The sequence below is a fragment of the Zonotrichia leucophrys genome, chromosome 2, assembly GCF_028769735.1.
Source record: "Zonotrichia leucophrys gambelii isolate GWCS_2022_RI chromosome 2, RI_Zleu_2.0, whole genome shotgun sequence".
NCBI classification, from domain to species: domain Eukaryota; kingdom Metazoa; phylum Chordata; class Aves; order Passeriformes; family Passerellidae; genus Zonotrichia; species Zonotrichia leucophrys.
This window is the reverse complement of record NC_088171.1, coordinates 109686515-109815771: the sequence shown is the minus strand read 5'-3', so window position 1 is coordinate 109815771 and position 129257 is coordinate 109686515. Positions and strand designations below refer to the sequence as shown.

The following is a 129257-nucleotide window of genomic DNA, read 5'->3' as shown; positions in this document are numbered from 1 at the left end:
AGTTGTTGCCAGAATCCGGTAGCCGGACAGGCCACAGGTGCAGGGGTGCTGTTATATAAATGTTGCAGCTCATGGGCAGTGAGAGGTACACAGATCAGACACATTGCGAATGGGTTCTGAGCCACAGCAGTGCTAAGGCATCATAAAGTCTGGTTGTCTTAGACAAAGTCACCCAGATGTTTTTTCCAAGGGGGGTCTGAGTCTGAGGTACCTTGTTAAAACATAAACAGAATAAAAGTCACCTCCCCACCCCTTCTCCCACTCCCACCTGTTACTCCCACCGGCAGAAATGTTTAGCAGGTCCTCAGCAGCAGCACTGTTCCTCTGGAATGGTAACAGGAACCAGTCTTTCTTCTGCTGCTATTCACCTCAGCAGCTATAGAACCATGTTCCATTGACTGATACTCTATCTTTGCATCTCAGAAGTAAAACTGCAGAGGACTTTGAAGGGATAGGGAGGGCAGTATTCAAAAGAAAATTGACCCAATAGTTCCACTGGGGAGCATATGAGTAGAAGGAGTGGTGTCCCTAATGCCTAAAGTGAGTGGATGTTAATTTTCCTATTGTTTAAAACAGTGCAACTATAGAATAACTCCACTGAAACAAAGGTAAAATAAACTTAAAACCCAAACTATATACATCTGAAAATGTCTCTGTTTTTGTCACCCTTCCTCTACACAAAGAGGCTTTTAATCAGGAGGATTTTAGTTTTATCCAAAGGCATCCAGCCCATATGTGCCAAAACCATCCCACAATGATAACCAAAGGACAGTCAGTAGGGACAATAGGGAGTGTTGTTTCAACATTGGCATACACTGTGAAGGAGAGGAAAGATAACTTCCAGAACAATAGTTTTATTCAACAATGGTGAGAAATATGAACTGAGTTTTGTTTTAAATCAATAGTGAAGGCACTTCAGTATAATATTACAAATCATAAAAATAGAAATAGTATAAAAATTACTTAAAGTGATAATTATAAGTAAAGTAATATTATTAAAATGTTAGATCAAGCTATGGCAAGTGTTTTTTTAATTTTCTTGTGCTGCTCTAAGCCTTATTGTCCTTGTGGATAGGCTAATGATCAAGGCTATGGAAACAGCAAAAGTCATACTTTTCAGACCAGATGAAACTTGGTGATATACATTAGAAGCACTAACAACTCCAGAAAACTGCTGTAGGAGCTGGGTATTTGGCCCTGCATCCCGCAATACCCCAGCATGACATCACATCTTTCAGCAGATGAACTACACCACTGCAGGACCTCAGTGGACCTCAGGTTCACATTGTGCTTAGCTCCTTGACAATTTCCCAGGTAGAGGTCACCCAGCTACCTTGTTCTCTAGTTCTCCTTTGAAGGAAGTCAGCTAGGTCTGTTCACACCAAAGCACCAGAGCAGCTCTGTGGGCAGCTCACTACCAACCCTTCCAAAAGAAAGCACAGCCCAGCCTGTACTCTGTAGGCTCTGCTCAGCAGAACCTCCAACACCATTGCAAAAAATCTCTCTTTTCTGTCATAATTCAGAACTTGCAGGACATACTTTAAGATTCATATAAGGAAACCTCCACTCCAAAAGACTGAAACACAAATTACATGATACACTTTGATTGGAAAAACACATAAAAAATAGCAACTTGTAAGACTGCTCTTGTGCTGTGTATATAGAGAATTTAACACTACAAATCTACTTGCTACTAACACAGGATTGAAAGCAAAGTATAAAAAACAATTGCTTGCAACAAATAATGAATAGTTGCTTGGATTTCTGCATCTCTTCCTGGAATCTTAATTCTGGCCTGTGGCCACCACATGGTGTAAAAAGCCCAGTCGGCAGGTTTTTTTTGATTCCCAGCACTTCCCCAGGGGTTCCCTTCCCCAAGATTACCTAGCTGCTGCATTTTTTCAATTATCTCATCCAGAGAATTTCCTGTTTCATTAATCAAAAGGGTCTTTATTGCATTTTATATGTTGAGGGAGCAGTCTTAATCAGACTATTTCTCATGGTAACAAACGGGGATTTCACATCAGAATGTCAGTGTCCCCAATAAAAACTCCCACTTTCATTCCCTCCTCCTTCATTCTCTGTATATAATCTCACAATGTATACACAGACACACAGGCCCTGGTTATGCATTTTCTGTGGGGTATTTAATACTACATCCCTGAGTAGCTGTGGCTAGCAAATTAGTATCCTGTGCATAAGTTTAAAATGCATTCTCTTTAAAAGAAATTTGGGCTTAGCACCAAGAATTTCTTTCAATCTCCAGCATCCAAGGTTATGAACAAGAGTTAGAGATTGCTTAAAGAATCATTAGCAAAGGTATCAGCAAAAACTAGATTTAATATTAAGTGACAGCATGACAAGGTTTATTTACAAGATTCACTCTACTACTTACAGAACAGTTAAGGAACCCCAAGTTAAAACAAGCAATAACAAAGCCAAATAAAAGCATAAAAGCCAATCAAAACAGAATTGAACAAGAAACTCTGTGTGTGTGTGAGTGTGTGTGTGTGTGTGAGAGAGAGAGAGAGACATAAGGACAGTGAGGCAAGGATAAAAAGGAATATGGCTTAAAAGCTTAACAGTACTTTAACTTGTACTTTAAACTTAAAAATTTAACAAAGGAACAACACTTAACTTATGACTAACTTAACTTATACCTCAACTGTAACCATTTAATAGAAGAATCACGTTTAACAGAATTTAAACTAACTTGTAATTTAAAGCTTAACCTTACTTACAGGTCTAGATTACTGAGATCTCAGATTGCAGTGCAGCAGCAGCAGCTACAAACACTTGCCTTTGCAACATTATATTGACCCTCAGCTGTTGCACGTCCTTGTCTTGTTTGCCTGTTTTTCAAGCTCTGTATTCCTTTCAACTGCAACTTTGTATGCAAATAACAGACATTCACCCATGTACCCAGCATGAAAAAGCCGCTCTTTAGAGCATTTTTGAGAAGATTTGCACAAACTTTCCCCAATATTTCAACACTCCCATGGGATCTTTCCCATGGCTTGGGCTCAACACTCATACAAATTTCTAGCTTGTCCCACAATGTGCTCCAGAGTTCCAGTGTCCACCCCAGTTTCTCCACTGGTGGAGCCAAGGCTCGAGTCTCCTTTTGTGAAATATCTTTACCAATGCACTCACATTAGGACATGATAACAACAGAAACAGTGAGGGCAATAAATCTAATACATCACCCAGAGACACCACAAATGCAAAGGACTAAGAGTTCTTCCTGAACTCTGAAATGTACTTGAGCTATGTTTACAATACACCATGCAACCACAAGTGTATGACAGTGATTACTTGGACACAGAAAAACATTGCTAAGTTCCCACACACAGCTGGGTACTCAGACTAAGTTTTGACCTCCCATATGCTGTACACAACATGGAACAGTGTCTCTCAGTACAGCTATGCATTTCACTTTCTTGGTGCAACCACGTGCCCCACTGCCCATGCCCTGTCCTTTCTTTACTCTTTGTTCTCTGGGCATCCTCATCACCATTAATGTTATGGGTTCTGGAGGATGCCCATGCACAAAAACCCCTGAAACCCAACTCAGATTGCAAAGCAGATTTTTTTTTTTTTTTTTAATTACACGCAATACCAAATAATACATACCAACCCCTGGATTTTTTGGAAAGCTGCTGAGCAGGAGAAGGAGATGGAGCATGGTGCTCAGGTGGGAGGGGCAGGCAGGCACTGCACCTTCAGGAAGTCCCCTGGATCAAAATGCATGCATCTTGTCCTCTTCAGCCCCTGCACCCCAGAACCACACCTCATATCTCCTCCTCTTGGAGTGGAATTTTTCCAGTTACGACATCATCTCACACTTGGCCAGAGTGTGAGATGAGGCCACAACGGCTCACGATACCACCTCCATATTAACAACAGCTCCGTTGTGTATTGTTCTTTCACAGGTTATGTTCCCATCAATTGACCAAATACATTGTTTCTCTTAAGGGTCAAGTTCCCACCAGTTAAACAATAAGGTTTTCTTCATTGTCTTTTCTTCAGTGTCATATCTTTTCAAAGCTGGTCAAAACTGATCAAAACTGAAAAACTGTATCCATTGTTTCTTGATTATAGTAGCATACAAGGGCTTTCCATAGAGGGTGAACTCAACAGAAATAGCACAATTTTGGCCTTACTTGATTTTGAAAGAAAGCCTAACACTCTGCTTTTCTGCTCCCCTTTTAATGGAAATAATCACTACAATTGCTCTCTGTTCCCCATCCCCACTTCTAAGATGTATCAACCACTTCTAGGAGCTTGCACCAAATTCTTGTCAATAGTAGGTAGAGGGATGAAGGGTTATATGAACCTCCATGTCATGACCAGTGCTGCTTTTAGGACTGGCTAAAAAGGGAGTTACCTAAAGAAAATATGAGCAGGTGTGAGAATTGGCATTTAGTGATACCAAAGAGAGAAGGCATGAAAGTTATATGCTAACACACATTGCTGTTTCATTAAATAAACTCAGAGTTTTGACACCTCAAGCGGTCATCTGGCAAAATAAAACAAGATGCAATGGTAAAAGAAATACTATACTAATTACAGAACATCAGGACTTTTAAGATAGAAGCTCTTGGCAGAAAATTCAGTGCCACCCAGTAAGTAGCTAAAATAGCTTTTGAGCCTATTTTATGTTGAGATGAAAGTAATTCATATAGGGGCAGTCTTCAGGAAGCTTTTTCCTGTCTAACCATGGAAGATCTTTTCAACAGACCTTTTCTGCTTTCATGATCATGTTCTCTACAATGGCAAACATCTTGCCTTATTGCTGACTTATTGTCTGTCTTCAGGCAATGTACCTACCCCTTATTTTTCTTCAGGGTTTTCCTTCAGAACTTGCATTTTTCTTACCAGATGAATACAACCATGTGTTACCTCCAAGACTGAGGTCCACAATAAGAAATAACACTATTACTTCAGATTAATTAAGAAAGAGTGGTGCAACTTACTTGAATAGACAGTGTACATTTTCAGAAGAACAAAAAGAATGGCAGTCTTAGATTAGGTCTTTGTTCCACAGCTACCAGGGAATATATGTTGAGAACTGCACCAGGTCAAGGTAGCTCAGCTTGCAAGCTGCAGATTGAGGTGCCTGAGAGTCTTGTGAATGGTCAGGCTGAGAAGTTTCCTTAACATGACTGTCAAAATAATGCATGTCCTTTCTCGACACAGTCAGGGATCTCTGGAATTCAAGAATGCTATTTCCATTAACGTTTTGATCTGCAAGTAGACCACCAGTATCCTGATTGCAAGCTCTGAGTTTGAAGAAAAATAAAAACATTAAATGCAAAGGAGAATGAACAGGTCTTTAACTGGTCGATTGCTTTTTCCTTTCTTGCAATTCTTTGCCTCTAACATGTTTCACAACTTTTATGAGTGCTAAGATATCTAATGAGCCCTGAGTAACTATAAGAGACACCTGCAAAATCTGAGATTTGCCAGTCAATTACATTTCTTTCCCCACAGACTCTCGTGCTCTCATGCTGCTAGGAGAAACAAGGAAAATGAAAGACATCAGAACTTGCTGTGGAGCTTGCTGCTGATCTATAGCAAGTGACTGCCTGGATCTCCTGCTGAGCTTACTTTGCAAGCACCAGAATGATGGAGAGCATCCCAGAGCAGACTGCATGTTCCCTGGGACAGACATCATGGCATCTTGCCTTCCTAGTGGCACTGTTGTATGCGGGCTCTTCCACAGCACAGCAATAAAGATACTGCAGTGCTTTTCCCCTGCCTTGCTGCAGAGGAAGGAACATTCATCAGGCATCTTCCAATGCAGATGGGAAGCATCACCTGCTTTACTCCTCTTTGTAAAGCTACTAAACTTTGTAATAATCTGGGAAGAGACAGTAATGGAGGCAGAGAGATTGGGAAAAGTGAGTGGAGGAGGGCAAGAATGCTTTTTTAAAAGCCAAAGGAACTTAATTGCAAAACACAATTTCTGCTAACTACTGAGAACCGTAAACCCAAATAAAATTAGCTCCATACATACAGTGATTTTTTAGAATTTTTGGTAGGTAGTTTCATATTTGAATAGTTTTGTTAATCTTCTGTAAGGCAGCAGAGATACTTTGGTAATTTTGCCATCTGTATACTGCTCAGCAAACAATGGTGATTCAGGACTGCTCGTTGACATTTGGGTGGATACCTGTCTGATGGCAAGTTTCAGTGTCAGCTTCAAGTGATACAGATTCATTACATAACAGGAAAAGTGCTGGTTTGCAGAACACTACGTGTTCCACTCACAGCAGTGCTTATAGTTCAAATGTGAAAAGAGCAGGAAGATGCTTAGATGGTCTATTACTCTCAGATAGTGGATTGTCCCTTGCCCTGTTTCAAGCTCCCTGCATTATCTTGCACAAATTGGGTTCACTTTTTAGGTTAATCTCCCAAACAGAGATACTATTGCAGTGTTATCTCCTTGGCTGATGAGGCAAAAAGCAGCAATAAAGATAAGAGTTGTCAGATAAACTCGTAAGATAACAGACCCTCAAAGAAATCCAGAATGCTGCAAGTTCAACTCCTAAATATTTAAAGTTAGGAAGCTCCAGTGTTTACAAACCTAGCAAGTGTCATGTGGGATGTAATGAAAAAAAGTGAAAATTACACCAGATATCAAATACAAGTGTTCCAACTGCTTGCAGAGGAGCAAACAAGGCAGGTTTGCTTTCATTAAGAGTTTATCAAGAAAACGAAGCAGACCTTCAACTTCCTCACACTGCTTAGCCACAGGTAAATTAAAAAGCAATGTTTAAAAGCAAATGGCAGAAACTTAGGTATGACATTGTACACCTTCCTGCCCACTGCCACTTCAGACCTACTTAAACCATCATTTTTTTGTACGTGTAAGAAAACAGTATTTCATAAACTAAATAACTACTCAATAACTACAGGATTACACCTCCCTCCCTCTCCCAGGGTGCTGAATCACGTCTGACATGTTTTTACACAAACACAATTTCACGCTAAATATGAATCAGATCACCGTGTGAAACAAACTGTCCCTGCTCAGCAGCCACTATCATGCCACTGCAGAGCACACTCCAGGGAGACTTCATTCTTTCTCACATGAGGCAACAGAAGCCTTAGCTGCTACAATTCCTCCCTTCGCTCCAGAGGGCTGTCCCAGCCCCAGACTATTGGGAGCGCTAAGAAGGGACAAGGCAGCACACCTGGACGCGGCGCCTGGCAGACCTCACAGCACCGCGGCGATGGAATGAATCAGCAAGGGCGATGATAAGTGTGCAGTCTCACAAAGCCAGAAGTGGGGAACGAGCACTCACCCCTTGTCACTGTCACTGTCACGGAATGCATCAGTCCCCAGCTGCCCCCGTGTGCCTCCTGCCTGCACTACAGCGCCCGAGCTCGGGAGGACTCTGCAGAACGCCCATGGGCAAGGAGAGGTCCTGCGAGTACATGGCGCGGCAGGAACGTGTCACATTTAGTGTTCCCTGGCGAACAGGGGAGCGCTCCATTCTTCCCAGACTGGAGGCCAGGGGGCAAGGCTGCTAACTTGCCACAGATGATAAAACAACATACGTAAACCTATAACTGTAAGATTTTAAAGTAAGTTGCAAGTAGTCTTTCTGTAGAATGGAATGACCCCAGCCGGCCTCTTAACTCCCCCTCCCCCCCCCAAATCCATAAAAGATTAATTGCATTTTATGAAACATCAGGAGAGAAAGTCCATACATAATAGTGTTTTGGAGTACAACTACTTATTGAATTATCACTCTTAAATACTTATTTAGAGAGTACCCAAAAATACTCAGTGCCCTCTGGTGGTTTGAATTATGAAAGACAAAAAAAAAATCATAAAAGAAACTACTCAAGTTTGATCAGTCTCACAACTAAAGTGGCACATGAATCTCACCTTCTGTGGCAGTAGGGCCACAGCAGTTACCCTGGTAAAAAGACATTCCACACTCTTCAGTCCATACCTGCAAAACCAGAGAGCCTAACACAAGGTTTTCTGGGCAAAAAAGGGTACAATTACCATCAAAGAACTGGGCTTTGTGAAAAGTTTTTGATTTTCAACCTGATCCTAAATCTCTCCAATCCTAAACAGATCCTCCCCCTACAGGAATCAACAAAGGCTTAAAATGTGTTCAAATGCAACAAAATCTATCTAAGACTTTCCCATTCTTTCCAAATGCAAACACATTCCGAGAAATATAAACTCCTCCAGCCATAGAAGTAAACATGCCTGAAGAACTCCATAAATTATTGGTGCTAAGCTTCTTAGTTACTGTATTTACCCCTGTGGCCCACACAGGGCCCCATAATAAGGGCACAGCCAGAGGAGCTTATAAAACATACAGAATATGAAACAATAATTAGTGGCCAAGTAATATAATTGTAGCAATTATATTATTATCAAGCAATTCAATTGATGACTACTAACAGAAAGAAAAGGGAGTGGAAGGGAAATGGGTACTGTATATTTATGAGAATTGCTGCAGGGAAATGCACAGAGGAAAACAGGTGGTGAGACACTAGAACAGGTTACCCAAAAAAGCTGTGGGTGCCCCAGCCCTGGAAGTGTTCAAGGCCAGGTTGGATGGGGCTTTGAGCAACCTGGTCCAAATGGAAGTTGTCCTGCTTATGGCAGGGGGTTGGAATGAGATTATCTTTAAGGTTCATTCTAACCCAAGCCATTCAGTGAAAAAACAAGTGACAGAAACACAACAGTAGAAAAAGAATGTAAACTAATAGCGAGATGCACTTTTCTCAGTGACTACACATCCTCGTAAGATTAAGCAATTTCATAAAAACAGTATTCTGTCTCTAAGCCCTGGGAAATAATCTACAGCTTCACAGTGCTGAGGAATGCCTCTAAATATATACAGAGTACTTTAAGGCACAGATTTGAAATATAATTAAATGCTACTCCACAGAATGCATTCAGCAGTGATGGCTCCTCCCTCCCTCCTTGCCCTCAATTTCCTAACTGTGTGAGTCATAGTGAGGCAATAAATGTAAAATTCACTTTCTTAGCTCTTTCCTGATCATGTCCACAAAAATGTTACAGATAAAATAAGGCTGGTTAGAGTTGGAAAATGAAGAGGTGAAACTGGTTCTTCCCAAAGCAGACCTAGAGTTTGAGAAATATAAGAAACAGTACAGACCTATTCTACTCATGAGACAAAGACCCCCATGCTTTGACCCTAATTAGTCTGGCAATTCCCTGGGAAGTAGAAGTTTTAACATTATTGAAATGCCTCCTTATTGCAGACACCCTGAATTTTGTCTCCTTTTTTATTTTTTTCCAAATACAGCCACAACAGGAAACAAAAGAAACATGATTTCTAGAAGAAATGTACACTGTATGGAGAACAGACTATGTCATTTTTGTGCCCTTTTATTGCTTGTTTCTCCAATTCTAAAAGAAACCTGAAGATGCCTTCATCAGACATTCTTGTGGCTCTTCTGTCTTGCAATAAAGCAGCCTTAAAGGATGCCAGGTTAGTCATTTCACTAATGTGCACTTTACCACTGTCCCATCCCCTAACAACGTTCATGAGTTCAAGTGTCTGTTTCTGCATAAAACAAAGTATGTAAAAGAATACACCACCATTCACTCTTTTTTTAAAGTCACAGACACTCATTCAAATCTCACCAGACTCAAAAGTCAAATCTAAAAAAGAGGGACCCAGAAATGCTTCCCAAACACAGAAAGCCTTCTAGTCCCAACTACCTGTGAGAAGATGAACTGGGTGCACAAAGATCCCCCTCTCTCCCCGGGAACGAGGCCCTGGCTTAAGGCTGGAGAACAAAGGGCAGCTTTACAGAGCTAAAGTATCCAATAACCAAGATACTGCCAATGAAAATTAAACACACCACATGCATTCTCTCTAAGTAGTGAAATATGAATTGCTGTAATAAAATCAAATCAAATGAAATCTCTAACAAAGGGCTAATAAAGAGATTCAGGAGATACAGTGGTTTACTTAGAGATCGGAAAATTAGATTATATGGGGAAAGAATAAATTAATAAAAAGGAAATTTACATAGTTTTGTTACATTTCCGTCATTTAAAAGAACACATTAAGTCAATTTTATTACTGTATCTGCGTGTCCTTAGAATGCAAAAGCACGAGACATAACCAGTTTTTTTCAGCACAACAAAGGGCAGAAGGAGAAATCATCTAGCTGCCACTTTGCTGGTTAAAACTTACAATCAGCCCAAATTTATTGGTAATCCTTTCTTCAGAAAAGCATTAAATCTTCTCAGAAAACCTTTAAATAACAAGGTTTGTTCATGACCCCAAGTCTGTCTCCTTTTAGAATGTCATTTCTCTATTTACATTACACAGAACAGCAACAAACAAACATGGAAACAAGAAAATATGCACAAACCAGATTTGGGCCAACCTACAATCTTTTCTGCTTGCTGGAAACACCCAAGATATGATATAAGGTATCTTGTCTCAGCTCACAGACACATCACCAGTCACATCTCATCATTCCAGCAGCATACACACTGTTCCAATAACTCAAAGCGTGAAGACATACACTGATCATATATTTAAGTTTTAGAAAGCATCTGAAAAGGAAGAAGTAGCACCAAGGGAACTGATCATCTTTATTATGCAACAAAAAAGACAAATAGAAAATAAAATACTTTAATAGGAAAAAACCCAGAAGGTACAATTCAAACATAACATATTGAAACCATACATAATGCAACATGAACATGAAAACATTGTTAAGAAGCAATCTTCTAGTAAAGATTTCATGTTTTGGGCATCACCCATCACAAATACACAGCTTTTTGAGCATGTCTGAGTTTCAGTGAGAAAGATCATGACCAGCAGCAACATATTCAAATAATTTAATTTTCATTAAACGTTTACCTAGGGAATGTATTGGATGCAATATCTTAATATTAAAAGTACAAAATCTTAAGCAAGGCAGCACCTGCCAATACAGATTTTAAATAAAGAGGATAAACATTTTGAAAGGTTTTTTTGTATTGCATTAATACAGACTTGTTGCTTTAAAATGTGTACTCAAGTCTCTCAACATTTAAACATGATTAAAATGCTCAGAACTATGCATCAAGTGACAACTATTTATTGCTATAGAAAACATTGTTTCCCAGAGTTTTCAAACAGATGTCATCTCACTTGTAATTCCCAAGATATATTCAAGTAACAGAAATAACTAGTTCCAGCGTCCATGAGGCATTCAGAATCTGTATTGGCTGTAGGCATTTATTGCCAGATCATATAAACATTTTGTTGAATCTAAAAAAGTTAACTAGACTTACATCTAACTGTTAAACTCCTTAGGAAATGTATGCAGTAATAAATCACCATAGTATGTGGTTTTATTTTAAAAAGGTAAAACTTCATCATCAGGTACCTTGACGTTCTTTTCTGTATAAGGGCACTGTTTAATAGTTGGCTTTGCTGAGCAAATGTAAAAATCTACATTTTTTTCTGTTGGCTCAGTGAACCACTCCAAATCAATGTGGTCACGCAAGCACTAGAGATGACAGACAAGTGAGAATACACAGACGTGTATGGGGGCAAACTGGAAATTGGTATACAAGTTCCAAGTGTGGTCTGCTGTCAAAATACTGTAGTGAGACACTAACAAAATGCAAAAAATGTAGTTATAAAAAAAGTACAGAAGCTTCAAACAAGGTTTTTGAAATAGACAGCTAATTCTGAAATAAACAACTTTCTCTGAATTTTAGCCAGCAATGCCTTTAGTAACGTTTTACACTCAAAATTAGGATAGAAAAGGCAAGTTAAAATGTATTGTGGGTTAGTTCCAACACTCAATAAATTAGAACTTTCAGTTCTGAAACACATTACATTGTAAAATGAGGCATTTCAACCTTACCAGTTTTGGAATATGAAATATCTCAGCATTTAAAGAATAATCAAAACCTTTGTTTGGAGAGGAACAGGGAGGCAGGGCACAAGAAGCAGACTGTACTTTGGCTGCACAACTGATATTACAACACATAAAGCACCATCTAGACTAAAAAAATTACTGGGGATGTTTTCCACCACAACATATGCAATGCTCATTCATAACAATAGCTTGACAATGGGTGATGGAAACATAGAATGCAGTTAGTCCTAACAGGTGTATGTTCAGAACACTATTTAAAACACCAAAACGTATGCTGTGCAGCCTTCTTTCCCCTTCTCCCTCTTAATCTAACATAAAGGATCCTAAAGTTTTTACAAATGGATTGTCCATTTAAATTCAAAATTGCATTATTTGTATTTTTCCCAATTTTAACAATGTTCTTGCTGGGAAGGTGGAAATCTAGAACAGGAACACTTAAAGTATGTTGGTCACTATTTTAAAGTTTTTTTCTTCTCAACAGTTTTTTGAGGCCTTTACGTGCAGGAGATGTACAAGTTTTAAACAGCTTTCCAGAAATAAAAGGTTTTTGTAGGTGTGAAGCCAGTTTAGTTATTTAGCTACACAGCCTTCCATGAAAGACAGGACAGACCAAAACTTCAATTCCAAATACAAAACTAGAAGATCTTAAAAAACTCCAGCAAGACCTGGTCACAGGTATAGGCCAAAATAGTATACCTTTTGCATGTCATCTTGAATTGCTCAGAAAATACGTGATCTTCCTTAGGAGTACAGATAATATGCCTCATCACATTAGTAAGCAAGCATCCTATTTTAGTTATTCCCAAAGAGGAAAAAATAGGTTTAGTTATTCCTAGGCAATGGCATCATTCTTTCTCAATGAAAGGTGAAAAAAAGCCCTGCTCTGCATTGTTGATCAGTAGAAAAGCAATTTTTTAATATTTTAAGCTGTTGTTATTTTCAGTCACTTAGCAATAGTAAAAAACAATCACAATATCAAAATAAAATTAGTCCTTGGCAGGACAAATGCCTGTCCTTGGCAAGAAGAGAAAAAAAATAAATTATCATCTCATAAGATACCTTAGAAGACAGCTGAACTTGAAGAAACCCAACAGTGCAACAGAGTATCACTGCATGTCTTTCTAAAGATACTTTCAAAGTAGGTTTTGGTGAATTAAAACATCCTACATAATCATATGAACATGTAATTAACAGAGTAGTAAAAGTTAGAGAAAATCAAGACAAAAGTGAGAAGTTCCAAAAATGTCCCTACTTCCATAGGGGCAGAACTCAGTCAAGATGTCAAGCCTGAGTTTCAGCAAAATCATTTATCAGAAGTCCTTATGAGTGTGAAAAGAAGCTTAGCCCGAAAAGTGGGTACTGAAAAACATTTTTATTAAAATACCCTTCGGATCACCAACAGAATAAAGTAATTTTTCTTTCAGATAATCAGTACGAAGATGAAGGGGGTTCTACTTTAAAAGTTCACATGACAGGATTCTTGAACTGCATTTTGGTATTGGGCTTCTTCATCAAGCTGAAGATTCTAAACAAAATGAAAACATCATCAAAATGGACAAATACTCAAGATACAGCATAGCCATTAGTTTAATCATTCATCTGCTATGTTATTACATAGGAAATGGGACCCAGACAAATACTCTATGCTACTAGATCATTGTTTATATTGCACAGAATCTTTGTATTGAACCAAGTACCAAGAGACATACGAGACAGGAGAAGAATCAGTAGAGTGGGACAAGCTCATTAAGCAGAAGGGTCCCTCTTCTCTCCCTGGCTCAACTGCGTCACAGAACAGCCAGCTCAGGAAAGATGACTGTGTCACACAATTCTTTTAACAGGGCTTCTAACCAGCCACAACATCCTCCATTAATAAAACCAAAATGGGATCCCCAGACAACACTAATCATAGATTGTTGAGAACACAGTGCCTAAAATGGGAAAGCAAACACAGAACACAAAGAGTCTGCTACTTTTTGCAGTAATATCCTCCAGGTTCTTAATATGCCAGAGTGATGAATCTTGTAAGTGCAATTCTGGCAGTTCCCCCAAATCAGAATTCCGATCACCAGTTTTAGGTCATCATACATGCACTCACAGTGAAAAGCCCAATCCCTGCTATCAAACCCGAGCTCCTCAGGCCTTTATCACAGCTCACTCAGCTCAGAAGACAAGATACACAATCTTTGCCAACCTGACTCAGTGAGGCTGCCTGTGACTCAAATACTATACCAGTTGCACGCCCCAAAGCCTGTCAAATTCTGTAGAAAAAGCCACAAACTCTCCAGCTCTCTGATCCCAAATGCAGAACCCAAATGGTTGGCTTGATTTACGAATCAGCTACTGACTACATCTGTTTATGTAGTTCTCCATCTACTTAAGGTCATTTACTCAAAGAGAGCCTGAAAAGAGACAACCTAAACATTGATTAAGTGACACATCTCTTTTTCAGTCTCTCTCACAACATACAGGAAGAGCAGCTGTAGCAGCAATACCAGCTAGTCAAGCTGCACATTAAGCCCTGAGAATATAACTTCACAATTTCTGCATTAAAAGGTCAATAATGTCCATAAAAAGAGTAGCATCTATTTTATTTCTCCCAGAAACAGCAGTAATAAACTGTTCTAATAAACTGAATAAAAGAAATAAATAGTTCAGATTGAGAACACTAAGCCAAAGACTTAACTCATCATCTTGGAGCAGTTTGACTACTGACAACACCTATTCCCAGTAGCACTTCATATTGATAAGAAGCAGACCTGTCTGTTTATGAGTTCCATAAAGAGCAGGAACACAGCATGTCCAGAACACGTTAGGTACAAAATTTTTATTTGGCATTTTGATTTTTAGGAAAAAAGTTACCATTTATTCCTCCACACATAAAAGAAGAAAAACCTTACCACAAATTCTCCGTAGTCAAACCGGTGTCTTAGATTTAGATGGCTAACAAGATTTCTAGTAACCTGGTTAGTATCTGCCCAAGGAAGAGATACACAAATAGGACAGATCTGAATTTGGAGGGGGAAGAGAAGAGACAGAATGAAAAAAAAAGTTATTGGCAATACAGAATGCATTAAAGACATGTTCTACTGGAATAACTAGTCTATTACTCATCCACTATCAAAATACAGTAAGACATTAACATCAAATCATGCTGCTAAGTGTGCTTTTCCTCAATTGTGTAACATTCATAAACTACATTTCAACTTGGTAGATTTCTAAAGTGCTTCTCTTTAGAGTGAAAGATTATCATATCTGTCTGAGTTAACTTAGAAAAGAAAGTGACTACTGCAACCTACTCATTGTTTGGGAGATTTTTCATACAATTGAGATGATCAAGTAAGCCAAAAGAAAAAATAACAAGCCCTATACAGGTGAAAATAATAGAAAACCAAAGAGATTTTTCTCTTGCAGACCCTTTGGTTACCTTGGATTACTTTTAAAGTAACTGTAGGTTTCACATGAAACAGTAGTTACGTTACAACTGGGATTCTATAGAAACAGACCTGAACTACTAAATAAAGAAGAGTTAAGCATCAGGCTCAAAAACTGAGCCTGTTTCACACCAAGATAAATGAGACAACTAACTCAGAAATGTCTTAGAACCAGCAGGCTGGACATGAAACGTTTTCACATCAAAGTCACTCCTCAATTTAAATGCACTGCGTGAAGTGTATTGTCTGTCTTTCTCAAACCACAGTGATTGTTACAGATATAGAGTAGCGACTGCACAGTTAAAATTGTCCACATAATTACAATGAAAGTAGCTTAAGAAACACACATGAGCAGCTCTACTTACCACAGGAACGATCTGATAAAGATGTCTATTATTACAGTGATCCAGCAAGCGCTGTCTGGTAAAATTGGCCTCCTGACACAGGGGGCATTTGAAGGTTGGGTGTCCACTGTAAACAGAAATACAAAAGCATTAAAGAGAAAAGAGAGTTTCAGAAGTAGTGTTAAGAAAGCATACGAATGAAGCTATGATTGTTTTCCCATGCTTTGATAACAACAAAAAACCCCCCATACCCCCACTGACATATTAGCAGATCTAAAGGTGTCCCAGTGCTACTACCACATTGCAATTTTGAATTTACTAATTGCAAATTAGCATGCCTAAATGCACTCTTCTGAGACTTGGGCTTCTTTTGTTCCCACTGCAGCTACACCTGGGTTTGCTTTCTTGTAACACCTTTCAAATCCTTCAGGAAACTACTAAAATACCCAAATTCTAACAGATACAAGTGTACAAGAAATTATGGGATTCTATAAATACAGCTCCTGGTGTTTTTGTGTGGGTTTTTTGTGTTTTGGTTTTTGCATTAGCAGAAGTTTTCACTGCGACTATCAGAATCTATTTTAATAACAACTATAGACAAGTAAGCAACCTACCTTGTTTCTCCTTGAAGTATTTGATTATTAGCCATCTCGCCAGTATCAGGTATAGCATCACTCCTGCTACTTTAAATGAAAGAAAAAAAAATTTGAGATCATTTTACTCAACTATCAACATTTTAAAAGTTTAACAGTAACAGAGATGGGGGGGGAATATACATTAAGTCCCATGAATTTCAAGGCAACATACAATGGTACATATCCTAACCCTCACAACTTTTCCTTTGGATCAAGGTATCTCTCAGTATTTACACAATCACCAAAGCTGAAAGAAACCTTCAAGATCATCTGTACAACTATCAACCCAGGACCACCATAATCACTCCTAAATCATATCCCAAAGTGCCACATCCAGACACCTCTTGAACATCTCCAGAGACAGTGACTCAATCACCACCCTGGGCAATTTATCCCAATGTCTGACCATGCTTTCAGTAAAAAAAAGAATTTCTACCATCTAATCTGAACCTCTCCACGTGCAACTTAAATGGTGAGGCCATTTCACCTCATTCTTTCACCTCAAGACATGGCAGAAGAAGCTGACCCTCAACTCACTACAACCACCTTTCAGGTAGCTGCAACAATGAGGTCTTCCCTGAGCCTTTTTTTCTCCAGGATAAATAACCCCAGCTCCCTCAGCCACTAACCATAGGACTTGTGCTCCAGACCTTCCAGCAGCTCCACTGCCCTTCTCTGAACTCAGTCCAGCACCTCCATGTTCTTCCTGGATTCAGGGGCCCAAACTGAACACAGGATTCGAGGTGTGGCCTGACTGGTGCTGAGTACAGGGGGACAATCACTGCCCTGATCCTGCTGGCCACACGATTTCTGATGGAGGCCAGGATGCCACTTGTCCCAGCCTGTGGCACTGCCTGGGGTTGTTGTGACCCAGGTACAGGACCTGGCACCCAGCCTTGCTGAACCTCACACCATTGGCTCAGTGCATTGATCCAGCCTGTCCAGATCCCCATGCTGAGCCTTCCTACCCTCCAGCAGATCAACACTCCCACCCAACTTGCTGTCATCTGCAAACTCACTGAGGGAGCACTCAATCCCCTCATCCAAATCATCAAAAAAGGTATTAAACAGGAGTGACCCCAAACTGAACCCTGGGGAATACCACTGGTGACCAGGGGCCAACTGGATGTAACCTCAATCACCACCTCCCTCTGGGCCTGGCCATGCAGACAGGTTTTTTTCACTCAGAGTACACCTGTCCAAGCCATAGGCTGCCAGCTTCCCCAGAAGAATACAGTGGGATGGTGTCAAATGAGCATCCACAGTCACTCCCTCATCTACTAGGCAGGGGTCACTCTGTCATAGAAGGAGACAAGGTTGATCAACCAGCACCTGACTGTTGTAAACCCATGTTGGCTGGGCCTGATTCCTGGGTAGTCCTGCACATGCCACATGATGGCACTCAGGATGATCTGCTCCATGATGTTCCCTGATACACCAAGGTCAGTCTGACAGGTCTGTAGTTCCCTGGATTACCCTTCTGATCCTTCTTGCAGATGGGCATTACATTTGCTAATTTCCAATCAACTGGGACCTCTCTGGATAATTAACTACCAGGGTGATGCTTGGTTGTATACTACACAACTTCACAGGAAAATTATATATAATACAACAAACATTTAGTCAACAAGATGGGCAATGAAGGTGACAGCCAAGTATTATGAAATCATTATGAAGTATATGAATGTAAGACAGGTAGCAATTTCTAAGTTTTTTGACTTAGGAAGGTGTAAAAGGCCTTTAACTGCCATGTATTTACACAAATAATTTGCAACTTTCAACTACAACAAGGTACGTTTTCCCACACTGAGCACAAAATAAACCTTTTTTCTAAAGGAAGGGTAAAGCAGAACATTTTAGAAAGTAAATTTGACTGTATATGCACCTGTAGCTAAGCCAGAAGAAACTGTATGGACATGGTAAGAACATGTATATTTACAGTCACAAATACAGTAATGGTAATTTTTTTATACTTCTGTGATATTACAATCACAGGTATTCTACTGTAGCAAACTGCATAAACAGTGATATCAGAATATGCAGACACTTCAGTGAAACATTGCTGCAGCTAATTCCAGTAACAGCTCCAACTTTCAATAGACTGATGGGTTGAAAACCAAGCACAGAGAACTTCAGACTGCTAAAAATAGAAAATCAATGGCAAAAAAAAAAAAAAAAAGGATATATATAATAAAGCTCTGTGGAATGTGTGGAATGGACATATAAAAAGCTTTTCAAAAATAACCCAAAATTCCCAACTCCTACATCAGTCAGAATATATGAAAAAAAAGGTTAGCTTTACTGCCTGAAAACAAATGGCAAGTGTCGTTTGATTTTATGGTGTGTAATATACTGGAATTCCTTATATATTTCCTAAGAAATCTGTTCAAAATAAAGTCAATCAGAAGGCAAAAGCTTGCACAGTAATGTTTTGAAACAGGATACCCACTTAAACAAACTTAGGAAAGGGGAGGGAGAATAAAAATAGACAGGAAGTTCTCCAGAGGTAAATATTATTAAATATGTTACAAAGTAAACTGCTCAAATGCTGTCAAGGCAAGGAAAGCAAACTACAAATATTAAATACTTTTCAGGAGAGTCTCTAGAAGACATTTCAAAGCCATCATGCAGAAAAGTTTTCTTCTGTCTGCTAAGAGTAGAGAAAAAGACCTGGAAAAACTCCTATTCTGAAGCACAAGATATGGATAACAATTAATGCAAAAAAGAAGAAATGCCCTGGAAAAAAATACTTTCCATGGGGGGAGGGGGTGGGAAAAGAAGATGCACTGTTACACATAGAACACCCTGATTACCTGTTCCCTGTTGCATCTTGGGAAATCTGTAAGTTTGGCATAATTGAAGAAACACCATATTCATCCTGATACTTCTTACACGTTTTATAATGCTGTCTCATCCATGAAAATCTAACCTGAAAATAAAATGCCAAATTACTGAAATCATATAAACAATCCAGGAATAGATAGAAGGAAGAGATAATTCTGCCAACAGAAAGCAATCCATGCAGGAATTATTTAGACCTCCTGTGCAGCAGCAACCAGAACTCGTGTATCCTTTCTGAGCATGAACACCTTCTTCACCAACAGGACATCTCCAATTCCTCTCTCCTCAGAGCCAGTGTCACTCTGTGAGACTGAGAGCACTGCCACTCAAACTGCTGGACATCTGAGAGCTCTCTCAGGGATAAAAGATGCAAGAAAACACCATTTAACTGAAACAAAGTCACTGGAACTACACCTCCCAGACCAAGGATCAACAAGTGATGAGCTAGAACAGAGTGTGGTGAGGATGGGATAAGCACCACTGCTCCTTCAGTCTTCTCTGGCCTCCTGTTACCTCATGCAAGGAACATTTTCTTTTTGCATTAGGTGTGTTTGTTTACTCATTGGCAGGGGAGGGAAACAAACAGGTGAATGATCACCAACTTAAGGCTGCCTATTGACCTTTTAATTCAAATTAAGAGAATGAGTTGCTTACATTTGCCAGAAGACAGCTATGTTGGACATTCCCCTGAATTTCAGGTCCAACAGCACTGTCAGAAGGTGCTCACAGGTCTAGAGGCTGGACAAGATCGTATCTCACGTGCCTGTGCCTAAATTCCATTAAAGTTATTCTGTTTGGTTCTTCTGTCCAGTTTACCAACTTGCTATCAGTTTCTTTTTCCCCACTTTCATCCCAATGAATCATGTGGAACAATGCAAATAGCTGAGGGTTCCATTAGTGCCAATCTTCACACTGGCAGAAGTCCCAAGTGAAATGAAACCAACATAAAGACTACCTGGAATTGATGCATTTTGTTATAAACAAAAAGCATGGCAGCAATCCCACATGTGTTTATATCAAAAGAGACATAACTCTTGGTTTCAGTGAGGGTCAAGATTTCACCCAGCATTCCAAAAATAATGATCCCTTTAGAAAGGAAATGAAAGGAATGTAAAAGGACTGATGGGAAAGGAGGAAATTACATATGATTGATCATGTGGGCACTGCAACTAATCAACTCACATTTTTCAGTTTTAAATTAAATTTTATAGCAGCTCAAAGCAGTTGCATTTCCATACTGAGTTTCTGAGGTTTTCCATATATCTGCAATTTTCATGTTCAACTCCTTAACTTTCCTTTTGCCAGTTTTATAGCTATATCCACTTTTTCCATCTTTTCAGGGAAAAAGTGGCACTCCACTTAAAATGCCTTTATTGACAATTCAAGATGCTCTTTCAGTTTACACCTGTTAGCTATAGCTAGCAGGCACTGCATGCCCAGTAAATGCACAAGCCTTACAAAGCTAAGTTCAAATTGCTATAGGCCCTTCAGCTCCAAGATGAGAACGACGCAGTAAAGGCGTGTCTGGACAAAACCACAAACAATTTATTCAACTTTTTTTAAAGTTTTACTCTACCTGCTTCTCACAGCATCTACAGCCCCCAGAAGCTTTCTTCATACTGTTTTCAACATCTAGAGCTCTTTTGGGATACGTTCTTTCTTTTTTAGTCACGCTCCCCCGGCAGAGAGGACAGTGTGTTCCACTTTCTCTTATAGCTGTCAAGAAGCACTTCCTGCAAAACCTAAATTGAAAGTTACCACAAACACAGGTTAGCAAAATATACAGAGTTGGATACTTTGTCCTTGAAGAGAGCTGGACGATTGTCAGGAAAAAAAAAAAAGAGAGGTATCAGAGTAATAGTTTACCAAATACAAGTTTGACATTTAAAAGAAACAATGGTGCTTACGATTAAGTATATGCAAATCAGGGGAGCTTGGCAATGCACTCTAGATAAAACTCTTCTTATTTATTGACTGGCATTACCGAGCTGCATACCAGATTGATCACTAATGAGATATTAAATGGTGCAGCAAGCACGTGATTTTGGACAATCTTATCAGCGTAACTCCTGTTTATTGTCCTTAAGCGGAGCCAAAAACCACTGCAAAGCTTGATTCAGCACGCGTTTCCAGAGACCTCAGGTCACCAGCTTTTGCAGCCCTCCTTCCTTACGCACCAGCTGCCAAAGCTATTTTGCTTTTCTACAAAGTAGCACGTTGTAATCAAACGTCCCTCTGGAAAAAAAAATGCTGAATAGATGAACTGAAAAGAGAGAACAACTCACACTACCGTCCTTGTTCGAAAAGGAACGGGGAAAACCATGAAGTTAAAAACCGCGAGTCAGCTCAGACAGCACAGCCAAACTCCCCCACCGCCGAGCAGACACCCGGGGAGGTGGGGGGGCTCCTCTTAAACCACGGTCCTGCTCGTCGGCTACAAAAGAAAGAGGCGAGGGGAGGCTGCAGCAGCACCGGGCTCGCATCCCCACCGCCAGCGTCTCCAGGCCGAGGGTCCGTGCGCCGGGAGCGGGGGGAGCCGAGGAGCACAAGGCGGAGAGCCTGAGGAATCGAGGAAAAGGCTGGGGAAGGGGCGGGGGGTCGGGATACCCACACGTGCTGGCAGTTGGCGGTCCTCACGGGCGTTTTGAACACCTCCTGGCACACCGGGCAGTAAAAATCATCCTCGTTGAAGCACGCCGGGGCCGCCGCGGCCCCCTCGGCCATGGCAACACGTACGGGCCTCTCCGCCAGGATCGGGGACGACGAACAAGCCCCGCCCTGGCGGGCCGAGGAGAGCCCGGCCCCGCTTCGCTCCCGGGAGGCGCTGCCGGGGGTCCGAGAGCGGATGGCTGGGGGCACCGGCGCCGGGTGAGATCCGGGCCGAGCTGCGGCGGGGCAGCGGAACGAGCCCGGCCTGCGCTCCGCCCGCCGCCCCTCGCGGCTCCGCCCGCCCGGCCCCGGCGGCCCCCGCCCCGCGCTCTACCTGGCGCTGCCCGGGGAGGAGGGACCCGGCAGCTCCGGCCGCGCTCCCGGCGGCACCCGGGGGGGCAGGGGCGGGGCCGGCGTTTCCATGACGATCGCCTCCCGGCCCGGCGGGGCCGCTACGACACGGGCCCCGCTCCGCCCTGTCCGTGAGGCTTCCCCGCTCCGCCCCCGCGCTGCGCCCGCCCCGCCGCCCTTCCGCGCAGCAGCGGCGCTCGGCAGGCTGCGCGGCGGTAGCGCCAGGCTCCGGAGTGTTTGTGGGTGGAGTCGTCCAGTGCCCTGTACTCGGCACCCGTCAGGCCGCACCTCGAATCTGTGTTCAGTTCTAGGGCCTTAATCTAGGAAGGACACTGGAGTGCTGGAGCGAGTCCAGAGAGGGGCAGCAGAGCTGGGGAGGGGTCTGGAGCACCAGTGAGGAGCGGCTGAGGGAGCTGGGTTGTTGATCCTGGAGAAAAGGCGGCTCCTTATCGCTCTCCGTGTGAAAGGAGGGTGTAGCCAGGTGGGGATCGGCCTCTTCTCCCGATTAACGAGTGACAGGACAAGAGGAATTAGCCTCGAGCTGTGCCAGAGGGGGTTTAGGTTGGACATCAGGAGGAATTTCTTCAGGGTGATTAAACATTGGAATGGGCTTCCCAGGGAGGTGATGTTATCAGCATTCCTGGAGATGTTTAAGGAAAGATGGGGCACTTAGTGCTGTGCTATAGCTGATTTGGTGGTGTTTGGTCATAGGTTGGATTTGATGATCTCAGAGGTCTTCTCCAACCCAACTGATGCTGGAATTCTGTGACTGGCACTAGCGGTGATTTTAAGGAGTAGTTTTAGTGGCATTACTGAGAGTTGGGGCAGGCCTTCTGAGTGATCCTGAACAAAAAAAAAAAAAAAACCAAAAAAACAAAAAAAACACCCAAAAAACCCCGAAAAAAAGCTTAATTCAGTGGTATGACTGTGTTTTTCTACCAGAATAAGAACTTTAAAGAATATCTGTTCTATACTGATGCCCACAGACTTCTCCAGGTAGAGAAGACTTTGGACCTGTTAAGCACATCTAGTACTGGCCTCATCTGGAAATAACTCTTGGCATATAAGCAAAAACTAAAATGTTGAAAATGCTTTAAAAAGAAACAGATTTGAAGAGACTATATCAACAATATTAATTTGTGAAGGTTGTAATCATAATAAATCTAAGATTCAGATTGGGCCTTGTCTTTTTTTGCTCAGAGATTATGGAATAGTTTGGTTCGGAAGGGACCTTAAAGGTAATGTAGTTCCATCTGCTCTGCCCTGGGCAGGGACACCTTTCACTAGTCCAGGTTGCTCAGAGCTCCATCCAAACCTGGGTTTGAATACTTCCAGGAATGGAGCGTCCACAACTCCTCTGCGCAACCTTCCAGTGCCAGGACTGAGAGAAAATGGATCTTTCCTCTTAATTCCCCTGTGTCCTTGACTGCAGCTCTCTGTACCATAGTCAGATGTTCAGAGGAGATCTCTGGGTGGGAAGATCCCCCTCTCTCTCGGGCCTGGGGTTAGACTTTTGGGAAAGAGAGTGCAAAACATTAAGAGCTGTGGTTCACAGATGCTTTCAGACTCCAGCATTTCAAAACCAAATGAAAACCTAAATGCTTTAGGCATCCATCACAGCTGGTTCTTGTAGCTGCTAGTGGTCAGCATCAAGAGGCAATGCCCATGACACCATCGGGGCTCTTGGTTTGGAGGGGAGAGGGACCTGCAGGGAGTGAAGCTGAAGCTGAGGTCTCTCTTTAGTTAAAGATGAGAGAGATGAACCATCCTGTGATTCTGTGAAGGATGTTCAATATCTGTCACAATGACTATTACCTATTAATGTTAGCATCTTCCTAAGGGAGAGCAGAGACAGCACAACAAAAGCCAATCGCTACCTGAATACCTGCTTTTTAGACCACATGGAAAAAAAAAATGCATGCCTCTAAGTACCAAGAGTTCTGAAACTCTCAAGGGAAGCACTTCCAAAGCCTTTGGCCCAAAGTGAAATAAGTTGCCTGGGCTGGGATATTTGCTGCTCATCCTTCAGGCTGGGAGAAAATCTGGCAGAAAAGGCAGAACTCCTTGGGCAGGGATCTCCCAGGGGAAGACATGCCTGGAATTTGAGATGCTGTGGTAAGTTGTCCTCTGGTAACCATGGCTGCGCTAGCTCAGAGGTTACTGCTATCCTGCTCTCATCCCTGCTGATAAGGGTTATTTGGGCTCTTCATTGGTTGGCAAACCCCCTACTGTTTAAAGTGATTGATTATCTTCCATGGAATGGAGCAGGCAGCCACACCAGTCAATCAGAGCGGGTGACTAGCAGCAGTTGGTGGCAGTAACCTCATCAGCACTGCAGGGACGGCCAGAAGAAGACACAGAGCTACACCTTAAGTGCTAAGTAGCCTGCAGACACAAGCTTCTTGTACATGCTTTTGTCTGTGAGGATGACACCACACCTTCAGAGGCAACCTAGACAGGCTGTGACAGTACATGAAAAGGAAAAATCACAGAAGCCTCAGTTGAGATGCTACACAACAGCCATTGGGGTACAGGCAGCATGGCCTTCACCCTCAGCACATGGGAGGCTGGCAGAGATGGGTTTCCAAGTCTTTTACTCTTCTTGTATGACTTCCTGGTCTTATGCCTCAGTTTCTCAATCTTTAAAAAGGGAGCAGGTTTTAATCACCAAATAAGGCTGTTAGGAAGTTTAATTACTGCAGGTAAAGAAGGTTATGTCTTTTGAAGGCAGGTGTTAAACAAAAGCAAAGATTTATTACTAAAGCAACATGATAGATCCACTTGAACTTTCTACAGGAGACCGCAGTATTTATTGATTAGTAGCTTTGGCAGGGGGAGAAATTGTGCAGGTGACTTCAGGGAAGTAAACTACAGGAAGGTGTCTGTGAAGGCATTCATGCTCTTGTTAACGTTATTGTAAATCTTGATCCTTTAATAAAGCTGTGACCTTGGAGCTGACAACTGGTGCACCGTGGAGCAATATAGAGCATGGCACAAACCTTGTAAATCCTTCGTAGTTTTTGCCATTCACATAAACAACATGTAAAGAGAAATCAGGCAGCTGAAGTTTATGAAACACATTTATTTGAAGGAGAGCATTTTAAATCAGACTTTTTAGATGAAATTAAACCAATGACCCTTCCAACTTTTTATTCCTTGTGATAAAATGTGTTTGTGAAATGAAATCTCAACAGTGAAAACTTTTAGAACTGCTTGTAAACTACTGTTTGTAGGGGTAAATTGTCACTCAAAAAGTACATTTTAGATCACCTTTGCATAACTATTGTACAACTTTGTAGAAATATTTTTGTACAACTATTGTCCTGTTGCTTTCTTGACAATGCTGGTGCAAGAAAAGCGCATCTACTTGCCCATATGAAAAATGCAGAGATTTGTTCTGTGGGAACAGTCAAAGATGGATGTGAGCAGAAGGGGAAAGAGACAAAGCTGTGTAACTGCAGAGAGGTCAAAAGGTGCCATGTGCAAGGGGAAGGACATCTCTTTTGCTCTTGCCAGATGTATCTGCAAACACTGGCAGCCACAGATAAAACTAAGGGCAACACTCTTACAGCTTATTTCATACATGTAGAAAGTTTTTTGGATGTCCAGGAAGCCATAAATCAAATATCTTTTCCCCTATGTTTTTGGCTACTTTGCTCTAGCAGACTAGATGGTTTTTTAGTTACACAGATCTTCCCACCATATCAAGCAACACTGCAACACTTTTGGAGCAACACTGTCCATCTTTCTGACCAAGGAGTTTTCTTTTGCAAGGGCAGTTCTCAAAGAAGAGGAAAGCAACTTTCCTAGGCACGTGAAACATTGAGCCTTTCTCTTCCCAAAAAGGACCCACTTCTGATTCCAAAACCTTAAGTGTTGAGGCCAGTTTCCTTGTTAATATGTTACCATGTGAGTAAAGCCCCTTTAATTGCTGTATATGCTTCAATGAATGAACACGAATTTTAATTTTTTACAGTTCAAGTACATCTTTGAAAGATACTGTGTTATACTGTGCATGCAAAAAAATGGACATGCTTTTTCAAACTCACACAGTAAGAACAGAGGTTAGTTAAAAGAGTCTATTCTTTTGAACAGGGTTCAATTTTTTCTTACTATGAATAGAATATTTGCTCCTTGCTATCCTTTCAAAACAGCTTTCATTTAACCAACTTTGCTTATTTTAAGTCTTATCTTGCACTGTAAATGGAAATTCATGTGCAGCCCTCGGCAGTAGGTGGTACACCCAGTACTGTTTAGGGGGGTGATTTGTTCCAGTTTGTTTTGTCCTGTTGCATCTGAAATGCTGCTGTTTGTCACCTACCTCCAGCATTGTATTGCCATCCTCAATGCACACAAGATTGGCCTGCTCCTGGAATGGAGCTGCAGGCAAATAGGAGAGGCTGCTGTAAAAGCCAGTGTGCCTGTATACTGTACACATAAAAGCATTAACTCATATAAAAGTGCAGACTGTATGGACTCTGTGTGAATTCCTTTAATTTACTTGGGGTTCTGTCTCTTATATGATCATGTTTAAAGTGGTGAAAACAAAGCTGCAGTGTTAAAGGGAACAGAGTGTGTTCCCCCATCCCAACCACAGTGAGAAATGGGAGTGCTGGTTGATTTTTCTACAGGTCCTTGAGTCTGTAATCTCTCTAAAAGACCTCTTCTGTGAGATGTGAGAGTCAGACTCTGAAATGCCATGGCAAATAATGATCAGAGAAGTAAATTACATTTATCAAGATCCAAGTCTACACCCTGTTGACCTCAAACCTATAAATGGAGTCACAGTAAGACCTTGCAGCCTCCATGAACCTTCAGAACAGAGTCATTTATGTGAAGTTATCAAAACTTAGGGAAAAAAAAGTTAACCCTCCCACTATGACGGACTCCTACATTAGACCACATAAGCAGTTTTCAAATTATGACTACAAAACCCAGATAAGAATACAGAAGGAATGCTATACAGATCTGATTTAGGGCAGTAGAAATAGCACATGTTGGATTTAAAATCAGGTGAATCACTGAACAATGCTCTTTGACCTGGCTGTAAGTAACTGTTTGTTGTAACCATAATACGAAGTATTGCACATTTTCAGTGGTTCAGGCAGCACTTACAATGATAGGAGTGCTAAAATTTTAAATATTAAGTGCATACCTGCTTGTCTAGGAGAGATGGGGTGGGGGGAAAATATAGGTACATTTGTCCTCTGCTGTCAAAATCAATTAAGCAATTAATACACTTTCTTGATTATTTCCTATCAGCAATGGTTGCTAGAATTAATCAGTTTAATCTGCAAATTCAGTAAAATAATATGCTTATGTGCATTACTGCTGCTGTCCCTTCTGATCTGTGGTGCATGAGGCATGGTGCATTAGCTCACCCTCATCGACTTTGCATGGACAATATGGAAAAGAGGATCTGCGAATAAGAAGTTGTATGTTTTTAGTGGATACTGATACATTTTTGTTACTACAAACTATAAAAGAAGTATTGAAATTTCCTTGGCCAGACATCATAAAGATCCTTCTTTTGTCATGCCAGACTGCAGCATGAGCGTGTAGCAGGCACCTGATGTATGCTATGCTGGCAAGAGGTCAGCCTTGCTAATGGATGCTGCACAGTTCCCTGTGCCAACATGTCAGGATATCGATCCAGAAAAGCACTCAACTTATGTTATGGTTATCCATGACCTTAGAGAAGAACAGATGAAAATACTGATCACTACCACTACAGGCATTTTCTAAAAGCATAATTTAATTGCTGCGATATTCTTGGAGCAGGCGTGACCAAACTATCAATTCTCAGGAGTGCTCATTGAGTATTGGCACCTCTTAGCAGAGGACTCCTACTCATTTTTCAGTACAGAGCATGGTCCTTTTGCATGGTGGAGACAATTTTTCAGGTCAGTGCAGTTTTCAAATGTATGTGGACAAATGTTCAAGTTTTTCTGAGCATCAGAACAGTAATTGAAAAGGAGATAAGTCTGTCTTCAGCAACCTGAATAGCATGTAGTTTAGGAATTTACACAGCAGAGCATAGGCACTTTAAATTCATAAACAAAAACATTTCAATAATGATACCAAAATTTCTTCTTATCATTTGTGAACAAAACTAAAGGCCATTGTATTTCAAGACCTGAGTAATTTTAGAACGGCTACACACTTAATCAAATTCTCTAACATGTTCTGCTCTGAAAGAGAATGAAAGGAACATAGAATTTGAACTTTTGACATACAACACGCATATATTTTTTAAATATATATATTCTTTCTATATACTATATATTAATAAGAAGAGCTGCCAATCTTCATAATTCAAAACTATTTCTGAAGAATAAATCCTTAGGAGACGGTCAATTACATTCAGATTATGATCAGTCTTATTTAACATTTTCAAGGAGTATTATTTGAAAGTAAACATAATTCTCCCTCAAGAAAAACAGCAAAAACTGCTGACTTTTCAAAATATGACTGTTTCTACAAAGCAGGTTATGTGGAGCAAAAGTCTATCAAACTACTGAATGCCAGTAAAATGTATTGTTTTGTAGTCATACACAAAAAATAGCATGCATCAGAAGTACTATTCCAGTATTATAATTTAAAAATATTAGTAAAGGATTAATGTTGAACTACATGAAACAGAAACAAGTCCAACTAAAACAAAACAAAACAGAACAAAATCAACAAAGAGTTCTTCTATCAAATTGAATTCACTATGTTGAGATAACAAATTTAAAAGTGCTTTTAAAAAGTCTTCAACACTGATGTCTACCTTATTACAGCAAGCCCAAGCTTCTGTATAGGTCTGTATTTTTCTACGTATTTTTCCTAAGTTCTTAAATGAGGTTTTATTTTACTGAGACATACCTAAGCAGTGAGAAGCAGCAGCTTGTTATGGTTTATACCATGACCCATTCATGCTAAATCATTACTCAATATATTCTAGTTCAAACCTTATTACAACATTGCGGCTATACCTAGGGAAGGCTCTCCTTTGACTACGGGCTCAGTTCCTCAAGCATTTTATTACTGGGTCAGTATTGCACTAATATGTTATATAATAATAACATTCAACTTGTAAAAGTAAAGTCCATTTGGGTGAAATGATTATTAGTTTGTGGTGAATTTATTTGTCCATTATATTGGCTCTTAGTATTTTTGAGTTAAATCTGGAAGGCAAAAGGGAAAAAAAATTAGTTTGGGGAGGAGGACCCACCCAGATCACATCTGGCTTGTTTTTTGTGATGAAAATCTAGACCAACTGCACTAAAAGCAAAAACTATTCCAATGTGAGGGCCTGATTCTGACCTCGATGTAGTCTTCAGCCAAACTTTCTTGCAGATTCATTAAGGATAATTGGGGTTTCATATTGCTGCTGCTACTGGCTGTCTGATTTCCACAAACTCAGAACCTCCATATAACAGTGAACTACTGTACTTCTGATGAAGCACAATCATGAGGTATTTTTTGTGTCCTTTATCTGGTCAAAGCCAATGTAGTGGGTCAAGAAGATTCAGCTCCTGTAGGTTTAGGTCTGAGATTAAGATTTACAATGGTACTGGCGGAATGTTTTAGAGCTCTTTTAGATATCAGCTTGATGAATTCCAAAAACTTATTCTTCCATCATTATGCTGGTGTAATTTCTGTTTATACCTGTCATTAAAAAGGGATTTCAGCAGTGTTAGTTCTCATGCATGGACACATCTCTGGAATTATTTAGCAGTTAGTGTTCAAGGTTGCAAAGCCATATTTTGCATTCTGTTCAGTTTCGGTATGTGCTTTTCTGTCTTGGCCATATCAGTGGCTGGAATTCCTGCAGAAGGAAGATAAGTGCAACAGTAAGGACAGATCTATGCCATACTATTTAAACCTGCAGAAATACAGAAATGACAGAATCTATACAAAGAAAGAAACAAAACCAAATGCTTTAAAATAGGCTTTCCATAAGGCAGGATGTATAAAAAACAATAAACATTTTGGACCACATGACATCGCTGGTGTAACATGCAGGATATTTGTTCTTCTTAGAATATGTTGTTAAGATTGTGCAAATTGTTCCTGTTTGCATCAAGCAAAGAGCTGAAAACAGACAAGCTGAGCCTCCTGGTAGCACCAAAATGCACAATGAGTGTGAGGATTCACTGAGAGCAGAAGTGAGGAACTCATTCCCCATGGGCCAGGCAAAGCCTCCAATCAGTGATTGAAAACCTGACATCACAGCAAAGATGATTTCATTTTTGTAGTGTTGCTGCTGGACAATGTCACAAATATGCACATTAACAGCTTACTTAAAGTCTTCCTGAGCCCAGAACCAGCAGAATACTTCATGCTGCTCCTGTAAGAGACAACCATTTTGGGGCTGTCCTGTGCAGAGGATCATGGACTCCATGATCCTATGCGTCCCTTTAAACTCAGGATATTCTATGATATAAGCTATTAACTATCCAGGTTGTTGAGACAAGGCAATTTCTCCAGCACATGATGAAGTCAGGAGATGGAGAGTTACATTCGGGGTTTTAGGCAGCAATGGAAGGGGAAGCTTTGGGCTGTTGTGTGGCAAGTGGTTCCTTGATTTAACCATCTCCAGGTCTGGCTTGGGTAAAAGCATACCTGCCTCGGGGAGCATTTTAGCCAAGTCTCTGGTTTTAGGAATAACAACAGATTGAATTAGTGGTCACTGCAGCTGCTTTTGAAAGCTTTTTTTCAGCTTTTGTCAAATTTGTCAGATATGATGGATAAACTTTGGTGAATTTTCTTGCAGAGATGTAGAAAAAACATTGCTGCTATGTGCACTATTGAAAACTCCTGATGCTAATGGGAGAGGAAAAGGCCTTCCTTTACACTTGCTTACTGCTTTCTATCATGTCGAGATAGGGATCTGAAGCTCAAAATAACAGCCTGGGGCTGCATGGAAGGACAAAAGAAAGGATGCACATTGACTGACTCACTGGCAGCCCCTCCGGCTTTGGAGGAGCTAGAAGAAGCTGTTGTACCAGACTGTAACCTTCAGTGTATCACAGACTTTTCCTCAGATACTTCTACTCAGTTGGCCATTTTAGAGCGAATCCACCTGTTTTCCCTGTTGCTAAAATGCTGATCTTTGCACCAGAGCTACTAAGGCAAGAGTCCACCTTGCTCCCACCAGCTCTGCAATGTAGAAGGCAGCTCCGGCAGCTCCGGCAGGGAGTGGGGTTGGATAATGAGGCAACCATTGTAAACCACTGTAAAACAACCTGCCAAGCTTGCCAGAGCACTCTGCAACAGCATTTCTAACATACTTAACAGCCTGAGATCGATCTACACGAGGATTTCAGATGTAATCTCTTCTTTGGAAGCCACCATCATCTATAGCTCCACGGAGCCATATAAAATATAATCAAAGTCCAAGTCAGACAAAATGTGGTATTTTGCAGTTATTTCACAGAAGTATAAATGATTGCACAAGGTGCAAATAGGGTACAGCAGAGACCCGATATGCTCCCTGTCCAAGGATAAACTCTGAATTGTTACACACTGTTTGCCTGCAGGCAGGTTTTAACTTAGATCATTCCTGTTCTTTAGACAGGGTTGAAAAGGTTTCTTTGTTTCCCTGAGGAACAGATGAATCTTCTATAAATAACCCTGTACAAGGTTCACAAATGCTGTCTGAGAGCTTTCCCCTTTTAATGTAACAGAATATAAAATCAGATTACCCTTTGCCAGTTTGTTCACCGTCCCTCTAAAACTGTCAGTAGAAGGAAAAAAAGTTGATATAAAGGATTGGTGAAGAACAACTGCACTCATGCATTATATGCAAATGGTCTTATGCTGTTAGCCAGTGATTTCTTACCTTGACTATAAAAGCAATTTGCAAAAAATTCAGGTTCAGCCACAAAAACTCCTCCACCCTTAACCCAATTTATCACTTTGTTTGCTTAGACTGCACCTAAACACATAAAACAAACAAACAAAACTTGACACGGTGCAGATAGATTAAGTAACACCTAAGTATCTCAGGATATTGACTCTGAACACTGCTAAAGCCCTACATTTTTCTCTTCCTCCCTAGCCTCCAAACAATTGCCGTGAGTCTCGAGCCAGGGGCTGCCTCACACCTCCCAAATCCCACAAAAGCTAATACATTACTTCATCTAGGAGATATTGAGGCTGCTCTAAACAGTTGCACTTTTAGACGTGCATGCATATATTTGTGTGTCTCAGCTCAGGACCACCTAATTTTCCATAATCTGTGATCTGGCATAAATAGTGAAAACAAGCCCTGCCGGATGAATAGTGGAAAAGGCTCAACTGCTTAGCTGGATCACTGTTGGGAAGGAACGCTGCAAAGCCGACTTAGCTTCTGAGGCCAGTGAGTGATCCTGGAAACAAGGGAGCTCAGAAACATGCAGGGAAACCTTTCATCCTTTTTTCTCATTTTTCTCCCCCTGGGATAACTCCTGAACATTCACTTAAGTGACACTTCTGCCAGCCATAAGCAGCAGAAGGAGCCTGTGCCAAGTGCCAGGCTGGGAAATGGAGCAACTGTTGAGCACAGATGTAACTGACAAGGCATTTAAATAGTGGCAGGCAGAGGTAGGTTATCTCAAAGCTGATGATTCAGTCATCGATTACTTTTAAAAATACATTTCCATTGGCACTGGAGAAGGCGTTTCCTCGGGTGTGGACAGCTGTGGCCCACATTCCTTGTGCCAGCATGACGGACCATCAACTACCTCTGTCAAAGAAAATAGGGAATGGCTTAATGGCTAAATGTTATAAACAATGACCACAGATATTTCAGAGAAATTTATTTTGCTCTATTTATAAAGGTTATGAAGGATTCTATCTGTTTTCAGCCTGTTATTTCTTTACCCAGTACTCTTATGATAGCTGTGATGGGGATGTCTGTGGCAAATGACAAGATAGGGCACCAAAACATATGAGACATGTCCTTGTGTTGGCTGACAGACACAAACGTAGGTTAATTTTAGCAGGAAGTTAAGGTGCTCAAGGAGCTGGGCTGTGGAAACAAAGCTGTGATTTTTCTTGTCATATTCTCTCACATCATTCATCCCTGTGCATGAAGCTTCTCTGCCAACAGTGGAAATGAGTGCTGAAGCCAAGCGAAAATCATGGAAGGAGTTGAACATGTACAAACATCACACAGTGACCTTAATGCAGCTGTCAAAGCAATCTACCAAAGCAAGTGTTGGGTTGGTTTTGCCTGTAATGAAGCAAAAAAAGAGGCAGATTCCTTCTAGGTATCCTCAGGCATGTGAACACTCAAAGAACAAAGCAGTGTTCTACTTATTTCTGCAGGCAGTGGGATATATATGATACATTCAGTAATGCATTTAAGTGTTTAGGGATCTGTCTAGGTTCTTCTCATTTGGCTAAAAGTTGCATCTGCCCTATTAAATACAGTTGGAAAAGGTTGCAATATCTTTTGGGCAGTGTCTTTTTTGTCATGACAGAATATTATTTTTTCTTTGTTATTGGGAAAATTTGAATATAGAATCATAAAAACTAATATCTGGCAATTTATGAATATATTTTCCAGTATCCAATGTATTTTCCACAGCTTGATATTTTTACAGAAGCAAAGTCAAGTATGACCCACTTTTGAGTAAGAAATAAAATGGGAAATGCAGTAGACTTGGCACCTCCAAGATGAAAGCATCAACACATTCAGTTATCTTTCAGTTTGCATCTGGCCTGCAGTAAAACTAGTAATCTCCTGTCAAAGTGATTTTCTTGGAAATTTCCATCACAGATTTGGTTTTGGAGAAGTTATCAGCATTTTCTGGGCCCAAACTTTGCAGTGATTATTATCTCATATAAACAGCCTTTACAGTCATGTTATTAACTTGCTAAATCAAACATGTAATGACAGCAGAAGAACAGGAAATCCTGTCCTTGCTATTTACTCCTATCCTATCCCCCAATGAATAATAAAAGCAGATCTAAGAATTGTATGTCATCTTAGGTAAAACCCACAAAAACCAGGATAGCAGCATGCATTGTTATAGAAACTGCAACAAAGTATGTTCCAGCACATGTGCAATCTTGTCAGTCAGAATCAAGTTAATGAATTTCCTCTGACAGCTACTGGTTTCTTTTAGTATCCAATAAATCAGGAGGAGAACAGTAATACTATGCCACTGGCTGGACTCTAATTTTGTCTATTAGTGCATTACATTTGGTGTCACTTGGTAAAGATTTAGATCTGAATTACACCCAAATTCAATTTCTTTGCATATGACTGCATTAATAATCTAATGTGATAAAAGGTCATTAGCCACTCTAAGATAATTAAGTGCTAGGATTATTAAAAAAATCAATCAGGGACTAAATCTGTAGGGTTTTTCTTCTGGTAAATCACACACGCATTTAAAATCTGACTTAATGTAAGAATGAATAATATATGGAAAGCATTAAATCAGGAAGGTTAAAAGTAAAGAGGTTCAAAAAAAAAAAAAAAACAGACCAACAAACCAACAATAAAATACTCAGCAAATAAGCCTTTAAGTGCCTGTCAATAATATGTGAAAACAGAAATGGCATTGTTGTTTTTTATGTGAAGAATGGAAGTCTCATGCAGACAGTGGTAAAATTGCATTAGAGATTTCAGGGATTACTGATGATATTTTTCCAGTACTCAATAGATGGCACACATGGAAACCTGACTGTGGTGAGAAGGGCTGGAATGAGCACCGGGCTGGAAGGTTGTGGTGGTCTGCGGACAGACACAATGCTCACAACCAATTGCATCAAGTGAGGTCACAGGGAGAACAGGCTCAGCCAAGCTCTGTGACATGTGCACGTGTTTACGGCTGAGTAGGCATTCACATGCAGAGTGTTTGCATTTAATGTGGATACACACATACAAATAAATTCTACATATGCCTGGTTTTAAGTTTCCTAGAAAAAAAATAGTTAAGAAATAAGGAAAACTGAGAATGTATTAGATGAGAAAATTAACAGTATTAATGAAAATTAGGATGTGTATCATGTACACATGTGTACACATGTGTACATGGTGTTAAGCAGTGTTTGAAATAGTAAAATGAACAATTTTATTTAAAAACCTTTTCTGGAAAAGGAAGGAAAGACAATAGTTAGAAGTAGATAGCAAGCATAAATATGTCAATAAAAATTACCACACAAATCCAAAGAAAATTCAAGCCTAGTAAAATGAGGGACAACAGAAGGAAATCTACAGTAGAAACAAGAGAAGGTAAAGCTGCAGGTAAGATCTGGTGCTGGATTAATAGGAGAGTGCTAATGTTAGCTACAGTATTTGGTTTGAAAGGATGTATTTACATCTGATCAGGATTGTGGATAATTTGCTAGGCCAAAATGCAAATGTAAGTTTTAAACTGCATTAATAAAAATTCTTTTAAAAAATAAATATTCTAAAAGGAAAGGAGAGAAATAACCCCAGATGAACCAGCTGAAGAGTTTTCTATCTTGCTGTTAATCATTGTTAATAATTCTGAGCATGCAATGCAAGTCCTCCAATGCTGGACTCAAACCACATGTTTGACCCCATCAGATATAAAATGTAAAATATGAAGCACCATCAATAGAAATATATTGATGCTCACTAATTTGGTTTTAGAAACAGGACTTGGCAACCTCAATTCAGGCTGTACTCTGATGAACTTCAATTATAATTGGGTTTTGTAACTGTGCTGATGTAATACACTTTTATAGGGTATTTAACTTAGTCTTTCATGGCCTTCCAACTAATATAAAATAACATTATATAATATAAATGAGGTACTTGGGAAAGAATAAATGCTGTATGGCAGATCTTACAAAGAAGCATCAGAAACATACATACTTGACCTTACCATAGGTAATATTTTTATGGGCATTGTGGAAACAAATACACAACCACCAAGTGACTGTATTTGCAGATGCTGGAAGCAGAGATGAAGAGATAAATCATGATGGCAATGTAGATTGCACAGCACAATCTGCATTCCAGGATAAATTGGACCCATTCAGAGAAAGCAGATCCTGAAATGTCAAGTGCAATCTCATATATCCAGGGGAAGAAGAAATATGTGCTATATTTCTGGAAGATTAACTAGTGGCTGAACACAACCTGGCAGCAGGTTGGAGAAGCAGCTTGCACTTCCCTGGTAGCTCTGCTATCAAAGAAGCCAAATGACTTCTGATGAGAAAAACAACAGTGTAAACTGAAAAATAGGATATTTATTGCATTGGATTCACTGCTCTTAAATGGAGAGCAAGTGAAAGAAACTCTGCTAGTGCAACTTGACTAATTTATTTTTCTTATCCAAGGCATAACACACATCAGATAACCTGTGCCCACAAATAATCTGCACAAGGACAAGGGGATAATGGAAGGGGATGAGAAACAGGGCAATGTTTCCCAAGCACAGGATCAGGGATACATTCTTCTGGTGTAACCTGAGCATGCATATAATGAACACTGCTGTTAAACCACATTTTCCCACCCACACAGAAGCTGTGGTTTTGCAGTTGAGGATACATGTTGAAGCACAGCAAGGGATGTTTGTTGATTGACCTGAAAAGAGCACACCAAGTAGACTTTCCTCTTTGTTCCCTTGTCCTAGTTGAAAATGCTAAGATTGTAGAGGATTTCCTCATATGAGTTTCCTGTCATTTATGAAAGTCAGAAAGAGGCAAGGATTTCCTACTCCCAAAAAGGAGACATTACACCATGCACGTATGTCAGGCAGCAGTGCTGTTGCCTTCAAATGTGAATTTTAATTTCAGCAAGCTTATTTACATCATGACCCTTCATCTATTTACCTGATTTTAATGACACTATTATATGAGAAAGTAATCTGTGACAAGTATGTTATTTGGTGTAACTTTCTAAAACCTTAATGTCTTAACCTTTGTTAGAGTGAGTCATACAATTAATTAATTGGGTAAGGTCAATTGAAGTAGACACATGGTGCCTGATGAAAGCATGCGTTGACATGAAGCTGGTTTTATAAAATCATGGTATAATCTCTAGCTTCTGCTTGTACCTTGAGAAACTATAGTTCCCCCAGGGAAAACCCTTGTGAATAAGAAAAGATGGCTGAAAAGATAAGCCATGTAAGTACTGATATCTTTAATGGCTAGGATTTTAAGAGAAGGTTTTAAATCCTTTTGTTAATTTATGAAATCACTTCTTTCATGGCAAAGTGGCAATACAGTGCCCAAAATTTACTTTTTGGTATCAACATTTAGGAAAACTTTTGGAAGTTCCTTCAGTATTTTGATTTCCCCATTCCTCATATTTGCCTCAAGCTCTGATCCTATCTGTTGCTGTGGCTTCCACACAGATTCACTGACCACCTCACTTCAGTCAGGAGGACCTTCCCTCCTGCCTGTCCTTCACTTACCTGCAGAGTATTGCCCTGTCATCCTCATCTAACTGAGATTTGAGTCCAATGCTTTTTCCTTGCACTATTGTCCTTCCAAGTCCAGCTTTCTTCATCTGTGTGGTTTTTTCTCCATCCTGTGTTTCCTTACAAGTTAGTGACCCATGTCTGCTGGCTTAGCTTTCTAGATTTGTCTATTGTTTTGCCATGCAGTATTTATTGCCTGACCGGTGAGTGAAAGCACTCACTGCTTTCCTGATCAATTTGAAGTAGAAGTTATTTGCAATGAGTAAATTATTTTCCTCCATGTGAGAATGCATGCTTGTCCAAATGTTCAATTTTTCTGTGTATCTTCCCTGCAATTTCCTCTGAAGAAACTTTTCCTGGGAAAGAACCAGCAGGCCTGAGCTGGTGCCTGGCTGAGGAATCTGGACAGTTTGATTGATTCACCAGGCTGGGCTTTTGGAAAGTGAACCAAGTGAGTGAAAAGAGGCCCTGGGGAATCATGAATAGGAGGGAAAGGGGAAGCAAGCTATTACAAAAACTTCAAATTGCCTTAGAAGGGCATAGCCACAGCAACCACACTCAGATTAGTGACATTACACCTCTTTGCCAGGCTCAGCTCAGGAGCATAAGATGACTTTGATGAAGTATAGTAGGTGTAGAACTAACAGTTAATTCCTGTTCCTCAAGAAATGACCTCATTAATTTTTTTCCCCTCAGAATGGAACAAGAGTTGAAATTTCGAAATCTCCTACCAGCTGGGGTAGAAAAAGTCAGGAATGTGAAATACCTTTCTGAATTAAACATAATTAATAAATGCAAAAAAATTAAGCAGGCTGTTTAGAAGTGGTTGGAAAGCTTGGATTTTACCTTGCCATGTCTGGTACAGGACACAAGACATGGAAGAAAAAGTGATTATATCCTCTGGTCAGGGCTTTCTAATTTGGAAACCAGTATTGTCATGCTGAATCTATTGCACTCCTTTCCTTCCTCCATTTCCCTTCCTTTCCAAACAGTAAAATAATAATTATGCATTCAATTCTAGTTCTCAGGAGGGAGGATGGTTCTCTCATGTGTTTGTATTATGCATTTCTGGAAGCTGCTGGAGTGGAGTGCTCTGATTTTTTATCCAATTTGAACCCATCTCTTCCCAAGCTGAGACCTATATCTTTACAAACACATAGGAGCAATCATGTCTTGCACACTAAATCCAGTGGCTTCTGATATAATTCAGATCACAATTCATTCCTTTGTGCTTCAAATTATAATGCAGCAATTAAGATGTTGAATAATATCATAGACCAAAATATGCATGATGGCTCCTAAGATAAATAGTATTTATTTTTAATGCTGATCTTATTCAACAAGCATTATGGTTGAAAGATATATTAAAATGAGAAAACCTTATAGATTTTACAGGCTATTTGAACAGTTTCATATTTCACTAAACTTTCTAGGCACAGAGAAAAAAGGAATATGTAACTATAACGTTTCCCAAGAGCATTTTTGATAATGTCATTAGTAAAAAAAAAATAAACCTCTTGAGTAGCATTTCTCATTTGCTTTTCTCTTCCACTTCAATGACTTGTTTTTTTAAAAAAAAAAAATTACAATGACAGAGAGTCTAAACAAGGCACTTTCTAGGAATACAGTGAATTCTATTAACTCGAACCCAAATAAAAATTATTTGTTTGGAAACACTATATCTCACATCTTTAAGCATACAATTAAGACAGTTTTAAAAATTTCTGTCAATTCATTTCCCCTGTGATGGGACAGAGGAATCACATCTACTTGACTACTGCAACTGGTAAACTCTGTCAAGCTCAAAATGGCCCTTCTATGCCTACCTGTTGTTTCCAATGCATTGAAATATATTTTGCAGTGAAAATCTGAACTGCTTATTCAAAGATGAAATTTCTTTAAATGACAAGGAAAAGTTTATTCAGACTTTTTTATTTGTTGATCTCTTAAATGTAGTAAAAGAAGTATGTTTGTGGAAGGATAGAGAGGTGATTCTAATCATAGGAAAGACAGGAAATCTCAAATTGATTGTATTCCCTGGAGTAATATCTGGTGAACAATGGAAAAACTGATATTATCATCTCACAGCATTTTATTATTATTTTATGACTTTGCTCTACATAGCACTGTATTTATGTATTGAAAAACCTCAGAAAAAATACTCTTTGTGAACCAGGAAAATACTGATTTCTAGGTGAGAATCTACTGTTTGGTTAATTTTCATCTTCTGTCTCCAAGAGTAATTACTTAAATATGTTGAACCTAGAAGGGAAAATCTGGTTGGATACAACAATAATGTGGTACAACTCTCTTTTAAGGAAAAAAGATGAGAAAAAAAATGTAGTATTAAGATGACTTGGTCAATTCCTCTCCATAAAGCACATTGCCATTTGACTTAAAAAAAAAAAAAAAGAAAAAGAAAAAAAAAAAGGATTCACCTCAGGTGAACAGATATAGTTTATTCATGAAATCACATATACACTTGCATTTCCACATTCCCAGCTGTCATTTCTCTAATTATTGCTCCAGTTACGGTTTTTGCTTTTTTCTTTCTACTGCTTAAATTTAACATCACTCTGATAGCTAAGCTCAGTGAAAGCAGAATGGAATCTGAGGAACCAGATTTAATTAATCAGTTTTAATTCATACTTTCGGTTATTTGTTTACATTTATGTATGCACACTGTAACCAGTGCTTGCCTCCCATCTACTAAAACACACCTGCTTGCTTTGGATCACCTAAAATCAAAGCTGCACACTATACACACACACTAAGTCATAAATACTGCATCAGACACCTTGTTATAGGGACACATTACATGTAGGGCTTTTGCATGTGACTAGGACTGCAAAGATGGAACAGCTTTGGAGAAATTAGTACAAATGTTGCTTACAAATGAAGAACCAGTTTGTTAGTCCTTTGTTAGTTTAGTAACTCAGTTTCAGGAAGTGGCAGGCAACAACCCCAGGAGTCTCCCTGACAAAGGGACCCCCGGAAGATCATCTGACCACAGTATAAAAGAAATGAGCAGCTAGGATGACAGACTTTGGGTAGAAATATCTGAGATAACTAGGAAAAAAGAAGTATGAGAGTGTGTGAGAGAGTGCGCGTGAGAACTTCACTTTTTCTTACAAGGAGGGTGGTAATATTTATAAATGTCCAAAGTTTTGTGGTGAATGGATCCAAAGACTGTGTTGGTGAGTTTTGATACACTTGTTTTACTTAATTTCTTCTTCTTTTCTACTTGTCTCTGTCTTTTGTTACCAGCAAAGAATAGAAGATTACTGCTAATCCTGGGCTGATTGTGGGGGGTGATACATGGCTGGTTCTGGGGAACAAAAGAGAGGTTATAGAGAACGATTGCTGAGGAATTCCCAGCCAGAGCAGGATCACCAGGAGCTACTCCTAGCTCTCTCTGAATACCCGGAGCTGTTCAGTCAATCAAGAGCTGTATTATCATGCCTGGAAGGAGAACTGCATGATCACCGATTCCCATCCCGTGCCCATCAAGGCCATTGGGATCCCCAGTAGTCGGGGACAGTGTCCCATTGATGTAGGAGAGCAGGAGATTGATCCCCGCCGCCACCTTGAAGCATGGCTGGGCAAACCTTTCCCATTAATCCTCGTAGCTTCAGATTTGACCTTCTGCTTCAGCCAACAGACTGTCCAGAGGATCACCTGGACCATGTCCCAGCCACCCTGGCCTTGATACACACTTGAGGCCCCTGGAGCAGTTCTTGCTGCTTTGCTGTCTGAAATCTTCCTTCAGAACTGGGTTTTGTCCTTGTCTTTTGGGAAAGGACAAGCTGTGTTGATTCAGCTTAGGAGGAGTTCCTCTTTCTTCTGTGCATGTGTTGTTTTTCCTTTGTCTTGCAAGCTGCAGAAGGGCATTTCATGAGCTTTTCCTCATTTGTGGAAGGCAGTGAAACTTAGAGGGCAGATGCAGAAACCACAGCTTTGCTCTGGCAGCAATTTGTCTTTCATACCAGTGTCTGCTGACCCAGATGACCACATTGTTCACGTTTGTGAAGGTCATGACTAAATCCAAAAATTGAAAAATCAGGGTGTGGTTTATTAAAAAAACCCTCAACCAACCAATTCCACCCCTCCAACAGATAGCTTCTTGTGTGATTTTAGCTAAATTTTAAAATTTTCATTTCAAGTTATGATGCAGAGGATTGCTGTGAAAAACATTAATTCTGTAACTCAGAAATTTGAACTGAGCGTAAATTCAAATGTACAGTTGAAGTTTGCAAGGAGCTGGAAATCCATGTTGTAAACTTTCAAGGACATAGTTTAACCTGTAACTACCACAGGGAAACAGCTACATCCCATATTTAAATGACTACAAATGAAAGTATTGGATTCAACTTGAGATTGCAGCTCTTGCAATTCTATATTCTTTTTCCTCTGTTTTAAACCTACACAGTAATACAAATATTTTATTAACAGATGCAAAAACCCTTTCAAAGGAACTTCCTCAGCAGAAGCTGAGTTCAGCAGAAAGATCTAGCTTGGTTATCTGCATACAAGAATTGCAAAACTTACAAGTTCAGTAAGCTTCCAGCCCAAAGGAGTACAAGAGCACAACTGGCAGCAGCAAAGAAACAGCAAAGGGTAGAGGCTAAGCAGCTTCAGCTCCAAATTTTACAGTCATGTTCTCGTCATTCTTACAATTGAAGCAGTGGGCATGCTCTCATCTATTAATGACTTTAACACTATTTGTTCTTTTTTCTATTCCCTGTTTAGGCCTCCCCTGTCACTTTCCGTCCTATACTCTCTGACTTCTGTTCAGATACCATTTCCTTTGATTCACTGCTTTTTCTGTAATAACCAGAGAAACTGGTTTTCCGTTAAATAATTCAGATGGTTAAAACATGGATTTGTGACATTGTATTATCCCTTTGTATTTCTGTCCACTGTCTTTCCAATCTATTTGTACATTGTCCAGAATCTGAAAGCAAAATGTTGTGCACACATTGCCAGACTTAGGGTGCTACAGGTCACCTATTATATTCCTTCCAATGAATCTTCTGCCTTTTAAATAAAGGTATTTGAATCCTAATTGACTGCCCCAATTTTTAGGAACAGATCTGGGATACAACACCCTGAGCTGCTGTGTTCATTGAAGATGGGGTTGTTCATCCCTCCGCAGTACTCCAGGCAAGTCCCAGGCTGCATCAAAAGGTTCTCAGTCACCACCCCTGGAGGTGTTCAAGAAATGGCTGGCCATGGCTCTTGGTGCTGTGGTTTAATTGACAAGGTGTTGTTCTGTCAAAGACTGATGATCTCAGGGGTCTTTTCCAACCTAATTGATTCTGTGATTCTGTTACCTTGTCTTAGGAGAGCAGTCCATGAGATGCAGAGCAGCATTAAACTAGTGTGACAAAACTGGTCCTGTAGGCAGTGTCCTACTGGGGGAGATCATCCAAAGACAGACACATTCTAAGCACCACATTTTTAATACTGTACACAAACATGTGTACAACATGTTTGCATTCACAGAGAATAAATTCTGAGCACAAAAATATAAGTTTAGAGCTGCTATAATAAAAAATCCTCCAACACAATGACAATTAAATGAATGATTTGTCATTCTGTAGTGGCTACTGAAGATTGGTAATAGTCACATGAAATCTGAATCTCTGCCAGAAATTTAAATAAAAATTTGAATCTCTGCCAGAGGGATGTGATGATGGCCATAATTTTAAAATAATTTTTAACCTCAAGTCATGTATGCACGAGATCAGGAGTTCTGATCCACTTCATTCTACTGGATATAACTCTAGTGTTCAGAAGTAATAAATCAAGAGGAATGGGAGACAAGCACCATTTTCCCAAATTGTCCGTGTGGAGGTCCTAGTTTTGAGTATCTGTGAAAACATGATTTTGGAATATCTCTGGGGAATTTCCAAATGTGGATAAGCCATAAATATTGTGGAAGTTTGCTTTCCTCTTGTTCTAATAATCTATCAAAGCAGAAAACCCTTTTTTCCTGCAATATTTAGTAGCTTTTAGATAACATTCCCAGGACCCAATCATGAACAACAGCAACTTGTATGGACTATAAGATTTTTTTTCCTTACTGTCTACATGAAAAACTACTTTTTCATTCACAAAGGATGGGTTATGGGGTTTTTTGTGATGTTTACAAGCCCTGTCCCTGGCAGGGTGTTAAAAATCAGCCCTACTACAATACTACTTGTTTGTAAATAACATGTTCAAAATCAATTATTTCACCATAGATTATCACTGTTGTCTTCCAAATGACTTCCTTCCTCAGGTGACAAATGCAAAAGGACTTTGGGTGATAATCCTGCTTTAACATGCAAATCTCAAAAAAAAGGGAAAAGGAGCTATTTCATCCCATTTGAATTTCATGCAAACAAATGAGCAGTGACAGATCTGCCAGAGAACACCCAAAAACTCCTTAATTTTTAACAGAGTCACCGAGTGGCTCAGGTTGGAAAGGACCACAGTGGCCATCTGGTCCAACATCCCGGCTCAAGCAGGGTCAGCCTGGAGCACCTGGCACGGGATTGCATCCACACAGTTCTTGAGTATCTCTAGTGAAGGAGACTGCAAACCTCTCTAGAAAATCACAGCAGATTCACCCACACTGTCAAGAAGTTCTTCCTCATGTTCTAGTGGATCCTCCTGTGCATAAGTTAACTATTGTGGGGGGTTTTGTGTGGTTTTTTGGTGGTTTTATTTGGGATCTTTTTTCTGCTTTTATTATTGTTGCTTTGTTGGGGTGGTTGTTGTTATGGGGGTTTTGTTTCTTTCTTTTTTTTTTTTTAATAAAACTGACAGAACTGCTTTCCTTTGGAGGAGAATTTTGGGGCCAAATCCCAGCTCTTGTCCCACCACAAACCAGCATTCTGGTGCCAGGAAATCCCCCAGGACAGCTGCCCACCCCGCTGTGCACAAGGATTTTGTTTAATATCATGCTTTAATGGGCAAAGCTTAAAAAATGAAGCTATTTTGCCCAGTTTGAATGTCTTGCATACACTGACAGATCTGCCAGAGAACACCCTAACAAATCTTTGCTTTTCAACAGAACCTCAGAATTGTTAGGGTTGGAAGGGACCTCTGGATATCATGTAATCCATCCTCCCTGCCAGTGCTGGGTTACCTGGAGCAGGTGGCACTGGAATGTGTCCAGGTGGGTTTTCAATGTCCCCAGAAAGGGAAACTCCATCTCCTGCCTGGGCACCTGCTCCAGTGCTCTGCCACCCTCAATGGAAAGCACTTCTTCCTCATGTTGAAGCAGAACTTGGTTTTAATTTATGGCTAACCATTCATGGGTTGGATGTGTGGAAATCTATTCACATGTGGGGTTTTTGTTTTGTGGTTATTTTGGTGGGCTTCTTTCCCCTTTTTGGTGGTTGTTTTTTATTTGTGTCCCTCCCGCCCCCCCCCATTATTTTTTTTTGGGGGGGAGGATATAATTGTTTTGCTTTTTTGTTGCTGTTTTGCATATTTTTCTTGTTTTGATTTGGGGTTATTTTGGTGGTTTTATGGTTGTTGCTTTGGGGTTTTCTTTGTTTTTTTGGTTTGGATTTTTGTTCTTGGCTTTTTTTTTTTTACTTACCACCCCCTTTTTTTTTGTTTTGGGGTAATTTTGGCAATTTTTTTTTGTTTTGGTCTTTTTTTGCTTTATTTTTTTATTTTTTGAGGGTTTTTTTTGTTTGTTTGTTTTTTTCCCCCAAATTCATTGTTTTGATTTGTTCCGTCGTTATTTCGGCGCTTTTTTGTTGTTGATTCGGGGCGCTTTTTCCCCCTGTTCTTCTTCTTTTGGGGTAATTTTGGCACTTTTTGTTCTTATTTTTGGGCTTTTTGTTTGTTTTGTTTTTTTTTTTTTTTAATTAATCCAGCGCTGTTTTTCCAGTTCCTTGGCCAAAGCCCCCTGGAGCATCCCACGGCCTCGCGCCGCCCGGACCGCACCAACTGCCCGCTCCGAGGGGGGGAGGGTTGGGTTGTGCGCTCCCTGTCCCCCCCCCTCCGGCCGGCCACCGTCGCCTCCCCCTCCCGGCCCGACGCCGCCCCTTTGGCCAATCACATGAGCGGGCGCGGGGGCCGCCGGGAGCGGGCGCTCCCCGAGGGGCTCGGCTGAGGCGCAACATGGCGGCGCTCGGCGGGCGCTGAGCGGGGCCCGGGCGGGAGCCGTGCACAGGCAGCGGCCAGGGAAGGAGGGAGGGAGAGAAAGAATAATCCGGAGAATTGCGGAGAAAGGTGGCGGGGCCGTCTCGGGCGGCCCCGAGCGGCGGCCATGGCCCAGTGCGTGCAGTCGGTGCAGGAGTTCATCCAGGACTCGTTCGTGCCCTTGGTGGCCGCGCTGTGCAGCGAGGAGGCGGAGCGGCTCACCCGCAGGAACAACCTCAGCTTCGCCGAGCTCGTCAGGCCCTTCTGCCGCCTCACCTCGGAAGGTCGGTGCCGGCAGCGGAGCGCGTTGTTTACACGGGGCGGGGGAGGCGGCGCCGCCGCTCCCTTCCGCCCGCGGCCTCCGGGGGTCCCGCACGGCTGCGCCCGCCGGGGCTGTGCCCGACGCTCCTTCCCCTTCCCGGCGATGTGGCGGCGGCCGCCCGGGCGGGTGTCACCGGGAGCCCTGACGGGCTTGGCGGAGACTCGCGTTTGCCGGGGTTGGCGCAGGTGACAGCTGTTAAGTCAGCTTAGTTTGATTCGGTCTGCGGAACCGGGGAAGTTTGGCTTCTGCTGGAGACATCCCATGGCTGAAGAGGAAGGTGTCTGTGAATTCCGCTCTTCCAGACGGATTTTTGTGTTCCATTAAAAGCACTTCGCTGTTACCTCCCTAGTACTCGTACCTGACTCTTGCTGTAGACTCTGCTGGGTTTCACACTTTCCAGGCGTTGAAAGTACGGCCAGTCTTTCAGAAACATAAATCGTGATTTTAGTTTCAGGGCTTTCCTTTCTCTTGTCTGTAGCTTTATCCTTTATTCCTTTATGCTTTTTTTTTTCTTTTTTTTTTTTTTGGTTGACGTTTCTGTAAGACCTGTGCAGAGAAGGAGTGGGAATCCAGCTGCTTATGTGGCAGAATGACCACGTGAAGCAACAGGAAAACTGGAGATTGACCACTTAAGAGAAACAACAGGGTTTTTTAGCTGTGATGCTTTAACTTACTATCCGGAATTTGTTTTCTTTTAATTTAGATAAGCCGTGCATTTCAAGCTGCTGCTCATTACAGTAGTTTGCAGAGAACTGCTTGTCAGAATAGTGCTGCAATGACATTTGTCAGATTTGGTTTCTGACAGACATGTAGCTCAGACTGCAGCCTCTGTATGTCATGTGTTGAGGAAAGAGTGCAAGAAAATGAAGCTTGTACTGTCATTCTTGTTATATTTTTGCATTTCTCTCTTAAAAATGGCAGCAGCTTAAAAGCTACTTGTGTTAAAAATCTGCCTTGATTTTCAGATGAGTCTTAGTAACTTATCAAGTGTAACTTGTTCATAAATGTTTTCGTTTTGTTTAAAAATGTTTGTGAACTATGTGAGAGTGCAGCAGAGATAAAAATAATAAATTCAGATGCTCACATTTTTAGAGTTCGGAAGTTAATTAGCCTTTTAGTGAAAGGCTCTCAAAATGCATCTAGCAAGCAAAACCAGGCAGAATATTCAAAACGAAGCATTCACTTGGAAGGTTAATTAATTCACTTTGTTGCAACTATTTTGGTCCAATTATTGTGACAGTTAAGGAATTTGCAAACCTGAATTATCCTCGGTGTTCCCTGAGTGAAAGTAGGCACAGTGGGTTTTGTTGCTGCACTACTTTGTGTGTATTCTGATCCAGCAGGCCACAAGCCTGACTCCAGTTCCTCACTTCAAGAGTGACTTCCTCTTCCTACTGCCTGGAGAAAATGTTAGTGCATGCTGACTGTCAGTTCTTGTGTTAGAAGTATGGACAGAGAGGAAGAAAGGCATGATTAAATGATCTGATTGTGGTACAGCAGAATGTGTGTACATGACATGCTCTGTGTTTTACTGCTTCTGGTTATAATGTTATTATTATTATTCTCATATTATGTATGGTTATGATATTGTGGTGATAACTACGCTGGGATTCTGTGAGGAGCAGTGGCCATAAGCTAAAATACAAGAAGTTCTGCTTCAACATGAGGCAAAACTTCTTTCCATTGTGGGTGGCAGAGCACTGGAGCAGGCTGCCTAGGGAGGTTGTGGAGTTTCCCTCTCTGGAGCCATTCCAAACACACCCAGGCAGTTCCTGTTACCTGCTCCAGGTGATCCTGGCTTGCCAGGGAGGTTGGGTTAGATGATCTCCAGTGATCCCTTCCAACTGTAACACTTCTCTGATTCTTTAATTCTGTTTTGATGTCTTCATTTCTAAGTACAACGTTTCTTAAGGGGGTGTGAAATGCTGTCCATTTTAAACTAATTGGTCTCTCTTTACTTCATTGAATTTGTAATAGAAAATTGGATTGATTAGTATTTCATCCCTTTAGAAATAAGCTGTCCCTTGCTTATGCAAAGTTTAAAGTACATGAATAGCTTCTTGAGTTATTCTGTAACTTGAAAAGCTCAGTCATGGATTTGCTAGTGCATTTTTAGAGTCGTGTTACAATACATGTTTTTGTCTGAAATTAGGAATTATGTAGCTTATGAATCAGCTGAAGGCTGTGTGTTTGTCAGCCTTCTTGCTTAAGAAGCAGTGCAGGTAGGAAATTAATCTACTGATGTATGTGCAAAGCAATTCTGATAATCAGGAACTGAGCTGAGCTCTCTGCTGTGCACTTGTCAGTCATCCTTCACATGCTAACAGATGAGAAGGACCAGAACACAGCGTAATCCTTCAGGTAGAGTAAAACCACACACTGTTGAGGTTGCTCAATTTAAGGAGGCCAGATTCTGTCTAATTTCAAGTAGAACCCCACAAAGATGTGTGACGTAGACACAACGGGAGCACCCTTTGCACAAGTCAGTATTTAATCTACTCATCAACTTTGGCCTATCAGTGACTTGCTAATATTGGTGTAGCCAAAAATACCCTTGCAATACTCAGCAAACTGTGATGGTAGAGTGTCCCAAGCACAGATTCAGGGTGCTCTGTCCTGTAAATTTCAGCCTCTTGGCTTCTGTAAGAAAGTCACCTCCTGTTAGTGAAGGAGAAATGTTTAAAAAAGTGAAAGGACAGCTTCCCCAAATTGTCAAGTTCCTTTAATAAGGAAACCAAAAGTATACTGAGGATTTTATACCTTCATATTTATTCTCAAAGTGGCTGTCTTTCTTAACTGTTTTGTTTGTTAGTAACAACTGATGCCTGATGTAACAAGTGTTTGCATAATATAGATTGTGTATATAGGCAAGTTTTCTTTAAAATAGGATCCTGTTTTTAAGACTCGTTTAAAATGCTTATGAACTGATATTGTCTTTGTGGGAGGGAGGATTATAGTACACATGTCAATTAGCAAGTATCACTTTAAGATAGCATTGGTTACCCGTAAATCAAAGTGTTTGACCTTAACATACACAAAAAAGAAAGCTTCTGATAACTTTATCTGATTCTAAGTCTTAAATATGTGCAAGGTACAAGGAGGTGTAATGGGAACACTGTGCTTATTCAAGCTTAGTGTGGTGTTACGAGTTCCTTGTTCATGTGTGTCTTAGCATCTTCAACTTTTGATGAGAAAGATACTGTTCTAATATATGATACTGCTGCCAGTTTTGGCAAAGTTCTTTTTGAAATTATCTTATAAACATTTGAAGAAAATGTATAACACAGGACACAAGACATATCTTTTTATTTTTTTGTATTAAAACTTTTTGGGGTTCTAAGTATGTCTGTTATTTCAGTCCTTATCATTAAACATATGCCAGAGATGTCATGGAAATGTGCTTGCTCTTCATTATTATGGCTGTTATGTTTAGGGCAGACAGCAAGGATGAGTCGTAGTGTTACAGCTGTGCTGGTGAAGGCAAACTAGTTTCCTTGTTGTTTGTTCCTGCCACTTCCTTTACATCTGATAATTTCAAAATAGGATTGATAATTTACCAATGTGATAAGATGAAAGAAGCCCCATCCAAAACAACTGCTTCAGCTTTCTGATAGAAATGCTGAACTAAGTAAAGTTTAGCCAGCACAACTGCCTTTTCTGGTGTTGGTAAAGCCTTATGATATACAAGTTCAATCTGAAATTTATAGCTGACAAAACCCACACCATTTTAGGTTGTTTTTGGCAGGATGAGTTTTCTAACCTGATTTACTGTTTTCCCATGAGCTTGAGTGCTGGTAAAGCTTGGGAGTGAATATGTGCTTGAGGAAGGTAGAACTACGTGAGTCAAGATTTGAACGATATTAGAAATCTGTTTTAACATTCAAAATGAATTGTGAACACATCTAGTGTGATCTGACTTTAGCTATGTACTTGGTGCTTCTGAAGAGGCTTGTGGAGAAGGTGTGGAGTGCTTTGCAGGCTGGAGCAGATTGAATACTCAGTTTCAGACCTTTATGGTGTGAATCCTGTAGTTAGTTGAAAGATGAAGAAAACACTAAGAATTTTCCTTTGTGCTACCTTTTCTGTGCTATACAGGAATTTGTGAAAAAGCACGCAGAGGAGTCGGGCTGTGCTGCGTGGCACATGGTGGCACCAGGTGGCTTGGGCAGCTGTAGTCAGTCTGTCCTGCCTGCACTCACAGTCTGGCTTGCTTGGGGGGGTTGTAGTTTGAAATAGGGTGAAATTACATGAAAAATCACAGCAGGCCCAGAATTGTAATGAGCGTTGAAAACGTTGTGAACAGTTTTTTAAAACCAGATGCCTTTAGGGAGCAATTTACACAAAGATTCTACAAAGGAAGCTATAGTTAAAAATCCTAGAATGGTTTAGGTTTAAAGGGACCTTCAAGAACATCTAGTTCTAAGTTTACCCTGCTGTGGTTAGAGTTACTTTCCATTAGAACGGGTTGCTTACATCCCTGTCCAGCCAGGCCTTGAAGTGTTCCAGTGTTAGGGCATCACAGCTTTTTTGGGCAACCTGTTCCAATGCCTCACCATCCTCATGGGAAAGAATTTCTTCCCAATATCTGATCTAAATCTGCTTTCTTCTTTCAGTTTTAAACCATTCCCCCTTGTCTTGTCACTACATGCCCTTGTACCTCTCCAACTCTCTTGAATGCCCCCTGGGGGTACTGGAAGGCTGCTCTAAGGTCTCCCCCCTTCTCCAGGATGAGCATCCCTAACTCTCTCAGCTTGTCTTTTAGGATATGTTAATTTTGGATGAATGAATACCATGTTTTTCCTGTCAAGTTTCTTAAATGCTATTTATTTGTGTGTGTGGGATTTCTTGGATTACTGATTCCTTGAAACATGATGTGTTGGGTGAAATCCATACGTGTTTCCTATGGCTTTTCCATGAAAGTTGATATGTTCTACACAGGAGGGAGTGTGTGTATCAGTGTAGGATGTGTACGTACTATGTTAGATGGAGTGAGTATTCTTACCAGCTAAGATCCTATGCTATTCATTAATCAGTCTGCCTAGATGAGCCTGATGTTGAACATCAAGTGATTTTTTGTTACCACCTTCTCCCCCTCCATTTTTGGTAGTCAAGCACTATGGACTGTGATCTAAAATTGATGATGGAGAAGTTTAGTGGAGCAATCTTTAAAGAAAAGATGTGTTGGAAAAAGACTAATTTATGACAACTATTTTAACTGTCTGTCATACTCCTCAACAAATCGTCTTCTTTTTCCTTTTTAGTTCACATGAGAGATCCTAATAATCAGCTTCACATCATTAAAAATTTGAAGATCGCTGTTAACAACATCATTACTCACCCACCTCAGCCCGGTGCTATTCGGAAACTTTTGCACGATGTTGTGTCTGTCAGTCAGCCTGCTGAAGGACTGGTAGCTAATGTGATCACAGCTGGAGATTATGATCTCAACATCAGTGGTATGTAATGCTGTTGTGCTTTTCATAATGTAAACTGGAATTGGCTGAGAGGTTTCTAGCCTTCATTTCAGCTTTGTGGCATGTACTAATATTATTCAGAGTTGCAGTTTTGAGACATTGCTTTTACTGAAACCTTGGATTTATCAAATAGTTTTGGCTTTATGTAATGCTGAAAGAGTGGTTGAACTGAATTAATAATTTTAATTTTCCTGGTATTCTTCTCAAGTTCTGTGAAGTCATTATTTTAATGTAGCCATTAATGATGCTTTCATTGTGTAATTTTCTTGTTACAAAAGTGATACAGTGACTTGTTGCACTTGGCTGAATAAATGTCAGAACTTGATGTTGGTATTAATGTATGGCTTTATCTTGAAGTTAGTTATCTTAGTTATCCTAGCTTCTTTTATTTTTGATGATAAAATCATAAAAAGTTTAAGGAAAAAGGACTGTGAGGAAAGGTCTGTGACTCCTTTGATTCTTTGTCTTGTTTTTTCCTCTGTGGAACTTGTGCTTCGTATTTCACTGTCAAAATGGCTAGAGTATTCTAAAAATGTTTTTCCTCAGATCTCCAAGTGGTGAGGTATTTTGAATAATGCTAAATGAGACCTGATCTTAGGAGCTGAGAAGATTGAACTCCTCCCAGTTAAGACCCTAATCCATTAAAGCCTCTGAGCATGTACTTAATTCAAAGCATGTATGCACTGCCCTATTTAAACATGCATGTAATTTATTGTATTTAAAGTTCAGCCTGCAGTGAAGAGTTTAGCTCTGCTATAGCAATAGGCTGATAAAACTTTGTGAGGAATGGTGACTGATGTTGCTGTAGTAATTTTTTTTTTAATGTTGATAATGGAAAAATGGCATAATCTCATGTCTTGGATACCTTATTTACAAGATACATCTTCAGCTTGATGTCCCATGTTGGTTATAAAGCAAAAGACCTGAGCCTGGAAATTTCTTGGTTTTGAGATGTGTTGAAAATCCCACATTTTGAGAAATTTCTGTGCCCTTCTTTATAGATCACATTGGTGAATTGCCATTTTGCTATGATTTTTTCTTGGATGGAAAGTTTGCTTCAATTTTAGAGATGGAAAGACCCTAAGAAAGCAGAATGGTATCAGTGAGGAGACTTTTCCATGAAGTTTTTTATGACCTTAGTTTAGAAGTGAGATGTTGAAAGAAGGGAAGAAAAATAGTGGCTATATTAAGCAATGATTTGTAGTTACAGAAGCAAATATCTCTCCTTTTGTTTTCCATATTTGCTGTTGGAGCCTCAGATATACAAATTACCGTGTTTGACTATCTTTTATCTCTCAGTGATTAGGTTCCTATTTCCATTCACACTGGCTATATGCTTATTTGACAGGAGGAGAGGTGTATAAGCTGTTTAAGATCACAAAGAAGGACAAATTCATGTAGTAGCTTTGTCATTCAGGGGAGCTCTGTGTCACAAAATACTGACAGTGCTGTTGATGGAGGAGTTTGTGTCTCATTACAGTGTAAGAGAATATGAAGAAGAACCAAGTAGGGTTTCTTTATGCTTAGATGGATATGTGTATTTGCTAAGACATTTAGAGTATTTTTTTTTTCAACTTTCTTAGAGCATTTTATTCAAACCAAGGGATGCATTCATTCCTGACAGCAGAACATAATCATTTGGCATGGCAAATGGGAAGCGTTCTCATCAGTTCTTAATTTGTTCTTTTTTGGGAGTGAATTAGTTTTCTAGGATAATGATTTTAAAAGATATTTCCTTAATTTTAATGGTGACCAAGTGCAGTCTATTTTGAAGAAAGATAAACACTGTTTAAGAAGCTGAGTTATGTTTCTCACTAGCGTCATAATCCTGCTCTTTTTTTGATAAATGGAACTGGTGTGTTGCATTGATTTAATTGTTTGTAATCCTTCTTTGTTACAGTTTTGTTTAATATTCTTATAGTTCCATAATCTGGTGCTGGGACACTCATTTGGTTGCTGAAAAGTGGCTCGTGTTCAGCCATGCCTCTTCTCCCATGTTCAGGTGCATGTAGAAAGTGAAGAAAAATGATCCCATTAAAGAGCTAAATTATTTGAAAGAAGCAAAGACTTTTTTCTACTAGATCAGTTCCCTGGCTATGTTTGTTCAAGGCTGCATGCCATAAATGCTGGCATGAGGCATTGGAGTAATATGTTTGAGATGAGAATGTTGGGGCAACCACTTTCAGCAGCTAATGTATTCAGGTACTTTTAACTAGTACTATAGGCTTGGAAATCTCACAAGTTAGTGCCTTAGATTTAGTGTGTCTTCCATCTGCTAAAACAGAAATAAAGTGTACATACAACTTAAATCTTTGCTACTTGACAGAATTTCCATTTTTGTTTGAGCCTAGAATTGGGGCTGAACTAGAAATTAATATTGATTTCCATTAAAGTACTCTGTCAAATGTTGAGAAGCTTGAAATATTCATGATTAAGGTTAGCTGGAGTCAGATCTCCTCCATGCCCCTCATGGGCCTGCATGGTGTAGATTTTTTTCTACTTCACGGTACCAGAGTGTAAAAGCCGAGAGTGTGTTTGCATCTGACCCTTTTTAGTGTAATAATATCATGTTTTTTCTATCAGATCGCTCAGTTAAGGCTAGTGTTCCTTGGTACAGTAATTGGAAAGAGACACTGATGGAACTGAACACATCCACCTTTTATTCAGGTATTTTTTTGTGGTTGGTGCTGATTTGCCAAATTGCCCTTTACTCCTTTTCCATGTGCCCCATCCACCTTTCCTTACCATCTGCTACAACTGTTCAGCACTTTTCCGGACGTAGATGTGTGTTCCTCCATTTTTTCTCCCTAACTGAAAAATCGTTGGTGGTGGTTGTTTTAATTTTTTCTTTTAATCACATTTCTACTCCTGTTAATCAAAATCATTTGGTCTTTCCATACAATCAATAAGGGTGGTGGTGGTAAATTACCTGATGCTGTTAAGAACACTGGATTGTTTGATCCTATGGAACTGTATACTGTCACTGTGCTGAATTTCAAGTGTACTTTCTGCTTCTCTGGGGAGCGCCTTTCTCAGGGGACAGTAACACTTTTAAGTTGGAACTCAACTGCTGACTGTACTTAGAGCACGTGTGTCTCTGCTATATTGACATCCTTTCTGGAGTATGATCCTTAAAAAAAGAAAAAGCTCTCTAATACATTTTTATATAGTTTGTGAGACTTATTGCTACCAAGCCACATTGGTTATTGACCTCTCAAGGCTCTGCATTGTGGTCTATAAGAGCCAGGTTTTGATGTTTTTCATTTTTATATATTTATATAGTTTATGCCTTTGGTGAATAATATCCATTCATCCTTTCAGTAGTATCTGTTCAGATCCTGGTAAATGCCTAAAGAGTACAAAACTTCATTAAGTAGATTTTCCATTATTGTGCTGTTATGTAGAAATACTACTTTTTTTTTTATTCTTAATAAGTTCTGAACGTGTTAACAAGTTTGCCAAAACTTCAGTTCTGTTCCAGCATACTGGAAAAATGCAAAGTGTATAGATCTGAATACCTGAATGGCAGTGCTGGTTTACACTGCTGTAACGTGTTATGAGGTGTCACAGTTGTGAAATTTTTTTTTCAAATACTGCTTTTGTTTTGAGTATGGTGTGTGTTTATCAAGTATCTACAATAAGCGATTACAGCCCTGTAAAAGGCTCAAGTGAATCCTGTTGATGTTGCTGTGTAGAGGAAGTCGCAGTTTCCTTTGAGGCTGCTTCCAAGATTTTTAAATAGGCCTAATGAAAAACGAGGGCAAGGGAACCAATCCACAAAACAAAGTAGTACTTCCCTGTTTGTAACTGTCAGATTTTAAAAAAACACGTGATTTTTTTATTTTGGTGTGATTCAGCTGTAAAACAGAAGTGAAAATTTTTTGCCTTAGGTTGTTTAACAGTGTTTACTTTGAACCAGAGTTACTGCACGGCTTGTTATACTTGTGAAAAATGCGTATGAGTCACTTTCTTATGGCTTACTTTTAATAATAACAAGCTGTGTTTTCCTTAATTTAAATAGTTGGCATGTTTGCATGCAGGACTCAGTAAAGCCAAGAGCTTTTTATATCCTAGATGAGTACTCAGAGAACAGTTTCTGGAAGGGCTGTAACCAAAAGCTGGAAGTTTGTCTCCTATTATGCTTTTTTTAATGTAACGTGCTCACTGCTAGACTGAATTCAAGTGTGGCTGTGTCCGACTTCTGTGTGTCTGAAGCCAATCTAAGATGGCTTGACAATGTAGGATTAAAGAAAATGCATTAAATGAATGCCATACAAGATAATTCCAACATAAAAGTGAACCTGTTTCCAAAATTAGCTTAAGAAATCAAAGTGGTGGTTTGGCTTGGTTTTTATGAGGAGGTACATGACAACTTTACAAAGCATTAGATATTTTTATTTACTTTAATTTTATTTGTATTTACTAAAGTCTAGCAATGTGAGTTTTTAAGGGTCATATAAAGAAAATACCTTGAGATTTTCTTAACAAATTTTTTTCTTTGCTAGTTACTGTTTTATAGTTTGCAGGTGAGATGACAGTGGATTCCAGTTACTTCAGTGTGAAATCAGGTTATTGAAAGTGGAGTGATTTTGCTCTGGAATCTGTTTCCCACTCAAGGGAAAGGAGTTGGAGAATAAAGATAAAATAGAACAGGCTTTAAAGAGGAAATAATAGTTCATTGTTTGACCTATAGCTGGAGTGGAAAGAAATGGACAATATTAGGTTCACATTTTTTTGATGTCCCAGACATCCTTGTTTTCCTTTGATCTGTTACTTTGAGGAAAATGAAGTCCTTATTGTGAAGGGGCATTGAACTTGGCAGGTTAAAATTATTGGGCATTAATGGCACAACTTAGATCTGAGGTTTTATCTTCTTGGGTCTTTGCCAGCTGAACTGTTTGAGCAAGGCATGGGAAGGGGGCTGCTGTCAAGCCAAGTCAGCACTTGTAGAAAACAGGCAGTATAGGGTTTTGGTAATACTTAGCTCCTCTACATACTCAAAAATGAATTTTGTTTCTTGGTCAGTTCTTACATCCCTAGCTCAGAAATTCAATGACTGTTGGAAGAATTTATTTCTTTCTTTGCCAAGGTTTGAGTGTTTAAAGGGATGGTAAAGAGTAGTGGTTTAACGAGGACTCCATACATGTGAGCCTGAAGTGGTGAGGAATGTGGTGCTTAAGGTGCTATTCAGTTTCACAGGATTTGATTGAAGTGTTACCGTTTCTCCTACTTGTGTTGCATCTAAAATACTTTCTCCTTGGACTGTTCCTCCTTCTTTCCCTTGCCATGCAAACCTTGTCAGAGTTTGCAGGCTTCACTTTCAGGTGTAGCCTTTCATACTTCCTTTTCATTAATGGGTAAACAAGTTTCACTGAATAGTCTAATTTGTCCTGTTTCATTGTGTATTTCAGCTACTACTCCTTGGTTTGAGTCTTACAGAGAGTGCTTTCTTCAGTCCATGCCTGCATCTGATCACGAATTCTTAAACCACTATGTTGCATGTATCCTTTGAATGTTGCAGACCGCTCCAGGGAAGGCTGTTACAAAATGTAATGTAGGAGACACTGAAAGTTTTGCAGTAACTCTTTCACAATTATGATTTGAAGCCTATGTATTTTTCTTCTATGTCTGACTACACAGACTGATTTCATAAGGGTGTAAGGGTTTTCTTTGTGACTGTTTGGCCTGAGTTTTTTTATAGTGTTCTATTGGGTTTTTTTCCCCTTCTCCACACACTCTTTTTGTGTCAAAGTGAGCTCAAAGACAATACCTGTGAGTGAAACTCCATCATCCTCAGACACTTTCTGCTGTAGCTCTTTAAGTATCTCTTGTCCGTCCCTTATGTACAACAGAGGAATGTGTATTTGGGATGCATCTGCTGCTTTTTAATAGGTTTTTGTAAGCAGATGGAGTGGTGGAGGTTGGGGAGATGATATTTTGGAAATTTGGTGAACTTTGAGCTATGCTGGATAAAAAGAAGTCTGGAAAGATGCCTGAATGCTTTCACATTTTTTTTTACCAAAGCTTAGGCCTAATTTGCTTGTCTACAGGGAAATTGAGAATAATCACTGTTTCATGATGTAGCTGGTGTTAAGCTTTACAGTAATTATGATACTGCAGGTTTTATGATGCTCCATTATTAATTCTGTACTGAGCATTATAATTTCAGTATAGTGGAAAGGTATTATAGTGGCCACACCTGTGCAGAATTAACTTTGCAAAATACTGATTCTGGCTTCTGAATTTTAATAGCATTTAAATTATAGCTTTGCTTTCTGGTTTCTCTGAAGTAATGTTTTTTGATTTGGTGAGTAGATGGAGCAGAGTGGGATGTTCCTTATTAATGATTGTGAAGTTGCATTGAGGTAAAAATCTGACCACTTCTGCTTTTTACTTGGGTGGTGTTGCTGTGTTTATGAATGCTGGTCATTACTGTTGTTCAGGTGATAACTTAAGCCCCAACTCTCCTTGGAAGTTGAAAGCTAAAATACGGTGGGGATGAATTTCAGCTACATGTTTGCTATGTGAACATCTGGTCTCTATCTAAAATCTTGAATTGGCTATCATGTAGCAGCTTAAACTTAGATTCACTGTCAGAATTGGAGCAAACTACTGCGTCTCATTTTACAGATGTTAGTTAATTGATTGCTTTTTATTGAGAGAAAGGCCAAATTCTAATTGCACATACTTTTGTGGCAGCATGTTATACATACCTAAGTATTGTATCATCTATTCTATTTTTACACTTCCTGTTTTATTCTATGATCAGTGGTGTCCCTGTGTTCTCTGGGTATATGTCCTTAATGAATTCAGGTATGCTGGTAGTTTCTTCTAGTGAACCTGACCCTGTGGAGCAGTTCCTGAAGCTGTCCCAAGAACAGCATCGGATTCAGCACAGTAGTGAATACTCCTATCCCAAGTGGTTTATACCAAACACGCTCAAATATTATGTGCTACTGCATGATGTAAGCACAGGAGAAGAGCAAAGGTGGGTCATCTGCCTTCACTGAGCTTACAGATGAGGTCTTTGACCAAAATGTTTGTGTTGATAAATTCTGTTGAGATTAGACATGCAACAGGATTCATTAGCCAATATGCTATTATCAAGACAGATATTTGAAAGTATTATTTTTAGAACTTCTTCTTGTGTTCATGTAAAATGAAGTTAATCAGTCCCAGCTTTTGGGGTAGGTGCTTTCTTTGGTACCTTTCTGAACTAATTCTCAAAGATTTTCAGTTTACTCTTGCATAATGGATTGTTTTAAAAATAGGAGAATTTTCCTTTTGAGCACTATAGATAATAGTCTAAAATAGTTTGTTGCAGTACATGCTCTAAAGTTAGTTTGATATCAAGACAGGATAAATGTTGTTTTACTGTTTCAGAGCTGACTCCATTTATGAAGAGATGAAACAGAGATATGGAACTCAGGGTTGCTATTTGCTGAAAATAAATTCTCGGGTGTCTAACAGAGGAGCAGACGAACAGATACCAGATCCTTGGAGTCAGTACCTTCAGAAAAACACTATCCAGAACCAGGTAGTACAGTATGCTAAAAACAGATCTTACCGTGCTTATGAAAGTCCATTGTAGTTGCATTAAGTTTCACCTTAGTGTTATGTGTTTCTACAGAATGGGTAGGCAGTCCAGACACTTCTGACACAGTTGTGGCTTTTTGTGAGGGCATGAGTCCTCAGTAGGAACTGTCCTCTGTGCTACTTGGGTTGACAGTAAGGTGCACTGAAATACTGGACTGTCTGAAATAGATTGGCAGGAACACAGAAATAATAGACAATAAATAAGAAATAATAAGAGTTGTAAGAGGAAGTAACCTCAGAAGTGCCGTGTTCATAGCAGCATTCTACCTTCATGTTTATTTGTCTTCCTCAGTCTTAAATTTTTTCCCTGGGTCTTCTGTACTTCACTAAATAGTCTGGGTGTGTTGTTTTGTGGGAGTATGTGTGGTTTTTGTGATAACTTCTTGTGGGTCTAGTCTGGTCTGTCATCTGCTAAGATTGCAAGGGCTATAGTGTGTTTTGAGTTTGCCATAAATATCTGTATTTTTGGCTTTAGAACCAAAAATACTCTTTTTTTGAGTTTGCTTTTGACTGACTTGCAGTTATAACTCCTTATGATTAAAAGGCTTCTGGAATCATATTTCTTTACCAAATGTAGCTGTCTATTCTAGGTAGCCATTCTTGGCATCAGCTGCCACTGAAAAGTCAAAACATTCCATATTCTATAAGCTAAGAGGACCAGTGAGTTACAGTCCACCATAAACGAATCAGATATTTTTCTTTTTTTCTGTCTTGTGTGAACTGTGCAATATAGATCTTTGTGTGTGTGAGCTTATTCAGGAACTGCTTTAGGGAATATATTTTTGCTGCTGTAGGCATTGCTGTGCAAGAGTTGGAGTTACTTTGATTGACAGGGAAGCCAGTTGAGCAAGTTAGAAGGGACTTGATTCATTTGGTGAATATGACTTTCATCTTTAAAATAAGACAGTTTTTTAAAGCCTCAGAAACTACTTAGAGAAGTTAATACATATGAACAAACACACTGCTGTAATAATTCAGCTAACTTTTTGAAACTGACAACTATTGTTTAATGACTTTTTTATTTCATGAGTAGTCTTAAAGTTCTGACTTTTTTCCCCTCTCTTTTCTGGCAGGATTCCTATGAAGATTATACTGTTTCAAACAAGAACACTGATCAGTTGATATCAGATGGCATTGACAGTGAAATTAAAGGTATTTTTGTAGCTTTATGAAAACCTTGATCTTACAGTGTTTACACAACTGTCTTTTGTCTTGGACAGTATTTAATTAGATGGTCTGTTAGGCTGCTCAGAGTAATGGTTTTTTAAATGCTCAAAGTGTCCTCAAAGAAAAATGCTGTGGTACTGACCTACTGGATTGGTGACATCTCCTTAATGAGGTGGTTAATGATGTATTGGGCTCATATTTTGTAAGTCTAAGCATATTGTCTGCAAACTCTGGTAATTAGTGAAAATAGCATAGGTTTAAATGGCCAATTTTGGTAATAATGAAAGTTTTGGTTTGTATACTTTGCTATAACTTGGAAGCTGAGCTTTTGGAGTTTGTCCTTGGTTTTGATATTAAATCTGTAAATGTTAGGGAAGTGCTTAATTTCTAAGTTGATTGGAAGCATTTGCTTTGTAACTCAGCTTGTGGATGGGAGAGGATAGTAAATGAAATTGAGTGCAAGTTATTGCACCCTTAAACACAATTAAAATAGCTGTGTAGGATTCAGATGAGAGGCATCACCAAATAGGGAAAAAGTGAGGTACCCTGCATTGCCTGGCCTGCCTCAGCCCAGATCCCTCATATCTCACCTGAAAGGCTTGTGGAGAATCTAGCATGTGTAAGAGACCCTACAGTTGCCATCTTTGTAAGGCCTTGCAGCCCAGATGTAATCTAGGAGCTGTCAATTGAACTTTCAAAACTCAGGATTAGATTTCATGAGTAATATCCATTAAGGATTTGCTTTCACAGCTCAGCTTTGCTTGGTGCCACATAGAGCAAGCTGATTTTTTTAGAAATAAGAGGACTGCTTAAGTCTTAGAGTGAAGCAGTGTCTCAGTCTATTTCAGAGAGCTAAATACAATAGTGATCAGCAGTCCTTCTCATTGAACAAAGAGGACTTTGGAGGAAATTGTTTTACATCATGATTGCTTGGAACAACATGGAAAATTAGGTCTGTTTTGTTGGTTTTGTTTTTTTGGTTTTTTTTAACCTTAAAACATTAGCAGAAAAAAAGAGAATGGACCCAATGGAGCCATTGTAGTAATTGCTGCAATCCCAACTTTGATGAATGCTTTATTTTGATTTTAATGTTTCCAGTTTTCCTTCAAAGTTGTTAATATTAGTCAGCATACTGGAAGATTTTTTTTTGCACTGTAGTTGAGGACCAAAACCGTGCATATTTAGTCATGTTGTAATTCTTGAGATTGCCTGAACTTTCTGAGAATTTCAGGAATGATACAATACTCAGTGCTCAGCTGCTGCCTGCTTAGCATTGATCTGTAGTGCAGAACAGTTGGTGAATTGCTTTGCTTTCCAGAGTTCTGAGTAAGGGAAGCTTTGAAGTAGGTTAGTAAAAATGACCTTTAAAACCTAAAATATTTAAGTAGCTTTATACTTACTGGAACTTTTCTTTCAATCTTTCAACAGATGGCTTGTCAAATAACTTTAAGGCTCACCCCCTTCAGCTGGATCATCCCAGTGGCAGTTTGGATAGCACTGATTACATGAAGGCTTCTACATCACTTCAGGACTCAAAGAAGTCAAATTCTGGGACACCTCATGGTGCTTGTTTAACTCTCACAGATCACGATCGAATTAGGCAGTTCATACAGGAATTCACATTTCGGGGACTTTTGCCACACATAGAGAAAACAATTCGACAGCTCAATGATCAGGTCAGTTTACCCTTAAAAACACTTTGTGCTATAATAAGGAAAAATGGTTAGGGTATAAATCCAATTATTCAGAAATCTGTTTTGACAGTATTACTTCTTTCTGCATCTAATGATTCAACAGTCTTGCTGAAAACTTGTAGTAGATTTAAGAGAAATAACTGAAGTTTTCTCATTATTATTTATCTTTTATAAAGACAAGAACTAATTCGTATCAAAAACTTCAGTGCAAGGTGGCTTCGTGGTGAAAACCTGTGTGACTTGTCTCTGGGGAAATCTGTTGTACCTTAATATTCTGTGCTTTTGGATGAATCTGGCATGGGGAACAAAATGGACTTTGTGTTTCAACAGAATATGCAACTAAATTTAAGAAATTTATTTAATCAATAGTTGTCTGCAAAAAAAACAGTCCCCCTCAGTTGCTACTTGACATGGAGGAAATGCAGGGACACCCTGAATTGTGTAATACTGTTGATTTCAGCAGGTTTTGCAGCTGAATATGCTTCTCTCAGACAAGCATTTTTTGGAAGTGAGATTAATATCATGTCCATGTTTAGTCAAGGTCATGCATTTAAGTTATTTGGGTCACAGTGAAGTCCTTTATTTTACAAGTGTTTCACTCTTACATGGGCTTAAGCAGCCGAAGAGATGGATTGACTTACATTAGTACAATCAAATTACTGTATTCACATTAAGTTTTGGACCCAAATATCAGTCAGTTGTCTGACTTCTGATTTTATTTTGATTGGATTGTCTACTCAAGTTATAGTTTTAAGTATGAGGGCTTTCCATATGAAGGGTCATGTTGTGTTAGGAATGCTCACTCCCTGAATTGACTTTTGGGAGTTGGTATGTGCTGACCATATTTACATTTAGTAAGTTTTATGGACAAGCATTAAAAAGAAGTGGTTACGTAAAGTGTAGCAAACAGGAATGCAGTGATATGTTCCTCCTAGTCCTGGTAAGAAGAGAGAGATTTTCTGCTTTTTAAATTGATCTTTAAAGAGTGATTATAGTTTGCCTTATAGGATGGGAGTGGTAATTCCCTGCAGAAGTTTCTTTCTAAGTGGAACTTATCTAAAAGAATGAAGTTGTGTAATGCTGCTTGCCTCATACCTTTGAGACTTGAAATTGATGTTTGTGGTGTGATAATGCTTTATGTGCATGAGAGAGAAGGTTCTTTCTTGTAGTATGCGCTTAGTCTAGATTTTAGGTTGGACTACTACCCAAAATTAGGTATTCTGATTATTTAGATTTTAGTTTTCAAACAGATGTAGCAAATGTTCAAGTTCTTAAGATGCCTGTTTTACAGAAAGAATAAAAAAACTCAACTCTAAACCTCAACTGTCTGAGACAAAATAAACATAGGAACTATGAATATATGAATATATAAAAATAAATATAAGAGCTTCTATCTCAATGTCAGATTAATTCTAAGAAAGAGGGTTCTTATTTATTTTACTCCTTTAATTATTTCTGGTTTTATGGAAGAAAAATCAATTTACAAGTGAAGTTTGACTTTTTATATTAGTTTAACTTAGGCCTCTTGCAATATAGTGCTCTAATTCTCTAATTCAATGTCTTCCTCCAGTTAATATCCAGGAAAGGCTTGAGCCGATCACTGTTTTCTGCTACTAAAAAATGGTTTAGTGGCAGCAAGGTTCCAGAGAAAAGTATAAATGAGCTCAAGAATACTTCTGGTTTGCTGTAAGTAATCTCAGACCTTATTTTTAGTTCTAAACTGCAAATGCAGCCTTTTTTTGGGGCGGGAGGGAAAGCATGTGTTTGTTTGATGGTGTTCTGCAAAGTGAACTAAACCAGCAGTGTTGTGAATGATTTCAGTTAGAAAAATCATGAAAAGTACTGTGCCTGAATATGGGCAATAAAGAAGTAGCAGAACTTAAAGAAGAAGGGGTAAAATAGACTGCGGAGTCATCTGCCTGCTCTATTTACAATGAGGCTTCCTAAGTTAATATGAACACATGATTTTAAGAGTATTAGTCATAAAAAGAAGCTATGGTTTGTCATGGGGGATTTTTCAAGAATTTGTACAAGCTTTCCCACCTGTCATTACAGCCAAACTCCATGTATAGGTGTTTTTGCTTATGTAACTATGCAATTTGTTCAGCAGAGTACTGAGTGTATTGCTTTTACAATGTGTTCAAGAGCTAAACTAAAGGGAATTTCACACTTGGTGCACCTGTGTCTTAGTATACACTAAACCCAGGTTTTAAGTGTTAGCAAAATACAACTTCTGTATGATTTGGTAATTCCCTCTGTGAATTAGGATGTATAATCTTGAAAAACAACTGTCTTTACTACAGAAGTCTAAATAATTTTGGTCATTGTCTAGTCAAGGTTAATGTCCTTGACATGCATATACAGCTTCAAATGTCTGTGTTGTGTGTCTTTGGATTCATAATGAAAATGTTGCTAATTCCAGCTTTCTGTTTTGAACTTGTAAGCATAGTTCACTTCTTACAGCATCTGACATACAAGTGTTTGTGAAAATGTATTTGATTATCACTGCAGTGAATCGTATGTATTGGATTAACCAAAAATTAGATTGATGCTTGTAGAGAACAGGAACTTGCAGTGTTTTGGCATAAAGCATAGTTGTTAGTGGACTTATTAATTTCAGGAGAAATGTGGAGAAATAACAACTTGAAGCCAAGTGAACAGTCAAAGTCTTATTTTTTTTTCCTTCTCATACAGTTCTGCTTAGCTCTGATGGTTAATCTGACTGAGCAGTTTGAGTGGTAGTTATAAACTCCATTCAGTATTTCTTGGCTAAGACGAGTGTGTGCTTTCAGTGATACTGAAACAGTGAATCTTGCTAGTAAGAAAGTAGGATGTGAAGCCAAGTTACATGTGGAAGCAAGGAAAGAGATTCACTTTTCTTGGCTGTTTTGGGACAAGGCTGAGAGAGGACAACTTTGAATTTAAGTATTTGTATTTGTAGGTATCCACCAGAAGCGCCCGAACTTCAAATCCGGAAGATGGCAGACTTGTGCTTTTTGGTGCAACACTATGAACTTGCATATAGCTGTTACCATACAGCAAAGAAGGACTTCTTAAATGATCAGGCAATGCTTTATGCAGCTGGAGCACTGGTTAGTACTTCACGTAACATGAACATTCTGTGAACTTTTTCTAATAATCTCTAATATTCGTCTGGAGGTAACAAAATGCAATCTCTGTTCTCCACCTCCAAATTTGTAAGGGTCTCCTCAAATCTGCTGCCTATCTTTAGGAAACTCTAAGGTGTTGTAAAATCTGTTTTCTGCTGTTATATGAAGGAAATAAAGGTATGAATAAGAACTGGAGAGTTAATTCTTAAATTGTGGAAAGGAGGAAAACTAGAATGCAACCTCCAGAAAAATTGGTCTTTAAACTGATAACTCAGTCAGACATAAAATAGCTTTAGAGTATCTCTTTTAGACTTACATAAAATACTTATTTGTCAGAAAGTCAAGACTCTGTCACTATAAATATGGTATTGCACGTGTTTTTGGGTGATTTAAAACTTGAAGGCTACACTTTGAGTATGTCACTACTGAATTTCACTCTAAACATATACTCATTCATAATTTCCTCCTAAGAATGATGGTGTTTATGTCTAAAATAATTTTAAACAAAATGAGTGGGAGTACTGGGGGAAAATGAGTAATTTTATCAATTTTTAGAAGATACATATTTTAAACTTTAGTCTGGTTAACTTGCTAAAACTCGAAACTCTGCTTCATAGACCCATGGAAGCATTATTGTACACCTTTGCTTCTTGATTAAAACTTTTACTTAAATATCTGTTTTTACAGTTCAGAAAGTTGCTCTGCATTTGGATAATATGAATAAGCAGAATAATATTAAGAAATCTTAATTTCCAAATGAATGGAAGCAGTCTTAATTACGCATTTGTTGCAATTTACTGGTCTTAATGTTTACTTTCTGCAGAAAATCTTTGCTGTAATATTTTCAGTCTGTGAGAAAAGCAGTAAAGTTTCAGACTGTGTGTTCACTAGAGTTTCCTTGGAAGCTAATAATGTAATTTCATTTAAGCAAAACTCAAAAAATAGACCTCATCTTAAAATACATGTTAGTGCTACTTTGCAGGAGCGATCTTCCTGATAATAGGAAGTTCTTTTGGATTTGTAAAACTGCACTGAATCAATGCTTCTGCACAATGTTGGGTGTACTGTCAACTGTGCACACTTCTGTGTGTAACTCTCTGGCTAATTACAAGCAGAGCCATAAATAGGCTGTTGTATTAAACCTTTTATCAGTTACAGTGTATTGGATACTTTTATATGCCAGTAACTGATCAGATGGAGATCTTGAATATAATAGCTATTGAAACATGTTCCTCAGTATTTTGAGGTTTATGATTTGTTGAAAAACCTACATTGACTTTACTGGATTTCTCTTGTAGGAAATGGCAGCAGTGTCAGCTTTTCTTCAGCCTGGAGCTCCTAGGCCATATCCTGCTCATTATATGGAGACAGCAATTCAGACCTACCGAGATATCTGCAAGTATGTTGTTTACTTTTGTACTGATCTTTGTACGGTGAAAGTTGAAAGATCTGGTGGCTTAACTTTCTGGCCTTGCACAGTAATAGTGCCAGTTGATCACAGAATGATGGTAACATTTTAAGGGGTAAGATAAACTAACATATCTAGGATAGCATGAAAGGAGATCTGGGCTCTTCTTAACAGAGTGCTTATTGAACTTGTGTATGGAATTCACATGGTAGATTTTTAGGTAGTGGGATGGCTGCAAGGAGGGTTTCTGTGAGAAGACAGCAGGAGCTGCCTGTGGCAGAATCAGTTTTCACTCATCTCCAAAATGAACCTGCTGCTGTCCAAGCTGGCAGTGCTGCTACCTCTGTGATAACACATTTAAGAAAGGGTAAAAATAGCTGTGCAGCAGCAGTGAGAAAATGAGAGAAAGAGCCCTGCTGATGCCAAGGTCAGATGAAGGCAGGACTTCCTTGTAGCTTGTGGTGAAGACCATGCTGAATCAGATTTTCCCTTGTGGCCCATGGAGGTGCATGGGCAGGCAGGGATCTGCACTGTAGCCTGTCCCAATGCCAGAGCAGGCAGATGTACTCTGAAGGTGGCTGTAGTCTGTGCAGAGCCTGTGCCACAGCACAGGGGAAACCACACTGAAACAGTTCCTGAAGGACTGTACACTGCAAAAACGATACATGCTGGAGCAATTCTTGAAGAGCTGCATCTGTGGGAGGGACCCCACACTGAAACAGGGGAGGAGGATTTGGAGGTAGAAACACCAAAGGAGAAATGTTATAAGTTAATGTTAAAAGACTACAGCTTCTTTTCCGTGTTCCTCTGCCTTGCTTGTGGGGAGGAGGAGGTAGAAGAGTTTGGAGTGAACTTGAACCTGGGAAGAAGGATTAGTCAGGAGGTGTTTTATTTCTGTTTTATTATTGATCACTGTGCTATTCACTTATTAATTGCCAATAAATTAATTTAATCTTCCCCAAAACAAGTCTGTATTGCCCATGACTAAATGGGGAGTGGTCTCCCTGTCCCTTTCTCACCACATGAGGTTTTTGGTCTGATCTTCTTCCTCTGTGTTGCTGAGCAGGGGGTGTGACAGAGCAGCTTGGTGGGCACCTGGTACATGGGTACAACTTGCCAGTACAACCTGCTTCTGTTGGACTTCTTGTTTATCAGATAATTTTATTTGGTACTCTTACAAACACAATAATATTCTAAAAAAATGCTCTCCAGCTTTAACTTTCATAAAGCTCCTGTTATAGTAGAATTGGACACTTAATGTGTCGATTTGTATGTGGTTGTTTTGTGGGGAGTGACCTGTCATATATTTTGCTTTAAGAAGAATAAGCTACAGAACCTCAGTCTGATGTCATGTCTAGCAAATTAGTAAGATTCAAGATAAAAAATTCTCTGAGGTTTATTTTGATAAATATTTATTAATACATGCATGTTTTTACTTCAGGAACATGGTTCTGGCTGAACGCTGTGTACTGCTTAGTGCTGAAATCTTAAAAAGTCAAAGCAAATATTCAGAGGCAGCTGCTCTTCTGATTCGTTTGACCAGTGAGGTAAAACTTAGTAGCTTTTTCCATTTCTGCCCTCTCACTATTTGTTTTCTTACTCAAACACTTCTAGGTTGCCTTCTGATTCTTGTGCCACAATATTTTCTAGCCAAAGGTAGCAAATGAACAGGTATAGAGCATGAAGTGAAGAAAACTGTGTACACTGTAAGTGAAGGAACTAGTACAGTTACTCTTTTTCTAGTCAAATGACTTGCTTGACTTCCTTAACCATGCTAAATATGTTATCTTTGGCTTTGTAACTAATTTTCTTTCACATCTGCCTAGCTCTTGGATGGTGTAGCTTACAAACTTATGTGTTAAAAGTATTAGCATGGCTTGCTAGAGCCATAGTGGACACTATCCCATATGTAATCAGAAATTCTCTATAGTTTAGGCAACTAAGAGATTACTGTTGCTCAACTGGTATGAATCATTAGAACATTGCTGTGTAAGTGAAACCCTACACTTCTGTGATATTAATTGGTGGAAATTAGCATGGATCAGCTTCTAACCCAGGAAGTGTCTTGCTTTAAAAGGAATGAAGAAAAATGTTATTCCAGTAATAATGTAGCATCTCCTTTAAAGCATGGAGGGAAGTTTAACTAGTAGTTCTGATTTCATGGCCAGCTGCACCAAATGTGATGCTTCTGAGATCTTCCTTGGACTGCTTAAGCACGGAATAAATCTGTTTAGTTCTGTAGTTTTCTTTCTCTAGTGTCTCTGTAGCTTCATTCTTTCCCTTTCAACTTAAGCTTGCTATCAGTGTTTACAAGAGTAGACTAAGTTATTAAAGCAAGGAATTTAAATCCTGTTAGCTCTGCATGGTCATTTTACAGCTTAAAATTGCACATAGTAGGCCTGTGGAGCATTTTAGTAGTTGCAAGGAAAATCTTCACTGGATACTATATTGGTGTCCCAGGGTATATTTGTAGTCAAGATACAGACTTGAGCATCACTGATAGTATGGAGTTCAGTTGTGGTAAAATCAAGTAGATTCTGTTCTGATTGGTTAAAGTAATATAGCTGTGTCTTGGCAGAAGAGAAGGATATAATAGTAAGAAATTGTACATTAAGAAATCAACACATTCAAAAGGTTCATGTGATAAAAATTCACCAAGTTTCATTGCTTCCTGTATTTTTCAGTCATCCTGGTAGAGGTCTTATTTTTTGTTTTTAGCCCTAATATCTGCAGGGGAAGGGGAGGGTAAAAGGTGGGAGAGTTCTTCAGAGGTAATGGTAAGTGTTTGAAACTGTAGCCTGAGTAACTGAAAAAACAGAAAATACTTCTTTTGTTAGTCATACTGAAATAGGTTCATATATACTTCACTAGAATAAATAAGAACATGATGGCATTGAATAATATTGAAAAATACATTTAGTCTTATTTTATGTACTCACATATGTATATAATGTTTGCATATAAAAGAATCTTCAGCTTCACAGGACTCTTAGAAACTACTGTCCCTCTTAACATTAAGACAAGGCAACTGTCTATGGTTTTATTCCACTCAGGCTAACTCTTCTTTTTTCCTTTTAAACAGGATTCAGATCTTCGCAGTGCACTCCTGTTGGAGCAGGCAGCCCATTGTTTTATAAACATGAAAAGTCCCATGGTTAGAAAGTTTGCATTTCATATGATATTGGCTGGCCACAGATTTAGTAAAGCAGGCCAGGTAAGTATTATCTTTCCACATGGAAAATATGCCTGGTGTAAGTTACTTTGTGTGTTGTTAGTCTGGAAAAAGATGCTTATCTTCTGACACTTCTATGCTACAATATTCTGTTTTGTAATCTTCTGAAAATGATTTCTGGATTGATCACTCTAGCCTTTTAATTCTGTTTTTGAAGGAATGCTGAAGATGGCTGACTTGCAACTTCAGTTTTTATTTCTGGGTGTTTTTATTTCTGAGTCTCATTTTATACACAGTAATTTTGCTTTTCTGGGCAACAGAATATTTTTACTCCTGAGATAAGAGTGAATTGCAGGAGATAATTATTTGTTAAACTCAGCTTATTAGAATAGTAGCAAAATTTAGGTATTTGTATTTCCTGGTGACTTAAATACATGTTCTGTATTGGAGACGCAGGTGTGTGAACAGTTAATCACAACAAACCAAAGCATCTCTGTGGCTGTTAGACTTAAGTGGCAGTTAAAGCAATACAGATCAGATTGTTTTTACTCCCATTCACATTACTTTGCAGGCAGTTCTAATGGTGGTAGGTGAACTTCTTTGGATAGAACTTTTGTGCTTTGTTTCTGCATTAGTTGTGGGGTATATTCTGTAAAGATGGCTTGTGCTTGATTCCTGCTGGGGTTCTTATTGCAAGACAATAATACAGGAGAATCAGGGTGTCAAATTTCTGTTTTAAAGAAAGCCCTGTGGTCTTGGCTGGGGATTTTCTCCCACCCTACCCAATCTCAGTCTCACTGTCCTGATAAGGACTAGAAAAAGTAGTTTTGCATTGTTGGCTTCTGTGATGTTTGGAATAGTAGGAGTACTTCACCCCCTCCTTGGTTTTCTTCATGCAACAGTTTTCCTGTCTATTGTTACGACAGAACAGTAATGGCAGGAAGCTATTGATCAGTTTTTCATGTTTTTATTCTTTTATATCCTGTTCCTTTGTCTGGGAAAGTGAATGCATTTTGTAAAGTTTTGACTTTGTGTAACAGCTCTCTTCACTGTTTGTGCCTAATATTTGTAGGGATTCTGGTATCCAAGAAGTACTTTTTCAGTGTTACAGGAAATGTAGCTATTTTATTTTTCCTTAAAGGTACAAGGCTACAAAAAGGTACTGAAGAGAAATCAGCCAGGCTGTTTAGCTGCAGACCATAATACCATATTTTAAAGTGTCACTAGTACATGCTGATGTTAAGGATTTACTGCTTGTACTCTGCTGTCATCACCATATCAGTGTGAGAGTATATTAGATTTTTTCCCCATTAGTGCTGTAAGTAAAGGAATGCTGTTGCCATTTTTTAGAAGCTGAGACTTTGCTGTACAGTGAATGTCTATACAGCTGTTCAACACCTAGACTTGGGATTGAATGCCGGGGTCCTGAGGTATGTGCAGGAAAGGAACTATGTAGCTTACTGGGATCAGTCCATCTATCTCCCAGTGGCTGATATGATGATTGGTAATTTTTCTTGTATGTAGGGCTGTGTTTTGTTGGTTTTCTTGGCATGGATTTTTGTCCCAGATACGTATACTGAACAGCAGTTGGCTGAAAGTATCACGCTGAAAGTTCAGTTCGGGTGGAATGAAATGTTTTTAATCTAGCTTATGTCCTGAGGCTTGGCAATAGAGCTCTGTAGACTTTAGCAGTCAGTCCTAAACGAACTTCAAACACTGTTTTAAAAGTAATCTTTTCTTATTTGCTTTTCTAACTTACTACCTGTTACTATAGTCTTTGAAAATGTGAACTTAACCTGGAGGCCAGACTCTGTACTGTAGGAACAAGCACTTCGGTGCTTAGATTAGTATTGACCAGATTCTATGAGACACAGTTCTGAAACATTACAGTTTGCACAGTGGCAGGGATGTGGTAAAAAACACTTTTCTGACTTACTGTTCAGTCTTCCTGATGTTATAATTTCAGTCAGTGGATAACAGGAAAATTTGACAAATGACCTTTTTTCTTGCAGAAGAAACATGCCTTACGTTGCTACTGTCAAGCCATGCAGGTTTACAAAGGGAAGGGCTGGTCTCTTGCAGAAGACCACATTAACTTCACCATCGGTCGTCAGTCCTTTACGCTTCGTCAGCTGGACAACGCTGTGTCTGCCTTCAGGCATATTTTGATCAATGACAGTAAACAACCTCCAGCTCAGCAAGGAGCTTTTTTAAGAGAATATCTTTATGTCTATAAGGTAAATTACTTCCTTGTCTCTGTTTCTTGAGTAATAAGTAATTTTGTTGCCACCAATTCTCTATTAAATCATTAAACTATTTTCTGTTTTATCTGCTTTGTTCCAGAGTTTTTTGGGTTTTTTTTAATCTAGTTGATGTGTTCAGATTTTACTTCAGACTTGAAAAAACCTACACATGCTGCATTTCATATGTGTAGTGTTTTCACAGATGGGTATAAGTATGGGTTATTATCACAGTAATGTGTGTGTTTTTATTACAATAAAGTCTTTTTGAGGGTCATAGCTGCATTGTGGTTGTGATAAGTTTCATAGTCTTTTAGAGGAAATTAGTCTGTTCTGTTTTGATCAATTCATAATGATTTTGAGGGCTTTTGATAATGTTTAATAAAGACTAGATAGCTAGCTCTGTCATCATCCATATAGTGAATTTAATTCTTTATTAAGGATAGAATTAAGGATAGGATCAAGTGACTCATTGAGTTGTGTTTAAGTTCATGGGTGATTCTGGATTGCATTATACTATATTCATCATGGGTTGTGTAGTGCTGATATTCCCACACAATATGCAGCCATGTAGATACTGTATTTTAAAGCTTATGAACAGAATTTCTGGGGTGTTTAAGTTATGGCAAAACTTATTCAAAGCCTTGTTGTTGAACCCACAGTTCAGCTTGGTGAGAGTCTTCTTTAATGGTGGTGGGATAGTAAATATAGTTTTATCAAAGTCTGAGTTAGAGAGTCAAGCTTTGCATCAAATAAAGCTCATAACAGCAATGTAACCATGGTAGTGATTAGATATCAGGGTTAAAAGAATTATTCTCCTTTTCCCATAAGGATTTCACAAACTTGAAACACTGATTAAGGAAAAAAAAAAAAGTCGGACAGTTAATTGAAATTATTTATTCCATCTTAAAAGTATTCCCTGTTCAAACATTGAGTGTTTTTAACTTGACTTTATCATTCAACCATTGGTAATGTACATGACACTCTGTTTTCTTGCTCCTTTGCTCCAGAATGCAACCCAGCTGTCACCTGATGGTCCCTTACCACAGCTTCCTTTACCATATATTAACAGCTCAGCAACTCGTGTTTTCTTTGGCCATGATCGACGACCAGCAGAAGGTCAGAAAATTTTAAGTAAACAGTTTCAAGTCCCTTTTTAAAAGAACCAAATTATGAGCAGGAGTTGGTGCCATTTAAAAGAAGTCTGTCATTATGTAAAACTAAAGTGACTAGGTAACTTAAAAATATTTCAAAATAAAAGCTTGAGCTTGACATCTACTGTCTGGATGTTTTCAGACTTTCTGTGTAAACATGAAATCTGTGTGTGTGGTTGTGTGGACTGTCACTGTTTTTCACACCTGGAAAGCTTCAATGCAAGTCTGTAATGAACTTCATGAAAGGGATTATTACTGCTGTAGCAAATACTGGATGCTAGTGGCGATGCTACAAATTAGCTTTACAGTTAACTTCCTCTAGGATGAAATATTTGAAACACTCTGATTCCTGAGTGTGAAGAAAGCTGAGTGGGAATTCTTATATAATCCATGGCTGTACTGTGGAGTTGTAGTCCGTTATAAAGTAGAAATGATCTGTAGCCTGGGTATACTATGTAGCATGCCAAAATCTTGGAATGCTGTGGTATCCAAATTGAACTATATTCAAATGAATCTCAGCGTTGTCTTCCATGTGTGCATTTCAAGCTGCCCTGCAATTCACTTTTAAAAATCAATTGTAGTATAAGAATTATAGTGACCTAGCACTTAAATATTTTAAGAATAGTTACCAAACTGCCAGTGCAGGCCTCTGATGCAGCTGTTGCACATCACTGTTCTCGCCTTTCTCTCTGCAGGTGAGAAGCAGGCAGCTACGCACGTGAGCCTGGATCAGGAGTATGACTCAGAATCATCCCAACAGTGGAAGGAGCTCGAGGAGCAGGTGGTGTCTGTGATAAATAAAGGAACAATACCTTCAAACTTTCAACCTACACAGTTCTGTTTAAATCGCTACTCAGATAACTCCAAATTTCCGCTTGCTGTGATAGAAGGTACAGTTAAGATTTTTACACTTATGAAATAAACTGAGTTAGATAAATTTGTGTGGATATTTCATGTCTTATTAGAGATTTGAGCCAACATTCTTGTGCAAGTTGTTTGTATGTGAATACTCTGAGATAGCCTTCAGATTGTGATGGGGAAAGCCTGTTGTCATTATTTTCTTGCACTTTTTTGATAGAACCAATAACTGTAGAAGTGTCCTTCCGAAACCCTCTGAAAGTTCCGCTTCTTTTGACTGACCTTTCATTGCTGTGGAAGTTTCAACCTAAAGACTTCAGTGCAAAGCATGATGGAGAAACAAAAGAGCAGGTAAAGAAAACTTCATCCTTTTCCAACCCAAACAGCTGCAGGTATGGAGTATATATTGAGTATTCAAAATTCCGGAGTATGAAAACATTTAAGCATAAGCATTAAACATGAAGGTTTAAGTGTAAACTAAAAAAAAAAGGGAAGAAAACCAGTAACTACCTATACAATTTTCATAATATCTAAATTTTCCTAGATCTGTAGGGCACAAAGCAGCCAAGTTAGCAAAAAATTCTAATGTGCATTGTAAAGCTGAATGCAAAACAAAATACTTCTAAGATTTCATTAGATATGTACCACGTCTATTTTGAGTCACACTAGCCTTGACTTGCAAATATGAGTGTCAGTAGGTAGATTATCAAATACCTTTTTCTTATTTGAGTTGTTGTACGTAGTGAAATGTGTGTTCTGAAAAACTGTGCTCATATAACATTGAAATATCTTAGTATCTTGATTAGAAGAGAAATTAGAAAACTTATTGTATTAAAAATTAATGTTTTGAATAATTTAGATGAGCTGTTGTGCTACTGTTTGACTTAATAATTCAACTAATGCTGCCAAAAGCTCTGATGGACTCTTGTCATATCCAGGTTTTAAAGGTTTTAATATATTCTAATATTGAGTAGTACAGTAAATTCCTAAATAATTTGTTTTCCTGGCCAAAACTTTGAGAACACAGTGATCTCTAAAGTTAATGTAAGTATTTACCAGAGTTATAAACATGGTTTTACATAGTCTAAGTCTCAAGGCTTACCATACACTTTCCCTTCTGTTCTGATCTGAACTGCTGCTTTAATGATGTGATAAAAACTTCTGTGAATATCCGTGAAACAGACTGGGAATGGTTCCAATTTATAGTGCTAAATCTTAAATTTCTCTTAAATAAATGTTTACTGAGCTCTCAAGCTGCTTTTTTAATTCATAAATGCTGAGAAGCTGAGCATGTAGCACTTGCTTTTCCAAACTGTTTGGAAATTTGTGTGATTTTTTTTTTCCCTTGAGGAAGGAGAAGGGTATTGGAAATACTATTTATGGCAGTTTCTCTGCCTAGAAGGAATAGTATCTAAAGAGCTGTTTCTTCTTTTCAGGGTACGTGTGATGAAGATATGGTAGGAACTGAAGCAATAGCAGAATTTTTAATTAATAGTGAGGAGACAAAAGTGGTAAGTACTATACTTTGTTTGAAAAAGTCTTTTCAGTATTGAACTTTAGTATGCATTTCAGACTTGTTATGATCTGAACTTAACACTAAGCCAACAGAACACATGACTGAATCAGAAATTCCAGTACCCTCATGTATCTTTGTATAAATGTGACAGGACCAGAGACAGTGGGCACAAGAGGCTGCTCCTGAACATGAGGAAATGTTTATAACTTCATTTATAACACTTACTTATTTTGTAAATGTGATGGTGCTTGAGGGCTTGGCACAGGCTGCCCAGAGAGATTGTGGAGTATCCATCTTTGGAGATGTTCAGGGCCCTTTGGATGTGATCCTTGGCAGCTGGCTCTACATGGCCCTGCTTGAGCAGGCAAGTTGGGCACGATGACCTCCAGAAGTCCATTCCAGCTTCAGTCATTCTGTGATTCTGTTAGTCACAGTGAAAGTTAACTTTAAGGAATTTTTTCTAATGTAATGAGCATTTCTCAGCTCTGAAGTGGTTTGGTAAATTCTGTGTATATGAAATTTTCAATCTAGTAAATGATCTATATTTACAGTTGCAGTTATAGCTGACACAGCTATAAAGTAAATGTAGCCATGAGTGTGTTTAGCAATTGGACATTTAACTGTAATACTTCTTTCTAGTAGCAACAACAACAAAAATTTAACGTATCTCCACAGGCAAGACTAAAGCTCTTTCCCCATCAAACAGGGGAGCTACATATTCTGGGAGTCGTTTATAATCTTGGCAGTGTTCAAGGTGCTGTGTCATTAGATGGGATAGATCCTTCTATTGGATTACAGACAGGTAAGTGTATTATTGCTTTAAATTGTGTGTTTCTGGAAAGAGGAGACATGGCTTCTGCACAGTAGAGCTAAATTCTAGTGTCTAGTGTTTAACTATCGTGATACAAGGCCTTCCGTCAGGTAGGGATGTAGAAATAAGTGAAACAACTGAAATGGAAAAGGAACAAATTGGCTCTTGTAGGAATCCACAAGGAAGGATGCCAGATCCATACTTTACTTCTCCTTTAAAATTTACTAAATTTTTGAATGTAAAAAAATCAAAATGTAAATATTCCATCTATGCCATGTTGAATCTATAACAACTTCCATTTACTCTCTTGCTGTTAGTTTTTCTTCTGCATCTTTTTGCATTGTTAACTTTCAACTTTTTGTCTGTGTTGCACTGAAGTCCTTTTTCTAGATTCCTAAATTTAAATTTGGCTGATAGCCTTTTTTTTTAGCATCTTGAATTCTCTTTCCTTTATATTACTATATTAATTGACAATTAATTGCATGCTACTTGATCTGTTCTGTTGAATCATTCATCTGAAATTGTCTCTCACGTGGTGAACTTAGTTGTTAGATGAAATGGAAATTAAGACGTGTCTGAAAGAAATAGAAGCTTGTTTAGAGGCTGAAACCTTTTGAATAAAAACCATTTAGAGAGTGGTAGCTGTCTTTAAAGGAAATAATCCTCTGAGCGACTTTTCCGGCCTGGCAGAAATTGGGAAAGGAAATAAATGCCATCAGCTTCATGCACTGTCTGCCGCTTCCTTTCCAGTTGTAGTCAAACTATGGAAGGGCAGAATAAGCCCACAGCAATGGATAACTGGCTGTTGGAACTTGAGCCAGCCATGTGTTATGTGACTGTAAGCTTTGAATAGTTCTTTGTTGGTGATGCTGCTTAATCAATGAAAACTGCATTGCATGATAAAAATTAACTTTTGAGATTGGATTGGGAGCTTTGGATCATTTCTTAGAGACAAAGTCAGGAATTACTTAAAAAACCTAACTAAACAAAAGTTTAAAAACCTCTTTTTCAGGAAAGTTTGTTTCCAATGGGTTATCTGTACGAGGAAGACAAGATTTAGAAATCCAAGGACCTCGACTTAATAACACAAAAGAGGAAAAAACATCAATTAAATATGGACCTGATCGACGTTTAGATCCCATTATTACAGAAGAAATGCCTTTGTTAGAGGTATGTAGCTACTTCCTGTTGGCAGTTTGGAGAAAATAGCTAAATGCAGTTTATAAATGCAATTCTAACAATGGTGGCTTGGATTTTGGTAATGCCTAATCTTTCCAGGTAATTTCTGATCTGTCGGTGACAAACTTGTGTAGGTTTTTTTAAATTGAAACTTGAAGCCTCAAAATTAGTATCCTTCTGAAGTTGCTATATTCCCTTTAGAATTTTAGTCGGCAGCACCTTTGGTAGCCAGATTTTAAAGTAAACAGGGAACAGTCAAAGAAGCTTTTTTCTGTTTGCTTGCCATTCATCCAGAAAAGTTACTCCAGCTGGTTAATTAAAATACAGTGCTTTTTCTTTGCAGGGTTATTAAAATGGTAACTGGTTAATGATAGGGGCCTATAGAGTGGGATGGATTAGCTAGAAGGGACTGCAGTGATCATCCAGTCCAGCTGCCTGACCAAGTTACAGGATGTTAATGGCTTGTCTAAATGCCTCTCTAACAGTGTCAGGCTTGGGGTGTCAACCACCTCTCTGGAAAGCTATTCCACCCTTTTGGCCACCTTCTCCATACGGAAATGCATCTTAAGGTCCAGTCTAAACATCCCCTGGTGCAGCTTTGAGCCGTTCCCACCATGTCTGATCAATAGATTTCAGGATGAAAAGACCTCCCTCTTCACTTCCCCTCAGGAAGCTCTAGACAGCAGTAGAGTTTGTGTTAATGGTTGTTCTCACAGCATTCCCAACTTGGCTCAGTGTTCAGGTTTTTATTTTTTCCTTTGCTCTCCCATGCAGGTGTTCTTTATAAATTTTCCTACTGGGCTTCTCTGTGGAGAAATCAGAAAAGCGTATGTAGAATTTGTGAACGTAAGCAAGTGTCCTCTTACTGCACTGAAGGTCGTGTCCAAGCATCCAGAATTTTTCACTTTTGGTGGAAATACTGCTGCTTTAACACCACTAAGTCCTTCAGCCTCAGAGAACTGTAGTGCTTACAAGACTGTTGTGACAGACCCTACCTCTGTGCGAACAGCACTGCTGTCTTCAGCTTCTTCTGCAGACTTTGGGCTTGGCACGGGAGGTTCACCTGAAGTAATACAGGTTCCGCTTCCTGATGCTGTTCTTCTTCCTGGGGCTTCAGTGCAGCTGCCAATGTGGTTACGGGGACCAGATGAAGAAGGTGTTCATGAAATTAACTTCTTGTTTTACTATGAAAGTATTAAAAAGCACTCAAAAATGTGGTAAGTTCTTCTAATCTACCTTCTCTGTCATGCTTATTAGATCCTGTGACTTTGTGATTGTAATGGTAAAGGTAGATATTACTGACTTTCTCTCAGTCTCTCTGATGATGTGAAAATGCCCCGTTATCTGCTATTCTAAGCAATATTTTTTTTATTATATGATCTAATTTCTATAGGAAATTGTGTAGCCGATGCTGCTTTTATTGAACTAGTAAATACTAAATTATTAAAATAAATTAATAGAAGGCGGGTTAATGGAATTCTGTTATAACAACCTTTATTTGTATTTAGTTCCTCTGGAACCACATTGTTCTGAGGTATAGGGTGACAAATCATAACCTAATTGGTTTCTCATTTTATAAAACAAAATCTTGTCTGCATTGAATGAAAGGTTTTGTTGTTAGTTAAAATTTGGTTAGTAATTGTATTGTGATGAAGGATATTCTCTTTCCAGAGGTTAAATACTAAGTTTGATTTGCATACTGTTGTATAGTTCCTTTTTGGACCATCTTGAGAGAGTCCATAGTCAAGTTTGACACAACAAGCTAAAACAGCCCCAAGAAATTCATTCACCACTTCCTGTGGGCAGGCAAATTTTCAGAAAAGGGAGGTTCCGTGACATTTAATGATTACTTGGCAAGTAATCATCAGGCCCTGCTTTCTCCTTTTCCCTGTTTTTGTTGCTGAGCATAACACCATATGGTATGGAATATCCTGTTGGTCAGCTGGGGTCAGCCATCCCAGTGTGTCCCCTCCCAGACTTTTATGCAGCCCCAGCCTGCTTGCTAGTGGGGTGAGGTGAGAAGAGAAAAGGCCTTGATACTGTGCAAGCCCTTCTCAGCAACAACAAAAACATTCCTGTGTCAACACTATTTCTAGCACAAATCCAAAACATGGCCACTTACTGGCTACTGTGAAGAAAATTAACTGTCCCAGCCTAAACCTGCACACTTGGTGTCTGTACCAGGGTTACTTCAGACAAACTCTAGTAAGATGGACTGAATGTCTTCTTGTGGCTGAAGCTTGTTTTCTAGGCTCGTTCCAAGAGAGAAACAAAGTTTGTGTACTGTGGGACTGGTTTGGGGTGTAAACCAAAGCAGAGCAAGTTCAAGATGGTTGAGAGAGTAGCATATTCTCAAAACTGAAGTCATGTAAATGCACCCTTGGTTTAGATTTTTCTGTAGCTTCTGAAATATCAAAGTTACTATTTCATTTGACTCTAAGCTAATCTCTAGAAATAGGGAATTTGTTCCCTTACAACTCATAGGATTCAGAAACAGGTGCTTGAGAGATGGAAGAGGGTTGTTTGAGTAATGTACTTGTTCCTTACTGTACTGAAGTTTTGAGGGGAACTTCAAAGGAACTGCTCTGGTTTGAGTGCGCTTTGTAGATGGAGCATAGCTTTTAAGTGTTGAAAAAATTATGTAATTTGTACCACTTGAAAGCTACACAGGTACCTGTGTATCTGAACATTAACTGCAAAACTCAAGTTTCTTTAGTAATTGTGACATTGTGAAGTAGAGTTTAGGAAGCCACTGATTTTTCCTTCCCAAAACCAAGTGTCACATGATGTTTGAACATATTCAGTAGGTAATGCGTATCAAACTTCTACATGCCTCTAAAGTGTTTCCAAGTGGAAGTTATGGTAGCCAAAAGCTTCTACATTGGAAAAGCTCAAGTGTTTTGATCGCAGCTACAAATGGAATTGTCAAGATTAATTCATCCTTAGAAAAGCAGAAAGATAATTTTCACAAACGGACTGCTCTCCTGGAGGTTGAGCATACCTGGCAATAGGCAGGGTATCTGTGGTTTGATTCTCTTTTTTTTAATTCTCTTTTCAGGAGAATTTATTGAATGCAGTGGTATTCTAAGTGCTTTTTAGTAAATATTTATGGCAAGAGATGTGACTAAGTAGTGGTCTTTCTCTCACTTACTTACTCAGAAACTGTTTTCCAGAGCATTTGATGGCATTAAATAGCTTAGTGATATCTGTGTGCCAATACATGTGTGTTTGCTTTCACTCTGCCACTTGTCTTACATCTGAAACATTTTTGAAGTGTTTTTCCTCATAGTAACACCTGAACCTTTTTCTCCAATGTTTCACACTGGCTTAGACTGCGTGTTCAAAGAGCACCTACCCATGCAGCAAGGTGGTTAAAAATAAAGTAGGTTTGATAGGGTATCTTTGGTGCTTGGAACGAACAAATTGTCTAATGGCCTTAATACTGACAGACATAAAAGCTAAATTTCTTGATGTCATGTTCTGGGCTGTCCTGGTTGCTCAAAATGTTGTCGTTTTTTTTTCTTTTCTCTCCTCCCTTTCCTAGTCACAGAGTATTAAGGCACACTGCAGTTATTTGTACCAGTCGGTCTCTGCACATTCGGGCTACTGTCTGCAGGAGTAATGCACTTGGGGATGAAGAAGGCAGAGGGGACAACATGTTGCTCTTTGTGGATGTAGAAAATATCAATACTGTAAGTTCTTATTTGTATTAATAATAATAGTACTGTCCTGAAGCTCAGCAGATACAAACCAAGACTCAAGTTTTTCTACAGTAATTTGCAAACAAAAAAAAACTCAAAGCCTTGCATATTTGATCATTCAGTTACTGTTGGAAAGAGTATTAATGTGAAGTTATATCCCAACTCTCTGGAAGTCTCCTGTACTAATCATATTGCAAGACTATAGTTCATAGTGTTTTTAGGAAGATTTATTCTAAATTGATGAGTGTTCTTGGTCTCGGCTTCCAAGGTTGTCTTATTCAGAACTGTGTCCCCTGTCAGTGGAAACACTGGTAGAATTAGTAGTAATGTCAAAGTCAGAATTTAAGCTCCAATTTGAAGGAAGTTTCTCTGTTTACATTTATCACCAAACTATAAAGACATTTTTACTAATATAATCCAAATATAGATATGTCTGTTGACTTACTGAAGCAGATTAAAATACTCAGTTTTTCAAACATGCTAATTTAAATTTACTCATTTTTTTGGCAAAGCTGCTCCCATTTTTTCAATCACAAAGCAAGGTAACTGAATTGTCTGTTCATAGAATTCATAGACACTTAGTTGATAATGGAACCACTGAGCTGATTTGTCATTTTCTTTTAAAGGTGTGTACACGCTGGTTTTTTTCTTCATTTACTGAATATTGTCCACTCCTTTAAAGAGGGAGTAATGCTTCTATAAAGGACTTACCAAGTTAACAATGTGAGGCCTTTTTTTCTACTACTACCTCACTCTTTCCAAGAAAGGAAGCCAACTCCAAAGGCTACATTTTATTATATATATATATCTAAACCCAAAATAGATGTTGAGTTTCTAGGATTTATGATACAGCAATGCTCCTAAAGTAATCCTAGAAACTAAGCAGCCTTGTGGACAGTGTTCTCCATTGGAGTTAAAAAGCCTAGTTTTTGTTAAAGTTGTTCTTAATCTAAAATACTAGCTTGTGAGTCTTTTTCTGGGGAATCCTTATTTCCTCTTTGTGTGGCTTTGTTTACTGGAATTGGAAGTTGCTGTGATCTGGGACTGTTGCTTTACTTTACAATGGGTCTTACATCTCTCCTTGTCTCTAAATACTGTGTGTTATGAGTAGTGTGAATAATGAGTTAAATTAAGATTCTAACAGTGCCACCTTGCAGTGAACACTTACTGTGCAATGTAGCACATCACAGTTGTGACTGGTTTCCTTTGACATAACTTTTGTCTGTTCCACAGAGTGAGACGGGTGTTAAGGAATTTCATATAGTGCAAGTTTCAAGCAATAGCAAGCACTGGAAGCTTCAAAAATCTGTTAACATCTCTGGAGACAAAGGTGTGTATCTTTATCACCAAAATGATGGCAAGTCTAGCTTCTGGCTGATAAAAATAGTTAAAAGAATCTTACAAGGAACTGAATTTGGCTTTTAGAATAATTAGTTTTTAATATCTTTGTCCATTCCAAAAGTAGTAAAGCCTATCTTTTGTTATATTTCAAGAAATATAGATACATAGATGACTTATTCAGACTTAATGAATTTTAAAAACAAACTTAATTTACAGGTAAATTATTTCTGTGATGTAGAGAAATCCATGTGTGAGGTGGCTGATAACTTTCCTCACAAGAAATGTGGTTGTGTTGTGTGCCATTGCTTTGCCTGATTAGCTGTGCTTGTTGGGTGTCATATGTGTGTTTCCTGTTTGTGAATGTTCAGGACTTTTGTGTAAGGGACTCCGATTATGCTGAGAGTGAATAAAAAAAATCTTGCCACCTTTTTCTTTCAGATACTAAACTGGCTAGCAGAGAGCGAGCGAAGTTGTGTTTTAAAGCAGTGAGATGCAAAAACTCAGAAGGTAGGTTTTTTCCTGAATGTGGTAACTTTTTGAAATAAGATACTCTTTTTGGATACTGTATGCTGAAGTTGTGACTTCTCATTATGCTAAAACAGCGCTTTCTCTTTTTATCCCTTAGAAAATTACACATTTGCGGATATTGTCTTTGGAAATGAACAGGTAGGTGGATGGGTACAACTGCGTATTTTGTCTTTTGTAAGGTGTCCCTATCATGTGACAGGACAAAGTGGTAAGGTAACTTAGGCTGGCTTGTAGTCAGGAATATTAGGATCCCAGCTCCATAGCTGAACTACTTTGGAATTACATTACAATGCTGGCTTTTTTGTTAATACTTTTCCTTCCTTTTCAGCTCTTTGGAGTAGTTATTTTAAATGTGTCCCAGGCCTCTAGTTTTCTAGTAGAGGCCTGCAGCTATTAGATTCTTGTTCTTAATTATACTTTTACTAAGACAGGCTAAAAATTCTAGTTACAACTTATTTGAAAAACTGGAAAACTAATGGATGTTGGTTCCAGAATTTCAAAACTACTACAGGAGGTTGCAGTGAATTCAAGGAGTCTGTTTGATTTTTCTAGAAGTTTAGGATTCAGACTACCATGCTCTTCTAATCTTTTTTAAACACACAGATATTGAATAATCCTCTCAGTAAATGATCTTGATACAACAAATGCTTTCTCAAAACCTGAGGAAAGTAGGCCTCTTGCATTAGGTCATAAATTTGCACAGTGGATTTAGTCAGTTGAATGACAGATTGCTTATTTTATGCTGAGCATACATTTTTCCTGTATTGAGCTTTTAAAGCCAAAGAAAACCTGTTCACTGCCATTTCATTTCATAGGTGTATAAATTGAAGTCAGGACTAAAAATCTGAGGTAGATGATACTTCTGTGCATTTTAGAGTTGGAATCTGAGCTATGGGAGCTTGAGCTTTCCTTGGGAACATTTTATTACAGTGGAAAGATGGGGAGAGAGTCCTCCCTTCTGAGCAGTGTCTCCAAAGGTGGATTTTCTCCCTGGGTATCAGCATTCTGCTGGGGCAATAATTATCAGCTTTGCAACAGCATATTCTGGAAAAGCTAGCAATTTTGAAAGGAAGGGGTTGCAAAGCTAAGTTCCTTGCTTATCTTGTTGCATCCAACAGGACACAGTATCATTACTCTTAGAAACCAGTTTCTTTGCCAGGCTTTTGGTGTTGGAAGAGCTTGGTACACATGACAGCACAGTGTTTCTGTTTGTGCCATGTATCTGTGGGTATGTGCTGTGCACATCTATTATCTCGGCTATTGCTAGCAAAATGTATGTTTCTAACTTAGGTAAATAATTCTAGCTAAGCTGAGGAAAATATTAGTAAGCAAAAATTACTTTTGTGTGACTTAGTTGGATGCTGCAGCTCTCTTTAATAGATCTGATATATCACAGTAGACTGCTTTGTGGTAATAATCAAAGCTCCTATTTCCAAGTTTGGTATTTGTATTTCTAAACTAGCAAGTTATAGCACTGTGTTCCCTATATTACCTTTAGCAGCCCTTTAGCTATTCTGATCTCTATCAGGTCAGGTACAGAAACTAATGTGTCTGGCATCCTGTAGCTTTGCAAAGGGAAGCCCACTGGGATAATGGAACTGAAATGCTACAATGATGAGCTAGCTCTGTTAGAGCAACTTGAGTCAGCTCACATCCTGTTCTCAACACTTTCTTCTCTTTTTTCTCTTGTAGATAATAAGTTCAGCCAGTCCTTGTGCAGACTTTTTTTTCCAAAGCTTATCCTCTGAATTTAAAAGAACACATGTGCAATCTCATACTCATGCATCTCAAAGGGCAGTGAAACAATCGTTTGATGAAACAGTGAGATTGATACAAAAATGCAGTGAAGTTGATTTGAACATTGTGGTACTGTGGAAGGTAAGTATGGTTGTGGCCTTTGTGGTAATTTGGGCATGAAACATTACAGTTAGAAAATAATTTTATGTGGTATCCTGAACTGTCAGGCATATACATATGGAATTTATGGGTGAATTTTTTTTCCTGAAAACAATCAAACAAGCTATAATGATGCCAGCAGCAAAGATAGTCTTAGTATCTATTACTGTAATAAGTGTCCCTACATTACTCTGGATGCACCCAGTTCTTCTAATATCTCTTTTAAAAGAGAAAATTACAAAATCTTAAACGAAGAGACTTATTAATGCTTGATCTTACAGAACTGTAAGAGCAACCCAGTCTGTTTTGAAGAACAGTCTCATTTGAAGCAGTGGAAATTAGGAGCAATATGTCATGCTAGCCTATAAGTTTTGATCAGTACAGCATCTTCCACCTAAGTTAGGGAGCAGTCAGTAATTCTGTGTTATGACTCCTGTGATAGTTTCTGGTCTGCAGATGTCTTTGTATTATGTTCTGTAGGCATATGTTGTGGAAGACAGCAAGCAGCTTATTTTGGAGGGCCAGCATCATGTTACCCTTAACACTGTTGGGAAGGAGGCCTTTTCATTTCCTCAGAAGCAGGTAATCTACTGTGAAGTTTTCCTTTACAATTGCTTCTTGCTGTAAATAGACTTAATGAATTCCCTAGTATGTAAGTGGAAGCTTTTGTAGAATCTTAACATCAGATATGTGTTATTACTAAATAATTCAGACTGACAAACTCCAGGTTTGCTTAGTCCTCTGTATTGAACTAGCCAGGCCCAGTTGAAACATGAGAAAAGCAATATGCAGGTAAGCATGTTGATGAGCTGTTATTGAGGTAAAGTCTTCTTTGATGTTTCAGGTAGAACTAGAAACTTGTTAATGGCATGAAAGGTAATGATTATTACATAACAAAGTTAATAGTAAAATGGTGAAGTTTGTAGTAGTTTTGCTTGATGAAAGAAAGCAGCATCTGTAAGAAACTGGTGGGTGCCTTCTGGTACATGAATTGATAACAACTATCGAAGTTACAGATAAGGTTCTGTAAAAATGTCTGTACTAAATGCAGTTTATGTGGATGAAGAAGACGAATGTTCAGAATAAGAGGAAATATGTCTTGTGCTTGTTTAGACTTCTCCTGAGCAGCATATTGCTGTTCCCTCTTGTTTTGGTGCCGTGCTTAATATTTTTACCAATATTGCAAACATAATATATAGCTTTTAGTGAGCTCCTAAAGTTGCAGCAAAGAGTACTATGTACGAATTTTGTCAAGAAAACAATACAGAAAAAATGTCTTCCTATAAATGCCATTCTATAATGCAGTAGTGAATTACTCTGAAGCTGTGCATTTGGCTTTGGTTCATCAGCCTTTAAGTGTTTGTACATTGCTAAGATAATTTTTTCCACTTAGTTATTTGTGCTATGAAATAAATGGGAATTGGCACATGTGCTCTAGCTATGCTGAGGAGTACAAGAGACTGTATTAATCTAATGACAACTGCCCCCTCAGGTATTCCTTTCCCTGTCTTTATGTATATGTAGAACAGTAGATCACTCTGCAGACATCTAAGGTTAGGAGACACCATACTGTGAGCTTCTGATTTCATCAAGTTCTGATTCTCAAATGAACAGGAAGAGAAAATAGAAATTAATCACATCTGCATCCTAAAATAAACAAATGACTGAATGGTATGGGTAGAAATTCACATTTCTTGTAGACTGGAACGCTGTCTGTATCACAATCAATTTCAAATTAAAGAAATTGATCCTGCCGCTAGCAACAAGGAGGATCTGTATGTACTCTCAATGTTTTTTGAGGAATATATGCTACTGTATTAGCATTCTCTGTCTAAAATCTATTTCTAATCAGGTTTTATTACAGCTATCTTCATATAGATTGTACATGGATTATTGTATTCACTTCCTTGAACATGAGGAGCGTACTTTTGAAGATTCTGTAATTCGGTTGGGAGCAAGAAAGTATGTGCATTGTCATGCAGTTGAAATCTGCTGTAAGAGTAATTGATTGTTGAGGTTTTTTTAATAAACATGTAAATTCTGTGTCCTCATGATAACCAAAGCCCAGAGTTAGCATAAATATTAAGAACATGTGATCTCAGGATTGCTAAGAATTGAGAAATTGCATATCCTCACATACTACTTTTTTAATTGGCCATAATAGTGTGGGGAGAGCAGATAGACTGCTCTGAGGTGGGAGGTGAGGTGTAACAATTAATTGATTTGAGACTTTGCAGCAGTTTGCTTCATTCAGTCCACATTTCAGAATTAAAAGACTCCCCAAAATAGAATTAAATTAGGCTACATATAGAAAATAATGTACTTAATCTCTTAAGAGCTGTATATTGTCTTTGAATTATTTTGCTCTTTTAAAGTAACACAAGCAGTGAAAAGCTGGGGGGGGGCAGTGGTAGAAAATCCCAAACTCAAACGTTACCTCTAATTTAGTATTTTCAGTGTATAGTTTTGTCTTATAAGCCTGTATTTATTCTCTTAAGTCATGAACAGGGTTGGAAACTACTCTAGACTGTTTCTGATTTGCCTTGTGCCAACAGTATTGAAGTTGGTTGTTTTCTGAGGACTGAACAGCAGAGGGAGATGGAGGTGCATGCTTTTTACCAGCACATGTGGGTTACCAGTTCATAAGTGATAGAGGGCTGCTCTGATCTGGGGAAAAAAAAAATAATAATTCCTGACTCTGAACAGGGTGTCATCTAGGATGCAAGAGTCCACTGTCTGCATTTATTGCTGTGTTTTGTTTGTTGCTTCTCTATAGTGACTTAGTGACTTTCTTCTTGACTTCTTTAGTTTCATGCTGTTGTATGCAGCAAAGGGATTTTTGTCTGTCTGGCAGACACATACAATTATCCCCAGCCCAAGAACAGTCATACAGTGGACACTGATGAAACATGAACAAAACTCCTCTCTGCCCCGCCCTCCCCTTTATTTCTTTTAGTCCTCTGAGAAATGGCTCAGATCTTAGCCAAGTTAATCAAACAACTCTGTTGAACAAAATGAGATCACTTACTTTATATTTTGGTCAAATTCTCTGTACTGGTTAGCTTCTGCCACATAGTCATTGTGGCGTATCTCAGATTAACTCTTTGCCAGCTTCTAAATATGCAGTTTGGATTCACAGAAGCTTCTACTACTGTTCTGGGAAACAAAGCTTCAGTAAAGCACTGTAGTGAAGAACAGGAGATAGATATTTTTCAGCACTGTTATGTTTAAGTTGTTCCAGCCGTTGCTGGTAGATTGGTAGTTGGGTGAACTGACATAAATTCATCCTCATATGTCTGTAAGATGTTAGACTGCTGACTGAGGCATGGTGATGGGTGGTTACTTCTGCTTGGATCCTTGTGGGACATTTAATGCACTACAGGCATGTGGAACAGGCAGCAGGGTGCAATTATTCCCATACCTCAGTAGCATAACTTGCTATAGTATTTGATAAAACCAAGATATAACTTCTGGTTACAGTGGGGCTTGGGGAAAGGCTGGAATGTTTTTCTGGGTAAAATTTCTATATGTACCAACATATTAAAAAGCTAAGCAGCAGTAAAATTCTGTACAAGTTTTTTAATGCTCAAATTCATGTGCTCCCTTTTCTTCCATGTTTGTTCAAAATATAATTAGAGATACTAATCCTTTTTCATTCCAACCACTACAATAGCTGTGACTTTGAAGCTGGTTTTCTGTCACTAAATAGAGATGTTTATTGTTGCTGTTTGCACTAGAGTTTTTTTGTATAACAAAATAGCACTACTTTTGAGCATAGGCTACTGGACAGCATAGACCTACCAGGACATGTGACAATCTACTTACACTTTTATGTTCTACAACTTTGGAGTCATAACATGCAGTGTGCTGAAGGAACACTTGCAGAATATTGACTTTGTTGAAGTGTTCATGTGTTTCATATAGAAATCTCTCTGGATTGTATGGAAAACGTTTATCTTCTTATCCTTCCTCTCATTTGTATTTTTGAAAAAATGTCCTTTGACTAAAAGTAGGGGAAGAAATGCTAAATATAGTTTGTTGCCTTGAATCAGAAGGCACCACAAAGTGATATGTTAATAGTCACAGGCAACAATATATGAAGAAAAAAAATCACATAAGGTGTAAATAAAGTGAATTGCTTTGAATAGATCCATTTCACGCCAAGTAATAAAAGCCTCTCTTATAAATTCAGTTAAGAATTTGTAAATTAGGGCTGGTTTTTTCAACTATGGTACTGCTGTAGGTTTTGTTTCTCTTCTGAAACATGCTTTTTGGAATCAAGTAGTTTTAACTGAAAGTCAGCTTAAAATTGCACTTGAAATACAGCTACTTTATCTCTTCTTCTTGACCTCTCTGCCTTAAATTAGTGAAAGGACAAAAACTTCAAATGCATTAAACATCCAGTCGCAGTTAGGGCTGTTGATTAATATTATTTCTTACTGCTCTCTTCCCTGTTTTTCTAATCTGGCGAATTCAATCCAAAAGATTCTGAAAGAAAAGTTCAGTGTAGTATGGTGGGATAGAGGTAACAGTGGAAGTAATAGGGCATCTGACACACTTCTGGTTTGCAATGACTTCTCACCAATGGAAGGTGAGAAGCAGCCTAGAGGTTTGTCATTCGAATGTTGGCATGTTGGGAATTGCATCTGTCCTTTCAGATGTGCTTCAGGACTGCACATGATGTTCTGAGCTGCGTGTTTAGTCCTGTGAATTAGACCAGTGCTAGCCCAAAGTAAAATCCATAAAATGTGTATAGAATGGATGCAGGCAGAGAGGATAATTTTAGGTAAGACAGCTTCTTAAAATGTATGCAGCTTAGTGAGTCAGCAACAGTTTGGTTGGAAGCAGGAATTCTTGAAATGTAGGAGAGGGTAGGGTTTAAGTAACTGTTTTTCCTATTACTGGAAGTGACATCTTTTGCTAGTTCAGGACTTTTTTTACAGAATGTGTGGGAGGAGATGCTTGAATAAAACAAGATTGTTGGAAGGATTTAAGACTTTCTTTAAACCACCTCAGTAGAGGAAAAGCAAAGTTCTTAAGAGTAAATGAACATCAAGAGGTGAAATACACATTTTTCACTCTGTTGTATCAATTAATAGAGCAGATACAGTACCAGTTTGGGAGATTTGGCTTATATTATTGTAATGAAGGAAATATTACAAGTAGTTGCAATATTTGATCTGCTGTTTTACCCATTATGGACTGCAGAGCTGAAGGTATCTGTTTTCAAATGCATTATTTTATTCTTTATATCAGTAAAATCCTGTTCCTGGAGTTCTCATTTCTGTAAGTTGAGAGCTAGAATGAATGTGGATGAGTCACATGTTGAAGGAAGCAACTTAAAACTGGGGGTATAAAATAGAAATTTTCAGATCTAAAATGGGAAAGGGAAAAAAGCACATAATTTAGATGTCTCGCTACTGCTTTCATATATTCTGCTTTTACTTATGCTTAGTTCCATTCAAGAGTTTCCTTTTAGGTTTTCCTCTGTGCTGTGCATACTGGTCCCTCATATTTGACTGAGCACATCAATCCTTTTGGCTACTTATGATTTGTGGTTTATGGGGCAAATATACTGATCTTCTGTACAACTTGGAAATCAAATTACAGTGGTTACCTTTTCCTGGTGTGCTTAAGGGCACATTGACCCAGTCTCTAAGAATATTGTTTATGAAACGGAAAACTTTAGGCTGTGTAATATTTGGTATAAAAATCTTCTAAAGTGACTGTATGTGAAAATACCATCACTTCTGTCTATCTGATGCAAAGGAAGAACTTCTTAATTTGAAAATGCATTCTAAGATATTAAGGAATGTATTATGGGTAGATCTGTCTGTTACATCTATTTGAAGATGTTTTGAATTGTTAAAACGTTGCTTTTTCAACTTTTAGCTAAGCATAATTGCAGGAGAGATCTGAAACTGATGTCAATGACTAAAGCACTATTTCAGAAGTGTATATAGAGATGATTGACAGCTATTTCAAACTACCAAAATACCAGAGTCTAATGGTAGAGACTTTCTTGTAACACAGATAAGTGAAGATGTTGAGATTATTCTACTTGAGTTAGAAATCTTCTGTCTAGTTTGGAGTGTGTTTGTTTGAAGCTGGCCTGTGTAAATGGCTTTAGGCAACAAGAAGCTTTCTAAAAACAAAAAACAACTTTCCAAGCACCAGTTGTGCAGTTTGTAGCTCTAGGAACATGGCTGAGCTCTGGTGCTAATGCTTGTTGTGTATTTTTAGGCAAAACCAAAAAAGCTTTAAAATGTAAAACAATAACAAAACCACACACCCCTCTTCCAACCTCTTCCAGTCAAGCCTCTCTACCAGTATGTATAGATGAGACACTCAAATTGCACCATAACTGTTTTTTGAAAGGGACAATCCTAACCATTGATGTGACTTTCTTGTATGCAGCCTGTGCTGGTTACTGGAGCTTGTGACACTTCTGGAGGCTTTGCAAAGAGCCACACTGAGTCAGCAAGCAGATTTTAGGGGTCAGAATTTTTTTTTTCCCTTTTGAAAGGCAGTACTTCACTTGGGCTGATAATCAAGGTGTTCAGCAACAAAATATCACCTGTTCAGTTCTTGATTTTTCTTTTGCTTTGTTTGTGAGTATAAGGGTGTTACTGCTTGGTGTATATTCTTGGAGGGAAGGTACAAGTGCCAAGTAGGTGTGGGCTTTTGGTTTGGATTTTTTAAGCCTTGATCCAATTTCACAAGCTCCAGAGCAGGGCTGGAGTTTAATGCATCCCTAAACTTAGCATTTTTTAGCAGTCTCTAGGTAGCTCTCTGATCTGTATGCACATCTTCTTGGTTATTGTTTGGAAGTCACTAATTCTTTCCTGAACCATTCATTAGGTAAGAGAAAAATGGGCTGAATGTTATATCTTAGCCTTTGTTCTAGGTACACAATCACAAAAAGCCTAGAGTCTGAGCAGCTAAACTTGGAGAGACAGATGTCGTTTCTGACTCTCACACCAGAAGGTGGCTGAAATTAAGGTTTAGTTCTGCTGGAAAATGATTAATTTTGCTGCTTTCCAATCCTGCATCAGAGGTGTAATTTAGAACTAAAGGTTGGAAGTATTAATAGCACTCTGCACTTTCACCAGTAAATGTTTCTGCTGCATTTCATGATGTTCTTGTCTACTTGTAGAGGTAAATATTCGTATTTGTCTTTTGTAGGGTTTTAAAAAAATACTCGGGAATTCTGATTGGGAGGACTTGGAACAGGTAATTGACTCTAGGGCAAACTGCAGTATGCAGGGTATTGCTGTGTAGTTGAAGGCAGCCTTGAAAATTGGTTGGACTATTATTTGAGGAGAGAGAAGAATTTAAATGAAAACCTATAATCTCTGCTGTGTTTCGTGCTGTCAGTTTGCATTGTTAGGGTGGGATGGAAACACCAAATTTATTCAACACTTAAAATATATTTTATTGTTACTATAGAATATCTTTTTTTCTTCTCAAATTCCTTTTGGAAAAAGCTACTCTTCCTTTCAAAGGGAAGACTTACAAGCCTGTGAAAACATTTGGTGTCTTCCTGGTATTATCAGCACAGTGACTAAGGTGTTCACACACATTTCCAGATGCCCCAGTGTGTTTGGTTTTCAAATCAGTTTCATTGCCTGTACTGTTTCTTTTCAACTTAAAAGGTACAATTTATCACCTTTTAATAAAAAGTATTAACTTTATTATACTGTACCAACTTACTGGTGGCTTTTAAAAAATCTAGTTTCATGTGTTTTTAGTAGGCAGCGACATTTACTGCTGCAAATTCTTTTTTTCTTTTCAAGATGGATTTTCTGCAGAATAGGTTCATAAGGAAGTACTAAAGGGCAGCCCCTTCCTGAATAAATCCTGCTCACAAACCAGATTAGATGATGTTGGACAGAAATGCTGCACCAAATGCAGGCTGGTTGCAGCTTTCTGTGTCACTTAATTTCTTCTGCTTCAGAGACTCATTCTATCCACAGGGTTAGGGGGAATCCCAAGTAGTGTGTTAGAGCTTGTCTTGGGCTTTCAGTTAGGGACAAAAGGTAACTTTCATATCTGCAACTGCTTGTTATGCAATTTCAAAGAAACTCTGTTATTCAGTCTTTCTGTCAGTGTTCACACATTCCTGTAAATTTCTGTTTTCTTTGCTTTGGATCTGTTCCGGGTAACTTGTGCATTGACTTTCCTGTTTTGAACTTCCTAGGGCAAGTGATGAATTTTTTTGTTGTTAGGTATAGCTGCTGAACAGGGAACAGTGTAAATGCTGTCCCTTTTCTCTAGAAGCCAAACCCAAGCACTAGCTAACCACTACAACAATAGTGTGTTTTTGTGAAACTTGCACAGATAGTGTTTTCATAAGCAGCTGTGAAATCTGTCTGAAAAGAGGGTAATAGATAAATCATACCAGTTCCTCCTCCAGCATGCTTAAATACAAACCATGTTGAAAAAAATGTGAGCTTCATGATGCTGCAGACTTGTTATAGTTCATAATGGAGAATTGCAACTTCTGTGACTAGATTTCTGGTACCTTATGTTACTATTTTCAATGCTATTCTAAATTTGTTTCAGGATCTACCAGAAACAGTTCTCTTAAAGTTCTTTCGACCAGAAAACACGCAAGTACCTGCAAGACCAACACCGGAGCAGCTTTCTAATCTTAAGACAAGTCTTCATTATCCAGAATCTTTTAATCATTCTTTTCATCAAAAAAGGTTAGTGAAACATTACCTTTAGAAACTTTAAAAGTATTGTTAATTGGATATAAATCCTTTTGAGAGATGCTGTGTGCGTTATGATATTAAAGTCTGGTATGCAAGTGTGAAATCTTGTTCAGTTTTTAAACTCACTGCTTCAGAAGTTTATAGGTAAAATGAAAGTTTCTTGTTAAAATAATGGACTGTAACACCAAAGCTCTCAGTTCTAATGTTAACAAGTAATGTTATCAAACTTTCTGAAAGAAAATGGTCTGCTCCCTTTGCATTTATTTTTGTTGTCAGAGCAAACTGTGTGATTTCTTTGAGAAGCCAGAGAGAAAGAAAGATGCACTTTTAGCTCAAAGAAACTCTTATGTCTACAACATCTCACTTGCCAAGATTAGCTGCACATGGTTCCAACTTATGTCAGAAGAAAAAAGTGGTGACAGTTCAGATCACTGGGGCTTGTGCCCTGGAAGAATATCAGTATTAACCTCTTTCAAAAAGCCTGCTGCTAGAGTGAATTGGTTGGAGCCTGTAAAATCCATGAGTCTTTCAAAATAGTAATAACATGAACAAGGCCCCTGCCTTAAGTTCTGAACATTCAATGGGTTGTACTTGAAACATGAAAGTACCTATTTAGGCCTGAGTTGTTGTATCTGAAAGCTCTACTGTGCTACAGTTTTTTATAACAATAATAGAAGTTGTCTGAAGAAAGGGATTTGTTTCTAAAATCTAATTTTTAAATGTTTTATAAGGTGCTATATTTTAATCACAGTGATTTAATGACATGCATTATTCTTGTAAGACATTCACCTTTTATTGGTTAGAGTCTCTAATTGTTCTTTTCTTACAATTCAGGTTTAGAATATTTAAAGAGTTTAGGCAATGGCAAGGAATTCCAGTGACACAAATCACTTGCGGAATACATAGAGCTGTTTTACCTGCAGTAGTTTGTGTTTCTGCCTGTTGATATCTTGGGGTTTTTCTTGCTCCAGCATTATTTACAGAAACAATAATAGTAATTGTGAACAAGCAGAATATCAATTAACTGTATTAGTTTTATTTAGTATAAAGGCCTGCATTAAATCCAGGTATATATGTGCTATCTGTTCTGGTTGAGCACTGTTCAGGTTATAACTTAAGGCCCAGTGTCAGCAATTCCTCTATGGGAGTCAGTGCAGAAGAAAAGTAACCAGTCAAAGTGTGCCGACCAGAAATTCAGAATATAGTGTACTGGACCATGTTATCCCATTCTGGTATGTCTCATGTCAAACAAGCAGATTTCCTGTAAACCGAGATGGTATATATGCTTTTTGTCTCCTTTCTCAGCTGGATGAAGGGAGGTGGTAACTTCATTTGGCCCAAATGAGTCAATGCAGTTTGCCTTAATTGACAGCTTTTATTATAAGTAGCTCTATTCAGTATAAGTGATTATATTTCTACCTACATTGGCATAATTGATAACTACATATCAATTCTGTGTTACTGGAAATAATTTTAACTATTTAAGAGTATAATTAAGACTATCCAAAGTTAGATTTTTTTGTCTTTAATGTAGAACTGTTTCTCTTTGCAGCCTCTGTCTGGTACCTGTCACTCTCCTACTTTCCAATTGTTCCCAGGCTGTTGTAGATGTGATGATTGATTTGCGGCATAAACCAACAAGGTAGTGTGCAAATGTTAATAAACCAATATTTTTAAGAACTCTTCCTAGCTTGGAGAGTCTTGTAATATTTTAACTATATTGAATATCTAGGATAGGATTTTTTTTCTACAGTGGCTTCTTTGAAAGAATTGAAGTTGATAAAGGTCTCATGCAATTAACTGTGAGTCTTCAATTTCTGCTAAGACAGGGCCTTTAATTGTGACTCTTGAGTAGTTAAAACTTGGCAGATCTTTTCTAAGAAAGATCTTTTCCACCAGTGAAATAAGAGCTTCACCAGCCTTTATTAAACCTAAGTTGTTAGATTTTAATTTTTAATATTCTGAATAATTCATAGACAGCAATGTCCTTCCGCAATTTGTCCTTGTGTAAAATTTTGTAGAACCTTGGATATTTTTAAGATTTCTTCTGGGTTTAGCAGCTGATTCTTATGACTGCCTTTTTGCTCAGTACTGTAGTAGTATGTGGGAAAATATTATCATTGAGGAAGTGTTCATGAGTTGCTTCTAAAATTTACACTGAAGATTTTTTGTGGGATAGAGAATTCATTACCATGATCTCTATACCATTGTAATTCTACCACTTCTGTTTAAACAAGGCAACTTCAATTCATGATTAATGCAGGTGACAGCTCCCCTTCTGCCCTCTTAGGTATAATACTACCTAGTCTGTTTGCCACTAGGAAGGGGAAGAAAGATTGTGAAGACATTGCAGGGGCTTAGTCATGGGGGAGCAGTGGCTTCTTGCCAACAGTCCGTGGAGCCAATTAAGATTTTAAAAGCCCAGAGCCCGATACACAGGTTCAGAAATGGAAGACAGAAAATTTAAGTGTAGTTTACTTTTCAGGTACAGCTAGGGAGCCATTCACTGATCTGTTTTTTCACAAGATGGTCATATTGGGAGGCACATCCTAAGACAGTGTACTCCTCATGTACCTTGAAACTGCTTTAAAAGAAAGCCCCCTCGTGCTCTCTCCTAGTGTGTCAGTGCAATGTCTCTAAAGCAGTGTATGTCCATTTTGACTATTCCTGTGTGACATGCAGTCTGATTTAACTCTAGCTCATGGGACAGACCTAAGAATGCTTGAAATGGGAATTCCTTAAACTATGACAATTTGAATATTGTGACTACATTTAGTGTTAGTGTTATGTGCCAGTTATGTAGAAAGCTGAGAATACACGGAGTTCTTAATTATACATCTGTGTGTAATTAATGTCCTGTGTATAGTGTCCAGTACATTAGGAACCAAAGAAACCCATTAAATGTTTGTAATGATTCATCTGAGCTAAGGGAAGAGCCACTCTAAGGATTTTTAAGTGACACAGAGAACATTAAAAAATACTTGGTAAGACTCAGTTAAATTGAGCTGATGGATAGACATAAAGATCCCAAAATTTACCCAAGGGTACCCTAGATACTCTGAGTCTGTTTATGTATTTGTGGGAATGGGTGTGAGTGGATAGGGATGTAGTAGGAAAGAAGACAGACACAGGTGATTTTTTTTTTGTTGTATTACAGTATCTCGATAAAATGTTAAGTGGAGTTCTGTCTGTCGCTATGATGTCAGCTGCTAATCCTTGCAAAGTCCAGCTTTGTCTTGCTAGAAAACATGCTCTTAAAGATAAGGAGGGTTTGCAGAACAAAGACAGCAGTATGCATTTGGGGAAGGCAGTGATTTAAGGGTAGTGATTGTAGGCAAGCAGTCAAAAAGACTCAGCAGCATCAAAGACAAATGGCAGTTGGCACTCATCCAAGGAGAACCAGAATAGTAACATAAATTCCCTCCTGACTTCTGAAAAATTTCTGAAAGTATCAGTCTTTGTAAGGGCCTGGTGAGGGGAGGACAGTGCATTCTGAAATCCTAGAAAAACTTGGAGGGAATCATGTAAATTGGTAATACATACTTCAAGTGCAGAGAATTAACATTTTTATCCTTTTTTTTCAGCTCCGAAGCACTAGAAATACACGGATCTTTTACATGGCTTGGGCAAACACAGTACAAGCTTCAGCTTAAGGGCCAGGAGGTCTATAGCTTGCAGCTCAAAGCTTGCTTTGTTCATACAGGTGTCTATAACCTTGGAACCCCCAGAGTATTTGCCAAGCTCGTGGACCAAGCTACTTTGTTTGAAACAAGTCAGCAGAACTCCATGCCTGCACTGATCATTATCAATAATATCTGACCACTTCCTGAAAAAGAGAGCACTAAAAGAAAAAATAAATGGGATTCTTTTCTTACATTGCTGGTTGACATTTTGCTGCAGTTTTTTTGGAATAGCACCTCAAACATCTAACTTGTTACTAAAGATCGTGTAGAAAAGAAAATAGCAAAATATTCAGATGACTTGTCAGTTTGTTTCTCGATGCAATGCACGTTGGACTGAACATACGTTTATCCTTTTATAATGTATTTCTTCTCTGGTAATTAAGATACTCATAACATAAAATACTCTAACTGAAGATCTGAACATACTTGTATGTCCAATGCCCTGTCAAAAATGCAGCTTGACTGCTGTTACAACTTCCAGCATGGTGTATTTAATATTTGTGGCTGTATTAGGATATGATTCAGGAAGAAAACCTCATTGGCTTTTTCCTGTCTGAAGCCATTAGTCATGGTAAATCCCAACCTTACTGTGAAGTTCAATAAGGTCTCTCAATTCCATTTCTGATTCTCAGTTCTTTAGTTTAAGATTTTGGTTTCATATTTATAGAAACTGGTGACGTTTCAAGGTTTACATAAAAGTCCACCTAGGGTGTTTAAAAAAAATTTGAACCAGTTTGAGTATTTTCTCATTCATCTCAAAACAGAATGCACTATTTCACAACCATGAGATTGTCATTTAAATTGTCACTTACTTTATTATGTAACTATAACAACTGATCTGTTTAAAAAAAATCTACTCAAGATTTTCAAGAAATGTATTATATTTATAACAAATGTACTGTAAATAGAATAAAGCATACACCATATTCACTGTATGGACTGGTGGCCTTTTTGCTTCCCTTTGCATACAGCTGTAGCAATCCACAGGTGCCGCTGCTATCACAGAACAGTGCTGGTGCATGAGACAGTGCATCTACCTTCTGATGTGTTTTATTCTCATTAGGTAAGGCTTCCAGTTTTACTCATGTTGGATGCTACTGCATGACTGTCTCCAGGACTTTAAACTTTCTGAAAGTCTTGGAGCCCATTCACAACACATAACCTTTCACAGTCAAACTTAATAGGGCTGTGGATCATTTTGCTAAATCAATAGAATACTGAAATATTCTCTGTCCATGAATATGTTGCTTCACGCCTCAGGTCCTTTTCTTTTGATGTACAGGTTGAGAGAATAATCTGAAAGGTTCTCAGCATTGTAGCCTTAAGCTGTGTCATCGTTGCTATTTCTGTCTTACACCCATTTAGAGGAAGTAGTCACTATTGATGCCATTCAGCTGTGCTCTGTAGGCCACAGTGTTCTAAGTCACAGTTGGTGTATATTTTAGGACAGCCTGTCCAAAGTGAGTTATCAAGAGCATGATATTTAGAAACTGGATGAAATAAGAGAGATCCTGTAGAGGGAGTTGGGCTTCTCTGATGGAGGCTGGAGGTGGTACAAATGGCAGCTCACAGTGAGATCCAGTTGTTGAGCAGTGGCTGGCAGGTAAAAAGCAGGTGAGAATTGGAGAATCTCTGAATGACAGAGCAGTGAGATGAGATGAGATGACGCAGGGCAGAGCAGCTCCTGGAGCCTCAGCACTGCAGACCCAAATGCGTAAGCTCTGACGCTCACCTGCGTGTCTGAGTTGTCCGTGATTCATCAGTCTGAGACTCAGCAGGAGCTGTGGGTGTCTGGGGGAGGAGGGTCCTTGGTAACCTGCTTTTCTGGATTTCAAATATAACGGTGGAGCTTTTCCTTTCTTGGAATTGCAGTAGCAATGGTTAGCTGGAGACATGCTTTGTCTCTCCTGGTGTGTCATTAGAAATTCTAAGTGTGTCTTTGGGAGCTCTAAAATCAGAATGATTGCTTAGGAGAGGAACTAGCATGGAAGTAGAGCTAAGCATGACTCCATAGTGGATTCTCACACAGGAAACTCTGTGTCCACGTTGTGGACTTCCAGTGATAATGGAAAACCGTTCTATTGAAATGAAAATTTATCTTTTCTTGCTATTGAGTAAATTAGTAATTTGCAAAGGCATGCTTGTGCTTCTGTCATGGCAATGTTGTGGCTCACAATAGATCATAATATCACATCTTACTTTTGAGATAGCTAGAAAAATCTCTCAAAGATAATGAGTTCTAAGGGTTCTTTTTTGTACTAGGAATCTACTTTCTTGCTACTTTTGTAACATAAACCCATGAAACTTGCCAAGCTGGAGGTTTTGGTAAAAAATAAAATGCCCTGTTTCAATCTGAGGAATATGGGAGCAATTCTATCTTGTATTACTTAAAATACAGAAATAATTCCATATACTAATATACATAAAATTAGGCTTTTCTTTTGAGCTGAGTAACAACAAACCTGTTCCTGAGATGAGGTGAATTCTGCTATCCCTTCCATACTTCATGGCATATGCTGCTCCATCCTTTGCTAGGGGAATTCAGGTGGTTTTAAGCTGCTTTGCCAAAAATTGCTGAAATGCTGCATTGACAGGTTACTATTTTGTGGAATGCAAATCTGGAGTGATAGGGTTTTACAGAGTCAGAGTCTCTGAATCCTGTAGGAGATGACTATGATAACATAGCAGGGTCTTGTGCTTTTACTTGTCTCAAGCAGCAATCCCCATCTGCTTCCTCAAAAATAGTAGAAATCATTCTAAATGGACTATTCCTCTGATATTTTTAATATTGTGTACTTGTCTTGGCTGAAACTAGGACGGTATTCTATTCTAAAATTGTTTTGAAGGGATGGTTATGCAGATAAAGCTGTGGAGTTTTCTGAGTTTGTTGCCTTGTCTTGTAACCTAGACTTTTCCATGCTTCAAAACAGGAAAAATTATCATAACTTTAATACTTAAATTACTTATGGACAGAAACTCACTTTGTTTCTATCTGAAATGACATTTTAAAAAACCCGTCTAAATATTGAGTAATGGAATAATGACTTAACGAGCAATACATATCTAGAAGTTTGTAGCAAAACCAGTATTAATTGCTTACCTTGTAAACAAAATGGCCATTTACTTACTCTTGTGGTTGGTGTGGTTTTAATTTATTATTGCTGTGTTACTAGAAAAGTGTCTGGCAAATTACATAAGTCATAAACCTCATGGTTTAAGACAGGTAATATTCTCTTGATACTCAGCATGTGTGAAAACCTGTGCTCCTTAGGAGCTGGTTACAATTCCAGGTTTGGAAGTCTGAAAATAATTGGTCTTTGCCACACAACCTGACTTGATACCAATTAATACAAAATCCACTGAAGCCTCCTTCATTTAAATACAGTTTTGTGAAATTTAAAATCTGCCAGGTTTCTGAAATCATTTGCTTATCCTGGAATGACTGTCTGTACAGTGAAGCAAGTAGGACTAGACACATAGGGTCAGTGAAAAATTTGGAATGAAATGTGAGGAGAAAAATAAGTACAATTATCTTTTTTTATTTCAAAATAAGAAAACATTAACTTTCTAAGTAGAAAAAGGGCCCTGAACCAGTTTATCCATTGCATTTTTATAATCCTAAATAAGAAGGAAATTTCTCTTAATAGATTTCCCTGAGACTTCTAAAAATTCCAGTCAAAAAAACTTTTTCATCCTGTTTTTTTACAGTGATAAATGAGGTAGAGAGTATGTAAAAAATCAAAAGCAAAATCAAATACACTGACTGTGATGCCCAAAAAGGTTGGTAGTTTTTGGAAAAAGCACCACAGACATGCACTGAGAAGGTTTTGGATAAATTGCAAAAACTGAGATGTACCCGCTACAATGGCTTTAAAGGTACGACCATTATAGGGAGGGAAAATAAACTTATTATTCTCTCTATCAGGAACTTGATACTTGACTGAGGACAGATTCAGCAACCTTTTGGTATCATTCAAAGATTCAGGTAAAAATAGCAGGAGGGAAAAATAATGTAAGGAGAGGTTAGTTCTGTGTTTAGAATCTTCTCAATAGAAGATTTGAAGATCTGTTTCTCTTCCTCTGAGTCCTTACACAGAAAGCCAAAGAGTGTTCCTTATTATCCCTCATGTTATAGGTCATTGGTAATTATTACTGTCTCTCAGGATCTGAGACTTGAAGCTAACAAAGGAAATGAGCACCAATTCATTTCCAGCTTTGATAGTAACTAGTTTTTGCTCAGGTACAAATGCTCTAGTGACCTGTGCCTTGAAACATCAGCTTTCCCCCCAAAAAAACTTTAGTTTCATTTACTAAATAATTTCATGATGTTTTTGAACAAGTTCTAAGTACTAGGAAGTTCTGCTGTTTCTGGAAGCATAAACTTAGCTGCACTTTAATTTCATTTTTGAGATAGGATTTTGCCAAGTTCAGTAGCAGAATAGAGAGGTTTCAAAGTAAGTGTTCTTTGGCAGTCACTCAAATTGTGTGCTGCTCCAGAATAAACACGTAAGATTCCAAGATAAAACCAGAAGAATTTCAAGTTTGGATTCACTGACATAATGAATTTCAGCAGAAATAATACCCAGGGTCAGTGTGGGTCCCACTGCATGGGCTGTATTTTGAGCTGTTACCAAATTTCTTTCCCTGTGTAACACAGAGGCATACATGTATAGCATGTTTGTTAAGATAAAGAGATAATATAAGTAAGTTGTGAGAAAAATTCTGTCAAAGTGCTAGAGTGACTGGAACATGCCTATGCCTTGGGAAAGAGGATAGTGTATAATTAGAATAATGAAAAATTAAAAATTTGGTTTTCATTATTTAAACCCAGGATCACAGTAACCACACAATGTAAAGAATCTTGGTACTATACCAAAGCCTTCTTACTGATCTAAAGTGAAAATTTCCCTCCTCTGACTAAACTACAGAACCAACATTTTCATTGTTCTTCATCTGTAAATGTAAGAACAGCTGCCTTACTGAAAAGCCATCACTCTGCCTATGAGACTGCCTGGAGAACGCAGCCATGTGGTGCAATGACAGCCACAGTCAGATTAATGGGGGCAGAACTTTTAATATTAAAGTGCCTTTAATTCAGAATCTGCTGTGACACAGAGCTGCCTACACCAAAGGTGCCACCCAGCCCAGGTGTATCAGAAGTCAGGTCTGAATTGCAATGAATACAGTAGAGACTCCTGCGTGTTCTTCACTTACTACACTCTTGCTCCAGTGAGATGAGGGATTATTTCTGAGTGTACTAAAATATAAAGATGTCTGCAGTAATGGAAACCCACTGAGGGAACTTCAGTCTTTCTTCATATGCACCTTGCCTTTTCTTCAGTCCCTTGAACAATTTCATGGAAAAAATTACTCTTAGAGAGTAAAAGCTAGGCTAGAACAGAAGATGATTTTTTCAACACTTCTGTTTTTAAAACATGAATACAGATTAAACACTGAGTGTTTTCTGATCCTATTTAACTCAAGATTTATTTACTACACATTGCTAGTTTACAGGAGTAAATAATTAATTTGTAAAATGTCACTTGGTTAGAGAGTTTTGCTAATTGCTTAGTGGTAGCTGAAGAAGTGGAAAAATGAACACAGTTTAAAAATTGTTGCTTATAGACTATAGCAGTGTATAAATCAATTCAGCTGATGCATGCAAATGTTATTCCTGTGGATTTTCCTCTTTGTAAGTTAGAATAGTTGTATTGTTCTCCTCCTGATTATTGTGGCATAGTTCCTTTCTCTGTTTCCTCCAGGGTGATGAAAATTCTGCTTAAAAAAAAAAAAAGAAACAAGAAAACAAGACTGTAGCTGTAGATTTTTACTTACTGAGGGAAATAACTTAGTGATGATCATTAAACAGCTGCCCAGTGATCCCCAGGTGCTTTGAAGCCCTAGGATGAGAGAGGTATTTCTGTATATTGAGGAGACTGTAAAGGAAGTAAGTCCTTCTGACCAAACCAGAAATACTTCCTGAAATTCACAGGCAACATCTTTCTTGGTATCCTCGTGAAGAAAGCATCAGTGATAGACCCAGCTTGCCTCACTTGCCAGTGCAGATGCTGTTGTTGGGGGATGCCAGAGGGAGGGACAAAAGTGTACTCAGGACATGGGCTCCACTTCTTACAGCTGCTGACACCAGGGTTGTATTAGGAGCATTTAGTTTTAGTGGCTGTTAACCTGAGGCTCTTGAACCCAGGAGATGCTTTGAAGAAATCAGATTTTTGTAATCTGCACTGGTAGCTCTCACAATATCCAGGAAATACTTGAAAATACGATTTGCTTGTACCAAGAGTTCTGCAGCCATGAGACAAGTTTAAAAAATGGACCAACAAACAAACCTCCCAAAAAACAACCAAAGAAAGCTCTATAAAAATCCATCCCAATTGTAGTGCCATGGGCAACTGGAGGGAGCTGCCAGAGAGAGGAAAAGGCAGTGGCAGTTCAAAGCACTTCTGGCTCTGCTTGGGAGGAGCAGTGGGAGGCCAACGAGAGAAGACTATCCCAGAAAGTTCTCCTGCTCTGACAGAACTGATTGAACATGTCAGTCAGGTTAAGAGAACAAGACTCAGGAATCACAGTGATACTGTTTTTCATTTTAACATCTGTCCTCAGGAATCACAGCTTTTATTTTCCACGCCACAGAGGGGAGGTGTTACTGCCTTAGAGGTTCATGTTCTCTTTCTCACTGCTTTTCAAATCCACTCTCTTCATCTGTAGGCCACATGAGTGCTAAGCATTCTAGATGAATTGTATCCTCAGATGTACTAAAAACATTAAATTTATTTGTTCTGTTAAAGATGCAAATTAGAGCAGAGTGTTTTTTAACTTACAGAAATGGCACTTAGAAGTATATCTTTTTTTAGATTAATATCTAGAACTTTTTCAATAACAGATCTGTAAAAGATTGCAAGGAGATGGAATAATTTATTGTTGCTGTCACCACATTTTTTTCCTACCATGTAAGACTTTTTTTTTACTCTGCAAGCCAGAGATCAGCAAATATGTGTGGGTGTTGAACATACTGCTCAGAAAAGTTTACTTTTGTTCACTCTATTATGTAACTGGCTATGGGCTAGAATTTCTCAGAAGCCTTGGTAGGTATTTTCAGCATTTTACAATATAATTTCTGAGTGTGTGAAACTTCACATTGAGGAAGGTTGCCATGAAAATGGATTCATTTCCTTTACATGGGGAAATGCCAATTAAAACCAGGATGTTGAAATCCCTTTCAGTGGCGGTCTTTGCACAGTGGTGTGTCTCTGCTACGCAAGACTAACAAGAATATGTGCATTGGGATGATAGTGGAAGGGCAGATATGTAGTGGAAATGTGGAAACCTTCTTCACTGTGTTACCATCTTCTTCCTCACTTTGGCTTCATTAAGTATTGGTGGAAATGAGAAGCAGTAGTGAGGGAGCAGCTTTGTGGCTTCGCCTCTGACCCCCAAACAGAATCTTTACAGTAAAAACTTGTGCCTTTGGGTGTGTTGGTTTGAAACCAGCATCCTTTCTCTGAGTTGATGCTCTGCCTGGGCTGTCAGTGCTCTGTATCCCAGTGAGAGTGAGGAGAACATGACAGGAAGGTTCTAGCCTTGTGGAACCCTGCAGCACCAAGCAGTTCTGGAGAAAGGGTATGGAAATAAAAAGATCCAGCACCTGCTCTTTGACTGATCCATGAACAATCCCAGAGTGAGCTGTGAGACCAACTCACCTGCACAGGCACCCTGAGGCCAAATAAGACAGCAGTCCAGAAACTCCTGCTTGCAATAGTAGTTAGAAGGAACTTAGCAACTAAAAGCAAGTTCCTAAATTTCAACACTTTGGTGGTCAATGAAATGAGGACTGTGTTATCCACATCCTTTATCAGGGCAGTTTACCAAACAGAATTGTCTCCTGTGAGTATAGTTGGTCCTGCTCATTAAGAATGCTCTGCATCAACTATCTTAGTAAAAATCCTGTATGCTGACAGTTAAGTTTGTTAAACAGGTAATTATTCCTGTCAGGGGTATTCAGTCATGTGTGGCTCTTTATCATTGCACAGTCAGTCTATCGTTCCTTATACAGCACCTGTATGAGGGATGCATTGATCAATGCAGCTTTTCCAAAGACACAGAGATGAGAAATGACAGCACTGACAGCACTGGCTCCTGACTGAGGAGAAAAAAAGTCAATGCCTCCATTTCAATATTCTGCTTTTACACATTAATGGTACAAAACTGACTGTTTGACACATTACTGTTGTTTGACATTGGAAACCACTGAGTAATACAGTGTTTGTGTCTATGAAATTAATTGAAGATTGCTGTATTTCTTTAGGAGCAGGCACTAAGTCCATATTTTCATTCTACCAAGAAAAAATGAACGCTATCCCATCTGCAAACAGGACACTCACTAGGCAGCTAAAAAGGGACGGAGGGGGAAAAAATCCAAATAAATATTTAATCTCAATTAAATTTATTCTGTCCTGACACTGGACCTAAGACAAAGTGACAGGGTAAATGAGAACCCTGAGCAGTTGCTGCACCTGTGGTCAAGAGAAGGAAGAGCGTGGGAAATGGTATCTGAAAAGTTGTATAAGTTTACTATTTGAGATTTCCTTTTTTATGTTCCTTAGCAGAATGGAGGAAGGAAAGATATAACCATCATTCCTCATCTTGGATGGGAAGAGGAGATAGCCATAAAAGCCTTAGCCTCCTTCTCCCTCAGATTCCTGTAGAAATATCAGGAAACACCAGTAGGGGCAGATATGCCCTGGTGGATATTTCTGGCAAAACTCAGGGAATATGATGATGGAGCTTTTAATTTTTCACATAAGACTTGTGTCCTATAATAGAGAGCTTTTTGAAGGGGTTCTTTTTTGAGATTAAATCTGTATTATCCTTTATACTGCTTTAAAGAATATTAGGCTGGAGGTCAGAGGGCTTCAATGGATAATCACGGACCTCTCTAAAAGTGCTGTTCATGACAACTGTCTTCTGCAAAAGCAAAATGAAACTAGCAAAACAAACCTAAAAATTACAGAAAGAGAAGTATTTGTATTGTGGCCCAGACAGAAATCTAAGGCAGGATGGTTTTGGGAAGAGCTTCAACATGCAAAAGAGCAATTAAAGAACCAGGGGAGGTAGTGACTTCCAGGATTTCTGGTAATCTCTCTTTGCATTCCATCAAAGTATTGCTTCACTTTAGCAATCAGTGCAAATCAATTCAAATTCCTTGGCTACTAATTTTTCAGGTCGAAAATGACCGTAGGGTTATACTCTTTCCTAAGAAACCCACTGTCTTTAAAATTGATACTTTTTGGCATGGACGAGGATATTTCAGTACATATACTGAAATGTCCTGTTACTTTGCCTCTGATTTTATGAATTCAGAGACAGGTGATGTTTTGCAGGCTTGTTGTTAAAGTCAGAACAGTTTCCAGGTGGGCATTAGCTTTGAATACAAGATTAAAGTTTTCTGGGAGATGTACTTATATTAGGAATTGTGTACTATGCCATAATTTTGCTTGTAACATCAACAGTCTATGGGACGCAGAACTGGAATAAATCAAAATAAAGAAATGTTTCAATGGGGGGAAAACAAAAAATGGCAAGAAGGCTTTGATTTGTATTCCACTCTGTTTCATAATCATATTTTGATGGGAATAAAATGTGAAGTTTAAGGAAAATAATTACTTTTTTGGTACCAAAATCAGTAGTTTTAAGTAGAGGTGCTTTTTTATTGGAGTTATTTTCTTTATCATTTTTGGAAAATGATTAAATATGACTATTTACGAGCAATAATTTCAACTCAGTGCCTGTGTGTCATGGCTTAGAGGACACTCAGAAATGGTGCTGTATTGTTGGTGGTTGAAGGTTGCTGATATGCCACCCTTCACCCTCTGCCTCAGCACCACATGCTGCTCTTTTGGGGGCAGTTTCTATTCTCAGAGACATTTTGGGTTCAGCTTGTGCTGAAAATGTGACAAATAGATCTGTGTTTCTCGCCAGGTGTGGGTGTGCTACTTTTACACATTTGACCCAGTGGCCTCCTGTGGTGCCTGGGAAGGATGGAAGAGGTTGGCTCCAGTGGGCCCTGGGTGTTTGGGGGGACTGTGGAGCAGTCCTGGCTCCTCTGCACTGGCCTGGATGTGACTTTAGCCCCAGGGCCCAGGGTGGCAGCAGGGACAGCTAAGCCTGATCCAGGTTTTCTCTAGAGCTGCTTTGGTTATTGAGATAGGCTGTCCCTTCAGCTCTCTGCATGCAGCAGTAGATTCTGAGGAGTGGTGAGAACACACCACATTTTATAGCAGAGATAAAAGGTTTGGTTTGGGTTCTGGTTTGTTGTTTTTTTTATCCCGGTGCTGTGGAGTCTGGGGTGGAGATTTTTCCCGGCGACACAGGAACAGCTCCAGCTCTGCGCTGTGAAAAAGGTAAGAGCATAAAAGGGCAAGAGAGTGAGGTTCCAGTTACAATACAATAAATCTTCTCTGTTGAATATTCTAATTCTCACTAACCAATCTAGTGCAATACACAAATCCTATAGCATTTACATACAGCCTATAAGAATCGTTACATTGTCCTACTGTGTTACATTTTAAACCCTAAAAACTACTCTTTGGACCCCTTCTGCCAAGCTGGCAGGGTCTGCTCTGACCCCTGGACCTGTCTGCAGGCAGAGGGTATGGTTTCAACAAAAGGGGATTACCTTCAGCCCAGCCACACCACTGTTTTCCAGTTGTTCAGTAACTAAGGGATCTCAAAGCTTGCTTACATTTCAATCCCGCTTATAGTTTCTATATTCTCAAAATCTTTTGCCAGGCAATCATTTTTATAAGGCTTACCTGTTTCATCTTCCCCAACAGTTGTGGAGGAGTTGAGCCCCGAGTCCCTGGCCCAGAGTAACCCTACTGACCCGTCCTTGTCCCCTGTCACCTGCCTGCTGGCAGCTCTGGAAATGTTCCTGCTGCAAAGCTGTCCCGGGACATGCGCTGATGCACCATGAGGGGTGATGTACCTGTGATGCAGTTATAAAATCTGTATGGAGCAGATATTCATCCCACTGATCTTCCCCATTCGTGAATTTTTTGTTCTGTGTTGCCTCATTGTCATGGTTGGAATGCCAGTTTGGGGATCCAGGGAATTACAGGAAAACTGTAGATTCACAGTTGGCTGTGACGATGTTCACAGGGGTCTTAGGATGAGGGAAGAGACATAGATCTGACTCCATGTTACAGAAGGCTTGATTTATTATTTTATTATATATATTACATTAAAACTATACTAAAAAGAATAGAAGAAAAAGTTCTCATCAGAAGGCTAGGCTAAGAATAGAAAAGAATGAATCTGTGGCTCGGACAGAGAGAGAGCCAGCTCTGCCGTGATTGGCCATTTATTCCAAACCTCCACATGAGACCAATCATGGATCCACCTGTTGCATTCCACAGCAGCAGATAACCATTGTTTACATTTTGTTTCTGAGGCCTCTCAGCTTCTCAGAAGGGAAAAATCCTAAGGAAGGATTTTTAATGAAAAGATGTCTGTGACAGTAGGCTACTATCCACTGAGCTCAAAGCTTGAAGGCATTACTTCTTAGTCACTCAAAACATTAGGCAAAGAATGGAAATTTGGAATTTACTCTGGTAAAATCCCATGATCCATTAAAAAATTAAATGATTCTCTGGAGCCACACTGCATGAGTTTAATGCTCCTGAGGTTAGTAGAAGGGCCAATATAATTTATTATACCTTGCAGTGCTTTTACATAAAGATATTTTTAATCTATCATTGCCTGTGACACCTTAGATAATTATTTCTCCGGGTCTTTGAATATTTGTTTTTGAGAAGTTGAAATGTGATTAGTGAAGGTACAGGAGATGGATTTGTTCCTCATTTTTTTAGCACATCATACATTGTACTTTGACCTGAAACAAAAAATGTTTCTTAGGTATTAAACACATCTCAGCCAGTTTCCTACTGGCTTTTTGTGAATGGTAAATATAAATTCAGATCAGACAAGTTCTTATGAAGAGAAATTTAAACACCAGGAAATGTGGTTTTATTCCCATGTGATAATAGAAAACTGGATTTGACATTTTTCTGCAGTTCATCTTCAGTTTTTTTACTAATAGTCAAATGGTGAAAGGATAATGCCACTTTTTAGGGCAATGTGTACGAACCTTTTCCTACACAGGGAAGCAAGAGCTGTTGTGTGAGAGCAGGAAATGTGAGCAGCTGTGTCCAAACACTTGCACATTTGGGGAGATTTTCTCAGAGCTCCAAACCAGATTATAGGGAGTCAACTGAAAGCGTGTAACTACCATCAGATGGTTTCAAAGACTTTCAGTACCACATGTAGGGTGTACATGGCCTCAGACAGGTTCAGGATGCTGCAAGGATGTTCTATAAACACTGTTTTTCCTTTAAATTAGGGATTTGCAAATGATTTATTCTGGGAGAGAAAACAGCAGGAATGGAAATCACTTAACAAATTTAGCAGAAGTGGCTAAAGACATGAGTTGAGGAGACAAAACTCAAAGTTAAGCTATTCCCTTCTTTGCCTCACCAGCCTCCTCTTCCCCCAAAACAGAGGAAGTAATTCTTCAGGGAATGGATTCAACAGAATTACAGAATATTCTGAGATGGAAGGGACCCACAAGGATCATCAAAGTGCAGCTCCTGGCCCTGCACAGGACAGCCCCAAGAATCACACCATGTGCCTGAGAGCATCATGTGGGAATTCCTGGGAGGAGATTTAATCCAGGTGGCAATAATTTTTGCTGCAAATGTATTACATGGATTTATGTAGGTCTGTGCCAGGTTTCTTTAGCACCCTGTAATGTTTCTGCACCTGCATGTTTATGGCACCATATCTAGAATCACTGAAGTTCCAAAAGTCCCAGAACTCCAGAAATTGTCACTTATGAGGAAAACCTTGAAGCAGCTTTCCAAGCATCCTGCAAGACCTCAGGGCTTACAGAAATATCATATGAGGCATAAGAAATGTTCCTTTAAGTCACAGGGAATTACATTCCATACAGAAAGGATTCTTCAGGCAGTGAATGACTAAGCCTGATGCCATGAAGATGAACTGGGAGCTCTATCACAGCTGTCCTGGTGGAGGTCATGAGAGGAGAGTTCTTTATAATTTTTTCCTGTGACACAATGGAAGTTCTACAATATCAAGATACTACAGCCAATAAAAATGTTTACAAAGGAATAGAAAGAGAAAGGCTAAAATGATGTGTAATCTTTAAACTTGGCTTTAAAGTACAAAAGGGGGCCAATTTGAAAAAAAAAGAGCAAAATAAATTTGGTGTGCAAGAAGGTGGAGTAAGAGACAGCTAAGAGAAACAGGCAAGTACAATGGCAAATGCAGAAATGATGCAATTAAGTGAAAGTATTGTACCTGTCCTTTTGAGAAGCTGGACAAAGTAATTCTGGAATTCTTAAGTAAAGGGCTTGAGGTAGAGAACAGAATGTCTTAAGTATTTGGTGTAGAGCAAAGTCATTTGAAGGGCTGATGGACTTTGTGTGAGAGCAGTTGTTACTCAGCTGCAGGTGGGGATTTCCATAATATGCTGGTATTATCTGTGGCTGTAGCCTCTGCATCCCCAAAACTATGCAGCAGGATGAGAAAAGGCACAGTGAATATCAAAGGTCTAGAAAAGAATTCCTGCAAAAAGAAGGAATTTCCTCGTAGCTGCACTCCACTATTTTATGTCTACCATTACCTTTTGTGGGCAAAATCCCCAAAAATGATGATTCTAAAGAGAATCATCCTTTATGATCTGCTGGTTTGAGGTTGTGCACCACTGAGCTGGGCAGTGAGTTAATTGCCCTTTTAAAACAAACCAAGCCAAGTCCAAAGCCCAGACACTTGCTGTTCAGGGAAAAAGGGCTTGTTTGGTGGAGCCATAGGCATGTGTTCTGTCTGTTCCCTGAGCTCTGTGTAGTGTTTGTCTGTCAGCAGAGTAACTGCTGGGAGGGATGGCAATGTGATCAGGGCATGAGGCACTAACATTTATAACCCACCGTGTTTCTAATGATCTCTGTTAAACACAGAGGAAAAAAAACTTCTGATGCAAGAATGGAAAATCTACAAAACTACCAATTTTCAAAGCCACCAGTGACTGCAGAAGGATTCCAGTTTTTATGAACAGAATAAAAAAGGAAGTAGAACTTCCAAATTTCTGGCTAGTTAAGGAGTCACAGATACGTGCCTATGGGCTGTGGAGGTCATGGCAACAACTTTGAGACTGTAAACTGAAGGATGAAGTCTGGAGTGCAGAAAAACATTGAGTTGGAAGCCTAAAGAAAATACTGCCTAAAAGGAAAGCATGGAAAATACTGGAAAAGGAGTTTAGCTCAGAGGAGGAAGAAATGGGAGGGGAATATAACAGCATTTTATGTGTTATTCAAGACTGTTCCAAAGAAGAAGGGAATTAATTTGTTTTGGGTAGCCATTCTGGATAGATCAGGAAGAATTAGAACAAACTTTCTAACAGTAACATATTTCTGAGCCTTGTAGAACACCAACACTGCCATAAGGGGATCATACAATGTGCCTCATGAGACACTTTTAAAAATGCTCCACAGAAGTATCTATCAGGAAGAGCAAACTAGTACTAGGCACGTTTTGTCATCCCGTGGGTGAAATCCACATTGAACAACCAGAAATTAGGACTGTTTCTACAAAAACCAGGCAATGCCAAACTTTAGGTTTTGTGTGTGGAATGGGGCAGGTGGTGATCTTCCAACTAAAATAAGTGTTCACTGCATTGTTCATGGGCTTTAGCTGAGATCTTAGTTGCTTGAGCACAAGTTGGTCTTGTATCATACTTTTTTATTTATCTGTTTTCTGTAAAGTGAAAGAACCTTGCCTTTGTTTCTGATCAGTGCCAACAATTCAAGGAGTGCTCTTAGCCCTCAAGGAGGGCTTTTAGCCCTTCTGGAATTTTTGAAAGACTTTCTTACACAGAAATGAGGCAAGAGCAGGATGGATGCTTAAAAATGGCTATCAGGTGAAGATATCCTTCCTGGGAGATATATGTATGATATTTGTATGTGAGTATGTCTATATAGATAAAAACACATGGTAAAGATGCATTCTCTATTTGAAAGAATGGCTTTATTTTAGCTTTACCTTAGAACACTTTAAAAATAAAGAAAGGAAGCAGGAAATCAGTGTGAGTTTCTTTCAGTCCTTGGGAACCCACCCTGATGACCATGACATTTCAGAAATGGAGCGTGACCTGTTGGTAACATCTGCCAACTCACTTGGCACACACAGTTGTGTCAGATCAGAGGCCACAGGCTTGTGATTGTTCAGTTTGTGTAAATGTTCCTTAACCTGGTCCTGTTCCATGGAGGGCAAGTTTCCCTGTATTCCAATTCTTCCTGCAGGACAGAGCCTCAGAGGAGGAATCAGATGCAGGCTGATGGCTTGCTGCATCCAAGATGAAAGCTAATCTGGGCTGATGAGCTTTGTTTCCTTATGTCAGTTCTTTGAAAGAAACATGGGATGTGCTAGATCACCTCTCCTCTGGACACTGATAGATAGAGACAGTCCATCTGCCCTGGCAAATGGGCAGAGTGGCACATGATCTGCCTCTAATCAGACACAGAAGAACAGCAAGAGAGACCTGAGAATCTGAAATATCAACACTTTTTGAAAAGACTGAGCTGTGGAAAGCAAACTTTGGGGTTTTCCTCTGTCTCGTATCTCAACGACCAAGTTATTGATCTGGGTTTATTGATCTCAACATCAAATTGAGGTCTGAACATCAAGTTATTGATGTTCAGAGACACAAAGTCTCAGGTGCAGCATAGCCCTGGAGCACATCTTCCCTTGGAGAGAAACCAAGGGGCTGTGCATGTGTGAGATGCCAAGAAGGGGTGTAAGAGACTGGGGGAGCAGGCACCGGGTAGAATGACTTTCATGCCAAGAGCTTTTGTCTTTTTGCTTGAGATGTTGTTTCTCCAGCTGAGAGGTTCTTCTGACTTGCATAAGAAGAATTGCTGTCAGAGCTGACCAAAGGAGGTTCTTTTCTAATTAAACAAGAAACACTTCTTTGAAACAGAAAAAAATATCTTTTTTCCATTAAGAGATAAAGTTCTGATAACTATTATGCAAATAGGGGTTTCTGTATCAGAATGAATTGAAGCTTAAAAGAGAATATCATGTGACTGGAGTTGTACATCTTCTGGGCTGCATGCAGGGACTGTTATGACATTGGGGAAAGTTTGGCCAGCCTTTCTCTTCCCAAACTGAAAAGTGTTGCTGTTTACAGAGGAATGTTGGAATGAATGGAGAGATCATCAACACACGTCATGATATTGCAGGTGTGCCATCTCTTGGAAGTGAATAAGAAATGGAACAATTTGTGTTTTGGATGATTGCTCATAGCTGAATGATGCTGGCATTTTCTTGTTGCATACAAGAAGAGATATGATAAAAAAAAAGACCTTATAAAATATAGTTGAGGCTCTGCTACTCTAGTTAAGCTAGCAGTCAGCTTGTGACTTCCCATGTGAAAAATCATAAGAATAAAAGCAATTAGCACAACAGACTATTTTGGTAGGGGAACCGTTTGCACCTGTAATAAACAAGAAATCTACCCCATAAGAATCAGCGAACAAAATATGGAAACTAACCAAAATTAAAGAAAGGTAACAGATGTACACCCTGGCCATTGACTGACCAATAAACTGAGTGTGTGTGTATTACTAGCCAATTAAGTGTAACACAGTGCCTTCTGATTTTTCCTATAAATTTGAGCTTTGTGAATAAAGAATTAGCTTTCCTGCATGAAGAAACTGAGTCCTGTCTGATTTACTGCAACATTTTCTATGTTATCTAATGTTGAAGAGTGAGATATTTGCCTTTTGCCTATCAGATTTAAATACAGGAATGCTGTAAATAAGTATTAGGCCTGTCAGGAAGAGCTCTTGTTGGTAGCAATCAGGATTCATGCATGGCACATATGTTTCCCGGCATCTTTCAAATCCCAATCGCAAATTCTTGCTGATAGCCAAGATATTTCATGACTGAAATACCCTATTTTTCTTCAAAAATACAGCCTTATGTCAGACATAGAACCTTTATAAAACCGGGGTTTTCTAAGCAGCTACAGCAGTCAGCCTGACTGCTATAGGAAGAACAAAACACTTTGTGCTCTTTTCCCTTGGCCAGATGGGAGGTAGAGGCTCTGGACTTGATGATGTCAGTGTCCCATGGCAATGGGACGAAGACTTTTTCCCTACATATTCAGCCTGGAGGATGCTTCTGAGATTTGAAGACTGCATCTGAGCAAGAGGATTCCTTGGCAAAATAGAAGCTTGATGCTGATCCTGTGGGTTTTTTACTTTCTCATTTCTTGGTTCAAGGAAAGGATAGTGTTGTGTTGGGGAATAAGCATTATGCTGCCCAGTCTTTTAAATCAGGTGGGAGGGATGAAGGTTTTTCCTTCTAATTCTTTTCCATTTGAACTGCTTAGGATTGAAGAAATCTACTTTTAGTCATCTGCCAAGCCTGGGGGAACCCACTGACCAGGCAATTCTAAATGTATTTTCTTTTGCTTCTGAAGAGGAGTGATACAGCTCCTTAGTCGGCATTATAGTTGACCTGGAAGAACATTTCCAGTCCCTAAGGAAATTTTAGTTCTCTTTCATAAAAACAATATCAGAGTTATGGTCTCATCCTTCAGGAATGAGGAATCCATTTCTCTTGAAGACCTCCCTCTGCACATTGCTGGGTATTCTCTTTTTCTGGTTAATGATTATTACCCTTTTCTGTTTGGTTTCTTTCCCCAAGGAGTTGTTCTAAACACTAGCAAGAATTTGGAGCCATAAAAAAATTCCTGGAAAATACTCTGGCATTTCTCCTTTATGGTGAGGCAAAATCCAACTACAATGCAAGATTTTTGAACAGAAATGTGTTATTAAAATAATCTTAGAATCCCTTTGGCATGAGTCAAAAAATCATGTCTAGTCTCACCACGTAGCTCTGCAAATCTTGATATCTATCTACTTTCTGTTTGTGCACTGAAGAAATGTATTTTTCATGATTCATATTCCTAGAAAAACTTTTCCCTTTCCTTCAAGCTTGACCAGTAGGTTAGTTTGGAACAATAATATTTCCTGATGTTTGCAATGAAGAGTGCTTGATGTTTGTGGTGTCAGCGTCAAAGCACTTGCTTACAGAAAGGGCCTTTTTGCTTCAGAGCTGGTAAGCATGTCTTGTTGTGGAGCCCATCATTCCAGAACCGCATTTGCTCTTTGTTAGTGCGGTTTTCCCCTTCAGTCATCCCTCTCTTCTCCTTACTCCTTTTCTAACTCGGTGTACTTGATCCCATCGCCTTGGCAATCCAGGATGTAAATTTGAAGTGATGTAATGTCGGAAACCAGGACATCCCTAGGGCTGTCCTGGATGGCTTGAGCCCCTGGCACAGAGCCCAAGACCCCTATGACTTTGATTTTGAACCATGGAGCAAATTACCACCTTTTTACAAAGAATTACAAGTCAGGAGATTTAAGTAGAATAATACTTAGTTGTCACAGGGTGAAAAAGTAGAATTTTGGGGTTTTTAGAATGGGGACTCAGGGTCCCAAGAAGGAGTAATTTGGGCCTGTTTTGTCCTTCTTTCTCCTTCTTCCTAGCCTCCATCTTCTGGGTGATGATGGCACTTTTGGATTGGTTTACGGTAGGAACACACGGTCTAACATAGGTGATAGGTATTGGAAAATTATTGCAAATAATGTACACATAGATTTTAGTATAAAAGGTAACACTGCCCCTGAAGGCAGTCAGTGTGCCTTGGACTGACCTGCTGAACGGACCTCAGCAGGCAAGGAAAGAATTATACATAACAGAAAAATAAACAACCTTGAAAACCACAGCTGAAGAATTCTGACTCCTTTTTCGACTGCCAGGCGGGGAAAAGAGACTTTCTAACGTATCTCGGAGCAGAGATTCCGAGAATGCAACTTCTTCCTCACAAGATAGAGACTGGCAGCATGACATCAGAGAAGAGATTCCCTCATCCGTTTCAGACCTTAATCTCTAAGAAATGTTTCTTCACCTCCTGTGAGGATGTACCTGGTCATGTGCATATCAGAGTGAGGTGTAGCTGGCATTGTAAGCTGTGAAATACAAGAGATACGACATCTTCACGAAGAAAGTAGTGCTTGTGTTATTAACTGGTGGCTTGGAGGACATTTGCAGGCTAGGTATCTTTTTTAATTTGGCAATTAACTTTCTATACCAGCTGTATTTGCATGGAAGTCTTAGTTGAGAATGTTCCATTAGTAATAGACCAGCAGGTCTCTCAAAGTGCCATCTGTGAACCTTAGAGGGTGCTGTGACAGCAGCAGAATAACTTCAGAAGAGCCTGCAGCACATACAGAAAATGAGAAATTCCTGGTGTATTTATCCTACTTACAATAAAAAAGGAAATTGAAGTAATAGGTTCCTGCAGGGATAACAAGGCATTGTATTTCCACCTCCTTCTTGTTGTGACCTCTGGCGTGTAGTCCTTTTCTCAGAACTGACTTCCCCTCACTGAACTTCCTGGCCTCAAGGAGGTTCCTATGGCAGCACCTGTTCCTGACACTGAACTTTATTAATAAATTCTTTCTGAGAGGGAAAACTGCCCTCTCTCAGCTTTCCCTACAGGCCACAAACTCTACTCTGATGTAGGGTTCCATTAAATCTACAGTGTGGAAGTAAATTGTATTTCAAGTCATTCATTATCTGATTTTGTTTTGGCAAGGATTCTCAAAACCATATAAGGTCTCTTAAATAGGACTTTTTAAAAAAAATCAAAATGAGGACAATAGCTGCTTCCCAAAGGCATTGTAGCAAACAACTAAATGGAAAGTAGAAAATTTGAGTGTCCTTTTCCACCTTAGAAATGAGACTGGAAATAGAGTACTTGAGAACATTTAGAGATTTATATAAAATATGGAGTCTCATTACTGATTCAGTTATTGAAACTAGGAGAACAGAAGTACAAATACTCTAGCAATTGCACTGGATAAATTGGAAGCCTTGGTAGGAATATTCAGTTAACTAAAGAAACCAGAACTGTGCGATGGAAAAGTTTTCTCATTTGCTGGAAGTTTCCTTTACCATCTCCTCCTGGCCAACACTACAGTATGAATCCAGTGAATGAGACCAGCAGTGATAACCAGCCAAAAGAGGAGCTTTGGCTCTTCTGAGGACTATCTGTCATGTTGCCTTGCCATGCTCAGCTCTGCACCCTTGGGCCCACCTTGGTCTCTGTTCTTGCATTCTGCTTTTATTTTCAGAATTCCTGAGAGAATTGCTATTGAAAACAAAGATAATATGACATGAGCTGTAGAAATATGGGAAATAAATCTGAAGAATGCCTGTTTTGAGGAGATAGAAGTTAGGGGCAGTGCTGTGAGGAGGTGTTCTCAAGGTACCCCATTCCCCTTCCAGTACTTCACTTCCCTTGCCATCACCACTGCTGTCAGAGTGAGTGTGGTACCCTTTTGGAATGTCTGGAAACAAAATTTGAAATTTAATTCAGCACATTTTTTAGAGCCTTTCCACATTTTATACCTTCTTAAGAGCAGAGAGAGAATTCTTATGTGATAAGAATTTTTACATTCAGTTTCTTTATTTGCTTTTAAACCTTTTTTATAAAATCCACTCAGAGATGTTGACTTCTAATGTGCAAAATTAATCACTGTACTTAGCTCTTAAACTATTACAAATATCCGCAAAAGGGGAGGTTCTTGGAAACTGCTTAGGTGGCAGGTTTCTGGAGAAATAAAGACTAAAACAGCTTGACTCATCTTAAGAAAGTGAAATTTTAGATACTGTAAAAGAATGAGAAGAAATTTTTACGGTGCTCAGAATAATATGGATTTCCAAACACTGCAAATAAGAACAATTGGAAATGACTGCCCAGGTGAGTCTCAAAATGTTGTTTAATGGACATTTTCTGAGTTTATTTCTGTCAACAAGGATGTGGTTTTATTTACTTGATCTTTAAAATTCCTATCTGTTTTTATTTTCTTGTTTGGATATCACACAGTTATCCTTACCATTTTTACACAAGATCTGGTGCTGGAAATATGACAGAGGGAGCTGAGCAGAGTAGTAGGAATAGAGTTTCCATAACAGAAAAAATTAAATAAGTTACAACAACCTTGAAGTGATTTTCATTTAAAGTGGCAAGTGAAAACTGGGAAAAAGCTGATCAGTGTCCTGTCACCGTCTTTGTTACTGTCTCTTGAAGGAGGTCACATACTGCAGCACTGGCCACCAGGAAGGTGCTAGAGCTGAGGCTTTTGGTGTAATTTCTGCTGTGTTTGCTTAATGAATTGAAAAAATAATTGTAAAATTAAAATGTCATGAATATTTTTAGTCTTATGCATGAGGCTTAAAATTCTCCCTGAATGAGCTCGTGGTGAATGGACACGTAGCCTCTTTGGTTTTATTGGACGTGTCCTGGATTACAGAAACTGAGAAGACTTTATGTAGAACCAAGTGATGGGCTACAGTGAGAATAAGTAGCTTATAGGAAGATGCAGGGAGGATGGCAAGCTGAATTTAGATACTTTCTCTTATTACACTGAAAGAAAGAAATGCATCTACAAGGTCACTATTCGGTGTTGGTACCCAGCAGTGAGTTCAAATGCAGTGGATTTAAGTGCTTTATAACTTAAGTGTGAGCTTTAGCTGTTTGCTGAGATGTCTTAAATTCTCCAGGTGCCTTTTTTTTTCACATATCCCATGTTTCCCTCAAGTCAAGCATATAAAGCTGTGGTGCCATTTCATTGTGAGCTGCTGTCAGTGGAGAAAGAGCCAGGTCCAGTTCACAGTGATCAAGCAGGAAACAAGAGATTTCCCTTTGCAAAAAAAAACCATCAAAGGAAGTAAAGAGAAAGTGAGAAATGACAACAATGGAAATGTATTATCTCAAATAAGGGCCTGAGAATATATTTGGATGATTTTCCTTAGCTTTCATCGTCATGTTTTTGTGGTAACTTCTGGTTGCCAAGAGCAGCTTCAGATGATCTCTCTACTATTGGTTAAGATAATACACCTGTGAGAAAAGAAATAAACAAAATAAATAAAAGGATTGGCCTTTTCTAGACTTTTTCCTTTTTTTCTGACTGTGGTAGAAGAAAGTTGGACCTGAGTTGGTTACCCTTAAATTGTGTGTTGCCTCAAACCCTGTTTGTAGGAGATTTTACATATCTGCTCTAGCAGCTGTATTGGTTTTTTTTCACATGTCAATGTCCTCATTTTACTCCTGCTCTCACATGCATGGCAGTGAGGTCCCAAGGGGTTGTCATGGTCTGGCCCATAGCAGGAAAGCAAGTGGTAACACTGACATTTTTTGGAGTTATTCCACTGTGTATTTCAGACCAACATGAACACAGCTGACAGAAGCTCTTTTTCATTACTTTAACTCCATTCACAACAGATTTTTCTAGGAAAAGCTGAGCAATATCCATCTTGCCTTGACTTTATAGTAGCACTTTAGTTATGTTCAAAGCTGACACATAAGATGCCTGAAATACAGACTCTCCAAAATTTAATAACCCCCTTCCTGAAATTTGAGAGAATTCAATCTGTTGTAGTTTAAGGGGACATTAAGTAATGTCCAAGCTTTATATTCTTAACTAAAGCCAGAAAATGACCTGGGCACTTAAAATGGGACTTTTACAATTCTGACTAAGCCCAGAAATATGACTGTGGAAGCTCTTGCTTGGAGGCTGCCTATGCTTTGAGGCTCCATGACAATGCATGTGTAAGCATAAAGGTTTACCAAGGTCCTGCAGTTTCCTTTAATCTCTCTTGCCCTGTACATTAAGTGGCTATCACTTTCCTACAACATATTAACATAACTGCATCATAGCATTCAATTTAAGCCCACTTTAATCTATTTGTTTATTAGCAACTGAGTATTTTTACTAAAAAGAACAATGAAGCACAGGTAACATTATGATTAATCTACTTTCTATGTTAAAATGTCTGTCTGCAGTGTTTTTTTCTGTGCTGTTTTAGGATGACATTTGCAAGACCCTTAAAAAATTTAATGGGAGCTGTGTAGTGCTGTTGGTGCTTGTGAATTTGCAAGGTTGGATAACTGATATTACTTTTATTATTATATAGTTCCATAAAAATCAATTATAATACAGACGGAGGACATGATTGTTCTCATGTGACCTCTTCACTGGTGCATGGGTTTGACAGCTTCTGGAGAAAACATGCTCTGAGCAGAACAGATAATACAGATAAATATTATGAATGTGAGCAGAGATGTAGAAAATTGCCTCTTACCCAGGAGTTCCTTGGGATTAAGCTGTTGCAGAAACAGAGCTTAGTTCTCCCTAGACATTTTGAGATATCTCATCACACATTTGTCCAAGTCCCATCTCTGAATTGTCTGCAGTATATTCAATTTAAATCATGAGGGCTTTGGTCTGGGGGATTGTATTCAGTTTTTGTTCTAATTCAGACTTTGAGTATGACCTTGGACAAAACTCCTGATATTCAGCTTGTATTTCTTTGTGCATATAATCTGAGATACCTCGGAAGTACCTGATTTAAAATGCTGATGAATCATTTGGCTGAAAAGGTTGAATAATTCACAACTCCCTCATAATATTTTTTATTGGAGAAACCGATGTTGTTAATTTTTGGATTGCAATGATTTCCAGAGAAAAATCCCTGACCTGCACACCATGGAGGTTAGCTTCTCTTAAATTATTTTCTTACAATGCATGGACACAGTGATTATGAGTTTTCAATCCTTGTTATATATATATTTTTTAAATTACTAGAAATTTTACCACAAACATTAATGGAAGATGTCACACTGCTCTGAAACTGGAATTATTATACATGCACTGGTACAGACAGTCTTGAAATCTGTGGCTAATTACAGGTGGGAAAGTCTATGAGCATAGAAGGAAATACAATGTAAATCAAATTGGATAAAGCCTACTCTTCACAAAAGACCCTCAATTTAGGATGCTCCATGTCAATAATTCATTACAATGTGTAAATCTACACTTGATGTGAAAGAAGAATTACACCTGTTTAATACCTATTTCTTTATTTTGTCCACTATAAACAGATGCTTTATTTGTAAAGCTAAGCAGAGCTGTGATTTGCTGCAGGCATTTCAAAGCTCTTTGGGGATTGGTGGTCAGTGCTGTTTCCAACTGCGCGTGAAGGGCAAGAATCTGCATGAAGACACAAATAGTCTTAATGCCAAACTTGCATTATTGACTTCATAATATTTATTGATTAGAGGTGGAGTCAATAAGTTTTTTGGCAAGGGTATGAGAGGGCTGATAAAGATTATGTTGACTGTGGGTTACTGCCAAGGCTTGGTAGGGAAGAAGACACACGTTTCATCTGGGCAGAATATGAAATTGACACTCCCTTATTTTAACATAGGTGATCACATTTATGATTGACTTTTATTTTTGAGTAGCAGAAATATTTATAACAGTGAATCTTGAAAGAAGTGCTTTCAGATCCCTATTTGAGTATTGTCCAGATGAAAAAACCTCTTCCATTATGCTTCATACCTTTCAGGAAAGCTGCCTTCATTTTTGCATCTTCTCATTTGACAAGCTCATTTATAGTGATCACTGCTGCATGTATAAAAACCCCAAACCTTTCCAGATGTTCAGGTCCTACAAAGGTACCAGGAATCTTGGGAAGAAGTACACTTTTAGGGTTTTTTTAAACCTGGAAAAAGATTACAGAGGTAAAGGAGGACAGATCAAGAGTGTGACACAGCCTCTAGTCATCCCAAGTTCATTGGACTTTTGTTACAGCCTGATGAATTCCATTTTCATCCCTTTCATCCCAGGGCAGGAATTATACTATTGGTTGTTCTTATCTGCTGCTTTTCAGACTTTGCCATAATTGCTTTGGAATATTTTACAAGGCAAAATTGCAATATATTTTACCTTTACAGGCCAGCAAACTGCAGCTCTGTGGAAAGTTCAGCTGGCTATTTTCATGATTTTTATGCACAATGAAACTTCTCAATATGGGAAATCATGGCAAATATTTCCCTTACTGATGAAAACTTGAGCAATGTCAAACTACCAAGCCCAGACCACCAGTGTAGTCACAATCAAATTTTGAAATCATTCTTGCTTTGCCTGGTGTTTAGCCTGTTGGCTTCTCCCTCTTGCATATTTCTGTCCCCAGGCTTTGGTATGGCGCTCATGGTGAGGTGATTCTCAGCAAAGTTTGCACAGAGAGAGCAAACTATGTGTACTTTTTGTAAGATATGCATTACCATAGGACTCACTTAAAAAACAATAAATAGTTACCAAAATATCTGGGGCAATAACAATGAGATAGCATTAAAAATATTTTGCTGTATTTTAGCAAGAGAGTTGAAGAGGAATTGTCTTCACCTTGTACAAGTCAGCACCACTAAACTGAGCCGATACAGTGAGCTCTAAGCATGTATACAAGAATAAATGAACAAAATAATGCCACATTGTTTAAAAAAAGTGCTGCCCAAGGTCTGTTCTAAGGTTTTAAGGGGGAGATGTTATTGGAAAGTGGCTCACTGAATTGCTTTGAAGCCAACATGAATCAAGGATTTTTTTTCCTGAACCATAGTATTGTAATGGTATTTTACTGTTTTCACTCTTTTTACTATATTGTGCTTTCTTGAATAAAGGGAGGAGTAAAATCCATGACATGAACTCTCAAAGCTTAGCCTGTGATTTTCTAATTTATTTCACTTCTTCCTCTATTTTAGCAATGCATTGACTCACTGGCTTGTTATTTTGCAGAAGAAAACAAAGTAGAGGTTACAATAGTCCCTTGAGGCATAAAAAAAATCAGTGGAATTAATTTGCTGCTTATAAGCATTCATTTGGACTAAGTCTTAAAGAATTTGAAAATAGATGCACTTAGCCTGTCAGAAACAATTTGTAGGAAAAACTTTCTATTCTCAGCAGAAAAATCTCACCCATAGCAATTCCTTTAGAAATGAAAGACAAAAATATAGTTTTATTAGCTTTGTCATACCCTTATCTAATTACTTTCTGAGAGCACATTTCCCCTTCTTTGTAGCCTCCAGGAACTCTGAATCTTTTAAGGCTCTGCTACAGTAAGCATATCACATAAGTAAATTGAGAATAGTTAAGCACCCCCTGCAAATATTCTTTCTGTTTTACAGACAAGAATTAATTTGGCTGCTGAGATAACAAAAGGTTCTACAGAAGAGACAAATTGTGGACAATATATGATTCACAAGAAGGACAGCAAGCAACCCTCTTGATTCAGATTGCACAATCTCAGGAAAGCATGGTTCTTCTAACCTATTTATGCTCAAGGCTTATGATTTATGCTCAAGGTTTATGATATAGATGATTCATGTATTTTTCTTTGGATAACCAAACAGTTTTCCAAGTCCTAATAGAATCCATTATAGTAATGGTGGAGTATAGTGAAAATATATTATACAACTCTTACAATATATTCTCAAAATTTGTGCATATTTCTGGAGAATATAATTCTTCTGCAAATGAAACACAGAAGTTGGCTGTTCTGTTGAAGCTGCTGCATTTGGAGACCTAATGTTCTTCAGGCTGATTGAAGATCTGCAGCTTGTACTCATTTAGTGGAATTTGCAGCTAATTGCCATACATGAAGCTGTCAAGTCTGAAATTGTAGGCAGGTGCTAAAACAGTGACATATGTGCTGAGATGTAGGTACCAAGGACATAGTGATCCCAAGCATCTACACAGTTTCCATTAAAACTTGCTGAAATTAAATGCTACATGACAGATACATAGATAATTCAGTGTTTATAGATTTAATAATTGAAAAGCAAGCCTGCTATGTAATTATTGTACTGGTGACTAAACATGACATCTAATAGAATCCTTCAGTTATAGCTCCATGCTGGGCTGTGACAAGGTAAGAAAGTGACTTCTAATATTTCAATATTCATAATTTGTACCTCCATTTGCCATTTGAAATGCTGGTAATATAAACCAGTCTTGAATCCTTGGGGCAGCCTAGCACCACAGATATAAGATACACACCTCTTTCCTTGCATTTTAAAGTAAATTGAATGTATTTTGTTGAGGAAATAAATGACACTAGAATGCAAAGGAGCTTGTGCTCAAGGCAAATGTCTAGGAAGCTAATGGCAGCAGATAAAAGAGGATAACTCTGAGGATCTGTAGCTGGAAATGATGGTAATTTCTGCTCCAGCCCCTTTTCATTAGAAAAAGCCACTCCATGGCTGGAGTGCTGGGAGGATTCTGGGGGTTAATTTTCATTTGTCAGCTGTTCCTGGCTAAGTAGCACATGCAGGAGAAAGCTTTGTGTCTTCATAATTTAAGTATGGAAAACGAGTGGTAACCCCACAGTTTTTCTAGCAAGAGAGCTGCCAGTGCCAGGCAGCCCTAGTTATCTGCTCCCACCTCTATTGTGGCAGTGCCCTGTGCTGTCTCCAGACCTGCAGTGCTCTTCTGGTATGGGCTGGTACTAAAAAAAGGGTAATAAAAGATTAAACTGACTTTGCACACGCTAATGCTTTTATACTACACTTAACAGAATCTTAAGAGTATTAATTCCTCTGCTCAGTGTCTGAGATGTCAAATCTGTTTGCTTTACTAAGGACAATATTTTGCCCAGTCAGATCTTTGGCTTCTGATTTAATCTGGAGCAGTGGGCTGCAGTTTGGGCTGAAATTACTATTTTGAAATTTTCTGTGATTTGTTTGCGGCCCAGGAGGCATCCTGGGCTGCATCAGAAGCAGTGTGGCCAACAAGAGGAGAGAGGTGATTTTCCCCCTCCACTCTCTTGAGGCCCTACCTTGAGTACTGCATCCAGCAGTTCTGGATTTCATGTTGTGCAATGCAAACAGTTCATCCTGCCAAGATAATTCCTGGGGATTCCAAAATGCACGAGGCTAGGGTGACACTCACTGATGTCACCTTTGCAGTAAGCATGCTTTGCATCTGTTTATAATGGCCAGAGGACACTGGACCCAATCTGTGGGGTCTGTTCTGAGAAAAATTAGGGCACACTGACCATTTCATAGTAAGACTATCTAGAAGGCTTTAAAAGTCCATTCAGCCAAAATGAGTTGCTAAAACCTGTCTGGAGCATAACTGTGAAATAAGGCTTTGCACCAGTTATTAAATGGGTAGACAAATAGACCTTTTGTAATGCATGTGCTCTCTTTCTTCATGTAATTTCTCTTAATTATAATGAGTAATGGTTTCCAATGGATAGTTTAATGCAAGTTACCTTATTGAGTGAATGAAGGGAAAGATGGGAGCTAAAAATGAGGAGAATGGCTGGTGCATCATGTGCTGATTCCTGTACAGCAGAAGTGAGAATCTGGAAATGTTTGTAGGTGTTGGTAGTTCTCCTTAGGACAGGAGATTTTGTTATTTGGAAACAGATTGGATGCAAAGAATACTTTAACTGATGGGTCATGGAAAAACATGGGTAGTTTCAGAATTTGAATTGTTGAATGCATCAAGCATGGCTAATGTGGTGTATTTCTTGTTCTAATTTTTATAAGCTTGATGGAAATACAGATTGAAAAATCTGGACTGGATAAACAAAAATGAACACATGCATGATGAAAGATGTGTGAAAAAAAGGCGTTTTTTTTTTTAATAAGTTCAGATACTTCTAGAAGCCCAGAAGATAAGGTGCTAATGTATGTCTCAAACATCTATAGCTGGATGGTTGTGAAGCCAACCAAAGTTTATTGGAAAGAACATACTGTGAAAAAAACCCAGGATGATGCTGGAACCAGGACCTGTAATTCATTCATTCATTGTCTCACTCCCAGATAAAATTTTTCAGTTTTTGCTGACCCTTTTGCCTTTTGTTGTTCCTTTTCATTGATGGGCATCTATGGATCTTGAGAGTTCTTTTCCTCCTAAGGATAGGATGTCACAATACTCAGAGGATGTTGCATGTACAATTGCAGGATTTATACAGATAGTTGGAGATACCTGTACACATTGGCATATATGCTTTTTTAATGGGGAAATGAGTAATTTTCCTTTGAAAACATATGAAACTCCACAAGTCAGACATTTCAAAGTTAGAAAGAGAAGCCAGAAAATTATATTCCTGTTCTAATAATTTATAAAATAAACAATGTGATTATCAAGTGTTTCATGTTTTTCAGTTTGTTTTCAATACATATCATTTTGATAAAATCTTTCTTCCCTTGGAGTCAGTATCTTATCCAAGCATTATGCATTCTTACTAGAGAAACTTACTCTAATCCTAAGAAGGAAGCAGTGAAAGGTTTTAATGTGTACGTGGTTTCCACTTTTTTCATGGAAACAAGTAACTTGACCTTGTTTGTGGTAGGCTTGACATCCTACCAGGGTACTGCTGCCTCTCTGTGCCTGGGTCACTGTCTGAGTGTCACTGCACCAGGGATGTTCTTACCAGTGGTTCTGTCCTGTACAGCATCATTTACTCAAATGTGACCACAAGCTGAATTCTCCCTGTCTTATTGAATACATACTCCAATAAATGTCTGTTTTGAAGCAGCAGGATCAGCCTGTGCCAACAGCCAGGGTTTGTTCCAGTCTGTGTGAGTGAACTGACATTCACCAGCTGAAGATCTAACTACAAAGATGACTTAATGCTGCAAGTGTAGAACATGTATTTTCTTTTTCTATTTACCCATAATGTAAAAATATCCTCTGTAACATGTGGCTTTTGTTGTGAAGCTTTCCTTATAAACCACAAAGCTTTCCCCAAATTCCAGCTCAATTACAGTTCCCCAAGAGAGATTTTTGCCTGTAAATTTCTGAGTGCTGTCGTCTACCATTATATTTGGTATGTGGAATTTCCCCTTGTACTTGTTTTACAGACACAAAGAATATTTTTTCACTTGTAATTGTGTTGCTTCCCCATGAGATATTTTGAAGAAGGTTTTTGTATAGATTTGCCTTCATGAGAAGGATAAGTTTAAGTTTTTTGGAAATTTCTCCCAGCCAAACCATACTGTTCACAAGCTATGATCCAGTACTGCCCAGGCTAAGAGGCAGGGTGAGGGTGACTCCTTGCCTTACTTTAGGAAATTGTTATATGGCTATATGCCTACATTTATATGAATGTTAAGATTTTATGTAATGATTTATACTTGGCAAACCCTGTAAGTTATGTCAAACTTCCCAATCCAAGCAGTTACTGGGTGCATAGGGGATGCAATGTGTACTGTGATAACATTTTTCTTTTTTTCCCTATATGACAAACAGGACCACAGGGACTCTTCTGATCAGTGAGATCTGTGAGTGGAAATGTAAATAACTAAAATGAAAATCTGGTTGGATTGCAAGATATGGGAAGAAGGCATTGCTTTTTTATTCCTACTGCAGAGCAACAGCAGGATGCTTGGTGGCCCCTTTGTTAAGAAAGGATGTCAGAAATTTCCATGATTATGTCTAATTATGAATAGGTAACTTGCAGAGTTGAAGCTGTTTTTCTCTCTATTTCTATGATAAAGACATAACAAAGAGTCCATTATGGTTTATTTAAATAATCTTCTTATTAACACTAAGGGATTTTGGATTCTAAACCTTTTTTTTTGTACCTGCTACAGACTGTAATTAGTTAGTTAGCTTTTTCTAATAGTTTCCATAACAACTAAATTTTTAATGCCTTTATATGAGTCCCACACATATTTTTCTAAGTAACATCATCACATTGTCCCTTAACCAGCCACCCAATCTTGTGCCAGATTTCCTTGTGTTCTGTTAAGTCTCAGGTCACTGTTCTTGAAGTCTTAACACCTGTGTATTATAGGTTGAGCCTAAAATTAGGCAATATGTCTCTTCTTTGCTTCAATGAGAGGCTAAATGATGAGAACACTTGGATGTGATCCAGCATGCCTGCTGTCCTCCCTGTGTCTCATTGTGTAGTGGTGCACAGGGAATTGCTGCCTCAGGTGGTATCACCTCCACAGAAGAAAATCAAGGGCTAGAACTGACACCTGTCAAGTGTACCATGGATTTTGCACCATGTTTTAATGGACAGATAGTGATAGGAAAATGCTTATAAACAAAGAGAGGAGAGATTTAGATTAGATGTTAGGAAGAAATAATTTACTCAGAAGGTAGTAAGGCACTAAAGAGGTTGCCCAGAGAAGTTGTGGATGCCCTGTTCCGGGAAGTGCCCAAGACCAGGTTGGATGGGGCTCTAGGTAACTGATCTAGAGGATGCCACAGTGGGAGGCTTAACGTAGATGATCTTTGGGGTCCATTCCAACCCCAATCATTCTCTGATCCAATGATTCTGTAATAATTGAACCAATCACACACTGATGTAAGGAAATGGGGTAGTAGACCTATCTCACAGTGTGAAAGTCACATTCACTTATGAACAGTTCTCCTTGGTCTACATAGTTGGTAAGGCTTTTGTGAGTTAATGTAATGAAATAAAAAGACAAATGCACAGATCAGCTGCTCTCAACAATAGTTTCTGGGGTAAAACGAACTCATAATTGGAAACAACCTACCTAAGACAGAAGTAGATTTTTTTCCTGTCATATTCATAGAATTCTAGTTGGTTATTGGGGCTTGAATTACGGAATTTTTGAATAGATCAAATTATGCAATGTTGTAGTGTGTTGTTAAGTTTCTTGTGTTATTTCCCCAATTTATGCATTGTTTCCCCCTATTAAGTGTAAAATCGTTTTGTCACCCCAGTTTTTCCCGCCGCAGCCCTGATGTCCGTTAGGTTACCATGTGTCTGTCACCCAAGTTATACAATTTCTCCTGCCCTTTTTCCCTTTTTAGTAAATCTTTTCTCCTCCCTGGGCTCAGTCAATCACCCCCCCACTCCTCCTGGTTTTCCAGAACTTTCATTTCTCTGGAGGTGGTGGTTGGCTGGGGTCCCGGGACACCTCCCTTACCTTTTGATTATTGGTTTCCATGGAGGTCAGTTCTGTGAACTTCATCCCCTCACCTTTCCCGATTCGTTCCACCTATACACACCCCCCTCCTTTATAATCCT

The 129257-nt window shown here is 38.8% G+C and overlaps 2 protein-coding genes across 7 annotated transcripts; one reads left to right on the top strand and one right to left on the bottom strand.

The window, feature by feature from the left end:
- Positions 1-10591: 10591 nt before the first annotated feature.
- On the bottom strand, positions 10592-22232 carry RNF138 (ring finger protein 138). 3 transcript variants are annotated; one of them, XM_064706034.1, is made up of 7 exons: positions 21761-22232; positions 20726-20891; positions 19122-19237; positions 16288-16353; positions 15695-15800; positions 14796-14903; positions 10592-13420 (listed from the first exon to the last, which is right to left on the bottom strand). In XM_064706034.1, the coding sequence occupies exons 1-7, from the start codon at positions 21871-21873 to the stop codon at positions 13352-13354; spliced, it is 744 nt and encodes a 247-aa protein (XP_064562104.1). In that variant the 5' UTR covers positions 21874-22232; the 3' UTR covers positions 10592-13351. The 3 variants fall into 3 exon arrangements, with proteins under 3 accessions (XP_064562104.1, XP_064562102.1, XP_064562105.1); XM_064706032.1 differs by having other exon boundaries at positions 16288-16356; positions 21761-22228; XM_064706035.1 differs by lacking the exon at positions 21761-22232 and adding an exon at positions 21435-21731 and having other exon boundaries at positions 16288-16356.
- Positions 22233-45622: 23390 nt separating this feature from the next.
- TRAPPC8 (trafficking protein particle complex subunit 8) lies at positions 45623-98173 on the top strand. Of its 4 annotated transcripts, XM_064706027.1 has the most exons (31): positions 45623-45955; positions 51255-51449; positions 54051-54134; positions 56879-56968; positions 58281-58455; positions 58851-59004; positions 60137-60215; positions 61659-61906; positions 63495-63610; positions 64866-65016; positions 66333-66433; positions 67884-67989; positions 69525-69656; positions 71627-71851; positions 72865-72973; positions 73704-73898; positions 74087-74217; positions 75303-75377; positions 76058-76184; positions 77206-77363; positions 78147-78589; positions 80917-81064; positions 82307-82403; positions 82853-82921; positions 83040-83080; positions 84635-84820; positions 85319-85420; positions 92024-92071; positions 93404-93546; positions 95108-95197; positions 97140-98173. In XM_064706027.1, exons 1-31 carry the CDS (start codon positions 45799-45801, stop codon positions 97372-97374), a joined length of 4410 nt encoding a protein of 1469 aa, XP_064562097.1. In that variant the 5' UTR covers positions 45623-45798; the 3' UTR covers positions 97375-98173. The 4 variants fall into 4 exon arrangements, with proteins under 4 accessions (XP_064562097.1, XP_064562100.1, XP_064562099.1 ...); XM_064706030.1 differs by lacking the exon at positions 54051-54134; XM_064706029.1 differs by lacking the exon at positions 92024-92071.
- Positions 98174-129257: the final 31084 nt, after the last annotated feature.

Coding starts and splice junctions, on each gene's coding strand:
- RNF138 (XM_064706032.1), bottom strand. CDS start 21,873: ATGGCCGAGGGGGCCGCGGCGGCCCCGGCGTGCTTCAACGAGGATGAT. Junction 20,892..21,760: donor ACCGCCAACTGCCAGCACGT/GTGGGTATCCCG, acceptor CTTTCAATTTAG/GTTTTGCAGGAAGTGCTTCT. Junction 13,421..14,795: donor TTGACTACGGAGAATTTGTG/GTAAGGTTTTTC, acceptor CATTTTGTTTAG/AATCTTCAGCTTGATGAAGA.
- TRAPPC8 (XM_064706027.1), top strand. CDS start 45,799: ATGGCCCAGTGCGTGCAGTCGGTGCAGGAGTTCATCCAGGACTCGTTC. Junction 45,956..51,254: donor CTGCCGCCTCACCTCGGAAG/GTCGGTGCCGGC, acceptor TTTCCTTTTTAG/TTCACATGAGAGATCCTAAT. Junction 71,852..72,864: donor AATATCTTTATGTCTATAAG/GTAAATTACTTC, acceptor CCTTTGCTCCAG/AATGCAACCCAGCTGTCACC.